At 41.9% G+C, this 144,179-nt stretch overlaps 2 long non-coding RNA genes across 2 annotated transcripts; both read right to left on the bottom strand.

Annotated features, from left to right (window-relative positions):
- Positions 1-31,612: 31,612 nt before the first annotated feature.
- LOC138920162 (uncharacterized) lies at positions 31,613-36,493 on the bottom strand. The gene is made up of 3 exons (XR_011430885.1): positions 36,379-36,493; positions 35,800-36,010; positions 31,613-31,802 (listed from the first exon to the last, which is right to left on the bottom strand). It is a non-coding gene; the product is annotated as an uncharacterized lncRNA (long non-coding RNA).
- Positions 36,494-67,515: 31,022 nt separating this feature from the next.
- LOC111769917 (uncharacterized) lies at positions 67,516-134,171 on the bottom strand. The gene is made up of 9 exons (XR_011430839.1): positions 134,038-134,171; positions 127,790-127,920; positions 127,427-127,632; positions 120,621-120,708; positions 112,825-112,951; positions 92,552-92,777; positions 90,646-90,852; positions 89,421-89,595; positions 67,516-68,246 (listed from the first exon to the last, which is right to left on the bottom strand). It is a non-coding gene; the product is annotated as an uncharacterized lncRNA (long non-coding RNA).
- Between the last annotated feature and the right edge of the window lie 10,008 nt (positions 134,172-144,179).

Below are 144,179 nucleotides of genomic sequence, written 5' to 3'. Positions count from 1 at the left end.
ACCCTGTGGTCTTTGGTGCCCTTAAAGGCCAACCCCAACAGGAAACTAGAAGGCAGAGAGCCCATCGATGCAGACCCCATGGTCAGCCTTTCAGGGCACTGAGCGGGGTGGCTGGTATGTGGATCTAGAGAAACAAATGAAAGAGATCCCACACTGGTCCAAGAGGCTTTTGATTTTGTACAAGAAGGATGCATTCAAATGCAGAAGGAGAAAGAGAGGAGGGAGAAGGAGGAAAAGGAAGAAGAAAGAAAAACAAGTAAGACAAATAAACAGGCGATTGAATTCAGAGGACGTGTGTCCTGGCAGCAAGCACCAGTTGCTATGGGAACACCAAGAGGAGTCCCTACCTCAGACTTGGGGAGTCAGGTAAGGCCTCCTGAGGAAGGAATGTCTGAGTTGAAACCTGAGGAGCTGGTAGGAATCAGCCAAATCAGAGGGTGGAGAATGGCGTTTACAAAGGCCCCAAAGTGAACCAAGATCTTAGAAGTCAAAGGTGGGTTTGGGGAGAAGAAAGAAGTCAGACTGAAGGAAACAGAGAGAGGACCAAAAAGAACCTTGTATGTGACAACAAAGAGCTCAGGCTTCATCCTAAAGAAAATGGGGAACATAGAAGAGAGTGACAAGAGTAAATTGACACTTTCATGTTTTCCTCCAACTGTACTCCCTGAAAGTACATTTGATGCTGTCAACCTTTCAGCAAACACATACCTGTTTGTCCCTGTACTTGACAAAAAGAAAGTGTGCGTGGGAGATTGGCTTGTCTTTTTAATCCGTGGCAAAGATCCAAAGGGCCAAAAAAAAAAAAACCCCACAGGTGGCTCTTTTGGTTAGGCGAGTGTTTCCACAAGAAAGGAAATTGCTGAAGTCCCTCTCTACTAACCCCTGCACGCCTGAATAGAGATACCAACATTTCGAAAGGCAAGCTGACACACCTTTGACATTTAAGAAATAGAAGTCTTAAGCCTCAGCATCATGAGCCAAGCCCAGATTAATGACCTTTCAGACTATAGGCTCAAGGAATTAGAAATAGGTCAGCCTTGCAAAGAATTTTAAGAAATCACTGAACCATGGCAAATCAGACTTCTCATTGGTTCCACCCACCCTCAAGTGACCCTCCTCATATCCTGGGAGCCTCTATTTTGTCTGCTCTCTCCATTTTTGGGTTTGGGAGAACAAATATAGGCTTCCTGCAAAGACACTACCTTTGGTGCCAAAGGACTTACATAAATAGAAGTATGTTAATTCCTCATCAGTTTCGTCATTTGCAAGCTGCCGGTTCACGGAGGAGGGCCAATTTCCACAACTCATGTGAGTGTCCTTTGCATATTTGCTTTTTTTCATGAGATATATTTATGCAATAAATGAATCATTCAATATAGTGATCTGACTGATAAAATTCCCAGGTCATGGTTTGTTTTTCATCTTTATCTTGGCAAAATCTATTCCAAAATTGTGAGTTTGGAAATAGAAACTGTCTTATCACCACCTGGCACTGATAACCACTGGCAGGATCCCCCAAATCCTAAAACAAGCATGAACACAACCCTGTGGATTAGTCTATACGTCTTTCAAAGGATCTGGGGCTTCTTTTGATCTCACTGTTCTTTTCCTGGATTCCCTGACTTTGCTAAGATAGAAACATCAGCACTAACCTCCCGTCATTTCCTAATAAACAACAGGTAGTCTTGAACAACACCCACACCTTTGCCCTCGTCATGCTAAAGGTTTGCCAATATTCAGGTCCACGCTTCTGCAAAGGCCTATTTTCGGGGGACCATGGCTTTGCCATAAGGGCTCTACCCAGAAGAGCTGCCCCTTCTTGGGGCAAACGGCTCCTCCCCGACTCTCCCACTTTGTTCTGGTGATAGATGTTGGTCACAGCATTCCCTTCCCGTTCCTGAACACATGAGTGGACACAATCTGGGCCAATTATTCCATCACATCCCCTGGCCACAGTGGCTGGTCCGGGGATGGCCATGGGTCTAAAGCCAAGGCCAGTCACAGAAGCAAGGGTAAGACTCTAATGGTGAGAGTTCAGACTGAGTCAAAGCCCTTGATCCATTTATGCCTGAAACTGCTCTGCTCCATCCTTCCCATGATGTGTTTAAATAAGGCAATAAATGTCCCTCTTTGGCTTAAGATAGTTTTATTTTTCTGTAACCAGTAAGTGAAGGAGTCCCGATGTATATATCATTCTCTTCACTCTTTGTATTTTTTTATTTTTTAAAGATTTTATTTTTCCTTTTTCTCCCCAAAGCCCCCTGGTACATAGTTGTGTATTTTAGTTGTGGGTCCTTCTAGTTGTGGCATGTGGGACGCTACCTCAGCATGACTTGATGAGCGGTGCCATGTCCGCACCCAGGATCCGAACCTGCGAAACCCTGGGCCACCAAAGCTGAGCACATGAACTTAACCTCTCGGCCATGGGGCCGGCCCCCTCTTCACCATTTTTAGAAAATACAATTCTCAATTCTCCCTACGTACCAAACATCTTTACCCATAGAATGTCAACAGAATGTCACAGGTCCCTGGTACAGCCATGGAGAGTACACAACACCTCATCCCTGAACTCCTCTTCAACCGTCCACAACTGTAGATATGCGCAAGGGCTTTATTTTTGCTGCTGGAAGGAGAGGATGCTAGAGGGAATGGCATGGCATCAGCACCTCTCCATCCTGTGAACTAGATTTGGTCACCTCTGGCTGGAGGGATGAAGACCAGAACCTATAGGACCTATTCCCATGAGAAAATGTGTGAAACCAGGGGCTGGGCACCCCTGCCTTCATACCCATGGGGAATAAAATAAGACAGGTTCAGAGAGGCAGTGATATTTCCCCTCTCTGCCCAGAACCCAGGGCTGGCTCCATGGGCATGCAAACTGTGCAGTCACAAGGAGCCTCCCGGCTTGATCAATGCTTTGCTGTTGCAGTCTTGACATTTCAATCATGTTTGAAGAGGAGGCCTCACATTTTCATTTTGTACTGGGGCCCACAGATTACATGGCTGGTCCTGATAGAACCCAGCACTGTTGGCATCCCAAAGGTAATGAGGTAATGGCTTATACACAAAGGGTCCCATCAGTAGAGTGGCCACCCCCCTCGACTGTTGGGATCACCAGCAGGCACTAATGAGGGAGAGGAAGAGAGAGGAACCTGGAGGAAGGCTGCTGATGGAATTGGGGGTGGTCTTAAGAAAGACATTCTTTTAGGGGTTCCTAGAAAGCTCTGGGGAGACTCCCTTCTGTTAGGTAGGGGGAGTGGACTCTGATCCTACAATCAATTTGATGGGGGACTCAGAGCTTTTTAAACGACGGAATAGTATAAACACAACTCATTAAGAAGAAAGTCATTGGGGCAGAATCTCCAGGTTCAGACTGCCTGGGGTCTCATTTCTGCTGCTTCATAGCTGTGTGACTTTGGTCAAATTACCCAGTCTCTCTGTATCTCATTTTCCTCATCTGTAAAATAAAGCTAACAATTGTCTCTTCTCACCACATTTTGTTAAAAATCATATTAGATAACACATGCAAAACAGAGAGCACAGTTTCTGGCACAAAATAAATCTTCAGGGAAAATTAATTGGTATTGTTATAATTCTGCATAATTTGGGAATAAGCAGTGTGGCTCTGTGAATACCTGGATAACAAAAGAGTTAAGGATATTTTACTACATGCTAAGCAATGTTCTAAACCAGGGATTCTCAAACTTCAGGTCTCAGGGAGTCTTTGCAGTCTTAAAAATTATTCAGCTTCCAAAAGAGCTCTTGTGTAGATGGCTTACAGTGAGCAATATTTACCCCAAGAGAAATTAAAACTAGGAAAGTTTTAAAAGTTTTCAAATATGTATTAATTAATTCATGTGGAAATAATAAATTAATAACAATAAATAGGAAAGCCATTACATGTTAACATAAACAACATAGGCTTATAAAAATGTAACGATAATTTCACAAATATTTTGTGGTGAGATGCGCATTTTGAACGTCTGGTTGTAGAAGACAACTATATCTGGTATCTTCTGCTCTCAGTCTGTTGTGAGATGCTGCTGGTTGAAGTAAGCATATAAGGAAAATCCAGTCTCACAAATATATATAGTTGGAAAAGAGAGTATTAAGAAGGTTTTCCGATGAGCATGGATATTGTCTTCTGATACTACACCAAAAGTCAACAAGTAATACTTTCTTAAAGGTTGATTGCGATGTGGAATCTGAAACCATATCAAGAACCTTTTCATACTCTGCTACATTAAAATCCATTTGGTCTGTCTTCCAATTTGAATGGCTGTTTTACCCAGGCATGATTTTTATCATCATACATCAGTCATTTGGAAAATATCAATGTACCAAGTTATAAAGATACTCCAGATTTTGGCACATTTCATTTCCCCAACCATTCTCATCAAAAAAGTGTGTAAGTATGGGAAAACTGTCAAGCTCAGAGTGGTGAATTCAACTTTTCCAAAATTCTGATTTTCGCTTGAAAATAAGAATTTTATCATTGGCAACAAATACCATCAGTTGTTGTCCTTGCAGTGGCAGCTTATTTTGTTCATTTTCAAAACAAATCTGCCCTATTCTGAGATCTCAGTAACCATATTTGTCAGTCTTTCTTCAATTAAAAATGATGTTTCATGAAAACAATGGCTATTTCGGCTCCCAACTCAGTCACACAATGTTTTTCCTTAGAGACAACCCTCGTAGTTCCTTACACAGCAGAAGTGCTTCGTATATAATTCCCATTTCATGACAAAGAATATTAAAAATGTCAAGATTTAATAAAATTAAGATGTTACTACTTCATCAAGGACACTCTTAAGTGGAGCTGGTGGATGTCGTGGTGAAGACAAGCATGCCCTCTGGTACAGTTAGAGCCACCACCTTGATTCATACTAAGGCTCCAGCCGGTCTCCCCACATTTGCTCTTGTACCATCAGCGCAAATGTCAACTCAGCAAAAATGGCAGATAACCCCTAGTACTACTGTGAAAATACTTTCGACTGTGTGGATCCCAGATCTCTGGGACCCTTAGGATTGCTCAAGCCACACTTACTTTGAGAACTGCTGTTCTAACCCACCCCATACACGCAATAATCACCACATGAGCTCTACGACATGGGTGTTATTATTATCCTCATTTTACAAATAAGAAAACTGAGGCCGAGTGAGCTTGCTTGAGATCATATTGCCACGAAGATGAAGGAGCAGGATTCAACTGGAGTGGGGATTCTTAACCACGATGATGAAAGAAGGATGTGGTTTTACCTGCATGTTATTCCCAGCTTTTCGAGACATATGCTATGGCGATGAGAAAAAAAAGAAGAGGACCTAAAGTGAGACAGACGAAAGAATAAAGGGAAAGATCAAAAAGAGGAAATTATGTCTGATGGAAGATTACCATTTATCCATGCGATTAAGGTACCTTCCTGGAAACAGCCAGAATATAGCTCACTGAAAATTGCACTGATGTAAAATACAATTTAGATTTTTTTTTAAATCAGGTAATATAATAATGACAAGTGTAAGCTGAAAGTCTGGGATGATAAACTTGGGTCCACATCAGAGTTCAAGGAGAAGGTGCTTAGGGCTGGGCCAGGTTCTCAGCAAGCAGTACATTCCTTTTTCTTTAAGGGCAATTTATCAGGACTTATCCAAGCCTGTAAGAGCAATCCCTTAAGACCATCCAATTTCCTTTCTTTCTAATTCCATACTTAGCAGAGCAACCTTCTGATAATTAATTTGCTTTCTCAGGTAAGTCAATACCGGGAAAGCGACTCGTTGAATTATTGCACCAGCTATATCGCCTGCTGTAAATGAATAAATTGGTGTGTGGATTTATCAGCCCACCTCCCAGGAGCTCCGTTTGCAAACACCACTTTTCCTAGGGTGCACTGACATTTGACTCGGGGACCCGCAATACTATGTGACCATGTGAGTAGGGCTGTTTTAAGACTTTCGTAACCCTTGACACTTATTGTAAGAGTCACCACTCCCGTGTTGTATCAAGTATATTAAAATACACTCGCTCGTGGGGCTGCCATACTGCACAACACCAGTTGTGAATGGAGCTCCCTGGAATTGTGCAATAAATGGCCCTACTTCCAGTCCATATTAAGTATAATTTATTCTGTTAAAATTAAATGGAAAGAAGTTTTATAAAGTTGCTTATTTATCTCTGTCACTCATTTCTTTTTGGCCATAAGTTCCCAGCAATCATTATGTATGGCAGAGAATGCTAATTGCCCCCAGGATCCATTCTCCACTTCTTCCTTCTAGTAACAGAATCCCATTTCCCATCCCCCGAGTTTTGGAGGGCACAGAGTTGCCTAGCTGGAGCCTTCTGTACCACTAAATATGGCCTATTTTTAAGCCTGGTCAATTAGCTATGAGCAGGCATGCTATGTGTGACTTCCAGGTCACGTTCCTTAGAACAGAAGCAAATTGATTTCTTTTACCCTCATTCCTTCTTGCTATGAGCTGAAGCATCCACATGGAGCTGATCAAGGTTAATGATGCAGACAAGGACAATGCCTCAGGGGCTGTTGGAGCAATGAGATGGAAGGAACCTGGGCCCCTGGGTGACATCATGGAGCAGAGTTGCCTATCACCCTGGACCACTCACCTCCCTTCACACTGTTGCATGAAAGGGAAATAAACTATGTTGCTGAAGTTTTACTTGGGGGTCTCTGTGTTACATGGGCTTGTCCTATGGCTTCACTAATAGCAGGGATTGCAGTAAAGTGAGAAAATCAAATGATACATTAAAAAAATCTAATGAAGTTTTTTATGATTGTTAAATTAAACAAGGTCAGCATCCTTTCAGCTGTCTACCACCCTACACTGTCTGGCCACATGCTCTCCTCTGCCCTCATTTCCTGTTCCTCTCCCCATCACACTTGCTCAGCCACGCTGGGCTCCTTGTCGTTTCTCACTACATTATGCATCCCCCTACCTCAGGATCTCTGCACTTTCTGTCCCTTCCTGTGAATACCCTTCCCCTAGGAAACTTCATGGCAAATTCCCTCACCTCCTTAAGGCCTTTGTTCAAATATCACTTCTTCAGTGAAGCCTTCCCAGGTCACCTTTTAAATTAATTTATTTTTTGTGAGGAAAATTGGCCCTGAGCTAACATCTGTTGCAAATCTTTCTCTTTTTGCTTGAGGAAGATTGTTGCTGAGCTTACTTCTGTGCCCATCTTCCTCTGTTTTATGTGGGATGCTACCATAGTGTGGCTTGACAAGCAGTGCTAGGTCCACACTCGGGATCCAAACCCGTGAACCCTGGGGCTGCCAAAGCAGAGTGCACAAACTTAACCACCATGCCACTGGCCGCCCCACCTGATCACCCTTTTTAAAAGCACAATTACCCTTCTGCCCCCCGCACCACCACCACCATGTGCCCTATTTCTCTTCCCCTGCCTTATTTTCTTTATGGGATTTATGCACATAAGATCTTACTTATTTATTGTCTTTCTCCTTTCATCACAAGGGCAGGTATTTTTGTGTTCTGTTCACTGCACTAACCCCAGCACCCAGAACAGAGTTGAACCTAGTACGTGCTTAATAAATATTTGTTGAGTTAATAAATTGATCAATTTTAAGTTAATTTTTTTCTTTTTAAATTAAAGTGATTTCTTATTTTTTAGGTCTCAAATATTTTAGCTGCCCATAAAATGTGTGTAGGCTGTAGGCACGGGGCACAGAGTGCCCAATGCAGACAATAGTGCTGGATGTGCCCTTCTCCTCCAGCTCCCACCTGCAGACACAGAACCCTTGGTGGTTCTAACCCCAGACACAGACACTGTCTGTGCTCCTCTCGCATCCCCTGGAATCCCTTTTACGTACAGTCTCTGTGTGTCCTGGTCTGCCCCTTGCCCCCCGAGTTTCTGTGAGTTTTGTCCAGGCTTGCGATTCTTTTTAGGGGGCTGCTGGAGGCTATGGGGGCTGCTTTGCCACATAGAAGAGAACCAGAAGTTGCTGAGAGTTTATGCCCCTCCCAACTGGCTCTTAGCCAGTGACCAACCGGAGGAGGAGTAGGAAAGCCCAACTTTTTCGCCACCAGTGGGGAAAAGCTCCGAGGTGCGACTTAGGCTCCAGAGCTGCCCACGGGGATCAGGCTGAGGCTGGGCTTTCCCTGAGGTCACACCATACTTGGCTTCTTTCCCTTCCCTCTCCCGCTTCTCCCATCTCCTTATACGATTCTTCTGGGAGTACATTCTCAATAAATTCCTCACACATGAATCCTCGTCCCGGATTCTGCTTCTGGAGAATCTGACTAGGACGCCCACAGCAGCGTCCCCCACACACGTCCTCCAAAGTTCCCTGGGAGAGGAAAGCCACTGTGGCTACTATTGCTGGTGGCTGCTGCCTTCCCCTGTGACTGAAGTAAGACCACACGATGTTCTGCGGGCCCTTCACAGCTCAGCTGCCTGGTGTACACACACCATCGTCAGGCAGATGCCTAAGAGGAGGGAGAAATTACAGGATGAAGCAGGTGAAGACAATGACCACACGATGCTCAGAAGCACAAAGGTTGGAAAGCAATGCCAAAATATTGAGAAATGGGTTCGAGCTCAACTCACCTACAGATTTGTTATGTGACCCTAGATGGGCCTCCATTTGATAAATTCAAGCTATCTTGCCCTCCACGATCAGGTCTATGTTGAGCTTTTGATTCTTCCAAAGAAAATGTAGCACCGCATAGCTCTTGTTTCCAGCCTGCTTGTTTGAATTAGAGCTCTGCAGCATTTTAGTTTATGGTATCTCTGGGGAGGAGTGAATATGTCTGTGTAATTAACTCATCTGATGAGAGAGGTCTTGTTTATTTCCCCTACAAAATAACAGGTGGTGGTTGAGCTCCAATACATTACGGTGATAGGAAATGCATTTAGAATAAATCATATTAAATAAACAAGGAGACAAAATGATTTCAAGGTACATTTTTTATTGTTTTAAATTAAGTTTTGAAAACGAACAGCCGCATACCCAAAAGCCACAAAGCTACTGCCCGCCTGCACTCTGCTCTTCTGAGAAAGGGTTAATGGCGCTCTCAAGTTCAGTCCACTAGCACTAATAGAAACTTGAGAATTATTTTCAAATTATTATCCCAACAATCACTGGGTTTCTGAGAATCCTCTTTGTGCGTGGGAAATGGCAGTCTAATCAATTTGGGTAATCAGATAAAATGACCATACGCAATTCATTTTACAAAATCCACAGTGACATTCATTTAATAAACAGGTAAGAGCAGCACCATGTGCTGGATATTAAGTAAATAAAAACAAATAGGACAGAGTCTTTGCCACTGGGAGCTCACAGTCTAAGGAAGTATGGGAGAAAAAGAGGCATTTTCAGGGCTTAAAATGGTAAAGCATATTCTTCCTCCCTCCAAAAACTTAATGAAATTCTAGAAATTGTTTTTTGGTTTTGTTTTTTACAATTCAATGAGTCACAATTCTAGAAAGCAAGTAGAAAAAGTAGTGTCTGCAAACCAGAAATGCTGACGAATTTCTCACGTGTTGGAGGTGAGAAGATTTGATCAGGGCTGAGGAGATATTAGGCTAGAGGAAAGCTTGAAGAAGAAGACAATGGTGTGAGGAAAGGAGAATGAGGAAGAAAAAGGGCAAAGGAAAAAGGTAACTGTCGGGAGAGTTGGAAGGGTAGAAAATGTAGAGTAAAAGCAGGGAAGAAGGGAAAGTGTAGGAGAGTGAGAAGACAGAGGAAGCTTGGACAAGATGCATGAGGACAACCTCTACAACTGTTGGGGCAACCGTAGCTTCGATGGCTACACTTACAAGGAGCAAAAGGGGCCCTATAAAATGATGACCAATGGCCCCCAAAGATGTTAGACCCTGGTGCCTAGAACCTCTACATGTTACCTAAAATGGAAAAGACGGTCTTTGCAGATGTGGTTAAATTAAGGACCTTGAGATGGGGAGACTATCCAGGATTGTTCTGGTGGGCCCTAAATGCATCACAAGTGTCCTTATAAGAAAGAGGCAGAGAGAGATGTGACACAGACTGAAGAGAAGACAATGTGACCACAGAGGCAGAGATGGGAGAATGTAGATGCAGAATTTCCATTATTCCTCAAGAAGGAATTCTAGAAGGAGAGAAGGAAATTATAAAACTAATAATAACAATAAAAAATCTCCTAGAGTTGAAGAAAGAAAAATATTTTTAAATTGAATGGGCCTTTGAACCTCAAGCAAGACAAAAACCACTAATAATAAAAGACCAACTCTATACACATTATGGTGAAATTTCAGAACAAAAGACAAAAATAAAACAGTCTAAAAATATACGATAGAGCTAAAATAGTCTGCCTAAAAAGATTAAAATTTTGATTATCATTAGATTTCATTGATGACATTGTAGGCTAGAAGACAGTGGATCTAGAAAGAAAACTATTATAAACTTAGAACCTTGTACCTAATTAAACTAGCACTCAAATATTTCCCAACATGTAAGAAATCCGAAACTTTACCATCCACAGATTCTCTTTGATTGTCTCAAAAATATAGGAAAATCACCAAAGGAAATTACCACAGGAAAATTACCAAAGAATTTACACTAGAGGAAGGTGACATGTAAGAAAGACTGGGAAGCAAGAAATAGTAAAACATAAGGTCAAATTTAAATAATCAATGAGTTACCTAAATATTTTTAATAAGAATATGGAACTGAAATCCCAAAAGATCATTACATGGCCGTTAAGGGGTGGGGCTGGAGGACAGAGTAAAACATGCTGAACTTTTTCTCTTGTTCAGAGGGAAGATATAGACATCAGTTAACTCAAGATGTGGCTGGAAAAATTCTATCTTCATATGTATGAGTTAAAATTTAAATATAAACATCAGAAAATATAAATAAGATATATGTGAAAATACTAGAGAAAATAGAAACCAAGTAAATCCAATCCACTAATAAAATTCAAAGGTAAAAAAAAGAAAAAGAATAAAACACATGATAAGTAAAAGATGTAATACAATGGCATGTAAATATTCAATTAACAAATATAAATGAGTTAAACTCATTTATGAAAAAGGCAGATGTTTAAAAATAATAAACATTTTAATATTACATAATAATATTCAGCATGGATGAAAAATAGGGCAATTATGGCAAACATAGGGCCAAGAGAAATATTTTTAAGATGGTAGAGACTTTGGCCAAGTTAAAATGTTGATAACAGGGAATTGATAGAAAGAAATCAGATGAGAAAGGAGATAATGTATAGACTGATGTCTCCAAAAAGTAGGAGAGAGTGGATCCAAAGCCAGATGGAGTCACTTCAAAGAAGAAGAAAGAGGCCTCCAGATTATTCATATTTTTCTATATGTCATTTACAACCTGTGATTGGAGTCAATAGCCAAGGTTTCTCAAGTATCACCCTGCTGGGATGGGTCTTTATGATAATACATTTTCTCATCAAAGCATAATGAATTATTATTAAGAAGTTTAAAAAGACAAACACTACAAAGGAGAAGATAAAAATCTCCCCAAACATCATCTTTCAGCTTTCATCCACTGTTATTTTAAGTAAAAATCAACCTAATTCAATTGTTTATTTTTTATGATCAGAATTGCTAAATGCTACTCATTTTTTTTTATTTCTTTGTGTATCATCTTTCCATTGAATAATTAAGAATGCAGCTGCTCTGATGGAAGAAGAGCCATAATTTAATTTTAATAAAATCTTAACTCTGCTTGGGTTATTCACGAATATTAAAAAGTCTAGTTCCTGCTCAGCCCACAAGATCTCTTCCAATCCCACAGACACGTCAGCCCCTTGCTGGGATAGTTTTCTTTCCAAGGACCCAGGCTGCCTCTGGAATAGAGATCGGGGTTGGCCACAAGAGGTAGAAGTTCAGAGGCAGGTCGTCCCACTCTGAAAGTCTCATGGCAAGAGCATTTGTCTCAAGGAAAAATTAGTCTCAAATAAACATCAATGATAGAGCGTGCTCAAGAATGTGGACTCTGGTACCACACTTTAAATCCAGCCTCGACCCTCCAAGCTCTCCCAATCTAAGTCCTCCACGAGCGTGAAAGCTCAGATTTCCACTGGCAAAGACCCTCTGAGTCCCTACACTGTGCCAGGCCTTGTGCTAAGCGTTTTTATGGGCTGTCTTTATTTGTTCACTCATTCAAGAAATATTTCTTCCGTTCCTTTTTTGTATTAAGAACCAGTAGATCTGGGAATATTATAGTGAACAAAACTAAGGATTATCTCTAGTCTACTAGAATCTATTGTCTAAGAAGAGAGAAAAACAACAATCAAATAATCCCTTATTTAATCCTCATAGGAGCTCCGTGAAGACGGTACCCTTACACCATTTTGCAGAGGAGGAATTCAAGTCACAGAAGAGCCAAGATCCAAGGCTAGTTAATGGTTGAGTCTGGCTCCAGAGCCCACTCTCTTAACCACTTCCCTTTACCGCTGATGGTGTTGGGCTCTCTGGGCTGGTTGTGGGGGTCAGAGCCTCAGGTCTCTTTCATGTCTGGTTGGTAGAGGACCTTCCGGCTACCTCCCTGAATGCCCTGCCCTGGGTCCCTCCTGGACCCTTATTGTCCACGCTCTTAAACCTGACACAACTTATGAGACTACCTGTTAATCTAGAAGCCCATTCAAATGGCCAAATCCTCAGCCAGAGTTTGACCAGGTTTTTCTGTTCAAACCCTGTCTTACTCAGCATCGGGGAACTCCAACAATTCGGACATATTTGAGTGGTATTTTGCATCTTTTACAAGATTCAAAATAAGAAAATATTGTCTCCTATATTTTCCTTTTGCTTCATCCATGCCTTTAAAGAACCTTCTCTCAACTGCTCCATCTCCTTCCCGTCTGGAGCTAAGCTTCACCTGCTGTAACCTGTTGTACTCACTTCCTGTCCCCAGATACCTGGCTCAGTATTTCAGAGGACCTGTTCAGACTAGATACTTTCTGGGAAACTCATCAATAAGAAAAGATCAGGAGCCTCAAGGTTGATACTGACAAAGCTCTTCCTTCTGTCATTTTCATTGAGTACATAGGATACCCAGCCTGCATGGCTGGCATGCCCCCAAATTCTACAGGACTGTAAGCTTTGAAGGATCCCAGGCCTTGGTTCCATCCTGCCTCCACTATGTACCAGCTCTGTGACCCTGGACCAGCTCCTTGGACTCTCTGACCCTCTGTTTGTCATGTATAAAGTTTAGATCAATGCAACAGTGTTCAACCCATGTGGTTATCATGAGGGATAAAAGAGATGCACTGAATTAAATGCTGACACGGTGCTTGACGAAGAACAGGCTCAATAAACATTACCATTATTTTTACTACTATATTATTATTATTATCATTATAATCATTATTTATTTTGGTCATTTATATCTTAGCACGTGAAAATAATGTTCTCAATAGTAGTTTGGTGCCCAAGAAAACCACTCTTTCTCATATAGAAAGCCTTTTTAACTCATAATATAACTAAAATGTGGTCATTTTTTTCTCCAACTTTACTGACAAATAAAATTGTTAGATATTTAAAGTGTACAACATGGCTATTTGATCTAAGTATACATTGTGAAAGGATTCCCCCCGTCGAGTTAATTATCACATCCATCAAAAAATATGGTCACTTTTAAACAAAACAGAAAAACAAATATATTGAATAAAACATGATTTCTCATTCATTGTGAATGTTGATGCTTGAAGGGAAATAGGTACAACTTGAGGGTGAAAATAGAGAGGAGGAGGAGAGCGAGACGGCTGTGGCAGTCTTATAGCGCCTTCCCACTCAAAGTGTGGTCCACAAACATTCAGCAGCAGCATCCCCTGGGAGCTCACAAGAAAAGCATAATTCCAGGCCTCATCCCAGACCTGCTGAACCAGAATGTGCATTTTCAAAGATCTCAAGGTAATGCCTCCACACTGTAAAGCATGCACTTTGGAGCATTTTCCAGGTCTTAAAGCTGGTGGTGCCGTTTCATGGAGTTAAATGTCACTTCTGGAATTCTGGATTCCCTTTTCCTAGATCTGTCTCACTAACACAACTTTTATACTAGCCAGCAATAATTAAGGTGTTTTTAAAAATTCACAAATGAAAATAAGATGGAGACAATGGCAGTGAGGAGAAAGGGAGGGGCAGAGACAGAGAGAAACAGATCAAGACAGATCTTCGGAGTTTGTTGGAGCCCAAGCCTAGGAGGCCACCCGGCCTGGGTCCTGGGTGCAGAGCAGGCTTCACTGACGGGCTGAGATTTGGGCCAGATTGGTTTTGATCCAGATCCTGTGTTCTGCCTTCTAAATTCTACGGTGGCAATTTCCATGTAGCCAAGAAAAGATAATCCAAAAAAGGTGATTCCCTTTAAGCCAGATGACACTCCAGGTCTGACTCAGCTGGATTATTTTTGTAATTTTATAAGGAACATAAATCTTCAGTTTCACCTGTGGGTTTCACTGGTGAGGAGAATTCAGGGCAGATATTTACTGTCATGGAGTCTAATTGTAGAGGCAAATTGTGTCCATGATGCTGTCAGTGTGGACAGACACTTGGCAGTGTTTCTCACATGAGACGAGTGATCACTAAGGACGACATGTGAACTTGTGAGTACTAATTTTATGTCAGGACCTTGTATATATAACCTCATTAAATCCTCAAAACAACCCTTATAATGATCCCTTTACTCTTGTTATTAACTCATTGTTATTATTAACCCATTAGTAGCAGCAGTAGTAGTCTTATTACTAACCCGTTATACAAATGGGGGACTGGAGCTTATAGAGGCTAGATGAATCGCCTAAACTGATAGACAGCAAGTCAACACTGGTCAGTCTGGAGCCCAAGTCTAGACTCAAGTCTTTTCTGCTTATAAGGTTTCCCTGCTTGGCAACATTGAGGGTACAATGGAAAGCCCACGGAATTTGGTGTCTGAAGCCTGAGTTCAAATTCCAACACCATCTACTAGCTGGTGGGGAGCACAGCACAGAACCAATTGCTTAAGAGTCTGTTGAGGCCAAGTTTCGATGCTCACTCTGCTCAGAGGCCAGCCATTCAAAACTGATAGCTTAGTAAACCTCCGTAAGTAAGCTTCCTTCCTGTTAGTTGTGACAAGCTTCAGCTCTGTGGAATCCTGCGTGGTCATCATCACTGAGAGCAAGAAAAGGCAGCATCATAAATACAGGAAGTGAAAAGATGTCCTTGTGAACCAGGAGTCACAAACAAAACTTGGTTTGGTGCAAAGACCTATTTTGTTGCTTAGAAAGTAAAAAGAAATTAAAAATCAGGATGTCCATAATAACCCAGATTTCCTGCTTGTCCTAAGGAAATCTATCAATACTGGGACCACATTCTGACAGGAGAACAACAAGCAAATTCCGCTGGCTCTGGCTCGTCACTGTAGACTCCAACTTAGCAGGGTCCCTTCCAATCGCTGTCTTCTTCACCTGCCTGATTTACCCACTTACATCAGCTGACTGGCCCAGGGAGCGTTGAATTTGCAATCCTCGCCATAAACAAGAGACCTGTGGTAGCCAACTGGGACTAGCTGGAGCAAGGTTCCTCCTCTCCACCCAGTCTGGAACCCAGGCTTGAGACCAAGGTCCTCAGTCCATAATGGGCATGTTATATCATCACAATGTAGCCCATTCATCGTTTCATTTAAAAAGAGTGACTGCTGGAATTACATGTCCATGTAAAACAATAACACAATTCCCAGTTGACCGGAAAATAAGTAAGAGAAAACAGCTTTTTAATTATTTCGACAGTGGTTGGACTCAAGGAAACCCATCAAATCCCATTTCATGAGAGAGTGCTAAGCAGAATTGACCAAACATTTTACCTGAGTCTAGTCCAACACATTCTACCCCGAAGATGACTCCTATAATGAAAATCTATCGTTCGCAAATGACTCATCATGTGAAAACAGTGCTGAAGATGCTGGAGATGTGGGTGATGCATGTGTAAATGAAATTAATCAATTGGAAGATGAAAATCAGCAGTCTATCACAGCCGAGCTGTTTGATAACAATGAAACTGGGGGAACAGACAGGGCTCAAGAAACTCATGAAAGTGCAGGAAACGTCAATGGTAACCGTGAATTAGTAACTATTGCTGGAAACGGAGAAACAAGAGTAAGCAGACAAAGCAAAAATATTGTCAGGAAACAAGTGCATCCATTCTTACCTCCCTAGTCCAAGCCAACAGTGTCTCTCCCCTGAGTTGTGACGATGAACTACTCACTTACCTGTTCCCCACAGTTACGTTATCCTCACAGCAGCTCGAACAGTCCCACTAGAACACAATTCACGTGAAGCCACCCCTCTAATCAGAATCTTCTGCTGGTGTCCATGTCGTTTGTTCATAAAAGCCAACATCCGCACATGACCTATGAAACCTGAGTGGCTGGGTCCCCCATTACCTGTCTCCCCTTCGCTTACTGCCCGCTCATCAACCAGACACACAGTTTCCAAAACACTAGCCATGCTCCTTCTCAGAGCACTGACATGTGCTGATCCATCCTTCTGGAATGTCCTTCTCTCAGGCATCCTCAGAACTCATTCCTCGCTTCCTTCCAGCCTTCCCTCAAGGGTCACTTTTCAGCACAGCTCTCCCTGGCCAACCTATCTGGAATGACAATCCTCTGCCCATACACACTTCCTGCACTTTCTTCTTAGCATAGCACTCTCTCAAATACAAATATTTCAGTCAAGCATCTGGTTTATTATCCACCTCACCAGCTAGACTGCAAACTCCAAGAGATTGGGGAGTTTTGCCTATTTTGTTCTCTGTTGTATCCTCAGTATTAGAAGTGGGTCTGGGATGCAGCAGGTGCTCAATAAATATTTGTTGAATAGATGACTATCATTCAGAGATAAGTGGGAAAAGAATGATGATAGCAACACGTAACAAGGCTTTGTTCAATTTGCCATCAAAAACTACGCCCAGGTAATAGCTCCCTCCCCTTCCAAGAGGATTTCTAAAGGCACTGAGACGATGGCAAGCTTCTTCCAAGGGAACAGATGAAATGGAGGTTCTGGAACCACTAGAGCAAAGAACTGTGCCTGGCACGGTGGCATCCTGGCCGCCCGTGCCCCTTTCTCCCCTGGAGTAATTGTATGGTGAATCCTAGCCTGAAATCATCAGTCAGTCTCCCTGCCTCCCCCTTCTTCATCAAGAATCAAAATGGATTGATTTGCAATTCAATTTAACAAACGTTTATTTACTGAATTGAATTTGCAAGGACGTTAAGGCTTTGATGTGGCGGAAAGGGAAAATTGTTACATTAGTTAGTCTTGGAAGGAATTTTTCTCCCACTCATTTGTGAAGATTAACGATAAATATCGGACATCAATCTGATTGCGTTGTATTTGCAAACATCGTCTACAAAAACCATTGATGGTAACTTGGCAATATGTGATGCTTATCTGCAAAACTATAGCAAGAACAAAGGGTAGGAACTAGAAAATGGTGCGTTCGCAAGATGTCCATTCTCAAAACATATTATCTGCATCTGGGCAAGTCCTCCTCCTCTATCTGGGAAACTGATCCTCTTACAGGGAAGATGGCTGCTTCAAGACATGTACACAAGCCGGAGAAGAGGGGTCGAGTCCGCTGACTCACCTCGGAGAACCGTACATCTCAACTGGTAAGTATAATTTCCATTATCTTTACTCCTTCCTTCGACTTCGAGGAGATATCTTAAAGGTTCAAGAAGCCCTCCTGATAAATAATCATGCTTGTGACTGAGCACATTATGTTTGCCTCCACAGTACTCTAGAGCAGTGTTTCTCAACCTTGGCACCATTGACATTTGGGGCTGGGAAATTCTTTGGGGCTGTCCCGTGCATTGTAGGATGCTTAGCAGCATCCATGGCCTCTACCCACTAGATGCTAGTAGCACCACCCCTCCAATCAAAAATGTCTCCAGACACTGCCAAAGTTCCCTGGAAGGCAGAATCACCCTCAGGTAAGAACCACTCTAGTAGAATTCCACAAATTGAATTATACTTTCACCACCTATGGTTAAAAATAACACATGATTAAGTCCTACGCATGTATGACCACGGTATGTTTTATAGCTGTCCCCTTCTCTTCTTATGCATTACTCACACCACATTTCAGGTTCTTAGCATCTCTGTCCTAATCAGGGGGAAATTTGATTGCAAGGAATTGACATCCACTCAGTTTGACCAAGTAAAGAAATATATGTCTTAAATATGCAGAAGATTTTCTCAGACCAAAGAAAACAGAGTGAGGACTCTCAGGACTTACAGGATGTTCAAGCGGTCAATCTCTTTCTCCTCTCTCTCTCTCTTTTTTTCTCATTTGCCCCCTCATCCTTTGTCCTCCACATAGCAGCAAGAGTGATCCTTTGAAAACATAAATCTGGTCATGTTATACCATGATTTTCCATCATGTTTAGAATAAAATCTCAAGTCCTTACTATGATCACAGGATCTTTCTTTCTTTCTTTCTTTTTTTTTAAAGATTGGCACCTCAGCTAACAACAGTTGCCAATCTTCTTTTTTTTTCTTCTTCTTCTCCTCCCCAAAGCCCCCCAGGACATAGTTGTATATTCTAGTTGTGAGTGCCTCTGGTTGTGCTATGTGGGACGCCACCACAGCATGGCCTGATGTGTGGTATGTGGGTCCGTGCCCAGGATCCGAACTGGCAAAACCGTGGGCTGCCGAAACGGAGCGTACAAACTTAACCATTCTGCCACAGGACCAGCCTCACAGGACCTTTCTAATCTGGTCTCTGACCTTACCTCACTACTTTCTCCCTCTCTCTCTTCTCTAGCCACATAGGCCTTCTTGCCATTCCAAGTTCCCTCACACCTCCTGGCTCTCACATTTGTTCCTCCACCTACCGTGTTTTCCCCCAGATATCCATGTGGCTTACTCCTTCACCTCATTCAAGTCCCTGTTCAAAGAGGACCTTTTCAGAGAGGCCTTTCTTGGCTATCCTGTCTAAAACAGCAGCGCCATGCCCCGCCCCCCCAAGCTCATTATTCTCTATCTCCTTCTTCTGTTATCCTTTCTTCATTACTCTTAACTTATAACAATTTCGGGCAGCGTTATTTGTTTATTGTCTCTCTGCCACTTCCATAAAGCAAGTTCTGGGAGGTCAGGCTGTTTTGCTCTCACGTCCTCAAAGCCTGGAACCTTGGAGGCCGGTCCTTCTCAGTCAATACTTGTTCTCAATCGGTATTTGTCAAATGAATGAATAGATATCTCATTCTTCGTTCTCTGAAGATGGACTCCTACATTCGACACACTTGCAGGTAGTTCATCAAGAATGTCCCGAAATGTCAGCTTTGGACCCTGAGTCTATGAGAATCTCCAGTTTGTGTTCCGCACAGTTAACTAATCTAGTCTCCATATCATTACAAATTTGGGGAGAGAAACTATCTGATCTGACCGTCCTGGTTGGCTACCCACTCCTTGTCCAACCAGCTGGGATCCGAGAGGAGGCTACCAGGGCTGAATCTTTTAAGCCATAAACAGGGAAGATTCCCCAAGAAAGGGGTATGGAAAGAGATGTAGAATGGGCTTGGGTAGTTGAAGCACCCTGCTGTCATTACTCTAAGAGCTTGCTGACTGATCTTTCTCAGGGAGCCAGGGAACGAAGCTCCTTCAGAGTCTGAAACCCAGAGGCATGCTGGCAGGGCAGAATGCCTACGGTAATACATAGGCCAAAGACTATGGTAAGTGCGTGCCAACTCCTACCCTCTACCACCATCACTGCACCATTACCAGGAGTTTTAATCTTGAGACCAAAGAAAGACGCGAAGATCAAAGTCAAAGGAGTCTGATTAAGGAGGAGAATGTAGATTTGTCTCAAAGACCAAGAAAGCAAGCAGAAGGTATGTCCAAACTTGAAATCAGACATGGTCCAGGCTGAAGTGTGGTTGAGTATACACACGGGTATGGGTTGTGGGAGAGAAGGGAATACCGACCCTCAGGTGGGAAGACTTCAGCATAGGGGTTGAGGATGAGGAAACAGGCAAGAAAGGGGATTCTTCCCTATTATTTGATGAGAGACTTTCATAAGAGGGTGGGCCAAACAAGGTCCCTTAGCAGCAGCTTGATGAGAATCTAATTCTGATCATTGGAAAGGATGTCTGCACACTGCCCTCGTCTTACGTGGCTTTTCTGTGGTGAGAAGGTGTGTGATGTCTCCTGAACAAAAGGCTGATCTCAGCAGGAGGCAGTGATGTCGCTGGGCACCAGGCCCAGGCGATTTCTCATGGTCCTAATAACCAGCTTCCATCATGAGCCAATTCATCGTGTACACTATTTCCACATTAATGTTATTAAAATGACGCTTACAGTATGTCACTCCTTTGTTCAGAAGCCATCAGTGACTCATTGATGCCTACTGGATGAAGTACAAATGTCTCAACTCTGCACTTAGAATCTTCTATGATTCGTGCTAAAGAGTTTATTGTACAAGAACCAAAGAATGCGAGACTGAGTGTTATGGGTTAAATTGTGTCCCCCTAAAAAGATATGTTGAAGTCCTAACCCTCAGTACCTCAGAATGTGACTTCATTTGGAAAAAGGGTCTTTGCAGATTTAACCAAGGTAAGATAAGGTCATTAGAATGGGCTCTAATCCAAAGAGACACAGACACAGCACAGAGGGAAGACCATGTGAAGATACACGGGGAGAAGATGGCCATGTGTTGACAGAAGCAAAGATTAGACTCACGAATCTGCTAAGTCAAGGAACACCAAGGATTGCCAGCCGTCATCAGAAGCTAGAAAAGGCAAGGAAACATTCCCCCCTACAGCCATCAGAGAGAGCACAGCGCTGCTGACACCTTGATTTCACACTGACAGCTTCCAGATCTATGATAGAATTAGTTTCTGTTGTTTTAAGACCCCCAGTTCATGAGACTTTGTAATGGCAGCCCTGGGAAATTTATGTCCTGGGGAAATGGTGCAACAGAATTTTTTGTTTAATTTCACATGGCAGTAGGGTGACCAGTTGTCCCAGTTTTCTGGGGACTGAGGGATTTTTCTCAGGGATTTTAGGTGCTAAAAGCTGGAAAGTTCACTGGGGTAAATCAGTCACCTTCTCCAGCAGCCTCCTCCCTTAGGAGGCAGAACTCGGGAAGAAGTAGACCAGTTTGCATAAAGAACCAGAAACCTCCCCTTCTTGAGAATCAAAGTTAAGGAGAACTGTCAGGGTAGCACTTTGGTGGCCTCAGCCAAGGCACAATGGTGAGAAAGGACAAAGAGACCCCAAAGGAAAATTTAACATGAAGGTCCTAAAATTAAGATTGGTAAATTGTCCCCATAGGGGCTGAATCAGGAGAGAGGGAAAAGCAAATAGTATTTCAATCTTGAAGAGATGGAGAGAAATAGAAATGGTCCATACCTGGCCCTCCTGGGGCAGACTCACCATACTTTCTCCAGTACTAAGTATTTTTTTAAATTTTATATTTGTTTATAAATAGTAGAAAGATATCTTGTTTTAGTATGAATTTCTCTCTTATTAGGGTTGAACGCTTTCAAATGTTTATTAGCCATTTGTATTTCCTTTTGTATGAATGGAGCGTTTGGTCTTTGCTCACTTTTTCCCATAGGTCTTGGTTTTTAAAAATTGATTTGCACGGACTCTTCCATAGTAAATACATGTTGCCATATATGTTGCACATGTGTATCCATGTTTATAGTACGCCTTTCAATAGGGTTTATGTTACTTTTTAAAATATAGAAATTTTATTTAAATTGTTGCTGTATCTTTTGTGATTTCAACATTGTTTTTTTAAGTTTTGACAGTCCTTGCCCACACAGAGAGTGAATTTAAATTGTTTTTAATTTTTTAATAGAAAATGTTAATATTTTATCTCTGGAAATAAGGACCCATCAGGTTAAAATACTTATCTTTCCATTTCCTTATAAGAAGTCATGTCGCCTGTACTTCTTCTATTAAGTGGCTCTTCCTCTTCCTTCCTGTGGCTGGCACACCCTGAGCCAGGGCCTGGACTAGGGTGAGAGGAGTGAGGGCCCTAGAGCACAGAGTTTCAGAAGGCTCACTCTCAAGGCGTGGAAGGATGGAAGGATTAAATAATTACTTGACTAATTAGCATATTTGAAAATGTGAACACGACACTGAAAACCTGCAGAAGAGCAGAGGGGAACAAGGGAGGGAGGGAATGTTGGAGAAAATAGAGAGTAAGAGGATGAACCTACTTTCAAAAACCATATCAGAAATAAAATTAAGAGGAAGGTGGGTGGGGAGAACAAGTTGTAAAACTGTAATTTCCTTGTTAGTGAATTCAATAGATTCTGGAGATCATATTAAACACTGCTTGGTTATCATTTTGTACTTTTAGAACTAACTTTTTAAGGATATGTTTCACTTTAAGCCATAGTTCACATTTTTGGTAAGCGATCTCTTTGCCTAGAAGAGAGTGAAAGTGTGGTGTCTTGAAACACCAAAAGTCAAGATTCGTAATGGAATACAATCCACACTTCATCCCTTCCTTACTGACTTGAAGAATAATGATGAGGCGGCAAAACCTCAGGCCTCCAGGGGCCTGCAATTGCTCCCTGTCCTGCAGCTCGTCTCTCAAAGGTCGACATGGACTTGAGAGAGCCAGCTGCGGGTTCCCTTCCACTCGCGCCTCTCCACCTTCCCTTCCTCCTGCTTGGGGGCCTCCTCGCCTGGTTTCTGCCTTGGATCTTAGAGGTTAAGGACTCCTAAGATCCCCCCATTCAGAAGTCCAGAGTTCACCTTTTAAAGGGGCAATGGTTATATAATACCTTTCATTTTCTTATTATTTATATAATTTATCTTAAGTATTATTTAACATGCATAGAGCAGCATTCATGATCTGGGAATGTGGCTCATGTTCTTTTATTTTCCATTAAATTCCCCTGAAAATCATTCTCATGTATAAATTCTTTCTCCATAAGTTGTGTTTTCTTCTTATGTACCCTCAGCATCTATCAAGGACTAAATATTTCCCACTGATAAATTTTTTTCTTTACTATAATTTGCATTTTTCTGTAATGTAACTTTAACATATAGGAGAGACCAAATCACTCTCTGCGTATTTTTCTAGAACATAACCTTGGCAGATATCGAAATCGTCTATATTTACAGAGTACTCCGGGCCGGGACTGTGCTAAGTGCTGGGAATTTGGGTTAAAAAGATGGACGCATCCTGTACCATCAGGAAGCTTAGTTTGGAACGTGTTTCAGGGAATACTTTCCCTTTCCTGGCTTAGCAGTCCTACTGTCAGGCACTGTGGCACTTGGTTTAGGGTCAGGAATGTCCACAGGCTCCTACAAAATTTAGTTGGAGCAAACAAGCTCACCTCTATTGTTTCCTAGCAGGAAGAAGTGATGTCAAACAACTCGCCAACTGCAAGCAATAATTTTCAAGAGAGATGTAAGACATTGCTGATACTGTCAACACCTTGTTGATTCACTTTCTTTGGAAGAGCATCTATAGCAACTAATCAATAACAGACCAAATCTTCTCTTCTCCTACTACCAAAACTTTGGTTTATTGAAGTTAAAAACAAAACTGTTTGTGTAACTTCTAACAACTACCAGCACAGATCCAGAGTCAGTGTTTGACAATCCAAATCTCTTTAAAGGTCTCCTAGGGATTCCAAGTTGTTTATTGATCAAATCCTTGTGTTTGGCAAATAACTTTCTCTATGAAATTGGGGGAAGAAAATCCAACAGGATGAATGAGTTAGTCTTTACTCCCAAGGCCAATAACAAAATAATTTATACAGAAGAATTATATGTGAATCAGCAAATGAGACAATGAGACTTATCTTCAGAGGAGAAAATCTAAATATTTGTCCATTGAAAATATTCACACTTGTCTCCTATCTGTTAAAGAAAAAAGTAAACAAGAAACACACTATATTAGTCCCAAGAAGAATGGCTTGAAATGAGGATTTAAAATTTTCCCCAAGAAAAGGGATGAAATATGAAGATTCTCACCTCTTTTTTCTTAAAATGATAACATATGTTAGAATTGCACATTTATAGACATTTACAATTTGAAAACTAGACAATTCTTCACTGTATTTTCTTCATTATCTCTTATGTTTAGGCAGAAGCAATACGAAAATAATCAACAACCTACATAGCACCAGCACCAACCAATCAGAACAGATGCTCCCTCTTCGGACTTTAACCTTTTAGTTGCCTGACTACCAGGGCACCCTAGGGTAGGGGCTTAAGAGGTCAAGACAAGGTAGGGGACAACCAGAGGGGCTAGGAAGGAGCTATATAAAAACTGCTATGGCGATACCAATCACCCTTGTTGAATGTCAACCCTACTTTAAGTTTAAGATCAAACCCCCTTATAAAGGATGTCACAGAACCATCCCAACTGTTTTGCTGTGATATTTTGTCTTAAGCGATTCTATTATTCCCACAATCCTAATTATACACTTTTGGTTTAAAGGTGAAGGAAAGGAAACAACTGAGGTGCAGTCCCTTTAAATGGCAATGAGGAAATGCAAAGTTCTTAGCAAACTAGAGTGAAAGTTTAATATTGTGTACTTGTCAGCACCACCCCTTGCTTTTTCAAGCTCTTACAATTTTGGTGTTCTGCATTTGGTTTGGATGGTGTATTAGTCAAGGTTCTTCAGAGAAACAGAACCCATGGGATAGAAAGAGAGAGATTTGTTTTAAGAAATTTGCTCACGTGATTGTAGGGACTGGCCATTCCAAAATTTACAGTGCAGGTCGGCAGGAAACTCAGGTAACAGTTGATGTTGCAGTGTGGAACTGAATTTGCAGGGCATACCAGCAGGAGGAAAACTCAGGCAGGGTTTCTATGCTGCAGTCTTGAGACCGATGGCTTCTTCCTCTAGAAACCTGTCTTTGTTCTTAAAGCCTTCAACTGATTGGATGAGGACCACCCACATTACAGACGGTAATCTGCTTTACTCAAAGTCAACTGATTGTAAATGTTAATCACAGCCAGAAATATATGCTAGGAATTCAGAGCAACATCTAGACTAGTATTTGCTCAAACAACTGGGCCACATAGACTAGCCAAGTTGACATGTAAAATTAACCATCTGAGATACTAATTTTGGAAGTTTAATAGTACCAGGATGATGGAGATGCTGCTGGATGGCAAAACCAAAAGCCCATGATTAATTCAGTATCTTTAAGCATGTACTTTACTCCAGGACCAGCGCAAGTACATCTCTCATTTATAATTCACAATAGCCCAGTGGGATAAGTATCGTTATTATTCTACTTTGTACATGAGCAAACAATGGGTTAGAGAGATTAAGGTACTTGCTATACTAGTTTCCTATTATTGCTGTAACAAATTAATACAAACCTAGTGGCTTAAAACAACACAAATTCATTATCTTAAAATTCTGGAGGTCGAAAGTCTAAAATGGATCATACTGAGCTAGAATCAAGGTGTCAGCAGGTCTGCATTCCTTTGGGAGGCCGTAGGGGAGAATCCATTTCCTTACTCTTTCCAGCTTCTACAGTCTGCTTGCATTTTTTGGCTTGTGGCCTCTTCCTCCACCTTCAAAGCAAACAGCATAGCATCTTCCAATCTCTCTCTCTGACTCTGATCTCCTTCTTGTGATGATATTGGGCCTGCCCAGATAATCCAGGATAATATTCCACCTCAAGATCTTTAACTTAATCATAGCTGCAAAATCCCTTAGGCATCTTTGGAGGAGCCTTTATTCTGCCTGCCACACTTGCTCAATCTCACACGGTAGTGGAGGTGGAGTCTGGATTCAAATCCAGTTCTATCTGACCCCAGAGCTTACACTCTGGACCATGGCAGCATTTTACCTCTAACAAATAGCACACAAACAGAGTCTAAGTTATCAGGGTGATTCTTTATCTCATGAGCAGGGGTAAGGACCATCATAATCATTGATCACGGAGAATTGTAAGGAGATTAACAAAGTCCTGTTCAATAAGTCATCCAAAGGCAGATAGAAATGCTTTGTTGTAAAGAATGCTTCAACATCATAGGATTATACTTCCACGACCAATTGAAAAAGTGAATTTGTCAGGCTTCCAACATGAAAATGAAGCTTCTCTGATCATAGAGATTAGCTATAAAGCCAAATTTGGAAGAGATTGAATTAAGGTGTGTTTTCACCAGAAGCAAGAAAGGAGACAAATAAGGACACTTTAATGCCAAAGTTATGGCTATTGTCCTCATACAGAACACCAAGGATCTCAAGGATCAGTTTTCAAATTTGATTGGCTGTAAAAAGCCTCATGGATAAAATGGAGTTTGGAGGATTTGGAAAATAAAGCTTGGAATCTCCACGCTTGTGACAGAAAGAAGAGGGATATTTACTTGTGTGAGGGGTATTCAAAAGAGAACGCTAAAAACTCATGAATAAAATAGCCCAAGGAAAACGGAAAACAATAAACAGTTCCATAGGAACTCACTGTCCATACTCATCGAATGGTCTTTTCACTAATTTCTCAGTTAATCAACTTGCAAGACAACATTTAAACTAAACAACCATAGAAACAGCCTGTTCAGAGGGCATGCAACAGAGTGCGGTGGGCAAGAACACCTGGTTCACAACTCAGATGCACAAAAAACACCCTTACTTTTCAATAACTTGAATCCTACTTCCATTTCTCTTGACTGTTGCCTTACAGATGCGATCGGCTCCAAAAATGCTACTTCTCTTCTTACTCTGTAGAAAAGAAGATTAAGCAACAGAGAAGGAAGGGATTTTCATCTGCATTCCATGAAGACTTGCCCAGGAAATACTGATTGCTTTATAACAGACAGCAGTGGTTCTCAACAGGGGCCATTTGTACCTCAGCAGACATTTGACAATGTCTGGAGCCGCTTGGGGTTGTCATGACTCAGAGGGTGGGAACAGAGAGGGGAGAGAGTGGGTGCTACTAGCTTCTAGCGGGTAGAGGCCAGGGATGTTGTTAAACATCCTGTGATGCACAGGACAGCACCCATGTTAAAGAGTCATCCAGCTCAGAATGTCAATATTGACAAATTCAAGAAACCCTGATATATAGTGTAGCACATAAGGACGGGGTTCTGGAACCAGATAGCCTGTTCCAGTTCTGGCTCTCTCACAGACTGGCTGAAAACCTTGAAATTTGTTTCTTCATCTCTAAAATAGATAATAAAAGCACCCACCCTGTAAGGTTCATGTGGAGATCAAATAAATTAATCTAGGTAAGTGCTTAGAGTGCAGCCTGGCACAAATGATACACATATGTTAAATATAATACTAATCTCACTGGCTTGAAATTATTTGTTACCTGTCTGTCTCCCTCGAATCCTTCACTAAATTGTGAGCATCCTAAGGGCAGAATTTGATCTTAATCATCTGTGTCACCTCAGCACCAAGCATAGGACCTAAATAGACTCAAAACAAATTAGAAGCCAAAGACTCAACCCATTGATAGCACTTGTACTCATTATCATTGGTGCCCATTCATATCTGCTTAGCCCCTGCCACTTCAAGGCACACTGGCCTGACGTCTTCTGTTCCTGAGAGCTTTCTCTGACCTTCAAGTCCACCCTGTCCAACAGCATGGCAGGCTTGAAATGCCAGATAATCAATGACCCCTGGGAGCTGCCCTCAACCAATGACTGATGGGAACTGATGGATAAACATCCCAGCTTCCTCACCCGTCCTCGGCATGGATACTTCAGAGTACTCTGTCTGCCAGGGTTCCTCAGCAGGAGTAAGCTCGAGTTGTCCAGAGGAGTAACTTCCTTCATGACACACATCCCCATCTTTGCCTCATTTTTTCACTCCCCTCCAGTGTTTCTTGGCTTCACCTCCACATGAACTACTGTCCTCCAATCTTGGTCTTAGAGTTGGCTCTTGGGGGAATTGCAACTAACACACACGACAAGAGTAGGATGGATCAGGTTGCCAGGAAGGTGATGTTCCGGACTTCAATATTTTCCCATATTAGTAGGGCTCAGGATTTCCTCCTGCTCATTTCTCATCTCTCGGGGCATGCGTCTCCATCCACAAGATGGCATGGACCGAACTGGGAGTGGGAGAAGCATAATCCGTTCTCAGAGTGGTGAAATAAATAATTCGCCTCCAGGTCTGAGACTGGTATTAAATGAAACTTGAGGTAATTTTCCGAGCAGAGCTCAGGGGCACCTGTGACTTTTAAATGGAGCTACTCTGTTTCTAGGGAAATACATACTTTTAAAAATTAAGCTCGAGGCTAAAAGCTTCGAACAATAAATCTCCCCGAGGCGCACTCCTCCAGGGACAAATATACAGGGAAATTTTCAAAGAGGGTGCGTAGTTCATCACTTGGCGTCTCTTTTCCACTGAAGAAGGAAGTCCCTTCGTTTCCACTGAGAATTCGAGTCCACCTGGATCTCTTTGAAGGTTCAAGAGTTTTGGCTCTCCCTACCCCTGCCTCTTGAAGACCCAAGATTACTTCCTTTTGAAAATAACCCTTCAGGAGTTGAAACGAATAGTGTATTAGTAATCACCGCTGTTCCTTATGCCCTTTCCTCATGACCTGAAGAAAACAAATCAAACAAATAATAGCAAAAAGCCATCCTGCTGTGTAATTAAAACACAACTTCAAATCTGTTCTCTTGTCCTTCGTGGAAAACTGGGGAAGAAGAAGAAGAATTTGTTGAGGGATTTACTATGTCCCAGGCATTTAAATTCATTCCTTTACTGAACAACTCCATGAGTGACATTATACCCACTTTACAGATGGAAAGTTTAACAAATGGACCATGTTCACATGAGATGGTTCATCAACAGTGAGCTGCGATTTTTATCCAGGCGAGACTGACCTTAGAATTCTATCCTCAGTGATTGCCTCATGTGAAACTTAAGTACAATTTAACTGATAAGCATCATGTGAGTAAAGCTGATAATTATTCCACTCAATACCAGGCGTAGAGACAGAAAATATATAAAAACCGATGGACGTCAGAAGAAAAAGTCCAATGAATAGGGGAAAATTGTTGCAGATTGCCAGTGAAGTTTTCCATCTAAGATTCTGCAGTCATAAACTTTATTTCTTATATATATGTCAAACATGCATGCACCTACAGCAGAGTCTTGGAGGAATCTAACCTGTAGGAAGGTGAAATTAAAGACAGGAGTCTTTGGACTGGCCCGGTGTCACAGCGGTTAAGTTCGCACGTTCCGCTTCAGCAGCCTGGGGTTCGCCAGTTCAGATCCCGGGTGCAGACATGGCACTGCTTGGCAAGCCATGCTGTGGTGGGTGTCCCACATATAAAGTGGAGGAAGATGGGCATGGATGTTAGCTCAGGGCCAGTCTTCCTCGGCAAAAAGAGGAGGATTGGCGGCAGATGTTAGCTCAGGGCTAATCTTCCTCAAAAAAAAAAAAAAAAAAAAAAAGCCAGCAGTCTTTGAATGTGTAGGAAAACGAGACCTTCTCTCACTATGGAAAGGGACCCATGCCCCTCTGCCTCACACGTTGAACCTGGTGTCCCAGGGCCCTGGTTCAACTCTGAGCTCCAGCACTCGGTGGCTGTAGGGACTGGCAAAATTCCCTCATCTTTTGTAAGCCTCTGTTTTCTGGCTAAAATGTGGCCAGGGACAATACTTTTTCAAATTGTTGTTGTGAAGATTGAGTGAGAAATTCATGCAAAATTCATGACTCAGGGGCCAGCACATAATAAGTGCTCAGTAAACATTTGGGAGTCTCCTGCCCTCACCTGAATCCTGAGGGTGCGAGGCAGGGCACAGTCCTCTCCGACCTCCAGTTCTACCCAGCTGCCTTGGTGCTTGGCTTCCCTCGCAGCCCAGAGCAAAGCAGAAAAACCCTCGTGCTGGGAACTGGACTCTGCCTGGAGTTCCAGGGAGGGACCAGCACCTTAATAGCACAACCGTTCACAGACTCCAAGCTCAGGGGGTCCCCTGTTTCATTCCCACTCCCCTGCAATGAGATCTTGCGGTGAAAGGCTAGAGGACAATCTGGCTGTGGGTGCAGGTGTTCTCAAGGAGCTTCAGGGAGCCCTGAGCAGAAGGAGGATGCTCATAACCAGGAGAATACCCAGTGAGGTCGGTATCTGGGAGGGGTGACCCAGAACGTGGTCTCTTTCTACAGAGACTCATAACATAGCCTCCACTGACCAGAGACGCTTTACAGAAATTACCCGTAGACCTCATCATACGTCAATAAAATGCTGCCGATATGCCCATTTTACAGATTCGGTTGATCTCAAGGTTCAACTAACCTACCATAATGCCCTAGCCAGGAAGTGGTGGGTTTGGGATACGAACTCAGACCTCTTGGTCCAGAACCCTACAGTCCTCCTATATCCTCTTCGAGGTCTCTCATGAATGGTTAATGTTTTTATAGACATACCTGAAAACAGCGCATTGTAGACACTGAGAGCACAGCCCAGACCTCCCTTCAGGGAAGGCCTTGCTGCACAGCTGTCTCCTCTCGAATTCAGGGGCTGCCACAGCTGCCAAATGCCTCCTGAGCGCAGGTCATCCCCTCGGAGCAGCTGGTACAGTGATAGAGCGAGGTGGCGGCATAAAGGTCTGCCCAGTTCTGCCCAAAGCAGGAGCCTGTGACCGGTAGTTCCAGCCCCAGAGCTCCCCACAGGGCAGGCCGAGGCTGCGGGGCCTGCATTTCACTTCCACTTCCGCCTCTGCCGGATCCCGCTTCCTCTCCTTTCTCTTACAGGCGTCAATCCCAATAAACACCTTGAACCTCCAATTCTGTCTCAGGGTCTGCTTCCAAAGAGCCTAGCCTGCACTGCAGAAAGGTGGTCTCAGGCCACGGAAAACACATTTGGGCTTTAGAGTCAAAAGGCCTCCATTGGACTCCTTGCTCATCCGCTTCCTATCTCCGTGTCAGGCAAGCCAGGTAACCTCAGTGGACTTTATCTGAAAATAAAGACTAATACACCTTCCCAGTCTCAATCAAGACAATGCACGTAAAAATCACAGCACATCTGACAATGGTCATCAGTGTTATCCTGACAGACCCCCTCAGTCCATTATAGATGAATACGAAAGCTGATATCGTGGCATGGGCAAATGCTCCTTTCTTCCCCAATGACTCAACTCCCCTGTCTCTAAAGGAGAGCACACATCATTCTTTTCCAAAAGTCTCCAAACTCAGCAGGCCCAGCAGCAGCAGAAAAGCAAAGAACATTGTTATTCTTGTACAGCAGAGCTGCAGCATATAATTAAATCATTAAGAGGCAAATTAACTCCTCTAGCAACACTCTTCTAAGTATTTGTGGGCAAACCCATTAGCATTGTGCCAGTAAATCCTGAAATTTCTTTGCAGGCAGATGCATAACTACAGGATCAAAGGCAAGAATGGGGTGGGGAGAGAGGTGCATAGGTGGTTTGACCTCCTAGGGAGATATGTGGGAGGGGCAGACTCGGGAGCAGATGGGACGTTAATGCCATGTTAAGACTATATTTCATAAGCCCGTTGAAAATACAGCTGCCAAATTTCTCTACCTAGAGCCGACAATAAATCTATTCTTTTCCTGGGAAAACCATTCAAGAGTTTTTGGTTTCCCATTCACTCTGTCCTCATCAATTCTGCTGAATTCATTCAGTTTGGGTTATTTGTTTTTGGAGACGGCATAGATGGGGTGTTACTGGGGAAAGAAAGGGTATCTTCCAGGGTATACTTTGTAGCTGTTTATTTAGTGGGGTTTTCAGAATAATGAATATGCAGTTGGCTTCGATTCTGTAGCAAATATATATTTACGCTATTGACTCAAATTCAAGCTGACCAGTCTTGCTGCCTGGCTGTGGCCTTCAATTCATCCAGGCTTGAGTGTTTCCGTCAATATGTTGATCATTCATATGATGACCCTGCTTAAATCATTTAATAAAATGTAAACAACATGAAAGTGTATTGGAAGTCAACATAACTCATTATTGCTGCTTATATGCTCATCAAAATCCTGAGGGGGTTGCCTGACCTGATTGGAGGTTTCCTCCAGAGTCATACAATAATTTTAGCTGTGAAAGGAAATTTTCTGGCATGTAGGATTAGCCTGAACTAATGCAAGGTCAAAAATAATAGAATCAATAGGCAAACTCAATACTGTTAACATTTTCAGAAAATTACTCCCAGAAAACAATGTCAACAACAGATTGAAATGGGTCTCCAAAGTCGTCCCATTGATTTCCTTTCACTTTGGTGGCAATCTAACTCTTTCTTTTATGCAATATGGAATTTTTTTCAGCTCTGCTTTAAACATGGAATACTTCTTTTGTACTTTTTTTTGACTGACGTCAAACATTACATGTGTCGAAAAAATTTATGTGGTTGTTCATATAGAAGAGAACAGAATATGGAGACTCATTCCACCATGCAAACCCTTTAGTGGGTCTTTAATTTGGGGCTCAAGTTGATAAATTCAAGAGTTATTTTAATTATAGCAAGGCATCCATGTGAAAATGTAAACAGAGCCATAAATGAATTACCAACTAAATAAAAATCTTGTACGGGAAATACACGGCCTTGGAAACGGTTTTCTATTAGATATATTGCACGTATTGCCATCATGTTTGATGTTGGAAGAGGAGCTTGTGGTTTGACAGATCCATGTTCTTTAGCATTGATTGAGATATCAGTAAGTAGGCAAGCATCACAATGAAATAGCAACCCAACCCACATCATACTTTCCTGCTCTGGTCTTCCCATTTGAGTCAATGGCTCCATCACCCCTACCACCACTGACTAACTTCTTTAAGCCAAAACTTCTGGAATTATTATTAATTTCTCTGTTTCCCTATTTCCCACAGTTCTGGCAGCTTCACTTCCAAATTATCTCCTGAATCCACTCACTTCACTCAATCTCTGGTTATTCATCGCAATAGCTTCTTTCTTGTTTTCCCAGTTCCCATTTTCTACCCAACAGACCATAACAATTACTTTAAAACACAAATTAAGTCACTTGTACTCATCCTTAAAACTCTTTCTTGGGGACCAGCCCCATGGCCTAGTGCTAAAGTTCGGCATACTCCTTTTCAGCAGCCCAGGTTGGATTCCCAGGCATGGACCTATACAACTCATTGGTGGCTATGCCTTGGTGGCAACCCACATACAAAATAGAGGAAGATCAGCACAGATGTTAGCTCAGGGCAAATCTACCTCAGCAAGAAAAGAAAATAAACAAAAAAAACCTCTCTCTTGTGTGTCTATTGCACTTAATATAAAATCTAGACCTCCTTATCATGGCCTACCAGGCCCTACATGGTCTGGTCCCTGCCTACCTCTCTCTCCTCACCCTCCATCTCCCCACCACTGACTTTCCAAGCTCCAGCCCCATTGGCCTCCTTTTGTGACTTAAAACATGCCAAGCTTAATAACATTTCAAGGCCTTTGCCTGGGCTTTTTCTTCTTCCTGACACACTTTTTCCCCAACATTTTCCATCACTGGCTTCTTTGTAGCCAGGTCTCAGTTCTAGAAGAGCCTTCTCTGAACATGTTATCAGATGATGCCAATGACTTTGCCTCGTACCTCCTAATTACTGCCATCATTTTCATCATTTCTATAAAGAAGTCGATGTTTATAACTATGACTCCAGTGTGTAAAAAAAGCGGGGAGTGGGGCCGGCCTGATAGCACAGTGGTTAAGTTCACACACTCGGCTTTGGCAGCCTGGGATTCACAGGTTCAGATCCCAGGCATGGACCTACAAACTGCTCATCAAGCCATATTGTGGAGGCACCCCACCTACAAAACAGACGAAGATTGGCACAGATGTTAGCTCAGGGACAATCTTCCCCACCAGAAAAAACAAAAAAAGTGGGGAGAGAAGGAAGCAGAGTATATAAATCATTTTCTCTAACATTATCCTTTTATTCTCAAGTTTCATTCCTACTGATAGCAGAAATCTTTTAATTCCTCAATTAAGGGCATCACTACTCTTTTTGTTAAATTTTCTTTCAGGTAATTTTCCAAACATTCAGAGTTTTTCTCCTGTCTCAAGGTTCTTGCCCCCTTCCCAAGATGCATTTGGGTACCAGGCAAAGATTATGTCTTCATAGTTCTAGGAAGTTGTGTCTGGCCCATGAGCTCCCCTTTCACATTGGTTCCTTCTGTTCACGGTCTTCAGGCATTACCCTCCATCCTCACTGCAACTACAATCATGTAGTGTGGCCTCTCTGCTCAATGGGCATTCTGGGCTGGTGTCCACCAAGATGGAGTTGAACCCACCTACTCTTTTGGACTCCGTGTTGGTACCTGGTGTTAATGACTATGGATCTCACCATTGCCTCTGGTCATGAAGTCTCAGTCACCCAAACTTCCTTTCCTGAACCCAGTCTTCTTCCAGGAAAATGTTCATACAACACTTCCACATCCCCGTTGGTACAGTGGTTGATTGTTGCCCCTACTGCACCATGGTTGTTACCTCATTTGGGGGGATTGGGGGCCCTGTGAGGTTCCCCAGGCCAACCAATGGTGTTCTCCTACCCCAAGCCGTGTCGGAGGCATGCTTGTGCCCAACACAGTGCTTCCCTGAAGGGCTGACGTTCTCCCTAAACTTCGAACTAAAGGGTTGTGTTCTAGACCCAAAGTTCTAGGCGACCACAAACCTAGACCCAGAACACTCCTGTCAGAATCTCCTGCCTTCCTCTCTTCAGGCCACATCTGTGGGCTCCTCCTTCTGGCCCCCAAGGGCTTTTGCCATCCTGTATAATCAGAAATTTCCCTGAATTCATAACCTCACCTTTCCCAATCTATGTTCCACTTTGTGGTCTGCCCACAAAGCCGTGGTTCCTGAGGTATAAAAGCCCAGTTTGGGAAATGCCAGCAAAACAGTGCTTTCCTGTAAAAGCCTGGCTTTTAAGACTATCTTCTTACCAAATATCTATTTTGAAACTCAAAGCTAAGAATTGTAATTAAGGTACTTATTCAATAAATGTTGCTTAAGGACTTTGTTTGTTTGGAAGCCATCTCACAATTGCAGAAAAATTTCGCATATGGAAGAAAGATCCTTTTCTCCCTTGAATTGTAAGAGTAAGTTGCTGACCTGCTGCCTCAAACACCTGAGTGTGTATATACTGCAAACGAGGACGTTCTCTTACACAACCATAAACAATCATCAAACTCAGGAGACTAACAGAATATGCTAGTTAATCCCAGATCCCATTCATGTCTCTCCAACTGTCCTAACAATGTCTTTTGTAGGAAGAGGATCAATTTCAGAATCACTGTTGCATTTAGTTCTCATGCCTCTATCCTCTTCTCTCTGGAAGAGTCCCTTGGTGTTTCCTTGACTTTCATGGCCTTGACACTCTGAAAAATTACAAGCCAGTAATTTGCAGACTTCCTCTGGTACTTCTGCTGCTACCCACCCTTCTGGTGTGTGAGACACTATAGTATCATCTGAAGCCAGAGGGAAGAAGACGGACTCTAAGATAGAGCTCCAGGATGACATTCTGTCTCCACCACTCCTGATTGTGTGGCTGTGGGCAGTTTACTTAACCACCCTGTGCCTCAGCTTCCTTACCAGTAGAATGAAAGTAACCATCATGCTTATTTCCTGGAGGTGTTGTGAGAATATTCTTTATCCTACATACTCAGAGCCTGAGTTGTCTGGAAAGGTATGACCCCTGGCTGCAGCGAGCACAAATGACTGATGCGTACAAGGAGCAGCAATACTCTAGCTCCCTTGTTCCTGACTGGGGCGGTCTGAGCTATGGTGTACACTCCAAAACTCTCTTGTGGGCCAAGCCCAAGTAACCTTCCCCAGGACTCCTTGAGATTGCATGCTCGCTCTGCCTCCTTCCCTTCCCGGCCTCATTTCCTCACTCACTTTCTCGGCTTCCCTGGGAGCACTCATTAACAAATTACCTTCACACAAATCCTCATCTCAGGGTCTGCTGCTGGGGCACACATCCTAAGACAGCTTCCGTCTTTTAAGAGAGTGGCTGCCTGCATGCGGAGAACACGTAGCACATAGACCAGCTCAGAAGCTGCCGCAGTGGTCTGGATGGGAGCCGCGTGGGCAGAGAAGTGAACACACACAGGATCCATTTGGAGGTGTAGTCTACAGGACTGGCTTCTAAACAGGATACAGGGAATAAGGGAAAGAGACAAATCGAGGATGAATCCTTAGATGTATGCAAATTGTGTCACGTGAGGAGCAGAACGGCGCTTTAGCTTCAGAGAGCTGATATTCTTAGCATCTCAGTTAATAATACGAAATACCGCCGGTAACAAGGACTGTAGACACACAATAGAGCTTAATCGCTGGTACCACAGTCTCACAATGGGAAATTGCAATGCCTTGAATTTAATAGGCTTCATTTTTCAAAGTGAATATTTTACTTTTACAATCTCTCACTGCCAATGATGCTCTCAGATTAAAACTTATGAGCGTCTTCTTTTATCCAGAAACAAGGCCCTTGACCATGTACATAAATGGGTTACCTTTGTCCAACTGAAGCAAAGACCCCATGCATCCCCTTTCCTCCTCTATGTTCTAATCCCTTTGATGACCTCACAAAGGGCTTCAATTTCTCTTCATTTTAGCAAGGCAGCAACTGTATAGGGAGAAAAAATATTGGAGTAGGGATGGGAAGACCCAAGTTCCAGTCCACTAAGCTCGCAACTTGGGTGGGTCAGCTAAAATCTGATTCCCCAGGCTCCTCAACTGGCTTAATAATTGCATTCTGAAAATATTTATTGAGTGTCTACTATTTATCAAGCTTGGTTATAGATCGAGGATACAGCAGTGGAAACAATCACCCTCGTCTCTGACCTCACAGAGCTTACGAGAGAACAAAACTCCCCCTCTCCAGCCACAAACAAAAGAGATGTTTGTGATATAAATGTTTGGTAAAATTAGTGGGACAGGCAAACATAAGTATTATTGGTATTTGTGTGATTTCTCTATCCATTTTCTCTTAAATGTTTCCCCTGACTTCCAAATATTATCAATTACTATTCAAATGCTTTTCTTACACATTCTGAAAAAAAGTGGTCATATATGGTTGCGGAGGTCTGTAATCCTCCATCTGAAACCCTTTAGGCCCAATACCTTTCAGAATTCAGCTCTTCCTTGGATCTGAAGTAATTCGCTGCCGATGGAGTATAAAGTAACATTCCCAGTGGGACTAAGGCAGATCCCTGTAATCAAACCCAAAATCTGCAGTGGAACATATGAATATTCCACTCAGTAGGAGGAATTTTATTTATCTATAAATACATATTTATAGATATTATAATTTATAATTTACTATAAATTATTATAATTTATAATATATTATAAATGAAAATATGTATACATATATATGTGTGTGTATATATATATATATATACACATGTCAGTTTAATTCAATTTGGCCATTAGCTGAATTATTTAAAATAAACCAACTTCGGGTTTCAGGTGGCTTTTTGGATTTCAGAATTGCATTTAAAGAATTAGGGGCCTAAAGGCACATATTTTTTTAGATCAGTAGGACATAGGTTGGGGCTTAAAAACCAAATTTATTGAAGATATTCATTACAATTGCATTTGCTATAATGGTGTTTGACCTATAGATGACCTAGCCTTATAAATACACTGAAAGCACCTCCAGGTCCATTAATATTTCATTGATCCATAAAATACTCCCAAGTACTTATATTTATCAGCCTCATAGAAAGCTGTATCTGATGTAGAAACCCCCCACACACACACACACAAAAAGCAACCTAGCTCTGGTATCCTGGATCATAATTCACGTGAACACTAGTAGTCAGCTATAATATAATTTTTAAGGCCCCAGGAGGGACCAATGAAAGTTGGCGTGACAGAATTGGATCATGCCATATGGTGGGTCAGCTTCACACATGCTCAAGATAGCAATATCCAGAGAGCTCTCTTTAAAATGTACGTTGGAGCCAATGGCTTCCTCTTAAACCCCACAATGGCTTCCCACAGTATCTAGAAGAAAGGGATACCTCCTTATCTGAGTCTGGTACCATCTGACCTCATCTTTCTCCATTTCTCTTGATGCTCCAATCACACCGGACTTCTAATTCACAAAGCTCCCACCCACCTCCACACCTTTGCTTGGCTATTCCTCCTGCCTGAAATGCCTGAAGAGGCCCCAGTCTTCACACAAATGGAGCTCTTCATCTCCAGTTTTCAGGTCAAATGTCACCCCCACAAAAAGACCCTTGACCCCACCCTTATCTAATCACTCTTTATCACATCATCCTACTTATTTTCTTCAAACCATTATCACTTTCTGAAATTATGGTTTAGTTTATTTGTTGTGTGTGTGCGTGCGTTGTACTTGTATCACTTAGAATCTGGTCTAGTGGCCGATTTGTGCCAGGTCTTTATTTATAAAGGTGACCGAGTGACATCATGGGGAGGTCAAGGCTCTTAAAAGAAAAGTTCAATGTTACTCACAGTTCCCCCAGAAATGAGGGGCATGGCACACGAGGCAGGGCCACAGGAGGAAGCACCCATGTGGGTCAGGAGGCAGAAAGAAGCAAGAGGAAGACCGAGGCCTTTCCTGGGATTTCCACAGGAAAGAAAACACAGGGCAGGGTAGACAGCTTAGGACTGGCTAGTTGGAATAATTCGGGTGGGCTTTGGAGCACAGAAGCTGTCCCTAGGCGTCTGGTGCCTGGCCCTAGGCCGCTCTAGGGCAAGGAAAATGTGGGCTGGGTTATGTGAGAATTAGACGAAGGAGGTGGTTCAGAGCATGGAGTCTGGATCGCAGGGGAGATGTAAACAACTTTGGCCATTAATTTGGCTCTGTAATAAATGGACGCTAACCAGACAAGCACAGAATCTAAGAAAACTCAAACAGCATTTCTCTAGCACCTAAAAGCAAAACCAAAAATAAGAGTGTGTTAAACAAGATGGAGGTTTAGTTCTCTCTTGCATAAAATAAGTCCAGAAGTGGCAAATTCAGGATCCGTTTGGTACTCCACGGTGTCATCAGGAGAAAGTGATGGTCCTAGCTTTCTGTTCCCCATCCATGCACAGGTCCCCTTCTCAAGATCACTTTAGTTAGTTAGTTTCCTATGGCTGCTGTGACAAATTACCATAAACTTAGTAGCTTACAACAACAAAAATTTATTATTGGACGGTTCTGGAGGTCAGAGTCCAAACTGAGTCTTCCGGGGCTAAAATCAAGGAGCAGCAAGACTGTATTCCTCCCAGAGGATCTAGAGGAGAAGCCATTCCTTGCCTTTTTCAGCTTCTAGGGAGCTGCCTGCATTCCTTGGCTCATGGCCCCTTCCTCCATCTTCAAAGTACATCACTCTCAACCTCTGCTTCTATCATATCTCCTTTGTCAGATGTTGACCCACTTGCCTCCATCTTATGAAACCCCTCTGATTCCGTTTGGCCCACCTGGATGATCTCTCCATCTTAATATCCTTAAGTTAACCATATCTGTTATGTTCCTTTTGCCATGTAAGGTAACACATTCACAGCTTTTGGGAATCAGGACATGGACATCTTTGGGGGCCATTATTCTCTCTACTATACACCACATTCTCCAAGGGGTCAGCTAGAGCTCTGGGCATCAAATCCACCTTCCACCAGCCAATGAGGAAGGACTAGAAGATATCACCACCTCCACCTGCGCTAAAGAACCTCCCCAGAAGTCCCCAGGGCACCTTCACTTGCATCTCATTCGCCAGAATGAATCACGTAGCCATACGTTCAAAGGAAATACAAGAGAGACAAGGAAATGTAGGTTTTATCCCAGGAAGTATGTGCCAGCTCAAAATGAAGGTTTGTTACCAGGGAAGAGTGGAGAACAGATGTGCGGAGGCCCCAGCAGCCCATGCTACACTCCCCATCTGGCATGGAGGTGTCCAATGGCAGGAATGGTCCCTCTGCGGGCTCTTCTTTCCTACGAAGTGTGGACAGCATCTGGGACCCGGCAGACAAGAACAGGCTGCAGAAATGTAAAAGGAAGCCATTCCTGCTGGAATCCAAGCTCCTTGGAGGGGAAACGCCATCTTTCATGCTGCTTCTTACTCCTAGTGCCTAAAACAGTGCCAGCCACATATTAGGCTTGCAATATTTGTTGATTGAAGAATGAATCTTTTCTCTTTAATGTCTGGTACAGAGGTTGTTAACTGGAGAACCTCAGTTCTGGCCCCCAGGGACATCTTGCAATGTCTGGAGACATTTTTGGTTGTCACAACCAGGGTCCCAGGGGTGCTACTGGCATCTAGTGGGTAGAAGCCATGGATACTTCTCAGTAACCCTCAATGCACAAGACAGTCCTCACAACAGAGAATTACCCAGCCCCAAATGTCAATAGTGCTGAGGATACGGGAGAAAAATTCTGGGTCCCAAGAATTCTGAATGTGTTTAAAATGCCTATCGAGAACTCCCTGCTGAAACTCCTGGTGTAGACAGAGCCCCAGTGCCCTCAGGTTGGGATTTAGACTCTGTGGTGTGAAACATAAAGCCCTTTGTGGTGTGGTCCACACCTGCCCATCTTGCCTCCCGCCTCACGAATCCTCCGTGTGCATCTCGCTGGAGCAACATCACCTCCTTGCAAATCACCAGACACATGTCTACATCCATGAGCTCCTTTGCTCAGGAAACCTCTCTCCTCATTTGCCTGTTTACATTTTTATATGCCTTTTAAGAACCAATGCAAGGGCTATTTTCCTTTTGGAAACTTTTTCTAAAATCATTTCTTTCTATCTTCCCAATGGGGTGAGTCACATAATATTCTCATCATGGATATCACTTTTTACTGGCGTGTTCATTTCCTAGGTCCTGCTGTTACAAAGTGCCACAAATGGGATGCCTCAGAACAACAGGAATGCATTGCCTCACGGTTCTGGAGGCTAGCAGTCCAAAAGGAGGGTGTCACCCAGGCCATGCTCCCTCGGAGGGCTCAGGAGAAGGATTCTCTTTTTCTCTTCCAGCTCCTGGTGGCCCCAGGTGTTGCTCAGCTTGCGGCAGCATCACTCTAGTCTCTGCCTCCATCTTCCCGTGCTGATCCTCTCCCTGGGTCTCTTCTCCTCTCCTTATAAGGACAACAGTCATTTTGAATTAAGAGCCCACCCTACTCCAATGTGACCTCATCTTAACTAAATACATCTGCAACAATCCTGTATTCAAATAAGGTCATATTCTGAGGTACTAGGTGTAAGGATTTCAACATATCTTTTTGAGGGACACAATTGAACCCATCAACTGAGTAATAATTAAACGTATTGGTCTTTGAAGAGAGAATGAGAGAAATTCAACCATATTGGTTTAAGCGAAAGAGGAGAATGTATTGATTTACATACCTGGGCATACCAGGGGGTAAACGAAGCTTCAAGGGTGGCTGGATCCAGGAGCCCGAATGCCATCTTACAGGCTTATCTCTGTCAGTCTTTAAACTCTGATTTCTACTATGCTTGGCTTCGTTTTCAGGCAAACTTTCTCTGTGTGATGGCCTCCAGGAATCTCAGAATTATATTACCTAGAAACCCTATAAGGTTCAAGTATAACAGATGAGGACTCATCTTCCTCTGGTTTCTGCCAAGTGTAAGACTGAAATATTATTGTAACACTTTGGGTCAGATGGTCACCTGAACCTATTGTTGTGCTAATTCATTCAGCCTGACACATGGCCACCTCTGGACCTGGAGGTGGAAGTGGGATCAGCCCTCTCCACAACTCATGGCCTGAGAATGGAGAAGAATGATACCATGGAAAAGCAGAAGAAGGGATGATTGTGGAATGGAAAAGATAGCAGATACTTACTACAGATAATTTTCTGATCCTTCTTTTCTGGGAGATGTTAAACAGATTCATGTAAAACATGGCGTCCATCTTGTTCAATTCTGTGAGAAGCAACATCCGGCAGAGCATCAGGCTCATGGTACGTGATCAAGAAATGTTTCTCTAAATGAACTGGGATTTTATTTTTTCCAGTACCTTTATGGCCCTCTGTGGGCATCTCTTCCTTTATTTTGATCTAAGTGTCCCGCATGCTCTTCAAGCACATTGCTCTTCTCTCATCAGTGACAGTAGAAAGCCATCCTAAATATGAACTGTTTTCTTTTTGCAGAAGTGTGATCATACTGTGGTTGCACAAAGAATTATTAGGTAAAGCTACATGGCTGTCACTACTGTGATGACAATGTTTAAATGCCCACCTTTTTCTCAGGACCCACACCAAAGTTCTCAGAAGATGTGTGATTTACAAGTCAGAAAGTTAAGCTCAAAAAATCCCTTGGGGCTGGCTCACTGGTGTAGTGGTTAAGTCTGCGTGCTCCACTTTGGTGGCCTGGGGTCTGCAGGTTCAGATCCCGGGTGCAGACCTAGAACTGCTCATCGAGCCATGCTATGGTGGTGTCCCACATAAAATAGAGGAAGATTGGCACAGATGTTAGCTCAGGGCCAATCTTCCCCACACACACAGAAAAAACCCCAACCATTCATTTTCTGCCATTCTAATGCCACTTGATGAACAGATATCTGTCAAAAAATATGTCAACAGTAATTGGTTCACTGGCTTTCGCCAAGAACAAAAGAAAGTCTGTGATTTTAACCAGTTTGTCATCCACCCAGAACTTAATTTCATCAGAAGGAAATTTATGTTTCTGAAAGTTACTCAGCCTCAGAGCTGCAAGAGTGAACTCCAGGTCTGAAAGGAAAATAAAAATCAATCATGACAATTATTTTACTAAATTATTTTCTACTGCAGCATATTGAGAAGACTCAGGTAAATGTCGACTGTTACACCAACAAGCGTGCTGTCCCCATCGCTGACCTGTTTTTTGTAAAAATGCACATCAATATGCAAAGCAGAAGTGTTCCATATCAGAGGCAAAGGCACTCTCTGTTTCTGGAGGTTCCTAAAATAATCTGCAGAAAATGAAATTCAGGGAACAATTCTGTTTTTGCTAGAGACTTGTGCAAACAACCTTTAAAAATTGTCTTCTTTGGAGATTTTCTCCTTCATTGTGCCAGCTCTTGTGTCAATGGATTCAGACCTGAGCTCGCTTCAGATGAGGATGGAGTTGAGTGGGTGCCCTGATAGCAAAATATCCCGCACTCCCTCATTCTGCCAACTTCCACCATCTTGAATATAATCCAAAACTCAAGGAAAAGCAAAGAAATGGTCTTCGGAACAGCCAACATCGATGTTGTCAAACCCAGCCATTTTGCTAATGGGAAAGTGACAACCAGAATCTCTGGACTGTTATTTAACTGGTACTAAAAATCTGTCTATCAGTGTATCAGTCAAGGGCCTATCAGAAATCAGATGGCACTCTCAGATTCAGAGAATTCACAGACAGCTTAGTAAAGGCACTACTTAAAAGGAGCCGTTGGGCCAGCCCGGTGGCGCATCGGTTAAGTGCACACGTTCCACCTCAGTGGCCCTGGATTTGCCGGTTCAGATCCCGGGTGTGGACATGGCACCACTTGGCAAGCCATGCTGTGGTAGGCGTCCCACATATAAAGTAGAGGAAGATGGTCACGGTTGTTAGCTCAGGGCTAATCTTCCTCGGAAAAAAAAAAAAAAAGGGAGCCATTACCATCCACAGGCCTGATATGACAGGGGAAGAAGGCATTTCCAGAATCAGGAACAAAGAAAAGCTGTGTGGAAAGGCTACCTTGAGAGGAACAGTGGCCATCAAGGAAACAACCAGCCAAAACAACCCCACTGGAAATAAACATCCTAGTCCCCCTCTCTTCCCTCTTTCTCGCCAGCTTTGCCCAACTGAGAGCTGCAGAGCCGGGGAGCCAGTCCACGCCGTCCCTGAAGTTGAGGAGCGGGAGTGCATCTGCGGAGCTGCAGATGGCTGGCACGCGTGCTGGAGAACGGAGGGTTCCTCAGCCCACAGCACAAATGGGGAAACCAGAAGCGACCATTGTTAGACACAGCACGCGGCCACGCCCAGAAAGAATAGCCGATAACAGACAAGAAGAAAACAATTTTTCCAGCAGACACCAAGACTTTCTAACATGTGGGCTGGGACTCGTGCAAGCTTCATTCAAAGCGTACAAATCCTCTCCCCCAAAGGAATTCAAATAAAAATCCCGTGCAATGAGAACATTTAGGATATAAGCCTAATTCTCCATGGTGCCAGAAGACTTCACTGGAGTGCAGATGCCTCAAAAACTTAATAAAAAGTAGCCCAGAAAAGTCTACAAAGAATTCCACAAACTTATCGTAGGCAAGTGGAGATACGGTGGGGATATTTTATAAGGTCTCCCTCCAAAGCGGTTAAAATGCATTTACTAATGCATGACACACAATAAAAATAACTGACATTTTATGGAGCTCTTACTATGCACCATGCAAATGCCACTTCACCCTCGCCCCGGCCTCGAGAGCTAGTGTGATTATTTCACACTCATTTCACACATGGTGGTTAAGCGATTTGTCCAAGTCCCACAGCCAGTGAGCTCCAGTGCGGGGTTTAAAGCCAGGCCCTCCGGCTCCCGAGCCTGCGTTCCTAACCGGACCCACAGCCTCTCTGGCTCACGCGGGCAACACCTGCTATGTGCAAAGCACAATGCAAAAGAGATGAATTTTAAAAAGCAAAAGGAAGAAACACTTCTGTGGCACTTCAGTGAATCTCAGTATAGAAAGGCCACATGGTGTAGTAGTTTTCTACCCTTGTGTGACAAACGACCATCAGTCTAGTGGCTTATGCCACCACCCACTTATCAGCTCCTGGTTCCGTCGGTCAGAAGTGGCACGGCTGGGTTCGCTCCGCAGGACCTTGCAGAGCTGAAACCCAGGTACCGGCCAAGCAGTGTTTGCATGTGGAGGCTCTGGGGAAAGCTGTTTCCCGGCTCATTCAGATGGTTGGCATAATTCAGTGCCTTAAGTTTGTGACATGGTAGTCCCCATTTTCTTGCTGGCTGTTGGCAGGGGCCACTCACAGCTCATAGAGGCTGCTTCCACTCCTTGCCTGGGGGCCCCTCCCATCTTCACAGCCAGCAATGGAGACCCTTCCTCATGTTGAATCTCTCTCATTCTTTGAATCTCATTCTTCAGGAAGAGGCCAATCTCTCTCAAGGCTCACCTGATTAGGCCAGGCCCACCCAGGGCAATCTTCCTATTTTAAGGCCACCGGATTTTGCATCTTAATTGACATGGGCAAAATCCTTTTTTCCATCAGAGTGATATTTCATCATAGTCACAGCTTCCTCCCATGCTCAAGTGGAGGAGATTACACAAGGGCAAGGACCACACTGAGTGTCATCTTAGAATTCTGCCTGCAACCCCTGGCGTTAGCCTATGATGATCAGAAAACTGGAGCTGGCCCACATAACCTTCTAATCATATACACATAGAAGACATTAACCTTGCAACCCTGGAGTCGGACTGTCTGAGTCCTCTCTGCATTCAGCCTCTGTTATTCAGTTGATTAATTTCTCTGAACCTCCGAGAAGTTTCTTTTGCTGGTGTTGGAAAAACAATAGTATATCCCTCATATGGTTGTTGTGAGGAGTAAGGATTCAATCCATGTGACTACCTAGCACGGTACCTGGCAAGCAGTAGGCACTGAATAGCTCTTAGCTATTCGAATTAATATTAGCATTGCTGTCAATATCTGTATTGCTATTCATATTTGAATTATTTAACTAGAACTGAGATAAGCCCGGACTGAGTTCATAGCACAACTGAGAAACCACTCGTGTGTTTTAACATGGATTCTGGGAGCAATAAGCCTGCTCACTGATGCATCAACTCAGGAATAAAGTCAAGGGGCCCCTGGCAAGAAAGAAACAAGAGCATCTCGCATTCCAGCTCCATTTACAAGATGGCTTACAGACACAGAGCACAAAGGCTTCCAGAGAGGAAAGCCTAGCTATTCTAATACGTGGGCCAAAATGTTGTAAGATTCCCCAAAACACATAGCCTCTGCCTAAAGCAGATGAGCAACTAAAAAAAAAGAGGAATCCCCCCCATCAATTTCAACTCGCTCAAGCTTCTCTTTGCATTGCTTTAACTTAATCCTGTGTGTCAAGATCCTTCCCGTAAGGCACAACTTATTTCAGCTCCTTTTGCTTTGTTGCTCAAAGGAGGGCACTAAAGGAGACCAAGTGTGGGGGCTGTTTCATTACTGGGGACTGTGTCCTTTCTAGAAGCATCACCCTCTTTAACTGGTGAGGGACAAGGCAGTGTTTTCTGATTTTGTCTAGAGGCGCCAAGGTGGAAAATAGGCAGAAAGAGATACATTAGACCTTCTATTTATGCTTATTTTTATACTAAAAATAAGAAAGAAATTGAGCTTTATTATATTTTAATAATCAGCTTGACAGGTCTCACACAGTCTTCGTAAGTTGCACCTCGTGTTGCAGGAATCCTGAGAGAAGACGCGAGTTCGACAACCCGAGGTTGGAGGTGGGAGGACACAGTGGGGTTCTTATTCCCTCTAGCCTGCAGCTTATTGAGGTTTCTTGCAATTTACACGTGCCCAGTAATGTGGACCCACAGACTGCATTATCTACTCTTAACTATAGCAGCTCTCAAAAAAAGGACTACTGGCTTAAAAATTCCTGCAAAGAAATCAAATTGAAGGGAATACCAACAATGCAGGTGTCTGCATACAATCAGAAAACGGCAGAGCTGCGTCTTCTCCCATTCTTTGTGTGAGCTTTTTGTCAGCTAAGTTGTTATATGAAAAAATAGCTACAATCAACTCCGATCTGTCAAGAAATCAAACAAAAAACAACCCCATGACATTATCAAGATTATTTAAGATACAGATTTACACTGAGATCCGTGGTTCAATATTTTCTGTACTAGAATACAGGCTCCAGAAGGGCAGGAGCATTATTTTTTCAACACTGTTTCCCCATCTTCTTAGCCTGACACATAGTAGGTATTCCATAAATGTCTATTTATAAGTGACTGAATCTGTAATGATAACGGAGCAGATTATATTTTCCACGAATATCCCCAACAATATCTCCCATCCCACGTGCTGGCTTATAATGCAATCTTGTTATTCTCTCATCAAGAGGCGTAGTCTAATTCCCGACTTCTTGAATCTGGGCAGGCTCATAACTATTTGACTGACCGTTTATGGAGGAAGGAAGGCTGTGTAACTTCTGAGGTTAAGTCAGAAAAGGATATACAGCTTGCCCATCACGTTCTCTTGGGATGCTTGTTCTGAGGGAAGCAGGCTGCCAGGTAAGAAGTCCAGCTACACGGAGACCACCATGGTGGACAGGCCACACGAATGTGCTGGGACCAACAGCCCCAGCTGAGTCCCAGGGCTGCTGGTCATGCGAAAGGGACCTCTCGGATACCCAGCCCATCAGGTCTTCAAGTGACTGCAGCCTGAGCCAGCACTGGACCGCGCTAGATGAGGGCTCCACGTGAGAACCACCAGGCTGAGCCCACTTCTATTTCCTGACCCAGGACTGTGAGCAAAGTGAAATTGTTGGTTTCAATCACTAAATTTGGAGATAACTGGGTATATAGCACTAGGCGATGGGAACAATGGCCCTCATCCCAAGTACCCGTTAGGTCTTGATATATTTTTAAATAACAGTATGAAGCCATCGCAAGTCATGAAACATGTAAAACTAAGCATGCAGTTCATGTTTAATACTAACTTTCTTTAGTGATTGCAAAGAGATTTCTGTACTATAATGAATAAAATAATTAGATCACGTCATTTATTTCCATTTTATCTTATCGATTTAAAATTCTAACTTTTTATTTATGCTTTACAGGGAACATAGGATAACAGTACTTTAGTGCAAATATATAATTTGTAAATAAATTTACAAATATTGGGGGTGCACGCTCAAAATAGTTTAAAATTGGGGTATTCGATTAAGATGCTAGCCACTGGGAAATGAACCAAATAAATCAAACCTCGCTCCACGTTCTGCATAAAATTTCAGAGGGTCCTTGGACGTCCATCACCCAGGCTTGCACCTCACTTTAAGAAATCCCGCCCTGAGTACTGGGGATGCAGGGCGAGCAGTGCTTAAGCACAGCGTATATTGCAGGTGCCAGACCTCTTGGGTTCAAATCCCCGGTCTGCTTCTCCCTAGCTCTGTGTATTTAGACAAATTACTCCAACCTCTGGCTGAGCCTCAGTTCTCTGATCTGTAAAAGGGGGGATTATAAGACTAGCTACCTCATAGGATTGTTGTGAAAATCAAAGAAAATAATTTCTGTAAAGAACCTGTGTGGCAGAGTACGTGGGTCGTGGAATCACCATAAGCAGTCGATACTGGATAAATATCAGCTGCCATCTTCAAACTCACCCTTACTAGGGACACCTCCTAAAGAACACATAAAAGGTAGGAAAAGCAAATGAAATAGGGCCACATATTAGACTCTTAGCGGTGTTCCTAAAGACTCACCTGGGGAAGGTGCTCAGTCCTGAAAAGAGAAAAGAGAAGAAGAATTTCTCAGCAAAAGGTCCCGAACATATTAGCTATCACAGTATTCAATGTCTGACACGGAAGCAACTGGGTGGCAGCGGCGGTGGAGGAGAAAAAGGCCTTATTTGGAGCTATGGAGGCATTCAAAATGATGTTCGTATTTTCTTTCTAGACGATGCATTGTTTGGACAGGAATCATAAACTCATCGGCAGGAACTCTTGGGATGCGCTACTGTACCTGTATATATGATTCTTTCTCTTCTCATCTTCAAACCTCTGCCCACCACATATATCCCATAGCCATCTCCTGAACAGGGTAAATAAGGTTTTTTTTTGGAAGACGAAATACCACAGAGCGGGGAGGAGTGGAACTCCTAAGAGACAGATTTTAATTTGGGGAAAAGAGGATTGGTTTCAAGAATTTTCCCTTTAAAGACAATTTGACCCTGGTGATTAAGGAGAAAACACAGTGGTCACAAGTCATGTCAAGGTTGTATCCTCTTGTTCCCAGTAGGAAGACTGGTTTGAATATTTCTAACAAGCTAATGAAGAAAGTGCAAAAAATAAACCTGATTGTCAGATCTCATTGCAATGGACTGGGTGTCTTGCATTTGTAGCTGTTTCTCTCTAATTATAATGACTTTTTTCTAGAGCTTTCTGTGAGACACTTCAACACTGATGACTTGAACAAGAGTAGTCTCACTGTAAATCTAGTAGTCATCGAAAAGCTTCATCCAGTTCTCTCTTTCCTAATCCACAGTAATGCAAAGTATCTAGCCCATTTTAACAAGATCTTAAATCATATAAAAATGTAAACATGTTGCTTAGCAAAAGATACCATAAGTATAGTAGGAAGAAAAATAAAAGAAAAAAAAAGAATACTTGCACCACGTATGACTGATGGTTAATCCTTAAAATGCAAAGAGTTCCTACAAATAAACAAGAAAAAGTCCAATAATCCATTAGCTAAATGGGCAATTAGAGGAGAAGAAATCCAAATGATACTAAAGCACCAAAACAACAACAAACCCATTAAACTGACAGACAGTGCGAAGTGTAAAAACAACCTGGGCTGGCAGTGATTTAGGGCATCGACTGGTAAGAAGGTAAAGTCCTTTAAACTTTCTGAAAAGTAACCTACTATGTTTATTTAAATTAAAGTTACACATACCCTTTGACCCTTTGGAAATATATCCAAAAGCAATAGCATACAAGGGTATGTAAATAGAGAGGTGTGTGTATACATACTTAAGTACGTATCCATGTGTTTATATCTGGTTATAGGAAAAGAAATAGAAGGATATGCATTAGGCTGTTAACATCAGTTACTTTAAGAGAGAGGAGAAGCGGGGGCGGGGGGGGAGTAGAGGAAAAACATTCCTTATACACTACATTGCTGCACTTTCTATCATGAACCAGTATTTGTTTTGTAATTTTAGAAAAATGAAGAAAGAAAATAGAGACCTTGTAACTTCACTGTGTAATCTTAAAACAAGACACAGAGGAATCACACCTTTCCTTGTCTTGGAGAGGCATCTGCAGCCTTTAAAAGCAGGATGTCCGAGTGGTGATCCTTGTGCTTTTCATTGTTGGGGATGGGAGGGGGTGAGCATAGCAGGGGAGGAGATGAGAGAAGGAGGAAGGTCATGCCAGAAGTTAAACTCTTGCAATTTTGCATTTCAAATCCATGCTAAATTGACCAAATAGGCAAGAAACAATGACGAGAGCTTTTGCTCACATGAAATATCTCCTGTTACGCTCCACAAATTAGAGATGTGTTTGCAATTGGCCGAGTACATATTTTCCAGTACTTAAAAAAAAAGGAAATACACGATTTAGATAAAGACTCAATGTATTTTAAGCACCTACCATCAGTCAGTCACCCTCCAACTGCTTTCAAATATTGATTTAATCTTCAAAATATCCCAATGGTCAAGTCAACCTTCCAGTCTTTCACACCTTAGTTTGAAATACCATCATGAGCCAATTTAGTTCCAGAGGGAGATTTTTCTGGAGCACAAGGAAATTTTGCCTGAACAAGATGTTTTATTTGGGAGTCTTTTGGCAGCAAGTGTCAAAAACCTAATTTAATCTGATTTCAGCAAAAGAGGCCTTTATGGTCTTACATACCATGCACATTTAAGTGATAAATCTACCTTCAGGCAGGGCCAGATCCAGCAATTCCAAGATTTCATCAGGACTCTTTCTTTTTTTTTTTTTTCAAGATTTTATTTTTTCTTTTTTCTCCCCAAAGCCCCCCGGTAAATAGTTGTATATTCTTCGTGATGGGTCCTTCTAGTTGTGGCATGTGGGACACTGCCTCAGCGTGGCTTGATGAGCAGTGCCATGTCCGCACCCAGGATTTGAACCAACGAAACACTGGGCCGCCTGCAGCGGAGCGTGTGAACTTAACCACTCGGCCACAGGGCCAGCCCCAGGACTCTTTCTTTATTTCTCATCTCTGTTTCCCTTAACACTGGCTTCATTCTGTGGCTAACTCTCCCTTCCTAGTAACAAAGTACCAGGCTTCCATCCTATGGGCTTTGTGGTCCTCCTGGTGGATAGATAGCTTTTTGTTTCCAATAGAGCCCATTAGAGTGCCTGGCATCACTTATCATTGGCCACACCTGGATCAGTTGTCACACCCGGAACCAGGGGGAGGAGTCATATCTCTCCAAACCTCATGGACTGGGGTGAGGGAGGCACAGTCCCCCAGAAGGAAATTGGAGGTGCTGTTACCAGAAGACAGAGGACTGGCCTTGGGCCAAGCCAAGCCAAGCAGCAGATGCCTATTTCAGGGGCCGCACGGAGAGAGCGATTCTGTCCATGGAGCCCCAATCCCTTAGATTCTCAGGAGCCATTCTGTAGTACAAAGCCTGCCACATGGTGAATGTAGAAAGAATGAGAAGTCAAGGAGCCCCGGAAAGCCAGACAGTCACCCAAGGCCAGTGGAAACATCTGACCTGCTGATTCAGAACTATTGCTCATCCTTGCACACTTTAGAGTTTGAGAGCCCTGGGATCTGAACATAGTTAAACAGGACACCCCGCCGTGTCTGTCCACAAACCTATGAGCTTGAGAAGTGGATGTTAGAGGTAGCGCTTATGAACATCTGGAGCCAAATCACAGCTGTCTCCCTCCTGCCCCACCAGCTAGCCCCCGCTAGCTGTGTGACTGTGTGGAAGTGCCTTAACTTCTCTGTTCATTTCCTCATCAGGAACATGGAGCTGACTACAGTGCCAACGGCACGGCCTTCCAGCCAGCATTAAATGAGATGAGTTTTCTCAAGAGTTGCAGTGGGGCCGTCAAGTGTCAAGTGGGTGAAGAATGGAATCCCACAGCTGGAGAGGAGTCTCTGCTCTCCCGCCCACCAGCTATATGAACTTGTTGATTCATTTAACTGCTTTGGAATTGTTTCCTTGCCAGAAAGAAGTCAAATTGATAACAGTACTTGTCCCCTGTGGTTTTTTGTGGGATTGACATGCAGGCATTCTGCACAACACCTGGCATGTAGTAAGCGCTCAACACCTGGTGGCTCCTGGTCTTATGGGGCTTCTTCCCTCACTCAGTTGCGAGTCCCATGAGGACAAGGATTTTCCTCTGTCTTAGTTGCTGCTGTAACTTAGAACAGAGCCTGGGACATAGTAGGTGTTCAATAAATACTTGTTCGGCGACAAGCGGAATACTTGTCATCAGTTGGAAGTGTGCCTCCTCAGCCCTCAGGCTTCTCATCTACAGCTTCCCGTATTCCCCGTATTTTCTCATGGGGATTTTTTTATTCAACAAATAGTTATTAAGCACCTGTTTTGTTTCAGATACTGACCCACGCTCTGGGAAGACAGCAGTGAACTAGACGGGCATGGCAGCTTCTCCAGGAGCTTATACTCCCGTGGAGAGAGGGAGGGCCTGTACTTCAGGTGGTGATGAGGTCTGTGAAAGAAAGAAATCCCAGTGAGGAGGGGGCTCGAGGCGGGGAGCTGGTTCAGAGGGGTGGTCAAGGAAGGTTCCTGAGAAGGTGGCTTTTGAGCTGACCTTGGAGAGATGGGGGCGAGCCAGCCGTGGAAAGAGCTAATAGGAGAGTATTTGAGTTAGAGGTCGTGAGGTGATGTCATGGGTTGAATTGCGTCCCCCAAAAAGATATACTGAAGTCCTAACCCCCCTACTTGTGAATATGACCGTGTGTGGAAAGAGGGTCTTCGAAGATGTCATCAGTTAGGATGAGGTCGCTAGCCTCTGCAGCTAGGAGAGAATAGACTTCTGTTGCTTTTAGCCACCCGCTTTGTGGTACTTGGCTACGACAGCCCTAGGAAATCAATATGGTGGGAATAAGTGTTCAGGGCACAGAAAGGAAGAGCAAGGATGCTGGGCTGCAGGGGAGAGAGGAAGAAAGGAGGCCAAAGATAGGAGCAGGCCGGCTCAGGCAGGACCTTGTTGGCCACCCCACGGTGAGAACATTGTCTGTCGCTCAGCCTGCAACTGGAAGCAAGGGAGGGATTATAAACGAGGAAGGCCGTGAGCTGCCTTACGTTTTTCAAAATCAATCAGGCATCTAGTTATCCTGCAGATAGGCATCCCTGTTAAGAACTTAGTGTGGCTTTTAATACCTTGGGGGGCAGCATCATTTACATGATGAAAGGAGGGACCCTCAACTGAGTTAAGCGAGCCCAGAGGCATCCTGCGGAACCAGGAGTTGCTCAGAAAGCACGTCAGATGCTAAATTTTTCCTCATGCTTTTGGCTCCTTCCACCTCGAACCATAATCTGCCATCATTCCACCATGCTAAATCCACTGATAATGTTCCAGAAGTGATGCATCTCTTTTCTATAAATGTGGATACATACATACGTGTAGACATACGCACTTTGCACACTGTCCTAAATCAACGGGGCCAACTTGAGGGAGAAACGGGCACCAGTTCCTGCTACCTGTGGTCAACCTACGTTTGCTCCTTTTTTTCTCTTTCTCTCTCTAAGCATGACAATGCTGCATTTTGTATGTTTTTCCCCACTGTGATCATTCTGGGTTTGTGCCTGTGTATTAGTTACCCTGGCAACATGGTAGACTTGCATCTGATTGGCCAGGTTGTCAGGTTCATTGTCAGAGCCATGGGCCCAGTTTTGAGTGGGAGATGTGTGCATGTTAACCAGAGCTACACAGACATGCTTGGCCAGGAAAACCGGATCTAGCAGCACTTCTGCATCCCCTGTGCCGGCCAAAAGGACCCTTCCTCCACCTGCTGTGGATGCCCCAGCATTGCTCTTGGAAAGATACAAGAGCTCATCTATATCTTTGAAATATCTGTTAGGAAATGCGTTCAGCATTGGTATGCTCAGCCCGTGGTGCAGAATGCATTTATTTGTAATGAGAAATTAATTCTCGAGGAAGCTAAGGGAGAATGGTCCAACTGCTGGACCAGGGGATTAGAACCTGTTACATAGGCTTCATTGAGACTTGCTGTGAAATCTGGAATAAACCACAACTCAGCCAAATGCTTTCCTTTTCTGTAAATAAATTTCATTCATAAAGAAAGAGACTTCTGTTAAGAATGAGGTCCTAGGAGCATAGTATGCTAAATATTTAAACTGGGACAAAATTATAGCCCAGTTTATGCCAACAATATTGAATCATTTATTTATTCAATTCATCAGATGCATTGTTTACTTATTAGTCTGGCTTTATTCATTTACTAATTACCTAGGAAAAAAACAAACCCCTACTTATAGCTGAAATTTTATTAGCTAATGAATAAAGAATCCTAACACAGAATAAAGTACAGATTGATGCCTAAAAAAGTATAACTGTATTTTTCTTATTCGCACAAATTTCTAAGTAGCCATACCTGGCTCCCTTCTCGCAATCTTTGCATTTTCCAAGGAAGCATATCACTGACGCCTGGATGCCACAGTCTCTGCGTTTGAACAGATTATATTTAACGGTGCTATATAACCAGCACAGTCTTAATATAGATGTAAAAGTCATTGGCAAGCAGTCATTTTTCACCTGGGCTAAGCGTTACAGTATGTGCAGCACCCGTAAAGCTAACATTTAGGCTGTCCAATCTCAAAGAAAAAATCATTCGGAAGGGAAAAGAGATAAAAGCTTATTCCAAATAGTCTTCCAAAAGAGATGATTGCACAGGAATAATTAATTCCTCCTCCAAAGTTACTGGGGAAAAAATGTGCCTTCTGAAACTCATCTTTTCGCCCTATTGAGAGTAAATGCTTCATTAATCATGCACAGAGCAATGAGAGAGTAGGGTATGACCAGGGAACCAACAACTCCTCTGGGATTTAGCCAACAAACCAGCTGATATCAGCTTTCCAATACCCAACGCTTTCTAAGATGCCGCTTGTGTGATTGGGTTTATTAGTGAGGCTTGTTTACAAGGCTATAGTAGTGCATGCTGAATATTGTTTATCAATCCGCTAATTTTCCTACAGATAGCACCATCTCATAGCCTTAGATTTTGCGAGGCGTGATAATTTGTTAAGTGTAAATATTTCAAGTATATCACAACTTTTCTAACCCTCCTTTGGTGTGCTTTCGTTGTGTATTTAACACACTGGGAACCCCCAACATGGAAGTGGCCTGGTCCCTTGATGCCTGAGAGCTCTGCTCGCTCGAGGATTTGTGCACAGAGACAGTTCTCCGGGGAATGGGCAATTCTCGGCTGGGGGAGACGGAGGTGCCTTTGGTAAAGAGACTTCTCAGTCGACACGGTGGCACAGCAGTTAAGTTCACGTGCTCCACTTTGGCAGCCTGGGGTTCACCAGTTCAGATCCTGCGTCTGGACCTACAAACCACTTGGCAAGCCATGCTGTGGTAGGCGTCCCACATATAAAGTAGAGGAAGATGGGCAGAGATGTTAGCTCCGGGCCAGTCTTCCTCAGCAAAAAGAGGAGGATTGGCTGCGGATGATAGCTCAGGGCTAATCTTCCTCAAAAAATGAAAAAAGAAACTTCCCCATTGAACACCAGTTGCCCGGACTGGTCCTGCTGATGTGGATTAAGGCTGCCCCAGCTAGAGAAGCCCAAGGTGACCTGGCCTACATGCCAAACTATACGACCCAGTGGACTTTTTTTATGGTATGAATTAGGATCGCCCCAGGGAGAGAAGCCCAGGGCATCCTCACCTACATGCCAATCTATATGGCCAGATTCGTATCTAAAGTTATATGACCGCACAATAACCAGACCCCATCTGCACTGAAATCATTTAGTGACTTTTTACATCATCTTTTTCTTTTTTTTCCAGTAAAAATAAGTCACGTACCCATGCCTTATAAAATTAGCCCTAACCCTCAACTCAGGGCAGCAGCAGGAGCTCTGCCTGCCCATGGGTCCTGTCCCCATGCTATTCCACACTATTCTCTAAATAAAAGAGCACTACTGCCAGATCTTGAGAGTCTAAGAAATCTTTCTTTCGACTCCTCGGCTCACCAACCCCGCATCACTGCCAGCTCGGAAGCCACCATCCCCATCTCTCATTTCCTACAACTCTGGACAACTGCCCAGACGTCACACTCACACTTTCGGAGACTTCACAACAGAACAAGAAGATGAAAAACTCCATGTAGGTCTGTGGGGATAGCATTCATTAACTGAAAGGAAAAAAAATAAGGGCAGGGTCAGAAACAACAAGAAAACCTCATTTGGAACCAACAGAGATAATCTGAGGGAAAGCAAAGAATGGAGCCCGAGTGAAAGATTCTGTGCAAATCTGGGGAGAAGACGCAGTGATGTACGAGGAGACAAAAGGACACAGGCATTAATAAAACAGAGGGAAAACGAAAATGCAACAAAAGCCCCGCGGTTCTCCACACAAGCCAAGGTACGTACACACGCCAATAAAAGCAGGCAAGTGAGGAACAAAGGATGTCATAGCAACCTCAACGAGCCCGTGTGCTACCAACGGCAGGGCTCCTGGGCATCCGCCACGGAGCCTCCGAGGCCCAAACAGGGTGTTCACACGGGGAGGGCTGTGGCCGCCCCTGTCAGAGGTGTCCAGGCCCCTGCATGCTCTCGTCTCCCTTTCTTCCTTCCTCCCCTCGTCAAATCCAAGCTAGATCTGTGTCAACCCTCTCCCTCCCTTCTCCCAACAGCTGTTTTTCTGAAACGCAGGGAAGTATAATCTGGACACAGCCTCCCAATACGCTCACGTCCCCCAATTATGTTTCCCAAATTGTTTCAGATCTGGGTAAGGCGGCCTTCCCCTGTGCTCTCAGAAACTCTCCTGCCCCTTTCAAAACAAAGGCAAGATAAAAACAGAGAAGAAAAGAAAGCACATAAACGCGTTTTGCTTCATCTTGCAAAATCATGCATCCCACTGTTCGAATTCATTTGGGATTGCGGATTTCCAGTGGGATAGAAAGCTCATTTACCTGCACCTAATTCAAACAAGAAACGCTCATTTCCTTCCACCTCTATCTTCTACTAAATTATAGGTCTTTTCTTTATTAATAGACCATCGTTTCTTTCTACTTTCTTCTGGTTTGAGTGGGGGAAACAGTATGACACTGGAAAAAAAAGGAAAGATGAGCGTTTCACCAGCAAGCCTTGGAACGCTGTAGAAAATAAAAGAGAACTTTTACAAGAACCTAATGGAGATATTGACATGTGTGTCTGGAAATCTAAACTTAGCAAAGTGTAAGGCAAGAACAGGCTTTCTCACTTTATTTCAGTATCTGGAAAGTTTCAGCGGCTGGTACCGTATGAATATTTATTAATGCATTGTGAATCAGAACCTGTGATTATTACTCAAACTATCTTTTTACCTTACAAGCTTCAACTCAGAAGAATAAAAACACATCTGCTTTTGCTCTTCCCATATTTTATTCAATGTTTTAACAGCTTTGCTGTAAATATCTCATCCATTACGATTCAGTTGTGACTATATCGGCTTCACGTCTCCTGTTTTATTACTGTCATTGGAGTGAAACAACACACTGTTAATTCTGTTAACTAACAAGTTCATTGTTCACACTAGTCAGCGATCTCTCATTTGTTGGGTCCACATGTTAAAAGAGAATTGGTTATAAATCAAAGAAGGGCCTGAGTGAGGTGCGTTCCCTTTGTTAAAACGAGTGGGTCTTTGAGATTGTCATTTAATATGCTGTCATGGAAGAAATGAGTAAATCTGAAGACAGGGCCAAATCCGATCATATTAGACAAAGAGGTTGCACAACCCTCAAGAATTCAGCTCTGGAGTAGGCAGGCCCCCTTAGAGCTTCAGATGCTTTGCGTGAAACCTGCGCCTCCTTTATAGCTCCCATCCAGTGTAGACCCCGTAAACCTGTCTCCTTCTAGATTCTTTCCAGCAGAAACGTGCTCGTATTTCTTTTCTCCTAGACGTGACTTAGTTTGCCTGTCAGTGTGGTCCCACAGCTAAGAATGTGGGTTTTGTAGTCCAGCAGACCTGGTTGGCTTTCCAGCTCTGACGCTCCCCAGTTGCATGGACTCAGATGGTTTATTTGCCATCCACGAAGTCCATCTGTAAAATGGGAGCAGCGATCACACCTACTCGTCCAGTGGCTGTGACAATTACAGGAGCAAATGTGTGTAAAGATCTGTATCAGTCCAGAGTCAGTGCAGGAAATAGAAATTACTGCAGATATTTCAAGCACAGAATGAGTTAATTGGGGTATTAGGTACGCGCCAGTCATTTATTATTATGGTAATATTAAAACACACACACACAGAGGCTTAAAACAATGGCATCATTTATTTAAATCATGGTCTGCAGATGAAAGATTTGGGTTTGGCTTAGCTGGACACTTCTCTGTCTTGCTGTTGGCTGGTGTATCTGAGCCAGATGTGGAATTCTCCAGCAGGATAGCTAGGGCATTTTCATGGCCGAGGGAGAGGACCAAAAGGGCTTCTTCTTGGATGATGTTTGCTAGTATCTCATTGACCAGAGCAAGCTACACGTTCAGCCCACAGTTGAGGGTCAGGGTAGACAGAATGTCCCACCCAGAGCAGCTGGATCTTAGGGTGACCAACCATTCCGGTTTTCTAGACCCTGAGAAAATTTCCCAGGATGCAGGACTTTCAGTGTAAAACTAGGACAGGCCTGAACAAACCAGGATGTGTGGGTCATTCTCTGGCACACTTATGGGGCAAGAATGTAGATGAAAGGAAGGTAAAAGAATTGTAGCCTTATAAAATGGACTTAGAAATGGCCTACCAAATTGTTGGAAGGATTGCAAGAGTGACTGCTGGTTTGAAGGTCATGGCACTGTTTTTGTTACTATTAGCACCCCTGCTATTTCCCCAGCAAACTGGCAACCAGACACTGGAACACAGCATCGGGCTAACATGGAATTGCCCTGTGAGCACTTGGTTGTCATCCATCACGGTCACAGGAGATATCTCTGCCCCGCTCCCACCTTCCAGATCTCCCACGGGGGCAACTGATGAATGGAGCCTAGATCTAACCCAGAATTCTGACAGCAGGAATCTGGGATTTACGCTATTCAGCTCTCCAACCTCCCAGAAGGAGAGGGAGAAAAGGTGGGAGACGGGCTGGCTCCAAGTATCTATCACAAAGGCTTATATGAGCATCTGGCTCACTCGGCTGCGGTGGTGGTGGCCAGATTCATTCAGATTGAGTCATTGATATGACCTGCTACTGAGCCCTAGGGCTGTAACCCTCTCTCTGCTTGAGCTAAAATTATAAGTGAACAGGTTACCTTCTAAGATATCTGATTCCTGGAAGGCTACCCTCAAGAGGACAGAATCATTACAAAGAAAATGGGTTTTGTAGCATTTCAACTCCCAAAGACAATTGGGGAATTTTAAAGAAGGCATAAGCCTTTTTGCACCTTGTTTTGTTTTAGGCATTATTGTTTCCAATTTTTTTTTTAATTCCTCTTCTTCTGAAAATTATCTGGGTATTCTCAACCTCCGAAAGGTTGTGTTCAAATTCTGGGTGAAGATTTCCATCAGTTCTCATCACTTTAGCCCAGCCGACTTTTTCGAAATCACACACAGTTACCAAATAAATAAGAAGAAAGAATGAATTCTGGGGGCACCTGCAATGAGCACCATAGATCTTGGCCTATATCTGGCCTATTCTTAAGAAAAAACAAAACACCGTATCTTAAGAAGGTCATTTGAGTCTACCGATTTCAAAACACAAATGAGCTGAATTTATTAGAAAAAATTCTGGTTCATTAGAGACAATTCTTTTGAGATACAGTTCCTTAAGGAAAACATACCTTAGTTGTGATTCTAAATCTGTCTCCCGAGAAATCTTGGAGGCCTGCTGTTCATTCTGAATTCTTTGCCTCCCTTAACTTTCTGGCTGCATGTTAGAAATCATTTTAAATGAATTGAATAAAATTCACAAGTGTTATATGCCAGCAAATGATGAACTCACAGGAAATATGACTCAAATCCACTTTTTTCATTTTGGTTTTTTTTTCCTCATAATAAATAGAAGTGAACAAATGTGGCTTTAATGACATCTTGGAGTGAGTGCTTTTATTGATATATTATCAGTTGGAAGCATGTAATGCTTTGGTGAAATAAACTCCATTCTGCATATTTATAACCATATTGAAAAAGGTATGTTTGTTATTTTGTGTGACACTTCCTAATGATAGCGAAGTTTCATATACGAAGATATACATGCACCATTATAAAAACGAACAATAGTTCAGCTTACAAAATGTTCCTTTGATTGAAGATGCTTTTGTACTTACTTAGTTTCCAATTACTTTTTTAACCTGTGCCCACAAACTTACAAATACCTTTTCCTCATTCCTGTAAAGCTGTAAACAGATACTGCAAATTGTGTCAGTTGAAACAAAATGTGGAACATCTGTTTTAGAGTGACAAGTCCTTCTTTGGACAGCTGAGGTTCTGGTCATTAGCTAATTGCAATTTGTAGCACGTCAAATTCTTTGAGTTGCAAAAAATAGAAACCGGCTTAAGAAAAAAGGGCATCCACTGGCTCACGTGAGTCAAGCGTAGGGGGTTGGCTTCAGACAGGTGGGAGGAAGAGGCTCAAATGATGTCACCAGACCCTGGTGTCCCTTCGTCTCTCAGCTTGCTTTCTGATTTGTGTTAGCTTTCTTTTAAGAAAGGGTCTCTCCACAAAGTCGCAAGATGACAGCAGCTCCACAACTCTCTCTTTCTCTCTCTCCCTCGCTTCTCCCCCATCCAGTTGAAGAAAGTCAAGGATCTGCCTACCATTGGCTCAAATTGCTCACATGCATATTCCTGAACCAACTGTTGTTTTGTTATTATAAGTGCCGTCAAGTCATGGACTCTGACTCCTAGCAACCCTGTGGACAGCAGACCGGAATCCTGCTCTGTCTTTTTGCGCCATTCTCTGCCCTTCTGGTGCTGTATCAGACAAGGCTCTGCTGCTATTCACAGGGTTTTCATGGCCAGTTTTTTCGGAAGTGGGTAGCCAGGTCCTTCTTCCTAGTCTGTCTAGTCTGGAAGCTCCACTGAAACCTGTCCATCATGGATGCCCCTGCTGGTATTTGAAAGCCCAGTGGCATAGCTTTCAGCACCACAGCAACACACAGTGGCCACAGGATGGCAACTGATAGATGGGTAGTATGGTTTCCTGACTGGGAAAGGAGCCCTGGCTACGGCAGAGAGAGAGCACTGAATCTCAACCAGTAGATCACCAGAGCTTGGTAGCTGTCATTACCAAGGGTGTGTTAGCTATCTATTGCTGTATAACATATTACATCTCAAAACTTAGTGGTTTAAGCAACATGCATTTATTACCTCAAAGCTTCAATGGGTCAAGGATCCAAGCATGGCTTAACCAGGTCCTCCAGCTCAGGGTCTCTCACAGGCTGCAGCCCAGGTGTTGATGGGCTCCAGTCATCTCAAGTTTCACCTGGGACAGGATCTACTTCCAAACTCACTCAGTGGTGTGGGCAGGATTCAGTTCCTTGGGGGCTGTTGGACTGAGGACCTCAGTTCTTCATTGCCCGTTGGTCAGAGGCCACTCCTGTTCTTTGTCACATGGGCCTCTCCATAGGGCAGTTCACAAGAAGACGGCCAGCTTCATCAGAATAAGCAAACAAGAGAGAGACAGAGACAGAGGCAGAGACATGGAACTCACAGTCTTTGATCCTAATGTTGGAAGTGACATCCCATCACTTTTGCCATAGTTTATTTATTAGTAGCAAGTCATAGGCCAGCCCACACTCAAGGAGGAGAAATTACATACAGGAGTAAATATCAGGAGGTAGGATCATGGGAGCCATTCCAGAAGCTGCGTACCACAAAGGGCAATGCAATATGCTGATTGGTTTAAATATGAATTTTCCATCTTAAGATATAGGCTTTATTAACAATTATTTTAGTCTGTATAATAATTCATTGAGTGGATACATGAAAGCTTATTTAACTTTTTAAATTTATTAAACTGAGTTGTTTACAGGTTTTAAAATTTTCTTTGATATTGCAAATAAAACTCTGGTTCATCCTTCTTTTAAAATTATTTGATAATCATATCCAGGAAAAACCAAACTCAAATGCTCATAGGGTCATGTGAATGCTGTCCCTCTAAAGAGACAGCGGTCACTCAGGTCTCGCTTCCTGCTGACATGTGGGAACATGAACCCAGTGTTAACAGATCTTCTGATTTTACAAGAAAAATAGGAAATTCATACTTGTATGTGAACTGTCCTATTGACTCCATTAAAAACAAAATATACTTAAACAAGTGTACTGGCCAAACAAAACTGATCTGTGGGCTGGATTTGATACCTTAGCTACACAACCTAATGGCTGTGCTTCTGAAATCAATCCTAAGGAAAAAAAAAACAGGAAATAGTAAAATATGGAGATAGTAAAAAGATCGGCAGTTGCCAGAGCTTAGGGGGAGGGAGTGATGGAGAGAAAGAGCTCTGAGGAGTTTCAGGACAGTGAGACTATTCTGTATGATACTATAACTGTGGACACATGTCATTATACATTTATCAAAACACATGGAATGTTCAACACCAAGAGCAAACCCTGATGCAAACTATGCACTTTGGGTGACAATGGTATGTCAATGTAGGTTCATCAGTTGTAGCAAATGTACCTCTCTGGTGCAGGATGCTGATAGTGGAGGATGCTATCAGTGTGTGGGGCAGAAGTGCTTATGGGAAATCTCTGCTTTCCTTCCGTTCAATTTTTCTGTGAACCTAGAACTTCTCTAAAAATAAAGTCTATAAAAAAACACAGAAATAAGGGGCCAGTCCAGTGGCAGCCCAGGATTCTTGGATTCGGATCCTGGGCATAGACCTAGCACCACTTGTCAAGCCATGCTATGGTGGCATGCCACATAAAGTAGAGGAAGATTGGCACAGATGTTAGCTCAGTGACAGTCTTCCTCAAGCAAAAAGAGGAGGACTGGCAACAGATGTTAGCTCAGGGCCAATCTTCCTCACACACGCAAAAAAAGCCAGAAGTGAAATTCTTTAAGAAAAATAATCATAATTATGTGAAACAAATAAGTATGTACCGATTAATGTCTATTGGAAAGAAATACATTCATAGACTAACAAGCACCTTTGAGGGGTGGGGTACGTATAAACTTTTTCTCTTGGTCTATTTTCCAAATGATCTTCAATGAGCAAGTTGTACAGGTAGTTTTCAATTTGCACAGTAATGTAGGACTATAAAAATGCCTGTGCACACTGAAACCATGCAAAATGATATTAGCAATCAGTGGTAAAAATTCCAGTCATTCCATGACATTTAAAAATGTTTATCAAAACATTAAAACTGTCTTACTCTCACTTATAAATGCATAAAGAAATGAAAAAATGGTAAAACTAAAATTTATTTTGTACACCATACTTTAATCATTAGAAATATTGAGAATTGAAGTGTTTATTTCTTTGTGAAAACTTATCAAGTAATTTGAATACTGCTGGTCGTCTTCTTGTTGCGTAACTTACAACACAAAAAGAGCATCTCTTCCATGCCCTGGTGAATGTCCCTTCTTAATTCAAAGTTTGCATCAGCTTTCAACATTTTGATCTTAGTGCTTTCAATGTTGTGAAATATCACTGAGAGTTTCTAAACGTGAAGTTTTTGCCAGTGTCATTTTCTCTGGGCCATCTACATCCTTCTCGTCACGACCACTTTCCTCTTTTATGGATAAGTTTGCCTCCACTGAGCTCCTCTGGCTGCACTTCTAGAGTCTCTTGAACAGTGGCGGCATCAACAACTCCATCATACCATATTTCTCTGAAAACTCCATTTACGTTCAATGTAAGTTTCACTTACAGTGTCACTTTTCATTTCTTTGCTGCACTTTTATCTTTGTTGGCTGATTGCCTCTTTGTTCACTTTTATGAAATGTCATGTCAGTCTATCACCAGGAGACAAGGAGGCGACACAACCACACACTTTGCTGTCTGTGTGTGAACTGAACACAGATGCACAGGGACTAGTCACTGACAGACTGAGGAAGGGACATGGTGAGTCACGGCTGGGGGTGCACATCTGCTGTTCACGCAGTGAATTCACATGGCGATTTGTGGGCTGAAGAGCTAAGAGTGAAGCTTGTGCTTTATGCAGTCGCCCACAGTTAACATACCACAGGGACTCAAAATTGAATCATGTTGTTGAGGGACTGGTGTTATTTAACTAAAACATGGTAACTGAAACTTGTGTGCAGCAGAACCAGGCAAAGTGAGGACCGCCCGTACTTCAATATGGGAAGAACAAACTTTATTATAAGAGAAAATGATTCCTTGCTCCTTTTTTTGGTCATGGGCAGACTCAAGGACTAAACATAGACTCTTGAAGAGGACACACTGCTGGTTGATTTATGCCCCTGGAGACCTCATGGAACATTTCATAATGCTATTTTGTTCAGACTCCCTGTGAATATGTACATCTGGAGACGTATATATTTATGGAAGATGATAAATATTTTTTCTCCCCTACCTTATGTCTAAGTAGGTCATGTTGGCAATATTTTGAGTAGTTATTACATTTCAGCCAGTGTATTTCCAAGAGCATGTTGAACGTAGCTGTAGGATGCACATGGGTGGTGACAGTGAGTGTCTCCCAACTCAAAGTCCTGTAGATAGCATTGTTCTCTGAGAGCTAAACTAGGAAACTAGAACATCATAGATCAAAGCAGAGAAATGCAAAGTCAACTTAGAAATGTAATTTTAGAAGCCATTTGATGTTCTTAATAAGTGCAAAACAGATATAATTCAACAATTCTTCATGGTTTTTTAAATGAGAGGAAATTAGCAAAATATCAGTAAAAAGGAAATCCTTTAACAGAGTAAACACCTGCAGCAAATATCATTACTAATGTTGAAAATTTAGAAGAATTGCTATCAAAGCTAGCAATACAGCAAGCACACCCATTGCTGCTATGAACGTGGCTGCAACAACAGTGTGTTAAAGGTCTCAGCCAACACATTAAGAAAGGAAAAACAAGTAAGAGGAATAAGGATTCGAAAGGAAGCTATTACCATCATCATTTGCAGCCAAGAAGATCATCAGTAAAGAAAATATAGATTCAACAAATGATTACAACTAAAGGAAAAGTGTATCAAAGTTGCCAGCAATCAGATGGACATTTAAAACGTCCTAGCCAGGGGGCTGGCCCGGTGGCCGAGTGGTTAAGTTCGCGCGCTCCGCTGCAGGCGGCCCAGTGTTTCGTTGGTTCGAATCCTGGGCGCGGACATGGCACTGCTCATCAGACCATGCTGAGGCAGCGTCCCACATGCCACAACTAGAAGGACCCACAACGAAGAATATACAACCATGTACCGGGGCGCTTTGGGGAGAAAAAGGAAAAAATAAAAAAATCTTTAAAAAAAAAAAAACAAAAAAAAACGTCCTAGCCAGTAGAAATAGTCAATTAGAAAATGTAAGGAAGTGTTGATGATTCCTAAGCTGGAGGTAGCCGGAGTGAAGGTGTTCACATACATAAGCAACTATGTGGATACTTAGGGGACCAGAGGAGCCATGAATTCAGGGACAATGAGAACCACAGAGAACAATATCAGTGAGACCCCGGCAAACCCTATCTTGTGACACAGATATCTGACATGACAGTCAAATATTCCAAGCTTGTGAAACCAGTTAGTACCTGAAGCCATTACATTTCCTGACATATTATTAAATCACCTGAGGTCACCCCATTCCTTAAGATTTCAACAAATTTGTATCGTGTCCTTTGTTAGCAGTGCTCGGAAGTCCAGTGCTGCCTGACGATTTATCAGGTTCAACCAATGGTGGTTCACAGGCTGAGTCAGTTTTTGAGCCCATTAGCAAAAATCAGAGCTTTCCAGGAAGGCAGTCTTATCCAGGGCCCACACCGTCTCCTTTCCTTGAAAGTCGAGAACAAGATGCTCTTGGATTTCCCATGTATTACTTGCCACAAATCCCTTTGAGAGAATTTGATCATTGGAGCCATACCTCCTCTCCTCAGAAAAAAATGCACATTCATGAAAAGATTGCACATATTTCCAGGGGATTCACAGACCTGCTGAAACCTATCCAGGAGACCCCAGATTAAGCATCCTCGCTCTGCAGTACGTGCTACATCTTCTTTTAGATGCATCTACGCTCATCACAGTGGTTCAAAATAAGGAAGCCCTTCTGGTCGGCTGCCTGGGTTAGTAACTCAGCTTGGTCCTTAATCAGTCATGTGACCTTGATTACATTACTTAACCTGTTGGGGCCTCAGTTTTATCACTGGAATAGAAATCATAATAGCTCCTACCTCACTGAGCAATTCTGAGGATGAAATGAGACAAGGCAGGGACAGCTGTTTGCACGGTGCCTACCACATAATAAATGACCGATGAATGTTAGTTATTATTCTATTATTAACTATCCTGTGATGGCTTTGTCTTTATTTTGTTTTAGCTTTTTAAGATAAATATAATTTATAATCTATAACAGAGTTTTTCAGCCTCTACACTGTTGACTTTTGGGGCCAGACCATTCCTTGTTGTGAGGGCTGTCCAGTGCATTGAAGGATATTTAGCGGCATCCCTGGCCTCTATCTGCTAGATGCCAGAAGCATCCTTACAGTTGTGATGACCAGAAATGTCTCCAGACATTTACAATTGTCCCTCAGTGGGCAAAATCATCCCTGATTGAGAATCACTTCTCTACCCTGATGATATGGATATTTTGAGATTTTTTTAATGGCAAAGGCAAAAGTAATCATAGTATTTTAAATGTTACTATTGCTGATGAAAAGACAATGAGGCCAAGAAGTCTATACTCAAAATGAAGAAGGGCTCAGAATGAGGCAGAGAAAGTGATGGTGTGAAAGAGGACGGGGAAACACAAGGTTCAATCATGTACATGAGCAAAGGTGATTAATGTAAAACCCAGGGGACGTGAAAGATACAGAAAAAAATTGGCAACAGAAGGAGTAAACTGGAAACTCTTTCGGGAAAAAAATAGCTTAATCTGGAGAACGCACAACACGAATAACACCTGGAAGGAGTCAACAGAGACTGGATATGAAAAACAGAGAGAGGAAATGAGGAAAATGGTTCTGCGGAGTCCACGAGAGGTCGGCACCACTGAGTCAGGATAAAACAGAATAATTTGATGAGGAATTAAAGGGCAGAGCCAGGGGTTAAGAAATCCTTGGAATAGGACCAAGGCTGGTGTGGACTGGGACCCCCAAGTGTTAGCCTTTTGAAAGACTAAGATGGTATACTCATTCCTGAAACAAATTTAATATCTTGAGTGTATATAGTCCATATGCTGTCATAAAGTTGTTTTACAATCTGAATCAATGAGTTTATGGGGGCCCAAAGTCTCTCTGAAAACAGAGCAGCTCAGAGAAGTTAAACATCAGCCCTGCTCATAAGATGTGTAGTCTGCGAATGAGACATGCCCCCTTCCCTTGGGTACTGGCCGCACAACCTTAGTTGTCATTTCAATGTTGATGTTGGTAATAGGAAGCTACTGAGCACTTTCCATATGTTGGGCAAAATTTTTCTCTTGTCTTACCCATTTAACCCCCACAACAACCTTTTGAGGAACCAGCAATTATGACTCCCACTTTACAGATGACAAACCAAGGTTTTCAGAGGTAAATGCTTGCTCCAAGGCTGCCCAGCTAGAAGGCAAGGATTGAACACCCAGAGGTCTGTCTCTAACACTTGTTCTCTTCTGTGCTGTACTCTCTTGAGTACACATGGGAGGGGGAGGGTTCTGAATTCACCTCATCACTTCGACCCAATGTACTCACAGATTAAGAAAGCTTGAAAAATGTGTCTCTGCTCTTTCAAGCATTTATTATTATCACATTAATATTTCACTTTGTAACTGAATGGTGCCCTAAACATGTTAGTTGTGTCACTGAAGATGACAGAGGGTGGAGAAAGAGGGGAAAGATCCAGCTGGGGGAAAAGCGCTGTGGTTATCTACATCATCAGTCCATCCTATAATGATTGAAACCAATCCATAGAAGAATATGTATTGACTGCGTGCTTCACTCTATGCCAGGTATTCCCATGTAAATTAGTTTACTTCCACTAACATCTAAAATTTTGTTTCCAGGTTGGCATGATTATTCCCATTGTTCAGAGAGCAAACCAAGGTAACCCAGACATTGAGACAGGGAGCTAAGACTCAAACCAAGCTCAATCTGACTCCAAAGTCTAAGGTTCTTTCCATCAGATCAAAACAAACATTAAAATCAAGAATCCTATGCTCTGACATCTTTTCCATGTCTCCAAATTTTTTGCCGTGTGTGACCAATTAGCGCAGTTGGCTAGAACATGGTGCTAATGAGGCCAAGGTCAGGGGTTCAATTCCCCCATGGGCTGAAACTCGATGCTTCCTTCCTAGAGTCACAGGCTATGGCCTGCACCACAGCTGGTCACCTCCCAGGAGCATCGTATTGGTTCCGAGTGCAGTTGAGAAAGTCTTGCTGAATCACGGTAACTCCATCCGTGCTGTTGGATCAACTCAGGTCATACGCTGTACTGACGGTGTGACTACAGACAGAAATGAAGACCAACATTGTTATTAGTTGAGTAAATTAACAAGTTTGCCTATATTCTATAAATTTTAACTGCACTCTTTATGTATTGATGAAGCTGTGACTTTATTTTTAAAAACTCACGTATATCAAGAGAGATGCTAAAATTTCAAGATGTTGAATGACAGCTGCTATACTACTCAATTACATAAACTCATACAGAATGAGTTATTTTGTGTATGTAAATTATGTTCAGATAATGGAAGCGTCTCTTTAGTACCAAGACATTTTCACATTAGAAATTTTGACGGAAAACTTTCTAAATGGAATTCACATTTTCCTGCTTTCTCAAATAAGAGAGATGGGACATAATTTATCCTAGATATCTGTTATGTACAAGAAATACGGTTTGAACAAAGTGACTTTTTATTAATTGAAAATAAAGGGATGGGCAAAGATAGACCAACAAGGAAAGTCAAAGTTAACACCAGACAAGGTGGAATTTAAGGTTAAAATAATAAAAGAAGGAAGAGGAATATAAAGTAATGCTAGAAGACATATTTTCCAAAGAAAATGCAATAATCATAAACCTATGTGCACCAAATAATATAACATCTTCACTGAGTCCCACAATTTTTGGCCTTCTTGCTATTTCTTGAACAAGCCAAAGCACTTCCTGACTCAGGGCTCTTGTGGCTACAGTTCCCTCTGCCTGGAACTCATTTCTTCCTGGGTTTGCATTCCCACCTTATTCAATTCTCTGCCCAAATATCACCCACCTAGTGAGGACTGACCATTCTATCTGATTTGTTACCTATTATCCTAAGACCTGGAGTAGTTCAATATCCGATCCCCTTTATATACACGTTATATACATGAGGTCTTATTGCTGTTGGAAAAATTAAAGATACCCTGAGCCCTGCCTCCAATTACCCTAAATTGCATTGGGTTTCTCAGAAGTGTCTTCTAACCTCAGAATTTTCTAAGCAAATGCATTTTTCATTACTAGCCAAGACTTTACAACTAAAACCTCGTAAAAGGAATAAGCCCACAGACTTTCCCTTGGCCTCTTTCCTCAATAGCTAATCCTGATTTTGGCTATTGATTGGCTGTTAAGTCATTACCACCCTAAGTATGAGAAGAGCCACAGAGAAATGAATGCAATGAAAAAATCATAGTTCTTTCTATATTACTTTCCACGGCAGTCGTAACAAATTACCACAAACTTGATGCCTTAAGACAACAGAAACTTATTCTGTCACAGTTCTGGAAGCCAAAAGTCTGAAATCTAGGTGTCAGCAGGGCCACACTCCCTCCAGAGGCCCAGGTGAGAATCCATTCCTTTACCTCGTCCAGCCTCTGGTGAGGCCAGCAGTTCCATGGCTTGTGGCCACGGAACTTGAATCTCTACCTCCATCTTCCCACTGGCTTCTCCTGTGTGTGTGTGTGTGTGTGTGTGTGTGTGCGTGTGCATGTGTGTCAAATTCCCTCTACCTCTCTCTTACAAGGACACTTGTGATAGCCCACAAGTGGATGATCCAGGATTATCTCCTCATCTCAAAATCCTTAATTTAATAACATCTCCAGAGATCCTTTTTCCAAATAAGGTAACATTTACAGCTTCCAGGAATTTGGACCTGATATCTTTGAGGCCACCATTCAGCCCATTACACTTTCTAACTCCAGGTGCCTATGTTGCCTCACTTTTCTCTTGAATTTTGTAGTGGTCTTCCAGTTTTTCCAATGGTAAAAGCTCCTTTATAAATGGTAGGCATTCCCAAGTTCATCCATGCATAAATGGCCATGTGGTGTTCTGGGCAAGAGAAGCAGGGGAAAAAAGTCAATGAAAGACAGAAGGATGATACTGAAAGAGTCAGCCCTGAAAGCACAAACTGTATCCCCCTAAAAATGCCTTTTTTTCATCACTTGCTCTTCCCACAAAAAACTCCAGTCTCGGTGTCATGGCCACACTATGGCCTTTTCTGATGTGAGAGATACAAAATATGAGAGAATCTCCTCTTCAGGATTGATCTACATAGGAAGAAGCCCTGAGATCCACAAGCAACTACTGCAAATCTTCTAACCAAGCCTGATACCATAGTCACCTGAGCCTGAATGCAGCCTCAGGATGCTGCTCAACACTGTGCTCTGAGAGCCACCCAATGCATCAAAATTTTCACAAGCAATGAAATGTCCTTGCCATACCTGTCTGGGAAATTATCTTCTGTGGGTGCCTAAATCTCCATACCATTTATTAATTCACTAATTCAACAGATATTTATAGACCACCAACTGTGTGCAAATATTATGTAAGTGCTAAAGATACAGTAAGGAGCAAAACAAGACTTAGTCCCTGCCCTCAAGGACTTCCCATCTAGGGCAGAAAGAGACCTTCCTTAAAGAGTAGCAAATGCCGATATAAGATTGCAACTGTGACAACTGCTTTGAACTTGAAACTGTGACAATCGCTCTGAACAGGTCCTCTGCAATGAAAGCCTATAATGAGGGATTTGAACAGCTCAGGAGGTCAAGAAATGATTCCCATAGCAAGTGATGCTCACGCAGAAACCTGAAGCATGAACAGGAATGCACCAGCTGGAGGTAACAAAGGGAGAGCACGTGCAACGTTCTGACACCAGGGGAAAGCACGGAGAGAGGAAGGGAGAGCGCAGCGGAAAGGAAGATGAAGCTGGAGAGACAAGTCTTCTTAGGCCACTTTAAAAGTCTTTGTTCAGTTGTGGTTTTACAACCTCAAGGGCACTGAGGAGCTCTGAGGTTTTGCACAGGAGAGCTGGCATGATTAGAGTTCTGTTTTGGGAAGACAACTCTTGACTCTCTCTGGAGAGTGGCTTGAGAGGGGGGCCGAGAGTGAAACTCTGGAGGTTCACAGAGTCCAAGAAGACAGCGATGGTGGTTTGGACTATAGAAGTGGTGGTGGTGCGTAAAGATGGAAAAATTAAATGGGTTTAGGAGATATCAAAATATAACATTGGCAGGACACTGTGAATTAGGTAGAGGGGTCAGGCAGAGAGAGGTATCAAGGATGAGCCCGGGCCTTCCAGGGTTCCTCCTAGGCGTCTTCCCCTTCATCGGGAGAGAACACTGAAGGAACACTTGGTTGGAGGCGTGGGGTGGTGGAGTTGTGTGATGAGGTTGATTATGGACATGTTGAGTTTAGAGATAACTCTGAAATCCCAGGTACCCCAGAGCTGATGACAAGGTGATTAAATACGAGTCTAGCACCCAAAAGAGCTCACAGGAAAGATCTAGTCTAGAGAAATTTATGTATGAGTCATCTGGGTTTAGGGAGTAATGAAGCTGGAGGCGGAAGAGGATCCTAGTTATGCAGGGCCTGGAGCTTATACAATCTGGAGACACTAATTAAGAACAGTAACACAGGAATACAAAATTAGGTGTAGAAGTGAATATGTATTTAGAATGAAAATAAGAAACCTCAACAAATTACCGATGTTAAAAAGTTAAAATACCAGAAGCATCACAAGATCCAGAAAAATAACATAACGGTTCTTATGAATTAGCTCCCTGATGCAACTCTCTAAGAAATGTGTTTCCCACATTTTGGGCTATATATGATTTGATAACCTTTTCATATAACAATAATTTTTTAATATCTTCCATAAAAGAGTAATGTAATTCAGACCTTTCTCTGACATGGCTAATTGAAATTGGTTTCATGTTATTGATAATTGGGATACATAAAATATGTGACTCCATATACAAATGTATTTGCCTTTATACTGCTGCTACAGGTTCAGGCCCTACAATCAAGAACTCTGATCAATTTTATTTGATATCACTTTAGAAAATAAAAAAAATGAGGGCCTGGCCTGGTGGTGTAGTGGTTAAGTTTGTGTGCTCTGCTTCTGTGGCCCAGAGTTCACAGGTCTGGATCTCAGGCAGGGACCTACACACCACTCACCAAGTCATGCTGTGGTGGCCTCCCACATACAAAAATAGAGGGAGATTGGCACAGATGTTAGCTCAGTGACAATCTTCCTCAAGCAAAAAGAGGAAGATTGGCAACAGATGTTAACTCAGGGCCAATCTTCCTCACCAAAAAATAATAATAATAATAATAAAATCATACAGTGCTTTTATAATTGTATACACTGTACTATCAAACGTATTTCAGTTAGGAAAGAAATTCTGTTTCATCATGGCATCAATGAGAAATTAATCTTCTGCTTCAATTTACACATTTGACGATTGGAAAACTTTTCCACAGACTAACTTCTGGCTCCACACATTTTAAGCCTTGCATCTCCTCCACTACACATGTGCATTGACTGCTGGGTGCCTAGGAAACACTCATCCCTGTAGAGCCTCTAGCCTATTCCTTTGTATCACCATGCTGGGGGAGATGGCAAAATGGGCATTAGGAATATTCTAGAAGCCATTCCTATACTATCACAACGAGCAGTAACTTAATTATATATATAGTGACCTAGAACCACATGTGTATATTCCACGAAACCCAAATTAAAACAATTCCCAGGTCTTTCTCTTAGCCATATCCAAAAACTTCCAGTAGCCACTTGCATTTGCAAATTGAACAAAAACACCTGGCCATGTGACTGTATTGCCATGGTGCCTCTCAAGTCCTTGGAGGGGCTGATGCCGGTGACTGAGAGGCCCTACAACTTTACCAGCTTCCCAGAAAATTCATCTCCCATTCTGAGTGTGCGTAATGTACCTCTAGGGGGCTCCCCTACTTTGGCACTGTTGACATTTCGGGCTTGATCATTCTTTGCTATGAGGGGCCATCCTGTGCACTGTAGGATGTTTGGCAGCATCCCTGGCCTCTACCCACTAGCTGCCAATAGTACCCCACCCCCACTCCAGTCATGATACCCAAAATGCCTCCAGATGTTGCCAGATATCTGCCAAGGGGCATCATTGCCCCCTGATGAAAACCACTGCTCTAGAGAAAGAGTTTGGAGAGAGAATACTTCATTTATTTAGTGAATGTTTTTTGAAATCCTACCTTGTTTAAAGCCATAAAGAAGGTCACTTTGCACAACGCCATGATACAGCTGGGAAGGCAGATAATGAATAATAAATTTCAGTAGAATGCAGTGAGTGCCATAAGGAAGGTCTCGAAGACACTGGGAATCCCAGACAAACTTCTTTCCTACTTCACAGGGCTATCGGGTGCATCAACATGATGAGGGGGGTACAAAATGAGATTACTCTGCATCCACATCTATCCCACCAAAACGCTTCTTTCCGTGGGTGCGATATAAGCGGAATATGTACAGGGAATTACGGCAAATACTTCAATTAGCCATAACCATCACTATTGACCAATCTTGGCCGAGAAGACTGAGAAAGTGTATTAATCACGATGAGGTGGAGGAATCCACCTCTTTTTTTCATTCTGGCGGTTAAGATCCTTCCACTAGGCCAGCCACACTCATACTTGAAGCTTACAAATACATAGATTGAGTCATTCCTAGGAGAGATTGACAATTTTATTCATAGAAGATTTGCCACAAGGGTGTATCCCAGTTAAATGGAAGGAGGAAGAGAGAAGCTAAATCAATGAGAATTTAGCTTGTGAACAGCACGGCATATAAATTAAAAAAAAAAAAAAGTACTCACCTGATTTGACACAAATCATTCCTCTGGAACTCTTGAGACAACCCTGGTATTGTTCTTACCCTTTTTTGTTTTCCCCCCACAATCAATTATTAAACCTATTGACAACAAAATGAAAGAATTCGAGGGTACATTGAAAATCAGGGCCTATTCACTCAGGGTGTCGTATCAACTATCAAATGTATTTGTTCACAGAAAGCCGTGGGACACACAATATGTCCCTTTGCTGAGCTGTTTGCGTTTCTGTAAAATTAGTAATTGGAGAGAGAATGTCACTAATTCCCATTTCTCCGTTTGAAAGTTACTGCAGGGCCCTTCATCAAATTGGACACTGTAACTGCTCGGCAGAAATGAGCTAACCCATTAGCTCTCCTTTGATTGCATTTAATCACGGGAACCCCTTGAAAGCATGTTCCTTTAATCTTTTTCTTTATTATCACTCTTTATTTTGCTGATTTAACCTTCATTTGGCCATTCAAACCTCTTCTAGAGAGTGCTCTGTGGCCTTCACGTGGATTAATTAATCAATTATTACAATAATTTCCACTTATATCATGCTTGATCATTAAAAATTCATTTTGATGTTGGCAAGAAGGAGTTTAATATCGTCATTTGAAAGCAATGTCTTCTTAAACTGTATTAGAAAGGTAACATATGCTAATGCATTGAACCCAGGATTCCAAGATACCATTGCTAGGGGTGAGGTTCAATTTATTTAAAGTTTTAAAAGTCAGGAAAATAATACTGCAGGTGTCCCACGGATAGAGCAAAAATCACAAACAGCGTGTGGAGTGACTGATGTTTCAGAGATCCTAGCTAAGAACTACGGCCTTGGCGCTGAGATGGCCTAGACTGAGATTTGCCTTTCCCGCCTCCCAGGGTTCATGTGACCTCAGACAGGTCACAGGTTCTCATCTTTGAATGGCGTGATCACAGTCACAGCGCTGTAGTGAGGACTAAACCAGATCATCCATGGAGAGTCCAACACTGTGCCTGATATATAACCAACAGGAAATTTCAAGTCAATAAAAAAAGTTATTACTTTGCCATGTAATATCACTATGTACACACACACACAAACACACACGCACATGCACACTGCCATTGCCATTCTAACTGAACAGAAGAAGCCAGTTCAATCAAATCACCAAATTAACAGACTTTCCCCCCTACAAATTGACCAATTATTAATTGGGGAAAAACATCTGAGTCAATTTAGTCAAAACATGTCCACAGTGTTAGTTAGTTGATTACTTAACTGATTAGTTATTTAGGCAATTGGCTAATTAGTTACTTGGTATAAGACTTGTTTCTCCGGGTCCTTTGGTTCAGGGTCTGAAAAATCTCAGCACTAGTGATATTTTGGGCTGGATAGCTCTCCGTTGAGGGCCTGTCCTGTGCATTGCAAGATAGTTAGCAGCATCCCTGATCTCTGTCCCCCGATGCTAGTAGCACACCATCATCCTTAGCTGTGACAACCAGAAATGTCCCCGGACATGGCCACGTGTCCCTTGAGTTGAGAATTACTGCTCTAGTCCAACCTTCCAAATGATTTAGGTTAACATGACTATATCCTGCCTGCATCTGCTGTTTCCTTTCAAATCTCATTTCACTGCACTTCCACTCCCGTGATTTCTGGACTTTTCCCCTGAATTTAATGACTAAACCAAGTATGGAACTTTGAGCCTTGTCACTAATTTTTTTTTAAATAGAATCGCCTACTGTTCTTCATTATAATTTTTATTTTAAAATTACTACCTCGATTTCCAAATATTTCGTGTGTGGGGGAGTCTTAATTGTGCTGGAAATTGAAAAGTATAAATTAGTCCCTGCTATCAAATGCCTTACGCTTTAGTTTGGGAAATGATATGTAACAAGCGTGAGATTTTAAATACGGGTTACTAAGTGGAGAATTGAATTCACCAGACGTGTGTGTGTCTGTGTGGTGAGTTCTAGGTCTTTCCATGGAAGCCCTCAGAATAGAAAACAACCTGCTCTTGGGCGGCGTCTGCCCGTGGTGGGCAGGAGGGTTTCTGGGGTTTGGAGAATGTTAGACAAGGATGGGAGGGAGGTGAGGGGTGTGGGGGACTGCGAGTGAGAGAGAATGGCACTTTCACTCATTAGGACTTTTTGGGGAAAAGGGCCTTTTAGGAACCTGTGTATGGCACACTGAGTAAATTCAGCTGTTAGATTAGCCCCTCCAAGGAAATGTGACGTAAAGATTTTCATAATTCCTTGACGTCTGCAGTCATATTTCTGTTCTATTTTGTTTTGATTTGATGGATTGATGGTGATCAGGGCCTAAGGCCTCCCTATTATATCTGGATTATACCAGAATCTAGAATTCTAAAATCCACAACAATAGGTACCAGTAGTGCATTTACCACTAAGCTAATAGTCTAAGTTTCAGGACCCATTGCTTGTCCAGGCCCCTTCTGAGGTCCTTAGTTTAATTTTGTGTATGTAATTTAATGTTCTTTTCCAGAAGAGGGTCCTCCAAGCAGGGGTTTGGTCCCCATGATTTCTGGCTCTCCTAATGGACACCGTGTCCCTCCTGTTCTCCTCTGTACCCCTAGAAACTCCCACATTGCCTGGAATATAATAGACATACAATGATGTTTGTTGAGTGACTGAGTGACCGACAACAAATGAACACAGGCAATAGTGATTTTCACACTTCCCAAAAGCAGGGGAGGCCATAATGTACTCGAGGGTATGATTTGCTGCCTGCTGATTTAGACAGACAGCAAAGGCCACTGGAGTTCAAAAGAGGGAGAGAGATCACTTCAGGGTGATGAGAAGGAGACATGCCCAGCAAACTACAGCTGACACAATATGAGACTGACTCAGAGCTTGGACTCTGAGCCTCAGTCCCAGCTCCACTGCTTCCCAGATGGAAGCCACTCAGCCACTCTCTCTAAATGGGGACAAAAATAGTATCGATGTCCTAAGACAGCTGTAAGTGTTAGAGAGACACCTCCTGCAAAGCATGGAGCCCAGCATGCGGTAGACGCTCAACAAATATTAGTTAACAATATAATGATTGGTTTCAGCGGACCAGGCATCGTGCTAAGTGCTTTCCAGAACTCAGGGGGAAATGCCCGCACATCCTGGGGAAAAGTGACCATTTATTGAGTATCCCCATAATTCATCAATGTTCAAGGCACTTCACTGTGTTCTCCACTTAATATTCATTGTAACTCAGTAGTCAGGTGTTAATCAGATTTCATAAGTGTCAACTCGAGCTGGGAGAAGGCAGTTACCTGCTGAGAGTAAGTGGGAGAGCAGAGATGGACCACAAGCTACTGAACCCCAAAACCACGATGTCTGCCGATTGGCTCTCTCTGCTTCTACCCTACTGGCCAAGAGCCCATGGGTTGGACTCAAGGGTTCCAACCCTGGCTCAGCTCTGCTTGGATCTTGGCAACTTATTTAACCTTTTAAATCTCACTTTCTGGTGTTGGGAAAACTGGGCAGCCACATGCAAAAGAATGAGAGGAGACCGTTATCTTAGACCATACACACAAATGAACTCAAAATAGATCAGACTTGAATGTAAGACCTGAAACCATGAAACCTCTAGAAGAAAACATAGGCAGTACGCTCTTTGACATCGGTCTTAGCAGCATATTTTCAAGTACCATGTCTGATGGGGCAAGGGAAACAATAGAAAAAATAAACAAATGGGACTACATCAAACTAAAAACCTTCCGCACAGCAAAGGAAACCATCAACAAAACGAAAAGACAACCTAACAACTGGGACAAGATATTTGCAAGCCATATATCTGATAAGGAGTCAACATCCAATATATAAAGAACTCATACATCTCAACAACAAAAAAACTAACAACCCAGTTAAAAAATGGGCAAAAGATCTGAAGAGACATTTTTTCAAAGAAGATAAACAGACGGCCAACAGGCACATGAAAAGATGTTCAACACTATTATCAGGGAAATGCAAATCAAAACTACAATGAGGTATCACCTCACTCCTGTCAGAATGGCTGTAATTAACAAGACAGAAAATAACAAGTGTTGGAGAGGATGTGGAGAGAAGGGAACACTCGTACACTGCTGGTGGGAGTGTAAACTGATGCAGCCACTATGGAAAACAGTATGGAGATTCCTCAAAAAATTGAGAATAGAACTACCATACGATCCAGCTATTCCACTGCTGGGTATTTATCCAGAGAACATGAAAACACGAATGTGTAAAGATACATGCACCCCTATGTTCATTACAGCATTATTCACATTCGCCAAGACTTGGAAGCAACCTAGGTGGCCATCAAGGGACGAATGGATAAAGAAGATGTGGTATAGATACACAATGGAATACTACTCAGCCATAAGAAATGACGAAATCAGGCCATTTGTGACAACATGGATGGACCTTGAGGGTATTAGGCTAAGCGAAATAAGTCAGAGGGAGAAAGTCAAATACCACGTGATCTCACTCATACACAGAATGTAAAAACAACAACAAACAATCACATAGAGACAGAGATCGGATTGGAGGTTACCAGAGGGGAAGGGGGTGGGGGGAAGGGGGTGAAAGGGGTGATTAGGCACGTGTGTGTGGTGATGGATTGTAATTAGTCTTTGGGTGGTGAATATGATGTAATCTACACAGAAATTGACATATAATGACTTACACCTGAAATTTATATAACGCTATAAACCAATGTTACTGCAACAAAAAACATATAAAATAAATAAAAATTTAAAAGAAGAAAAATGTTGATTAAATTTCCACCTGATAAATCACAATAAAATAATAATAAATATATATGTAAAGAAAAGATAAATAAATCTCATTTTCCTTATCTGCAAAACAGAGATGACAATTGTACCTACATCATAAGGTTATAGAAAAGACTAAGTGACATAATGCATGGGAATGACCCAACTCAGTACCTGGGAGATGGCAAATGTTTAAAATTTCTTAGTATTACTATTGTCCAAGATTATGAAAAGGTAAAAAGTGCTATATTTACCCACTTTTATGTGTGGGATGCCCTAAAGGAGTGCTCTGAGAAAATTTTAAATTTCAGATTCAAATTATGTCCACCCATTTAACTGAAAACGTCTGGTTCCTTTACACACAAGTGTTGACCATGGGTGGTTCACAGAGACCAACATTCTAGAAGACAAATTGGGAAAAGTTTATGAGGAGCAGGATCAGGAGAGCAGGGAATCCCATGAAGTTTGGAAGCAGATGTCCCGATTCCAGTGCCACAGGTATGTCACAAGACCCAAGGTATTTGAGGAGTAAATTACGGTCTTGACATAGGTGGCCTGTGGTTGTGTTGAGGACGTGTAGCTTTCTGGAATAGCAACAGTGACCTCTAGAAAGATGGCAGGTGAATCTTTAGTTCTGAAATTATTAATCTTTACATGAAATTCCTAGTCAGTGGCAGAGGGAATGTTAGTATTATTTAATTTCATTCAAATTACACTACAAAAAACAATTAAGGTGAATAATTATGAAAGTAAGGTCAACTCAATTTTACATCATAATGTTTTTTGTTACCAGGCTCATTATTGCTAATTCCTTTCATAATCTTTGCCATCTAACCTCATTTGTTTCATTTATAAGTGGCAAGAAATGTGCATCATCAAACAGCAATGAAATCAAGACAGCACCATGTCAGTTGGGCGATCTCTGGAGAAAGCAATTATTGTCTCTAGTTAACCTTTTAGGGAGCAAGGTGTCTGCATATTCCCAATGTAGGTGTACCATTTGTCAAAGAGAAGTTCTCCTCTTTCCATTTTTTAGTCATCAACCCTGGCTTGAGAGGGTAGAGGCTTGCCAAAAGTTGAAGTTTTATCCTGCTGTGCTGAATACTTGTAAAACAAATGAAAAAGCTCTCAAGTGGGTTTTAAGTGAGCTTTTAGTGGAACCCAAAACACACACACACCACACATATACATGCACACTCATTTTTAAATATTCAAAATCATCTTGTTAATCCTGCTTAAAAAAAAAAAAACAAGATCTTTCGTGTTCATTACCAAGGTACTCATGTTTGAAATCCTCAGGATTTAATTTGCCCCCATGACTACACTTTGAACCTGTCCTGTTTGGGTTTATGAAGCATCTTAAAAATTTTTACTAGAAAGGCCAGCTCTCTTTTAAGTGCCCACGTCTTAGGCATAGCCATTCCACTGCTGGAAATTTACTCTAACACAAATGGGCAGACTTTCAAATGATCGACACCCCTGCTATACTGGTGTTTAAATACCTTGAATATTACTCTTTTGTTCTGAGCACTAAAGAAACATTCAAGAACAAGCAAACATAGCCCCTGTGCTCTTGGACCCCACAGCAGACTAATTTAACAAACATACGAACAAATAAGGGTCTGATTACCGATTATGATAAGTGCATTTAAAGCTATGGCCAGCATCTTAGTTCGGGCTGCTGTAACAAAATACCATAGCCTGGGGGCTTCAACAACAGACAGTTATTTCTCGCAGTTCTGGAGGCTGGAGTCCAAGGTCAGGGTGCCACCAAGGTCGGGTTCTGGCGAGAGTTCTCTTCCTCTTGCAGGGCAGGTGGCCATCTTTTTGCCGTATCCACACATGGTGGAAAGAGAGGGCTCTGGCCTCTTCTTATAAAGGCACTAATCTTATCATAAGGGCTCCACCCTCAGGGTCTCACCTAAACCTAATCACCTTCCTAAGGCCCCAGCTCCAAACATCACTTTGGCGCTAAAGCCTTCAACATCTGAACTTTGAGGGGACACAAACATTCTGTCCATAGCAGACAGGATGAAGGAATTGAGAAATATGGGGGGCTGTAGGGGCCAGTCAGCACCCAACCCGTATTCCCTTGGCCCACCCATGATGCCACCTGCAGCCCGGTGGGCAGTTCCCTGACACACTAAGGGCTTCCCACCTCTAGTGCCTGAGGTTCCCTGTTGTGGGGCTTTCTCTCATGTAGTGTCATGTTGAGCCCAAGGGAGCAGAGGCTGGATGTGCCAGACAATTAACACTTCCAGAAGCGACCTTCAGCCAATGAAGAGCAAGAGTTGGAGGATCACCATCCCGGCTTCCTGTCCCGTTACTAGGAAAACTCTGAGGAGGTCTATGCAGTCTCCCAGAGACTGGCCAGCGGAATCGAGTCCCAGTTGCCTACAGTGGTAAATTTATGATTCTGCCACCTTTAATTGACTCACCTCCTTTCTCTATTCCTTTGATCCCTGGGATCATCTGCCAGATAAATTACTCAAATCTGCCTTTCGGGAACCTATGCTAAAATCAAGACCTACCTACTGTGAAGGGTAAAATTTAACCTAGTCCAGGAAGAAAGAGAAGCAGCCTTCCATGTGAGCATCCGGGGGAAAAGTATTTCATGGAAGAGGAAGCAGCAGCATGGCCAAAGGCCCTGAGGTGAGAAGCAGCTGTTACATTGGAGCATCTGAAAGGAGCCAAAATGGCGGAATCATAGTGAGCAGCGCGGGATGGGGCTGAGACCCAGGGAGGGCCCAGACCAAGCAGAACCTGGAAGGCCATACAAAGGACTTAGGGTTGTGTTCTAAATGTACCTCCATTTTACAAATGAAGAAACTGAAGATTAGAGAGGTTATAGTGCAAAATCAAATGGCTAGTAAATAAGTGAGAATCTAAAAATAGGACAATTTGAATACAACTCCCATACTTTTAACCACTCTTCTACCAAACCTGATGCTAAAATAGCTCAAACCTGTATTTCTCTCCTGATTTACACCATGCTGGCTACCCTTTCTCTTTTCACGTCTTCCCAACAATGGTCTCTGCTTAGTCCCACTACCAACATGACAGATAATGAACTCCATTTCTCATATCAGCTGAAAGAGCAGTGCACCTGCATTCCTAGCCAATTTCTGGCACATCCTTGTGCAACATCAAGATATATGGCCTCCGTAAATTTTCCGAGACATATTAACGTTCACCTCCATAATGCCTTAATTGTACAGAAACCATTAGACAAGAGTGTTAAGGTGACAAAGGGACCCATGCAAATGGTGAAGAAAGAGAGCAAGATGCCTAAATTAAAAAGGGGTGAAGGGTCCAGGACAGTCTTTCATGGGAGAAAAGATTCATGGAGATTCGCTGTCTTAACAAGAATGGACTGCCTCATAAATTATCTCAATATGATGCCAGTAAGTCAAGGGGAACTTTTTTAAAGTAGGAATTTGCAAAAGGTTAAATTAAAATGAAGGCTGAACAATTATTTTTGTCCTCCTGCCTGGCAGGGCTTCTGCTAATGTTTGTGTACAGAAGTGATAACGGCTGGATACTTCAAAGCCTTTTCAGAGAAAATCACATCATCGGTGAGAAAGGATTTGATTTTGTAAAAAGCTTACATTGTAAGTGATATTGAAAATAAAGAGACAAGTTTGCATGAGCTAAGTGCTTTGTATTTGTTGGTGCTGGTGGGGTTCCACAGATACTCATCGTGCCCATAACTGGGGCTTTAAAAGTAGGAATAGAGAAGTATATGTTTGCCTTTGTTGGTGAAGATGGCAGTCCTGACCCACCAGTGGAGGGCCATGCACTTTAAATTTTGTTTCCAGAAAAGAAGTAGTATTTTCTCCAAGGACTGTTGGTTCTTTCGGCAGGACCCTTGCATTTGATTAGGGAGAGAACACTCTGGGTACAACATACGCTGTTTGCCCTCATGCTTTTCTTGATCCATCCCCTTAGGTACTTTGACTAACTTCGTGGAGAAGAAGTGGAATAAACTGGGAAAAATATCAGCTGCTGCCCCAGAAGGCTGTAAGCCTCAAATGAACAGAGGGCATAAACCCTATTCGTTTCTTATCCTGAATGCCTGGCCTGGGGCCACAGCATACAGGAGGCACATTCACTGCAAGGAACATAAAACCTCACTGTAACTTGAAACAAGGAAAGCAATTTTCTCACACAACTAGAAAGCTAGAGGTCGGGTCACTTCTGGAGTCATTCATTTCCTCAACAGCAGCATCCAAGAAGCCATGTTATTTCAACATTTCTTATATGTGAGGATCTACAGGTTACCTTCCTTTGGGGTTTTAAGATATCTCCTAGTTACATTTCTTTTTAAGAGCAAGAACAGCTTTTCTGGAAGCTTCCGAGAAACTTCACTTCATATTTCATTGCCCAAAATGTTTCTTATGCTTATGCCTTACACAGACGCATAGCAAAAGGAATGTGACTACCGTGAGAGGCTTAGCCAATCAAGACCTGGCCCTGGGTGTGGAAATGGAACAGTCTTCTCTCAAACACATGGCCACTTAAAGGAGTGGATAGTTGAACAAAGTCAATGACTCTATTAGGAAGAAGGAATGAAACGTATTGGCAATAAGTAGTTTCTGATAAAATAAAAAATTTCAGTAAATATCTATTAAAGAAAACGTTGAATGAACAAATGAGTCTCTCTTATACCATTCATTATTTTCTTCCTTTGGGGTGTTGACTGATTCGTTTCAAGTGAGAGTCAGTTCTTTTTGCTTTTCCAGCATTTATTCCCCCTTCTTCTCATAATAGCACCCTCATTTCCCCCTTGAAGATCCTATAGTCTCCATCATCAGTCTATATTGTTTGATTGGTGCTAACCTCTTCCCAGATGCATAGATTCCTATGTCCCAAATCTGTCCTATCAGTATCTTCCATCCCTTTTGTCATACCAATTGGTTCACATGAAAAACTGAACCAATAAGAGTTCATGCAAAGGAACTATGGGAAAGGTGACTGTCTCCTCCCACTAGAATTAGGAGGTGTTTGGAGCTTCCATAACGCAAGCCTGGACAGTATTCGTTTGTGTCGGGTGGGAAGGGGTCATGTGAAAGTGGATCCAACACAGAGCAAAGCAAAATCAGGAAACGGAGAGAAACTAAATCTTGATGATACAGTTCAGACTCTGGATCTAGACATGCGTGGATGAGCTAAATAAGTGCTTATTTTTGAACTTTTTGTTCACATAACCCAGTGCATTCCTTGTCTTCCCTTCAGTCAGTTTGAACTGAATTCCTGTCGCTTGCAACCAAGAGTCCTGTCTAATACATTCCTTTATCCCTGCTACGCTATGAGCTTCCTAAGAACTGAGGCTCTGACACATTCATCTTGTCATTTCCACAGTCCCCAGTACCTAGCAGAGTGTTCCCCAAGATTTTTATCATATGAGAACTCCTTTTTAATATAAAAAATATTAACAGACCTCCACAAAACAATGGTTTTGTTTTTAAACAACTGCTGAGTGAGAAAATATATAATAATAAAAAGCTAATCTAAAACTAGGGATACTTTTGTTAAATGAATTTGTATTTTATGACTCAAAAAGGCCTCTACCTACTTTTAAAACAGTCATGTATAAGGGGCAAACATATTACCTATTTAGCCTAAGAGAAGTTTTGGTCCACACGTGGACTTGTGGTCTGTGAATCTGATAACTGCTCAAAGAGATCGTAGACACCAAACCTCTTCTGTGAGCCTCCTACTCCATCAGAAGTCCTAGGATGGGCATGGATAAAAGGGAACATTGCTTATACCCCCCAAAAATTAAAACGATCCAGGACTCAACTATTCTGTGAAGGATGCTGAATGCATCTTCTCAGGGATCCTTTTTGAAGAGGAAAGAAGTAATACAGATATTGGCTGAGAGCTAGAGGGTGCAGGACAGAATCCCTCAGGAGAGTGTTTGTCAAGGTTTGTTAATGAGAAGTCAATTCAAGTGGCCAGACTAGAGGTGCTGAGGACAGGGCCTCTGTCAAATACTGCTATAACTACTTTTTCATAATTCCTACTGTTCATTCTGAGAAAATTCAGCATAATAATACAGATATTCCAGATTAGCAAGACCTCTCAAACACATAGAAACATAGAGATAAGGTTTCAATATATTCACTTTGTAAAAATTTCCCATCTGCTCCCCATTTTCTGTCTAGTTCTTCAGAGTTTATTTGTGAGGGATGTTGCTGTTGCTCCATCCTCTCCCCTCCCCCCATGTCCCTCTCACTGTGGAGCAGCTATGAGATTTGAATCCAGGGCTGTTCTCTGATTGGTCCCACTCCCTTGTCACATGATTGGCTCAGGTTTGCTCCTATCAGAGTGAAGCTCAGGACATTTGCTCAGCGGCTCTGAGAAGGGAGTGGCTCTCTCCCTTACTGGGTATGAATAAGGAAACAGGCAGTTCCAGTTTCTAAGGGCAGCCTTGAAGGCATCCAGGCTCAGGATAAAGCCAACCCAGGTAGGAGGGCCGAATGAAGATAATCTCAAAGAAGTGAAGCTGGAGTTCTGAACTAGCTCGGCTTGAATGAAGCCTGCCAAACTTTTTTAACTATGTGAGCCAATAGGTGCCCTGTTTGTTTAAGCCAGAGGTCAGCATCTTCAGCCTGTGGGTCAAAAGCCAGCGGCTGCATGTTTGTGCGCAGACTGCGAGAGCTGAGAATGGTTTTTACAAATGAACATTGGCGATCAATTTGATGATAGTGAACACTAACTTGGAGTCCCAATTAAGGGAACCATTACCCTCCCCAAAACAAGAATTCGATTGTCATCTTTAGTAGACCTGTATTACAAAATCTTGAATTCAGTTATTATTGTACTTTCAATTTCATCAATAAAAACTTTGTGGAAATTTGTTTTCTCTCTTGTCACATAAGTACCCACATAATATCCTCTATTTTGCCTCCTGGCCCATGAAGCCTAAAATATTTACTCTTCGTCCCTTTACAGAAACACTGTGCTGACCCCTACCTTAAGCTATTACGTTTCAGTTTTCTGCAATGTGCAAATAAAGTCATAGTAAGTGGTACACTATTGTCTTAAGGATAGAAATGAAATGTGACCATTTAACCTCCTAAAGTTTTCTGTTCTATGAAAGCTCAAGCAAAACAACCAAATCACTTTCCTGTAAGTGTCTCCACTCCAGCCCCTCCCAGCTCTCCAGTCCCTCAGCAAGTAAACATTGTCCTCTTCAATGATATTTTCTATCCTTTGAAACTTGTATCATGTGCTTTCCTGTTCATCTCCCGTAATCCTATTGGAAAACAGAATCAAAAACTTAATATGAGATGATTAATGTATTGTAAAACAGTTATTTTATGGTTCTTAGGAACTTTGCTCCTTTTCTGTATCTCAGCATCCCCAATAATAGTGAGACATTCATGACACACATTTCTCTTGCAATTAACGGGAAATAGGAGATTTTTTTTTGGCAGATAGCACTTTTAGAGTCAGAAGGTGTGGGTGTGAATCTGTACAGCACTGATCTCCTTTCTACTGGTAAAATAAAGGAACAGGAGATCTCCTTGAAGAACCACACCATCCACTTTCACTCCCCATGACTGGATGCAGCTGACAGGACCATCAGCTCCCCTGGTGGCCATGGGATCCGTGTTTAGCCATACAAAGCTCTCTGGGCACAGTGATTGGTTCAAACGTGGACACATGACCTAGTCAGAGCCAATCAGATCTAGTCTTAGGACTTCGCCGGCGTTATCTGGAGGGAGATGCTCTCTTTTCCCCTAGACTTAAACCTGGGACCATGTAGACTATTAGAAAGCTCACCTGCCTGAGAAAAAAAGTCAACACAGAGGAAAGCAGAGCAGAGAGATGGAAAGAGAAATCAAGCGCTGGTAACGTCGTTTAAAGAAATAGATTCACTTGTGCGGAAGCTAGAGCTATTAGCCTGGACTGTTCAATTACATGAGTCGATAAATTCTTTTTCTGCTTGAGCCAGTTTAAGTTGGAGTTTCTGTCACTTGCGATGGAAATATACAACCACTATCTAATGTGGTGGCTGTCTTGGGTTGGGTTCTCCCAAAAGCAAGCCCTAAGACAAAGATGTAAGTGCGAGTAACTTATTTGGGATGTACTCCCAGGAAGCGTTGGTAATGGGGCAAGTGCTGCCGGGGAATGAAGAGGCAGGGTAGAACATGTGCCTCCGAGGTATCCCCTTCACTGCTGCAGGAGCAAGGCAGCTGTGTATTTATCCTCCAACACATGTCCGTCACTGGCTGGGAGCCGTTTTAGGGGCATGAACGCCCCACCATTTCTAGCGGGCCAATTGCATGAGAAGGCTCTCAGGAGGAGAAGTCTGGGGCATGTCCTGGAATGCTGACTGCTGAGCGAAAATGAGCAAGACACTCATCAAATCTGCTTCTCCGTGTCCCACATAGTGCCACCATAATTACAGAGATATTTGGGGACCATTATGTAGTGTGGGAGTTCCCTCCACCTCTATCATTTAACTATTGCCATAAAAATGCTGTGCAACCTCAAAACTCAGTGACTTTGAACAAGAAGGATATATTTTCTCCAGCCTCTGATGGCTGACAGGGGTGGCTGTAATCATGCTACAGGTCCTTGGAGCAGCTACAGGGAGAGGTACGTGTGAATTCCAGGGTGAAGGGTGAAGGGTGAAGGGGCAGCAGCTACCCCAAGGAAGTGCTCCTTACAGCCATGGCAGAGAGAAGCCCAGCTTTTCAAATTGTAGGTTGCAGCATCTGGTAACATCCCATTGGCCGAAAGCAAGTCACATGACCAACTTCATAGCCAATCAAAGGAAAGTACATTCAGCCTGGAGGAACTGATGAATCGCCTGGCCAAGGGCAGGGATGGAGGGAAGGGTAAAATACTGAAAGCAATAATGCAGTCGACCACATTCCTCAAATTTAAACTCTCTGAAAGCAAGGACCCTATCTGCTTTTTTACTGCTTTATCTCCAGAGCCAAACACAGAGTAGGCGCATAGAAGGCCCTTCATATGGATGTGCTAAACATTCTGATTTCCGAAGAATATACTTCAGATGAACTTTCATAACTGAATCTATTTCAGAGTCAGGAACTGTTTGTAATGTGAGGATGCATGAAATACATCCCCCGGAAAGGTAATGACACGTGTGCTAGACCCTAAATCAGCCATCAGCGAGCTACGATCATAGCCTCTTCAATGGATTATAAAAGCGATGGCTTTGAAGAATGCCTTTGCCTCGCCAGAATTACGATTTGTTATTCATCTTGTGGATTTTTAAACAGTACCTTGTACTTAGTATTCAAATTAATGACTCCAATGTATTTGCCTGGATTTATTACAAAAAGAACCATTTTGCACAATACACGTAATAGTTACATTTCTGTGATAAACTTACTTGGTAAAAGCTTTCTCAATTTTATCATTTAGACAAGTAGATATCAGTAAATCAGACTCAAGAGCCGGAATGGCAGAGGGGGAGAGAGGTTTGCAAACCAGGGTGTGAGGCAAGCCTTCAGTTCAATCAGGACAGTGGCAGGAGAAACGAAAGAAGAAAAGACTAAACCAATATGGAGGAACGTAAGAATGTTCCAGAAAATTGCCTTGGGTCAGCAACCCTTTATCTTGCAGTTTCCTGATCTGATTCATCAAAAACTCATCTCGACTGGGAACAGTTTGATGAAGCACAGTGTTATTAGTGGAATGAGCAAAAACTATTAACATAGTTTAGGCTTAAATTCTGGATCCACCATTTTCTAACAGTGCAACCTAGGAAAAAATGACTAAAATTTCCTATGCCTTAATTTCATAATTTGGGAGAGAAGGTCAGGGAGAATGAATAGGGTCCTAAGTCAAGAGATTGTGAAGATAAAAAAAGATCACACATGTCGTTCATCCCAAATGCCAGTCAACAGGCCCCTGATGGTCTCTGAAGATGTTTTCACGAGTCCACCATAGAATGAGAAAAATAGTATTAGGGGTTGAACTATGGCCCCCAGAGGTTGTGTTGAAGTCCTAACCACCAGTATCCATGAATGTGACCTTATTCAGAAATGAGGTCTTTGCAGATGTAATCAAGTTAGGATGAGGTCATTAGGGTGGGCGCTAATCCAAGATGATAATGTCTTAAGAAGAGGGAAAAACCACCTGAAGACAGAGACACAAGGAGAAGACCATGTGAGGATGGAGGCAGAGATGCCAGTGATGCAGTTTCAAGCCAACGATCAACCGCCACCACCAGAAGCTAGGAAGAAGAAAGGAAGGATTCCGTCCAGAGTCTCAGAGGGAGCACGGCCCTGCCGCCTTGATTTCAGACTTCTGGCCTCTACAATGGTGAGACAGTAAATTTTTGGTGTTTTAAGCCACTTGGTTGGTGGTACTTTGTTATGCCAACCCTAGGAAACTAATACTGTACAGATTATAGTGAATTTTTAATTAAACAACATTTATTTAATTTAAAAGAATGGCCCTTTTTAATATTTTTGTTTTCTTATTCCCATGTTCACACGATGTGTGGAAACAGGCAGTTGAAGGCTGATCTGACAGCTCCCTCTGCTCCCCCAACGCTATCCTGCTGTTTGTCCTTGCCTGCTCCTCCATGTGTGTCTGTGCATCTACGTAATAGGCAGGAAAAGGGGGGAGGGGCAGATGCAAAGAGCACACGTGGCCACCCCTAGAGTTACAGAAAAACTGAAAAGCTATTACAGAGAATTCCCATATTCCCTGCATCCAGTTTCCCTCTTTTTAACATCTTCCATTAGTATGTTACATTTGTTATAATTAATGAACAATATTGATACGTTATGATAAACTGAAGTCTATACTTAATTCAGATTTCCTTGTTTTTTTACCTAATGTCCTCTTTGTGTTCCAAGATCCCATCTAGGACAGCACATGACAGTAATCATAATGTCTCCTTAGGATCTTCTTGGCTGTGACAGTTTCTCTGACTTTCCTTGTTTTGATGACCTTGACGATATTAAGGACTAGGTCAGCTGTTTTGTAGGACACTTCTCTATTTTTTTCCTGAGGTAAAATTCACGTAACACAAAATTAGCCATTTTAAAGTGCACAATTTAGAGGCATTTAGTACATTCACAAAATTGTGCGACCATCACCTCTATAATTCCAAAACGTTTTCATTATCCTCAAAGTAAGCCCCATACCCATTAGCAAGTCACCCCCCATCCCCTCCTCTCCCAGTCCCCAGGAACCACTAATCTATTTTTTTATCTTTACAGATTTGCCTATTCTGGGAATTTCATATAAATGAAATCATACATTATGTGACTCTTTGTGGCTAGCTTCTTTCACTTAGCATGATATTTTCAAGGTTCAACCATACTGTAGCACGTGTCGGAACTTCACTGTTTTTTACGGCTGAATAATATTCTGTTATATGTCTATCACACATTTTGTTATCTATTCATCTGTCAATAGACATTTGGGTGTTTTCCCACCTTTTGGTTATTGTGAATAATGCTACTAGAAACATTTGCATACAAGTATGTATTTGAATACCTGTTTTCAATTTTTTTGTGCATATACCTAGGCTGGGTTATGTGGTAATTCTATTTTCAACCTTTTGAGGGTGTGCCAAACTGTTTTTACATAGCAGCTGCACCATTTTACCGAATTTTTTTTAATTAATAGGCTTTATTTTTCAAGGCCAGTTTTAGGTTTCCAGAAAGATTGATTGGAAGGTACAGGGAATTCTTGCCTGCCTCTCCGCCCATGTATACAGTTTCCCTATTGTTTACATCTTGTATTAGTGACGTACATCTGCAGAATGGCTTTTCCCCCCTGCATCCTTGCCAGGGTTTTGTTTTTTCAGAATGGCTTTTTAAATGAGGTGTTTTTCCTACTTTTTTGCGATGGTAAAAAGATTTTTAAGTGAAATTATAACGATGTTGGTTGGTAGGAGGGGTGTGTGTGTGTGATTAAAGAACTTACATGACAACCCAAGTTAGTACACTGTTTTTGTTCTAATAGTGTATAAAATAATGATAATTTACAAATCAGGGAATCCCTGGCAACAATATAACATTCACGTCAAGCCTGACACGTGGTACGTACTCAATAAATGCTGGTGCTGGGTCCAAATGATCCAGGCGTGGTTAGAGCAGAGCAGTCTGCATTTTATTTAGCAAGGTTCTGTGAACTTTGGGACAGATGGAAAACAGCACCTGCGCCAGCCCCTTCCCCGGTTACGATCCCAAGTTCATCAGCACGTGCTGGCGCTCATGCAGTTTCTCCAGCATTTCTCATTCCAGTCACTTCTTCCTGCGCAGGACACACTCGAGTCAAAGGCAACGTGAAATTTTGAGACTTAGCAGCCCTAAGTCTGGTGAACTTAAGGGAAACTCAAGCAAGGCTTGTCTTCCTTGTGGGGATGGGGAAATGCTTCTTATTTTAAAACTTGCTGTCTCCACTTTGCCAAAGTGTTCTGAGAACTTAAGAAATGGATGCTGAAAGAGAAGTGGGATGACCTCTCAGAATTTGTGTGCACATCTCACAGAGGACTGGAAGTGCTTAATGCTGGTACAAGTACATTATCACTTTTCACCAGAACTCTTAGCATTAACGTTTTTCTAATATGAATCCTTCAGTGTCAGAGGTTCATTTAGACATTTCCCCAACTTCTTAAAGTTCAGGGACCAGAACAATGGTCCAACTAATTCTTCTTCACTGTGCTTCAGGAAGCGTAAGCTTTTGTATTTCAATAACTACTTTTCACATTATAGTGAAAATAGTCCTTCAACAAATTAACCCCTGCATATTATTAGACGGTGCAAACGGAAAAAGATATTTAGGTGATATTCTGGTTAGACTTATTTTCTCTTGAAAAGACCCTTCACTACAACCCAAACCATTTCCTTATTAACTTTTAACTTTGCTTATTATTTCTGACTTATCATAATTGCTGTGAAAACTCAACAACCAGTCATTTTGAAAATATCTTCCAACGATTTTGTTTTGTTTCTGATCTAAATTTCCAAACAGCTTGAGCTTTTTTTTAAAGATTTTTTTTTTTATTTTTTTCCTTTTTCTCCCCAAAGCCCCCCGGTACATAGTTGTGTATGCTTCGTGGTGGGTTCTTCTAGTTGTGGCATGTGGGACGCTGCCTCAGCGTGGTTTGATGAGCAGTGCCATGTCCGCGCCCAGGATTCGAACCAACGAAACACTGGGCCGCCTGCAGCGGAGCGCGCGAACTTAACCACTCGGCCACTGGGCCAGCCCCTTGAGCTTTTTTTTAAGATAAAGTCAGTGGAAATTGAAGAGGCTAGATCTACAGAAATAAACTTTCTCCCTTTCAGTTTATCCTTCTCTCCTAAAGTTTTCATTTTCTCCAACTACATAACGATATTGTTTTAAAACTTCAGACAAGGCTAGAATCAGCTAGGTTGGGCTATTTCTCCCTTTTTATTGAAATGTTCTGCTGTTCATTTTTCTTCCTTTTTTTCCTTCTGCTGGAACACACATGTACTCCTTCTGATGAACACACACACCTATGCAGAAGTAAATATTCACTTGTGTACACCCACATGTGTGGGACACGCTTCAGCTCAGTTCTTCTTTCTTTGGCTTGATAGGGATCTTTTTGTTCTGCTTATCCGTGACTCTTTTAAAAATGTGCTAAACAACCTTTTAGTTACCTTGAAATCCAGTGCTATGGGTATTTAACTGAGTGCAGAAGAGAGAAAATTAAAATAATCAATGAACGTAGTTTGCTGCCTGGTCAATGTCATCAGCATTTAATTTACTCCTTCCCTCCAGCGATTGGAGTCAGCCTCACTCTTTCCACTACTAGTTAGCCATAATGAAATTATCTTCCTAGCCCTGCCCACTGGAAGCTGGGATGGCTTAGCCATAGAAGCGTCTTTACCTGTTCATTTCATTTAAAAAAAGAAAGAAAGACTCTGAATTGATTGTATTTTCTTAAACGACATATATCTAATTTTGAAAATGTTTCCTTCATTACCTTAAACCTGGCTCCAAATCCTAAGAAGGGAAAGTGTAGCAGAAGCTGAAGCTGTTCCATCTATATCCTTAGGCGGGCACGGTGTCCAGGCGGCTCACATCACTGATTCCAATTACTAGCACTTGGGACTCCTTGCAAGAGGGTTTCTGAGGCTTCCAGAGCCTATTAGATCCTCCCACGGGTTGGGCTGGAGATGCTGGGGAGTTAATACCTCTTCGGAGCAGCTCTCAACCAAGAACAGACAAGGCCATTTCAAAATAGGTTCTATGTGAGTTGGTAAATATAACTAAGAGTTGCCTGCCCTTTGATCCATTTTTCAAGTACAGTGAGGGAATTGAGCCTACCAAGACATCAACCTTATGTTTGATCCTAGAGAAAGGAACACACGATCTTAGATTTTATTCTACAATAAAAGACATTATGGAGAAAATTGGCAAAATCTGCGTGAACTATGTATGTCACACCTTCATGGGGGAGTGGCAAGTTCAGGAAGAGCATGTGGGCCAGGAGATACTATTGTACTTACACCTGGCTGGGCCTTTTTGAGCGCCTCAACTAGTAGAGTACAGCACAAGTAATGCTATGCGACTTCTGAGGCCAGCTCATAAAGGCAATGTAGCTTCCACTCGGCTTGGAACATTTGCCCTGGCAATGCAGCCACCATGCTGTAAGGAAGTCCAGGCAACACGAAGAGGCCCACATGGAGAGGAGCCAAAGTCTCCAGCCCTCAAACGCAACTGGACTCTGCACTGATTGCCAGCACTAGTTCACCAGCCACGGGAACCAGCCATCTTGGATGTGGGTCCTCCAGTCCTCAGTCAGGCCACCCCAACAAAGACCACATGGAGCAGCGTCAAGCCTTCCCCATAGAGCCCTATCCAAATTGCAGAACTGTGCACAAAATCAAAGCTGTTGTTTCGAGCCATTAATTTTCATGGTGGTTTATTACACAACAATAGATAACTAGGACATCATCACAAATGTACCAAGAAACCCAAGCCTAAGGTGGTGTTTGTAGTTATTATTATTTTCTCTCATGTTTTAATATATGGACAGTGCCTCTGTTGATGCATCCTTGTTATTCATGTGGACAATCACCAAAAATAAATGTATTTCACAACTTTCTTCTTGTTACAGCATGTTTTGCATGTATTTGGGAATAGTGTGTAGCCGAGGGTGATTGAAGGATTGAGTGGCTTCCATGCACAGCTGAAATCCACTAATAATAAAACATAGCTTAGTTATGTCAGATATCTTCTGTTTGCCCTTCCAGATCCCCTCCACCCTTCTCCACGATGTGTAGAGGGCTGAACCGTATAGACTAAAGCAAAGGGCTCCCCTCTGGCTCCTGGAAGGACAGCCCCACTGGGAATATAAAGGAAGGAGAGTGAGGTCTGGGTGGAAAGATGGATTGGTCAAAGGAATGGAAGCAGGCATAGTGTGCTGGTATGTATCTAACAACTGGCTCTCCAGGGAGAAAAAATGGATACATATATACACATAGAAGTTTGTTATAAATTTTACTGGTACAATGGATAAGTTGCACACAATTTATAATAATGAAATATTATAAATTCCACAGAGTTAATTGATTCTCACATAATGCTTTCATTGATTTTCTTTTCCTAGTCTTTGTATCCATTGCTACCTATGGTTGCAACTGATAAATAAGTGTGATTGAGACATGACTATTGGTTAATACTTCTGTTTAACGGAAAGGGTAAAATGAAAGTGAAAATACAGAAATGTACATTGGAATTTCACCCATTCATTGATGATGTAAACTCCTTTTTTGCTGAATCAGATAACAGTTTTAGAATATTAAAAGAATATTTCCTGGAGTGACATCAGCAACGTGGCAGTGTGAGCTGTTCTCTTTTGTCTCTCTTGCTCTAAATTACAACTAAACAGACATTCATCAAACCACAGAGGATACCCACACAGCACAATAGGATGCCTGAGAGACCCAAGCAGCTATATAGCTGAAGGTAAATGGACTGGATCTCCAGAAAGCAGTGGAACTAGGTAAGCACACCACTCTCCCTTCCCAGCAGCAGCAAGCCAGGTCATGGATCCTCACACAGTGACCAGTGAGACTGTAAGAGGACGTGGGGGCAGCCCAGCCTACATGCGAACATTATCCAAGGGGCAGCCTGGCCTACAGGAGCACCCACTGCATCCCAGTAGTGCACAAGTGGGAACACTCCCCACTGAGTGGCCACAGCTCAGGTCTCACAAAAGAGCTTTGCCTACCAAGCACAGCAACCACTATGACTGTAGAAGGTGGTGGGGGCAGCCCAGTGTGTGCCCAAATGTATTTGGAGGGGTAACCTAGCCTGCGAGAGTGCCAACCATGCCCCAGCAGCCCCACCAGTGGGAACACTCCTCACTGAGTGGCCATGACCCAGCCCCTGCAAAGGAGCCCCACTCACCAAGCACAGCAGCTGCTGCAATTGTAAAAGAAGGCAGGGACTGCCCAGCACACATGCGCAAATGCCTTCAGAGGGGTATACCAGCCTGTAGGAACACTCACCATGCCCTGGCAGCCCCACCATGGGGAATGCTCCCCACCAAGTGGCCATGGCTCAGCCCCCATGAAGATGCCACACCTACCAAGCACAATGGCTCACCCAAACCACCAGTGAGGACAGTGCTGGCCAGTGCCTGCACAATCCACCCACTGAGCCCAGAGGCACAGAGGCCCCGCTGCCATGAGAGCAGCCTACTGAGCCATGGCCAGCCTGTGCAAATGCAGAGCAGCTGTAACCACACAACTTCCAGCAGCTGGAGCAGGATCAGAAAGACAGCTCCCGCTTCTTCCTAGCAATGGCAGATGGAATCTGAGACCTGATACTACCACCAATGCACTGGTAAAGGATCAGTTCATCAAACACTATGAACAACTACAGTAACACTTCAGAGAAGAAGGAAAATTATAAGTCTCTAGAAACCAATCCTGAAGTCACAGAAATTTACAATCAAAATGACAGAGAATTCAAAATTGCTGTCATAAAGAAACTCAACAAGCTACAAGAAAAATCAGAAAGACAGTTCAGTGAGCTCAGGGATAGAATTAATGAGCAGAAGGAATACTTCACCAAAGAGATTAAAACACTAAAAAAAGACAAACAGAAATTCCAGATATGAAGAACAAAATTAATGAGATAAAAAATAATCTAGAATCCTTAAAACAATAGAGCTGACATTATAGAGGACAGAATTAGTGATTTAGAGGATAGAATATAGTAATGCTTCAGGTGAAGGAGGAGAGAGAACTAAAGTTTTTGTAAAAATGAAGAAATTCTTCAAGAAATATCCAACTCAATTAGGAAATGCAACATAAGGATTCTAGGTATTCCAGAGGGAGAAAGGAGCAGAGAGCTTGTTCAAAGAGATAATACCTGAGAACTTCCAAAACCTGGGGAAGGGCCTGGAATTACAAGTACATGAAGCCAATATAACTCCTAATTACACCAATGCAAAAAGACCTTTTCTGAGGCACATAATACTAAAACTGGCAAAAGTCAATGACAAAGAAAAAATATTAAGGGCGGCAAGGCAGAAGAAAATAATTTACAAAGCAACCTCTGTCAGGCTTGCAGTGGATTTCTCAGCAGAAACCTTACAGGCTAGGAGAGATTGGAATGACATATTCAAAATACTGAAAGATAGAGAGAAGATCCAAGATGGCGCCGTGAGTAGTCCTCTTTGTCTCTCGCCCTTCGAGTCTACAATTATTTGGACACTTATCGCTTGACAAAGGATATCCAGACAGCATCTCAGGACGTCTGAGACACCCATGCGACTATACATCGGAAGGCGGACGGACTTTCCTCCGGGAGGATGTGGAAATAGGTGAAAACTCTCCGACCCCGGCGGGCAGCCTAGTACCCGCAAGCGGCTTTCTTCCAACGGACGCCCCCAGAGGATCCACACACATCTAGGGCAGGAGCGAGAACACAACAGAGGAGCGACGGTGGAAACAGGTGACCAGAACCCTACTTAAACCCCCCGCAATTACTCCTAAACGCAGAGGGAAACTTTGGAGTTGCACACCTGAGCCCGCGGGGAGAGTCTCTCCCCGCCATTGGCGGGGAGACCCAGTCTGGTGCTCGGGGCGCCCGGAGGGTCCCAGAGAGAAACACGGAGGGCACGGAGGTCTCCCAGCTGCCGTTGCCCGCCCCGTGGGACTAGGGATTGCCGGAGATCTCGGAGAGGACCGGGGCGGGGGAACTTTCAAAGGCCGGTTCGGCGACCCGGAGGGGAAGCGCCGGAGCTCCGCCAGGCAGCAGACAAAACTCTCTGTCTGCCATTAGCAGAGGGGCCACGCCCAGCATTCAGGGCTCCCGGCAGAGGCCCGGACAGAAGCCCAGAGGGCGGGGCGACCCCCAGCTGCCGTTGCCCGCCCCGTGGGACTAGGGATTGCCGGAGATCTCGGAGAGGACCGGGGCTGGGGGAACTTTCAAAGGCCGGTACGGTGACCTGGAGGGGAAGCGCTGGAGCTCCGCCCGGGCAGCAGACAAAACTCTCTGTGTCCCGTTAGCAGAGGGGCCACGCTGAGCATTCCCGGCTCCGGGAGAGGCCCGGAGAGAATCCCAGAGGGCGGGGCGACTCCCAGCTGCCGTTGCCCACCCGGTGAGGCTAGGGATTGCCGGAGATCTCGGAGAGGACTGGGGCTGGAGAGAGTTCCAGAGACCCAGCTTAGTAGCCTAGGGGGAAACCCTACAGGCTCACAGAAGCCTTAGGGAAAGCCTCTGCACAGCACCAGTAGAAGGCACCCAGCCGCCAGCCACAAGGCTGGAAGACCCCAGGGCAAAAGCAGCATAGCTAGGTGTACTAACCACAGACTGTAGAAGATGCCAATAGCTCTCCTGCGACCCATAGAGGACAAGTGAGATTTGGTGGGTGCCAACAGCAACGGAGCGACAAATATAAGTGATCCCACCCCTGGCCGCTGGAAAAGCCCATAACACCGTTGCAGACCCCAAGGAGAGAGTGCATCTAGGTGGGCAACAACAGTAGGCACCTGCAGCCTGAAGCCCCCTGTGACGGCCCCCACGGCAGAGGAGGGAATCCAAAGGGCCACTGTGGCTACGAAGAGGGGCCCAGGCCCAGTTAGCAACTACGGACAGGGTTCCTGGTTGGTGAAGTATAAACAGCTGCTCCCGCCACCGCAGCAGCTGAAACAAGTGAAAGGAGCAACTAAACTCTATCTCCATGCGGAGGCACAAATCAACATCATCAAGCAATATGAAAAAATACATTAAATCTCCAGAACAGAAAGAAAGTAACAAATACACAGAAAACAATCCCAAAGAAAATGAGATATATAACCTAAATGATGATGACTTCAAAACAGCCATCATTAAAATACTCACTGAGTTAAGAGAGAATTCTGACCGACAACTCAACGAGTTCAGGAGCTATGTCACAAAAGAGTTTGATACGATAAAGAAGAACCAAACAGAAATATTGGAAATGAAGAACACAATAGAGGAGATTAAGAAAAATCTAGATGCTCTGAACAGTAGGGCCGATAATATGGAGGAAAGAATTAGCAATTTGGAAGATGGCAATATAGAATTGTTGCAGGCAGAGGAGGAGAGAGAAGCAAGACTTAAAAGAAATGAAGAAACTCTCCGAGAATTATCAGACACAATTAGGAGATGCAACGTAAGGATTATAGGTATACCAGAGGGAGAAGAGAAGGAGAAAGGGGCAGAAAACCTATTCAAAGAAATAATGGCTGAGAACTTCCCAAATCTGGTGAGGGAGATGGATCTTCAGGTGACAGAAGCCAATAGATCTCCAAACTTTATCAATGCAAGAAGACCAACTCCACGGCATATAGTAGTGAAGGTAGCAAAAGTCAACGACAAGGAGAAAATATTAAGGACAGCCAGGCAAAAGAAACTAACCTACAAAGGAACCCCCATCAGGCTATCAGCAGATTTCTCAGCAGAAACTTTACAGGCTAGAAGAGAGTGGAATGATATATTCAAAAATCTGAAGGACAAAAACCTACAGCCGAGAATTCTCTACCCAGCGAAAATATCCTTCAAATACGATGGAGAAATAAAAACTTTCCCAGATAAACAAAAATTAAGGGAGTTCATTGTCACAAAACCTCCTCTTCAGGAAATCCTCAGGAAAACCCTCATTCCTGAAAAATCCAAAAAAGGAAAGGGGCTACAAAACCAAGAGCAGAGGAGATAAGTAGAAGGTCAACAACAGAGAGTAGCAGCTCTACATCAGAACAGATTAAACCATGGGACGAGAAACAAAGGAAACTGAAGAAAACCGGAAAACAAGACACAAAATGGTAGTGGTAGGCCCCCACGTCTCAATAATCACTCTAAATGTAAATGGATTGAACTCCCCAATCAAAAGACACAGAGTGGCAGGATGGATCAAAGAACAAGATCCAACAATATGCTGCCTCCAGGAAACACACCTCAGCCCCAAAGACAAACACAGACTCAGAGTGAAGGGATGGAGAACAATACTCCAAGCTAATAATGAACAAAAGAAAGCAGGTGTCGCTATACTAATATCAGACAAGGTAGATTTCAAAGCAAAACAGATAAAGAAAGACAAAGAGGGACAGTATATAATGATAAAAGGGACTCTCCACCAAGAAGACATAACACTTATAAATATATACGCACCCAACACAGGAGCACCAAAATTTGTAAAGCAACTCTTAATAGAACTAAAAGAAGACATCAACAACAATACAATAATAGTAGGGGACCTCAACACACCATTAACACCAATGGACAGAACATCCAGACAGAAAATCAACAAGGAAATAATAGAATTAAATGAAAAATTAGACCAGATGGACTTAATAGATATATATAGAACACTTCATCCAAAAACAGCAGGTTACACATTCTTCTCAAGTGCACATGGAACATTCTCAAGGATTGACCATATTTTGGGAACCAAAGCAAACATCAATAAATACAAGAGAGTTGAAATAATATCAAGCATCTTTTCTGATCATAACGCTATTAAACTAGAAATCAACTACAAAATACTGAAAGATAAAAACCTTCAGCCAAGAATACTCTATCCAGTGAAACTATCTTTCAGATACGATGGAGAAACAAAAGCTTTCATGGGTAAACAAAAGCTGAAGGAGTTCATCGCCACTAGACTTCCCTTACAAGATATAATGAAGGAAGCCCTCATACCTGAAACAAAAAGGCAAAGATTTACAAAGCTTTGAACAAGGAGATAAATAGAGAGACAAAATCAGAAAATTGTAGGTCTCTATCAGAACAGGTTAGCAAACAATTAATTATAACATAAAAGATAAAGGGAAGGAAAGCATCAAAAACACCTATAAAATTTAGTCACAAACTCATAATGCAAAACAGAATAATTTGTGACAATAACTCAGAAGGGGAAGAGGTAATGGATGGAATCTGCTTAGGCTAATGGAGACAAGAGGCTATCAGAAAATGGACTGTCTCATCTAAGATCTTTTATACAAATCTCATAGTAACCACTAAACGAAAAATCAGAGCAGGGCCACAATTCATAAACAAAGAGAAAACCATCACAGAAAACCACCAAACTGAAATGGCAGTCAGAAATACAAAGGAAGAGAAACTATGGAAATACAGAACTGGAAAACAAGATAAAATGGCAGTATTAAGCCCTCATATATCAAAATAATCACTCCAAATGTAAATGGATTGAGTTCTCCAATCAAAAGACACGGAGTAGCTGGATGAATTATAAAACAAGACCCAACAATATGATGCCTCCAGGAAACACAGCTCTAAAGGCAAACATAAGCTCAGAGTGAAGGGATGGAAAACAATACTCCAAACGAAAGAAAGCAGGTGTTGCCATACTTATATCAGACAAGGCAGACTTCAAGATAAAAAAGATAATGAGAGACAAAGAGGGGCAGTATATAATGATAAAAGGGATATACCACCAAGAGGACACAACGCCTATGAATACATATACACCAAAGTGCCAAAGTATAACAAGCAACTATTAACAGACCTAAAGGGAGAAATTAACAGCAACATAATAATAGTAGGGGACCTCAACACCCCACTTACATCAATGGATAGATCATCCAGACAGAAATTCTACAAGGAAATAGTGGAATTAAATGAAAAACTAGATTAAATGGACTTAACATATATATATATAGAACACTCCATCCAAAAACAGCAAAATATACATTCTTCTCAAGTGCACATGGAACATTCTCAAAAGTAAACCATATTTTGGGAAATAAGGCAAAACTCAATAAACTTAAGAAGATTAAAATCATATCAAGCATCTTTTCCAACCACAATGCTATGAAACTAGAAATCAACTACAAGAAAAAGCTGGGAATGTCACAAATATGTGGAGACTAAATGACAGGCTACAGAACAACCGTTGGATCAATGAAGAAATCAAAGGAGAAGTCAAAAAATACCTGGAGCCAAATGAAAATAAGAACACAACATACCAACCCTCATGGGATGCAGCAAAAGTGGTTCTAAGAGGGAAATTTATAGCAACCCAGGCCCACCTCAACAAACAAGAAAAATTTCAAATAAGTAATCTTAAACTACCTAACAGAATTAGTGAAAGGAGAACAAACAAAGCCCAAAGTCAGCAGAAGGAGGGAAATAATAAAAATTAGAGCATAAATAAATTAAATAGAGGCTAAAAAAAAAACAGTAGAAAGGATCAATGAAACTAAGAGCTGGTTCTTTGAGAAAATAAGCAAAATTGACAAACCCTTAGCCAGACTCACCAAAAAGAAAAACAAGAGAGAGAGAGAGAGGGCTCGAATAAGTACAATTAAAAATTAAAGAAGAGAAATTGCAATGGATACCACAGAAATACAAAGGATTATAAGAGAATACTATGAAAAATTATATGCCCACAAATTGGATGACCTAGAAGAAATGGATAAATTCTTAGCCTCATACAACCTCCCAAAACTGAATCAAGAAGAAATAAAGAATCTGAACAGACCCATCACAAGAGATTGGAAGAGTAATCAAAACCCTCCCCAAAAAACAGTCTAGGACTAGATGGCTTCTCTAGAGAATTCTACCAAACATTCAAAGATTTAATACCTATCCTTTTCAAACTACTCCAAAAAATTGAAGAAGACAGAACACTTCCTATCTCCTTCTATGAGGCCAACATTACCTTAATACCAAAATCAGACAAGGACAACACAAACAAGGAAAATTATAGGCCAATATTGATGATGAACATAGACGCAAAAATCCTCAACAAAATATTGGCAAACCAAATACAGCAATATATTGAAAGGACCATACGCATCTAAGAACAGGAACAAGACAAGGATGCTCACTCTTGCCACTCCTATTTAACATAGCACTGGAGGTTTTGCCCAGAGCTGTTTTAGTAAGAAAAAGAAATAAAAGGTATCCAAATTGGAAAGGAAGAAGTAAAACTCTTGCTATTTGTGTATGACATGATTCTATATATAGAAAATCCTAAAGAATCCACCAGAAAACTTCAACAACTACAGCAAAGTTGCAGGGTACAAAATCTATTTACAAAAATCATTGCATTTCTATACACTAATAATGAACTAGCAGAAAGAGAAGTCAGGAATACAATCCCGTTTACAATTGCAACAAAAGAATAAAATATCTAGGAATAAATTTAACCAAGGAAGTGAAAGATCTATATAATGAAAACTACAAGACTTTCCTGAAAGAAATTGATAATGACACAAAGAGATGGAAAGACATTCCATGCACATGAATTGGAACAATAAACATAGTTAAAATGTCCATATTACCAAAAGCAATCTACAGATTCAGGGCAATCCCAATCAGAATCCCAGTGACATTCTTCGTGGAAACAGAACAAAGAATCCTAAAATTTATATGGAACAATAAAAGATCACAAATAGCCAAAGCAATCCTGAGAAAAAAGGATAAAGCTGGAGACATCACAATCCCTGACTTTGAAATATACTACAAAGCTATGGTAATCAAAACAATATGGTACTAGCACAAAAAAAGACTCACAGATCAATGGAACAGAATTGAAAGCCCAGAAATAAAACCACACATCTGTGGACAGCTTATCTTTGACAAAAGATCCAAGAACATACAGTGGAGAAAGGAAAGTCTCTTCAATACATGGTTTTGGGGAAACTGGACAGCTACATGCAAAGAATGAAAGTAAACCATTATCTTACACCATACACAAAAATTAACTCAAAATGGATTGAAGGCTTGAGTGTAAGACCTGAAACCTTGAAATGCCTAGAAGAAAATATAGGCAGTACACTCTTTGACATCCATCTCAGCAGCATCTTTTTGAATGCCATGTCTACTCAGGCAAGAGAAACAAAAGAAAAAATAAACAAATGGGACTACATCAGACTAAAAATCTTCTGCAAGACAGAGGAAACCATCATCAAAACAAAAGGACAGCCCACCAACTGGGAGAAAATAACTGCAAATCATATCCGACAAGGGGTTAACTTCACAAATATCTAACGAACTCATACAACTCAACAACAAAAAACAAACAACCTGATCAAAAAATGGGCAAAGGACATGAACAGATATTTTTCCAGAGAAGATATACAGATGGCCGATGGGCATGTGAAAAGATGTTCAGCATCACTAATCACCAGGGAAATGCAAATGACAACTACCTTACACATATCAGAATGGCTATAATTACCAAGACAAAAAAATAACGAATGTTGGAGAAGATGTGGAGAAAAGGGAATCCTCTTACACTGCTGGTGGGAAAGCAAACTGGTGCTGCCACTGTGGAAAACAGTATGGAGATTTCTCAAAAAATTAAAAATAGAAATACCATGCAATCCAGCTATGCCACTACTGAGTATTTGTCCAAAGAACTTGAAATAAACAATCAAAGAGACTTAGGCACCCCTATGTTCATTGCAGCATTATTCACAATAGCCAAGACCCGGAAGCAACCCAAGTGCCCTTCCACAGATGACTGGATAAAGAAAATGTGGTATATATATACAAGGGAATACTACTCAGCCATAAAAATGACAAAATCATGCCATTTGCAACAACATGGATGGAGTTTGAGGGTATGATATCAGGTGAAATAAGCCAGACAGAACGACAAACACCACATGATTTCACTCATATGTGGAAGATAAACAAACACATGGACAAAGAGAACAGATTAGTGGTTCCCAGAGGGGAAGGGGGTAGGGGGTTGTGCCAAAGAGGTAAAGGAGCACATATGTGTGGTAATGGACAAAAACTAGACTATTGGTGGTGAGCACAATGCAGTCTATAGAGAAACTGACAAATAATAGTGTGCACCTGAAACTACACAATGTTATAAACCATTATGATCTCAATAAAATAATTAGAAAAAAGAATATTTCCTCAGTTTTTTATGGTAGTTAAATGGCTATAGTATGGTATGGCTGTAGAAATGACACACTTTTTAATTTTACTCCACATTATTAACGGTTTCTCTGTCACTTTCTTAGGTCTAGACAACCAACAAAACAATAAATCAATCCGTGATTTGTAGTATTTGCCAGTTTCCATGGTGTAAATAATTCCACCATGAAATGTGGCCCATTTCAAGCTACCAGTGTGACATCATTGGACATGGAAGTGGGAATCCATTCACAGTAGTACACCTTTATCTACTATACAATACAGATACAGTAGACGCATACAACCTTAAGAGCATTAACAGTAAAATGCAGTGAAATAATTAGGAAGGAATGAGTTTTGAGAATTTATTAGCTTTGTTATTAATTATTAATTAATTAATATTAATTATTAGTTTTGTAATTAATATAATTATTAATATAATTTACTGAATTGAAATCTTATATGATTTTTTTTAATAATTTCTGTTTTTAACAACTAGTTTGCAAAATTCCTGAAAATTTAACAATTCACTCTCGTAAACCAGTGTGAGCCAGTGCCAGCCCACCCTGGAGACAGGGAACAACATGATGAAAATTTGGAATGGAACAAGCAGTGGTTCCCAACCCTGGCTGCCCATTAGAAACAGCTGGGTGGCTTTAAAAAATCCTGATGCCTGGGCCCCAAACTAATGAACTCAAAATCTCTGGGGGTAGGGCTTGGCATCGTTATCTTTTCACGTTCCCCAAAAGGTTCCAATGTGTAGCCTAGGTTGAGAACCGCTGGGATAGAGGAAACACTGACGAGCCCGCTCTTGGAGAGACGAGAGTCACCCAGGCTGGGAGCTCGAAGTGACGCTTGGACGAGGTCAGAGGACGCTGGGGAGATGTCTAGAACAGAAGCTCCGTTGCAGGCAGGGTCCCCGGGGAGTGCAGCCAGCACTGAGAGGCTGCATCCCTTGCCCACAGCAGGAAGCTCTGTGCAGGGTGAGCCCCATCCCTGCCCTGGGCAGAGAACCCATATTGGCCGTGCCCTTCTCAGAGGGGTGGGAGCTACCCCTTGTCAGCCACTTCCCCTCACCCTTGCCTCATCCTGCAGACCTTGCGCCCCAAGAATTCACTGAGCCCCACCAGGACTGCTCCCAAATGGTAGCCCTCTTTTTCTTCATCTCAGGACACTCACAAACCACTCAAAAGAGGAAGAGGGGCAGTGTGGAAGGAAGGTCCCATCACCAGTCCTTGGGCGGGACTGCAGAGTGACGAAGCTCACCAGTCAGGGGATGCCAGCCAAGCCTTCAAACATAATCCTCACAACAGCCCAGGAGGCGCAGCTGCTGTTCACCCTCATTCGCAGATGAGAAAGCAGGCTCAGAGAGTTTGACCAACGTGCCCAAAGTCACACAGCTTGAAAGAGCAGAGTGGAGTGTTGGACTGAGGCAGTGTGACTGGAGCACACGTAGCCATTCCAGCTGCCTTATCCCACGGAGGCCTCCACCCCAGTCTTCATTTTAGTTTCCAACCTGCTCAGCACACTTTCAAGGAGACGGTGATCCTTATCCCTCTGCCTGACTGGGGTGAAGAGAATAGTCTGTGGTGAAGGGAAGGAAAGCACATCCCTGGGGCCACTGACAACCAGCTATTTGAAAATACTTTTTAGAAAAGACTATGTCACATCCTGGTTAATCTCGTGGACCAGCATGCGTTTGATTCTTGCTTTGGTTACCAGCGCAGGCTGACTTCGCGATCACATGGACCTGGGTTCAAATCCTGGTGCTGCTGCTCACTGGTTGTGATGCGGAGCAGGTCACCGAACTGCTCCGAAACCTCGTGAGTTCTCATTGCTGCTCATCCGCGTGTGGAAGGAGTAACACCACTTATTTCACATGATCGTTGTAAAGTTACAGATAATCCACATCAAGTGGCAAGTGCCTTATCCAGGGTGGATCTGAAAGGTGTCTGTTGTTACTTATGTGGTGGCCTATCTCTTAGATATTGTCTTTTGTTTGTGTAAGTGAAAGATCCTGATTTGCTGAAAATGTGTGAGTATATTTTGGGGCTTTTGTTAAATGAGAAAACACTCCATAGAAGCAGGACAATTGCTAGTGGGAATGTAACATGGTGCAGCCACTGTTGGCAGTTTGTTTAAAAATTAGGAATAAATTAGCTTACAAATCAGCAATTCTGCTCCTAGGTCTAAACCCGAGAGAACTGAACACCTCAAAGCCTTGTCCGTGAACGTTCTTTGCAGCATTATTCATGACAGTCAAAAACTGACAACAATGCAAATGTTCACAACTGTCGAATGGACAAAACGTGATATAGCCACACAATGGAATACTATTCGGCAATCAAAAAGAACAAAATACTGGTACACAGCATGACATAGATGAACCTTAAAAACACCACTCTCAGTGAAAGAAACTGTGTACAAAAGACCACATGTGATAGGATCCTATCTAAATGAAATGTCCAGGAAAGGCAAATCCATCAAGATAGAAAGTCGATTCGTGGTTGCCGGGGGCTGAAAATAGGAATAGGGAGGGCCTGCCAATGAGTGGGAGGGGTCTTTGGGGGTGACAGAAAGGTTCAAAAATTGGACTGTGGTGATAATTGCACAACTCTGTAAATTTACTAAAAGTCAATGAATTGTACATTTAAACAGGTGAATTTTATATATGTAAATTGCCCCTCAATAAAGCTGTGAAAAATTAAAAAGAAAGGGGCCAGCCTGATGGCGTAATGGTTAAGCTCGCACGCTCTGCTCTGGCAGCCTGGGGTTTGCTGGTTTGGATTCTGGGCACAGATCTACACACTGCTCATCAAGCCGTGCTATGATGGCATCCCACATAGAAGAACTAGAAGGACTTACATCTAGGATATACTATGCATACATATGAAACTATGTACTGGGGCTTTGGGGAGAAAAAAAAGAGGAAGATTGGCTACAGATGTTAGCTCAGGGCCAATCTTCCTCACCAAAAAAAAAAAAAAAAGCATACTTTAAAAAAAAAAGAGAGAGAGAAGTCTTAAAAAAGAAAAAATTAAAAAGAAAAGCCAGACATCAGGTTACCCAAAAACAATTATGTTTCTGTCTGCCTGGTCAAATAAGGCAAGGCCTCTGCCACTTCTCCATCTTTATTCCAAGAAGAAACATCTAATACTTAATCTGCTTTAAGATAGAAACCAGGATAAGTAATAACAACACTCTCTGTGATGGGCAGGTACTCTCTGTGTATCACATCCCACGATAAGCACTTGATATGCTTTGTGCCATGTAATCCTCATGTCTAACCTGCAAAGTCTTAGATGCTATTGCCTCCCGCAAAGTTATAGATGAGAAAGTCAAGGCCCTTACTGGCCAAAAAAGATGCTCAAGGTTACCCACAAGCAAGTGTCACACTAAGATGCTAACCTAGCAAGAGTCGTGCCATTTCCTTCATTCTCTCCCTTAAAGAAACCTTCTGGGGACCCATTCTGGACATATTTGTAGCCTCCTCTGATACAAAACAAGGACTTGTACATCAACTCACAACAAATCAGTAAACAGGAAAGAAATACAAGCACACTCATTTAATTGACAGAATTTAAGCTATGTTATGAAAAGTGAACATACGCAATAGCTCTTACTGATTTAAGAGACAACCAAAAAGCTTCCTGTAGGCTGAATCTTTGGGAGTTATAAAAACAAAATCCATTTACCTATCTTTGACACTCTAATAAAAAGATAAGATTATGATTCTTGAGAATTATATAGATGATAAACACAGAAAAGCTAAAAGACAGGGAAAATACAATAAATAAAATACCACAATGCAAAAAGCTGGAGAATAAGCATGTCTGACAAGAGATCAATAAATTATGGTATATCCATAAAATCAAAATCAAATATAATGTAGCCTTGAAAAATCATGTTTTCAAAGAATACTTACTGACACAGGAAAATGTTTAAGACATAATTTAGTGAGAAAAGTAGGATGTTAAACTCCGTAAAGAATATAACACCAAATTAGTAAAAAATAATTATACTATATACACATATGCGTATATACATCGTGTGTGTGTACATGTACACACATGTATGTGACTGTAAGAAAAATGCACCAAAAATAATATTAACAGTGCTTATTTCTGCATGGTGAAATAATGCATGATTTTTATTTTTTTCTTATACTTTTTAGATTTTGCAAATAAAAATGATTTACTTTTAAAATTAGAAAAAAACTATATATATAAATATTTCAAAGGAAAACATAGTCATTAGAAAAATAGACTTTATTTTTACTTAAAAACCTGTTCTGTAAATAAACTCTTACCTAACTATGATATTGATGAGTAAATAGGTGACTTTTTTTGTGCAGAATTGAGGTCTAACTTCTAAAATGAATTTTTCTCTTTGTTCCATTTGAAACCAATTTGAGAGGCTCTCCCAGGATGCCATCTCTCCCCTCCCAGCAGGACCATCACTGCCAGCCCCAGATAACTGTTCAGCTGAGATGGGGACCTTTCTGGTGTCCATTCCCTGACAGCTTTGAAAATTATTTAGCTCCTATCGTGATGGATACTCTCTGCCTAAAATGATGGATGGGCAGCATCTGAAAAAGGACGACATGAAATTTGAAAAATGATACGAGTGCTGGTGGACAGACTTTTTTTTTAAAAGAAAAGTTGACATAAGTTTGAAATATAGCATGAAAGACTGTTCGACCATTTTTCTCTCTTGGAAGAAGTCAGTAGCTGTCCTTTATCAATATGCTTTTCGGGGAAGAAAACCTATATCCGAGTTAAAATGAATTCTTTTTCCTTCCTTAAAAAGTACATGGGGTAACCCTTAGGAGTGAATTTGTTCACTCACTCACTCAACAATTCGTTGCGGGCCTATTATATGGAGGCTATCGGATGGAGGCTGAGGATATAAAGATGAATTAGACACAGCCCTGCCTCCGGGGATCCCAGAGCCCAGTGAAGAGACAGATGAGTAAACAGATCATTATAATCCAATGCAGTAGGAAAGAAGAGAGAAATATGTACAGGTCAGTAGGGAATCCTGGAGGAACGGGACAAAAGCCAGTCTTGTATGGGGAGGAAGGGCATCGGAGCAGTGTTCCCTGAGCAGGTGATGTCTGAAATGAGTCCTTCGCAATGCTCCATTATTTTTCTTATCGTCTTGGCTAAATCTTCATTATCTGCCCATGAATCACCTACTTATCCACTTAGAGGCAAGTCTTTTCCTGTGAACCACTTTACTTTCTCAACAATTCTAGACCACCTCTCGGCTGTGGGTTGGCTTGTGCCCAGAGAATTCCAGTTGCTTCAACAGATTAACTTCCAAATGCTCCACCAACCTCAGCAGAGCAAGAATTTGTCCCAAAGGTGAGTTAGTTTCTCTCCTCTTTCCCCTCTCCCCTCCCTACAATTATAGAATACAAACTGATGGCATCAAGGTATTTATTTTCCTAGTTGGGAGGTACAGGCTTGTGCTCATGTTACCCCAGGGTTTAGGGTTTATTGTAAGAATACGAAAAGAAGTAAGGGAAACAGGACTTGCCCCACACCCAGGCCCCAAAGACGTGCAGTGGCATCCAAGAGGAGCCCTGGGAATGCCACAGTGGCCCTGGGAACCGTGGCCTCCAAAGCTGGCATGCTTCTGGGCGTGAATTCTGGATCTCCCCAGCCTCATGGCACCCGATTACTCCCTTCTCTGTGTACTGATTCACTAGTCTAATTCAAGTTCAAAGTCCTTTTAGTCTCCATAGCTAAAAGAGCTTGCCCTAGAAGCACATGCTCACACAATACGATACAACCTTTTTATATTGATGTTTAAAGTATTTTTATTTTTTAAGGCATGTATATATGTACAAAATATAAAGGTCTTGAAACTCTAACATCCTACTAGCCTCAAAGAGAAATATTCTTAGGGAGGTAATTACCTTTGTTTAAGAAAATGCTGTCACTGGAGGGTATAGGTATGGGAGCCATAGTGGATCAAACAAAAAATAAAGCTAAACTTTATGGCATGATACTATTTACGTTTCAGTGTTCTCCACCAGGCTATGAACTCCTGGAGAGCTGGGGTTATATCTATGGAAATTAACAAAAGAGACCTTAACTAAATTGGAGTTGGGAAGGCCTGGAGGGGGGCGATCTCACGCCCTATCATACATCATCAATTACACCAGGAAGAGACAGGACATTTACATCTTGGACAGGAAGTAAAACTACTTTACTACTGAAGGAAAATTTCTCTCCCCACCCGGCAACAGCCCAGCCAATGAGAAATGCTGCAGCTCAGCCAATGAGAAGACGATACCGCCCAGAGCTATAAGTTTGTCCCAATGGACTTTCATTTAGGACAGCCCCTCCCTACTCCCCGTTTTCCTCTATAAAAGCGGCTCCCTGCCCCCCACCATCGCTCCTTTCTGGATTTGCCTATGGTTTGCTATAGCACGCACATCCCAAATCACAATTCTTTTGGCTATTCCTGAATAAACTCATTTTGAGGATAAAATAACAGGCAAATTTGCTTTCCAAGTTGACATACCTTACTCACTCTTGCATACCATCCCTCAGCACAGAAGCGACCTCAATACCATCACGAAGAAGCAGCTCAACTGCGGATCGACTCCTGGATTCCCAACATCTGCCCTGGTGACCCTTGGTTGCAGCTCACACCGAAAGCACTGTCTGTTACTCTGACCACATCGTCTTGATATGAGCCATCTCTCCTCTAGTTGAGCCTACAGGAGCCTCTTGTTGAACCCGTTTTGGGTACCCTGGAGCATCACCACGTATCTCTTTGAGGTCCCCCTCCCACTACCACAAAATGAATTTCACCAACTCTACAGAAACTACAAGTCCAAATATCCCACAACTATGCCTTCTAAATTTGGTGATGATGCGCCAATTTGCTGGATCCATCCATCCAGCTATTATTATTTCTGCTGTAAGCAGCAGAAAGAAAACACCATTTATTTCTATAGATTAAATGATTTTGGAAGAGGAGCAAGAAGCCATAAAAAAGAGCAATTAAAAAAAAAATAATGCAGGGGCCGCCTCCGTGGCCAAGTGGTTAAGTTCGCGCACTCCGCTGCAGCAGCCTAGGGTTTGGATCCTGGGCGTGGACATGGCACCACTCGTCAGGCCACAATGAGGTGGCGTCCCACATCCCACAACTAGAAGGACCTGCAACTAAGATATACAACTGTGTATGGGGGGGGTGGAGGGGTTGGGGAGATAAAGCAGAAAAAATAAAAAAAGGATGATTGGCAACAGTTGTTAGCCCAGGTGCCAATCTTTAAAAAAAAATAATAATAATAATGCAGGGGAAAAAAGGATAAAGAGAGAAAATAAAAAATAGAAAGCAACGGAAGAAGCAGTTTTAGGGGAGCAACACAGAGCCCTCCAGCCATGAACTCAGCAGCGCCCAGTGTTCAGGGTTACAAGGGGTGACCTTGAGTGGGTCTTTGGACACATTTGGGTCTCACTATTAAGCAAATAGTCACTAAAACCCTGATCCTTACTTCCTGGAGGACTAATAAGGGAATTCATGCAAAGTGCTCTGAAGGTACCTAGTACATAATAAATGCTCAGAAGATATTAATTATTGCTGTTGTTCTTACTACCACCTAAGAATATCAAAGGACTTGTTCTTGACATTTTCCTCATGGTCACAAATATGGAAGCTTCATCTTGAGATGACTGGGGAGAGTTTTAAAAATCCTCTTGGTGGTTCTTGGGCAAAACAGATAGGGTTTAGAACCGGGGTAGGGGGGGCCTTTTATTCATCACTGTGACTTGGAGACGTCTATTGGCATGTAATGGCAGGTCCAGGGATGCTAAGCATCTTGCCACGCACAGGGCAGTCCCACACAGTAAAGAACCGGCTTGCTCCACGGGCCAGTACTGCTCCCCACCATGAGAAACCCTCAGGCAAATGTCCCTCCAAATCCGTCTGAAAGTCGCCATATGCTCTGTGAGTTGCCAGCCTTCCAAATGGTGTCACATCAAATGTTAGCTGTTGAGTGTAGTAGGCTTTTCTGTGGGTGGCAGTCTAGTTAGCTGGGAGTGCCAGGGTGAAAAGAAATTTGCAAGGAGAGGAAGGGGATTGGACGTGAGTGCAATGAAAAATAGCTTCCCCTTTTTATAAGACCCTGATTTGATTTCTCCCTATAGTACAGCAGGCACTATAAATTAGGACTGCAAACGCTGGTTCTAGTTTGGAGACACTCCGATTTTCCCAGTCCATTTTCGGCTTGGTGTAGCACCATTTAGAAATAAAAACAACAGGATTCACGTCTCATCACATTTTGCAAAGATAAAAAATAGTTCTCAGCATGAAGAGGCAAAGAGATGCCAAATTTCAGTCTCAAATGAAATTTTCTTCCCTGCTAAAATACACTGAAAATGGCCATCTATATTGGAAACGATAATTTACACTTCACTATGGATGTGACAGAAGAAACCTAAAAAGATTTTTGGAAAAGACAGCAGATGAGGGGGCAAAAAAAGAGAAAAATACACTGATTCTATTTTTCCTCCTGGTTCCTATTTTTCCTCTTTATCTCTTTCATCTTTAATCAAAATGCTCAAATATTTCTTTTAATGAATTGAATGGATCATAGAAACTGTTGTCCTAATTCATCTTAGGATCCATTCATCGCTTTTTATGCTCCCTCCATCCCCAATCCAGTACAATGCATTCTCTTGATCCTATGCACCAAGGTTTTGTTAGGGTTGCTATAATTCAGTCAGCCACTATGTATTAAGTTAACATCCGTGTTATGCCAACAACATGAATACTCGTGCTTATAACATATTAACAGAAACAAATGATACACATCTGTCCTTCCAACCCCCACAATCCATCTTAGGAAGGAAGGCATACCTGTAAGGCCATGTACATCCTCTCAACAAATATCTATTATGCCGTTGCGCTGGGCCCTGTGCCAAATGCTAGGAATACTTCTGTGGACCTGATAGGCATTTAGTCTTGTCTTCATGGAGCTTACGATCTAGATGGGGAAAGAGATCATCAATAAGTAAACAAAACATTGAAGATACGATCTGAGCTATGGAAGAAATGATTGCAGTAGTAGAGGTTAAAGAAAGATGATAGAGGAATTTGTCGGAGGATGAAACAATGAAGGCAGGCAAGAGTTAGGGGCTGGGAATTCTAGACAAAGAGGAAAACTTGTGTGAGGGTTCTAAGTTAGAAAAGAATTCTCCAGGTTTGGAGGGAGGCCAATGAGGCAGGGACATAAGGACGAGACAAGGTCATGAGGGAGGCAAGAGTCAGAGCACAAAAGGCAGCCAATTACAGTGATAAGCGGGCTAACAACCCCACAATCGCAACTTATGTTTGCGAATGCATCTGCTGCCATGGAGAACACACGGGAGAGGGAGCTGGGAGTGTCTGCAGAAGCCAGTTCTCCATCAGTTCAGGAGAGAGGTGACAGCGGCTTGCAATACCCAACTTCCGGAAGGTGAAACAATGAAGGGTGGACAGGTGTGAGATACATCTTCCAGGTAGTAAAAACAGGACTGCAAGGTGGAAAGAGGAGGAATCAAAGGGAACTCTCAGGTTTCCGGCTTGAAGAAGTGCTGGCAAAGCTGAGCCACTGAAGGACAAGTTCAGAAGTGAGCTGGGTGAATTGGGAAGGAAATGGTGTTGCAAATATTTGGGAGCTAGAGTGTGTCGCAAGGTCAGTAAATGCATGTAGTGCAGGGAGCTTTATCACAGTGTTCGGAGGGGCTTGTGAGCTGGGAGGAAGAAGAAAGTAGAAGAAGTGTGAAGTAGCAAGGGCTTACAGGGCGTGGAAACTCTCCACCAAATGCTAAACTCCACATTTCAGTCAACCGCGTATCTGCATCCGGGGCCAGTCGCAACACATGAACACGTAATGGTTAAGAACAGAGACTGCAGTAAGAGTGTGAGAGATAGAACTGTATCGAAGCTCTATCACCTACTGGCTGTTTTTGTTTGTTTGTTTGATTTTGACAGTTCTTTATTCACCAGTATTGGCATCTCAAATAGCTTTTGAAACAATTTTGTCAATAGTAGTAAAATGACTGCCTTCTTTACCATATATCTCATGTATTTTGCGGGGCTCAGCGAAACGACCTGAAGTACCTCCTTGGCCCCACCAAGTCTCTGGGCCACGGGAAGAGTAAAGATGAGCTGTCCATTGGGATTTGGGCTCAGAGGAACGCTGTCCTCTGGCTAGTACAGGTTAGCACAGTTCCTCTTTGTCTGCGTTCTAGGGATCGTGTACTGCAAGTTGTGTGCATCATCGGTGGCCCGCGCCATCGCCTCCCCTGGGTACCAATCCCTCTGCTCCCCAGGGCAACTGAACTCAGTGTGCATCAGCAGTGTGAACTCTCCATGCCTCAGTTTCTTCATCTGCACAATAGGGGTGATAATAGTTTCCGCCATATAGAGAAGTAGCAGGCATTACATGTGATAACGTACGAAATGAGCTTCACCCAGTGATTGGCACACAGAAAGAGTTCAGTAAACCTTAGTGACTGTTATTATTTTTTTTATTATTTTTACAAATGCTGCACCTTTCAAATGGCCAAATCTGTTTTTCTACGGTTGGTACCTGTCAGGGCTTATTCTGAAGAACCTTGAGTATCAGGGACTCACTAATGTTTTATGACATTTTACCTCACTTTATGGTAGTCATTTCTGACAAGACCGGTGTGACATAAACTGCCATAAAGCAAAGCAGAGCAATCATACAAATGACCATAAATCAAGGGGCACAACCGAAAAGGGTCATAAAAGGAAGGAAATTGAGGGAAACAGGACCGAGGGAGAGGGTGAAGTTGGGAGCTGGCAGCACAAACTTTGAGAGAGTGCAATTTCAATTGAGAACAAACTCAAAAAAAAATTAGATGGATGTCTTCAGGGGTTGTTTAAATTTCACATACACATTTCCAGACAAATATGTGCACTTTCATGGTTTCAAAGAGAAATACATTATTTCATGTCTTACTCTGTTATGCATTTTTTATTGAAAATGCTATTTCCACTCCTATCAGTGTGCTTGGGATCCGTATTGGACTTCAGAGATTTTCAGAATTCACAAGACTAGGAAATATTTTTTGAGTTCAGGAACTATTAACATCCCCAGATTCTTTTGGAGCCCTACTAGCTAAAAGGTATTTCTTAATAAGTAGAATTTTTTTCTTTTCTCTTTTCTTTTTTTAATATTTCTTTTATATTACTTTTTGCTGGGGCTGACTATAATGAATGGCGACTCAGAGAGAGTATACAGATTCCATGTGCTTAGAATAATTCTGCTCAGCTATGTATGGATGAACAGGAGCCATGCATGGAAAGATCAAGAAACAATGTTTCAACCCTTGTTGAGCAGACTTGGCTCAACTTTTAAATGAAGGACAATTGATTTGGACCAATTTCTGATTATAACATTCCCAGTTGTTTTAAGATAATTCAGATGATGAATAGAAACTAGATGGGAAGAAAACACAAACATATAAAATTTTACCTTCCATTTTTGTCACAGAGAAAATATTTGTGGCCAAATATCACTCTCATCCCAGTGAGGGTATTTGAAAATACACGCAATAGATCCTGTTCAAGTGATTTAAAAATCAAATCTTCTTTCAGATGTGTTGAAGATTTGCCTAGGTAAACGAAAGCTTTGGCTTAAACGCTCTAAAAGTGAACAATCCTTTTACAACATAACCACTCTCCTTCCAAATGTGTACAGTTTATTCAAGTTAGAAGGTACGTATTTGGACTTTTCGAGAAGCAGAGCCCATCACAGTACATTGATCTTCCAGAGCTTGACCTGTTCCATGTTCCAGTGTGGACTTAACACACAAATGCCAGGCTTCTCCCAGGAGCCACACTTCTGCTGGTGTGCAGGCTGGTGCATGAGCCAACAAATTAGCATCAGGAAGTCCAGACTACATGGCAGAGAATTCTGTGCCTCTGTCACAGATGTTCCAGAAACCTTGGGAGAACCCAGGAGACTCTGCCATCAGCTTTTCACCTCTATATTTTTAGATGCTCCTTTTAAAAGAAATTGTGAGTTTTCTTTCGTTGTGCTTTTATCATCTTCAGGTACTGTCTCTTACAGCTTTTATTCTAATTCTCACGTAAGAACTTCCCAATGTGTGGGTCTTTTTTTTTTATTTACTTATTTTACTTGGTTTCTCTTTTTGATACGTAATTATCCAATATGGTCTCCCTTCTATTTGGTTAGAAATGGCACCTCTTGGCCCATATACGGCAGTATATCTTGAGGAAATATTTGGATAACAATGCAAAATTGATTTATAATTATTAAAAAAATAGAAACACCGTAAATGTCCACTGAAAGAGAGCTTCAATTATAGTACATCCATTTGATAGAAGACTATGTTGAAGTTTAAAGGATATGAAAGAATGGCATGTATTGATATTTGTATAGAAAATATATACTCAACAGACATATCTTAAAAATCTGGTAGTATATACACCAAACTGTTCTCAATGGTTATCTCCAGAGGGTGGGCCTTTCTGAGGAAATTTTCATCCTCTGCTTTTTATACTTATTTATTGGGTGAACTCATATAATGGGCATATATCATATGAGTACGGGGGTTTTCAGAGACGTTTCTATTTTGGGAAACATGTTGAGTTCCCATCTTTCGTTGTACACTCAAGCATGGACATAGAATATTAATGGCAGTTGTCTCTGAGGAGTGACAATATTAGGAATTTTTATTTTCTTCATGATTTTTTCTATTTTCCAAATTTCCTATAATGAACATATATTAATTTTGTAACATGGGAAATTTAATTTTTTTACAAATGCCCTTAAAATAAAAGAAAATGAAAAAAAAAAAAAAGAATGAAATGCCAGCTCTTCTACTCATGTCTCTCCCTTCCTGGAAACCAAGCAGCCAAAGACTTAGACTGTCTGTTTTCTACAACATTTATACCATAGAAATGTCACAAAAAGAAAGAATGAGCATGAGCCCGTACAATTCCTGTAGAGGCACAGATGAACAGTCACCCCGGTCAGAGGCACATTTGGGGGTGCTTCCCAGGCCCCCTTCCCTGCAAGCATCCTCCAGCACTCAGTCTCCACTGAGGGTACAGAGGCGGAGCCCTGGCAGTCGCGTGTGTGGGGGGTCCCTCTCCTTCCAGCTGCAGCACGTTGCACTGAGAATGGACCCCTAGCACACTGGAGCAGACACACAGGACAAGACCAGCCCAGAGACAATGTGGCCCCAGAGACCGTAAACCAGTGGCTTCATATCTAACAGAATAGGAGCTTCTAGCCCCAAATACCATGAGGAATTGTCATTTCCAATTATGGGTTCCTTTAGGCTTTCAATAAAATAGTTTCACCTTCATAGGCTTTCGAGAGTTTCTGTTCTAGAAACTTCTTCCAAATGCCAGTACCACAGTGACTTGTTGATCTTGGTCATTATTGTGTCTTAGAACGGTGCCGAGGATTTTCCAAGTACTCAATATGCATTTACTGAATGAACTAATGAACCAAAGGACTTAATGCAAACAGTCCTGAAGTTCTAAAGTGGGGCGGAGTCTTGGGCAAAGAAAGAGACAGTAAATTCACTTTTGAAAATCTACCAGATGACAGGATACAAATGGCTGAGACCTCTCATACTGGGGTATGTGCAAGTGGAATGCAAAACATTCTTGAAAATTTTAAATAGACTTTAAAGTCTTCATGATCAACATCACTTATGCCAACATGACATCCTCGCGTAAGCATTTGGGCAGCTGGGGATGGGACATTTGAACGAGTTTGCTCGGCCCAGTGCAGAAAGGCAAGCGAGCCTTTGAATTGAGTGCATGATATATAAACACATAAGCACTCCAGAAGCCCATGTATATGCAACGAAACTGAGAGCTGCTCTTTTTTCAATGAAGTAGGCTACATTACCCGAGAAGCAGAGCCGCAAATGATTTCTGGAAGGAGCAGGAAAATAGAATGCGCTCAGAGTACAGCAATTTAACCCACTCCAACAGACGAAAACATCATCTTAAAAAAATATCTGACATCTTTCCTTCTATATCCCAGTAGGTATGTTTAAGATGATCCAATTTTATGTCGAACAATCATAATTGAGAGGAAGCATAAAGATATGAGTCTGGGGCAGAACTCGTATCGATTGCCTTGACAGGCCAAAAAGGCAGAAATAAAGTATCAATAGCAGCATGCAATATTACCAAGACTGTTTTACATGTGTTTTGCATAATGCTTTTTCAGGCCTTTCTTCCCTGTCCACAAAGATTTTTCTTTTTCTTTCTTTGATCTTTCAAAGTAAATTCTAGAGAAGAAAAGACAAGTGTAGAGAAAAAAAAATAATAAACCCTATACTCTATGTTGTTTTCTTGGCTCAACCAATACGAACCATTTTCTGAGGTAAAAGGGGCATTTATTACGATGATGTGTTTGTGGCTACATTGCTTGAGAAAAATAAAATAAATCAACAGAAGGATGGCAGAGGGAGGAAGAAGCTAATATCTGAATTTTTGATGCAGCTTTTGAATCCTCATTATTACATTGTCTTTTTGTATTACTTTTGATTTATAATATAATCAGAGAACTATAGAAATGTTAACGGCAGTGGTACAGCTTTAAGGATGACAAATTGTTTAGTAATTATTGTCTTTAAATTTGGTTAATTATTGAAGCCTTAATTCTCTGGGTGCCTCTCAGATGGGACCACCACTGGGGAAAGTCAGGGGGAAATGTATTGCCTAGCTCGAAAGGCAGCTTTCATAATTTTGTTGTATTTCTCCCTCGGTTGACCTTTTAAGGGAAGGGACAGATTGTAAATTAAAATTCTCTGCACTAGGGTTCAGTAGCAAAGCTTAAGGTGAGCCGTTGCATTTTGTTTTCTATTTAGATGAGAAATTGTTGCTCATGTTTACACTTTTTTTCCAATATGTGCTGCTCATTATCTTAAAGGAGAGACTGAGAATATTGCAATGATTATTAGCGAGGCTGGTGACGAGGTTACTGAACCATTTGGAGCTGACTTTCCTTTTGTGATGCATAATTATAGGGGTTTATTTACAGTCTCTTTTTTTTTTTTTTTTTGCTTCTTAATGATTCACAGTTTTATTCTTTGTTCTCTCCCCCGTGAAGGGTATGATTTCTCCATTTTTAGTATGAATTATTATTTGGAGTGCTACATTATTCCCTGGAATGCTAGAATTAAAGGAAAATTTTCAAAACTAAGTAAATAAAGAGCTAACTTCACTACAATCGTGTTCTCAAAATCTGGAAAAAGCATACCAAAAAAGGAAGGCATGGAGCCATTATTCAACCAACACGTTTCCCACTCGTATGGCAATCTGGGGGCATATTATGTTGTAAAACATCTTATTCCCCTACTAACTTCTTAAATTGCTCCAGATGCTCTTTAACCATAAAGAAATGTAACGATAATTTTTTTTAAAGCTGCATCATCTGTTTCCATATCTGACTTCCCTGAGATGTGCCAGCTAGTTGGGGAAGTTCAAATCAGAAACAAGTTTATGTAGATGAATCGTTTGCACATAAATAGGGATGAAAGACCAGCATGAGCATGAATGGCTGAGATTACTAACCACCCACTTTAGCAGAGAACTACTTAAATGCTCTGTGACATAATTTCCCCATCCACAAAATGGCAATGATGATAATGCCTACCTGATGGGTTTTTGTAAGGATTAAATTTATTCAGACATATAAAATATTTAGGATCTAACACTGGGAACATGATAAGTGATTAATGAATGTAAACTATTATCTCCTAAAGTTTGCTAATCATCTCTTTGATGGATGCAAGATGGATGCAAGAGGGATGCAAGTTTGGGGTGATTCATAGAGAAATTTTTATTTTAGTATTTAATGTGTATCAATTAGGATGCCCTCGGCTATGAATAGGAGAGATTATTTGTGAATAATAATTTTCAACCAATAAAAATTTTAAAATAAAAATGCCTTAAAACCATATAGTTGGCAAACTATAGCCCACAAGACAAATCTGAACCACTGCCTGTTTTTGTATGGTCTGCAAATCAAGAATGGCTGTAAAAACCATTTGATAAATATTTGCAAACAATTTGGTGATAGGGAGCACTAAAAAATAATAATAATAATTCCATTCTTCTCATTAGTAAATCTGTATTATAACAAATACTCAATTATTATTATATTTTGAATTTCATCAATAAATGGCAAAAATTTGTTTTGCCTGTTGTTATATAAAGACCTCCATAATATCCTTGACTTTTGCCTCTTGGCCTGTAAAGCCTAAAATGTTTTCTATCTGGCGCTTTACTATTCTCTCACATAGTAAGAGGTCCAGAAGCAGAGCAACTCTCAGCTGGTGAAGAGAGTGGTTCTATGATTCATCAACACTGAGATTCTTTCCATGTGTCCACTCTCCCATCCTTAATGTGTGCGCCTTACCTGCAGGCTGACTTCTTTCCTGGTCGCAAGGTGAATTTCTGCAGCCCCAGAGATGCAAAATTATCTTCTTCTGATGTCTCTTTAAGAATAAAAAAACCTTTCCCAGACATCCCCCAGGAGGCCTTCTTTACCTCTGATTGGCCAGAATTGGGTCATATGACCACCCTGAACCAATCACTGGAGAGGGCAATAAGGTTTTGATAACTGGCTTAGACTAACTAGGTCCTACCTTCCTCAACTGAGAATGTGGTCAGCTGTCCTTGAGGCACAGGATCGCAGGGAAGCAGGGTGGATGTATAACCCATCGCACTGGGTGTCTGTCAGAAAAAAGGAAGGGGAAACATGGATGATGGAGAGGTAATCTATAGCTTGTTCATGTCTTCAAATATGTATTAAGAAAATCTAATAGTAGCACATTGAACCATGCTTTCATAGCTGTTACTACTTAGGATAAGGCTAAGGTTCTTTGTTTTTGTTTTCATTTTTTAGTGAGGAAGATTGGCCCTGAGCTAACATCTCTGCCCATCTTCCTCTATTTCACATGTGGCATGCCTACACAGCATGGCTTGATAAGCAGTGAGCAGGTCCACACCAAGGATCCGAACTGGTGAACCCCAGGCCACTGAAGCAGAGCACAAGGACTCAACCGTCATGCCACCAGGCAGTGCCCAAGGTTTCTTTCCTTTTAAGTATTTAAATAAAAATATGAAATAAGATTATAGTAAGGAAAACGTCATGGCAAAAATTGGGATGTGGTACACAAGATGTTAAATCACAGAATGACTGAGATTTAGGCAATTCTGCATGTTGGCCGTTGTTTATGCTTTGCTCTTTGCTGAACTCCTATTGATTCTTCAAAACCCAAATCAGATGTTATCTCCTCACTAGCGTCTTCCCTGAACTCCTCCTATTCTTTTTAAGCACATATAGGATTGGGTTCTCATAGAGCACTGTCTTTTTCTTCTTACATCTCTCATAACAAGGGCCAGGTTGTGTTATTTATGTATCTACTGCTGACTTGGAACACCCTATTTATCATTCAGCCATTCATCAAACACTTATTCAGCATCACTTACATGGCTCACGGAGAATATTTTTATGTTCATTTCTAGCCCTAGCAACTGAGGCATGACATATGTGAGGTGCTCAAGGTATGTTTGTTACACAAATGAAGGAAGAATTGATCAAACAGTTTCATGAATTGACAGCCACTACATATACAGGGTTAGCAAAGGGGGAAAACACATTTTGAACACTTAGCACTTCTAGCAACTTCTTATTTAATTCAAAATGAAACCAGCCAATCTCATAAAATCTCTGAAGTTGCACCACTTTTAGAAATAGGCTCAAACAAAGTTTCCCTGGAGTAGGACTGGATTAATGCGTGGATCCTTAAGGTAAGGCCTTTTGCCCCCAAACATTAACTCTTTATTATTTTCCTCTGCTTTGAGCGTCTGTTACTTTCTTTCTTTTAAGAGAATCCAAGAAAAACTAAAGACGGACTCCTCTCATCATTGAAAAATAATTTTATTCCTAATCTATTTGGATAAAATTTTTAAAATTAAAATTTGACCAATTAGCTACCTTACTAGGTAGTGATGACTTCTCATTTCTCTCAGGATAAAGGCAGATACCTCTAGTATGGCTCTCACAGACCCAGGAAACTCATCCAAAGCTTGCTTTCTTTCTTTCTAATCTCCGGCCCCTCGCTTTCCTGTTCACTCTCTCTGCTACAGCCACACTGGTTTGCTTGCTGTATTTCAAACATGAAGTTCTTCCCACCTCAGGACCCTTGCTCATGCTTTCCCTCTCCTCCGAATGCTCTCTGACTCTTACTTATCCTTGAAGTCTCAGGTTAAATGTTGCTTCCCCAGGGAAGCCTTCCTGGTCTCTCCAAGCTAGACCAGGCTCCCATATCACATGTCCTCATGCCTTCTGTATTTTTTGCTCCAAAATGGTTATCTAATATTTCATTAAATTCATCCCGTGTGTAATTATGTGTCTGATTTCTTTTTCCCTATAAGAAGGTAAGGTCCATAAGGTTAGAGAACGGTGCACTGTGAGCTGCTGTCTCTGCAGTGTTGAGAACAGGGTCCGACACATAGTGGGTCCTCACTAAGACTGGTTGAATAAACAAATAAATGAGCCTGTCCACAGAGCAGCAAGGTCCCTGCCTGGGCCAACCAGTATTCCTCCAGGAATACTCCACATGAATCCCAAAGTCATTTTCTTGTGACCACAAATACTCATTTCTGCATTCACTCAACAAATATTTCCTGAGTACGTGCCATGTGCCAGGATTCTTGTCATCAGTGGAGACAGAGCCATGAACTAAATGACCAAGACCCTGGACTCATGGAGCTCACCTTCTAGCTGGGAGACCAAAAGGGAACAAATAAGCAAATGAACGCCTAACAAAATATCGGACAACAACACAGACTATGAAGAAAGCTCCAGAATTTTCTCCGAAAATATGTTTTTGCGGCGGTGGTGTCCTTTCCCAAAAATTTACTTTCTTTGCTATGAAAAATAACAGCCACCATAAATTTAGCAAGTCTCTGAGCTTAGCACCTCGAAATGACTCTTCATACCAGCCAGCAAGAGTCTGTTTACGTGAGGATCTCTTTCCTGAGTGGGAAATAGACAACTAATAATATATTTCAGGGTTAATTTAACTTTTCAAATTACAAATTCATCTAAAGTGCCATCCACCACCAGGCGATAACTCATGGTGCTGCCAGGTTTTAAGTACTGTAGCCACGGGCTGGCGTTCAACTCCTTACACCCACTTCTTAAAAGATGGCTACCCTGGGATTTATATCAAGCCTACATAATCATATATTGAAGCTTGGCTTATTTATTTCCATGTTTCTGAAGTTCCATTCATCATTTTTCTAAGATGGCCGGTGTGTTACATAATTAATAAAACACAGGAGCCTAGAAAGAATGTCCAGAGAGAGAGATTTGGGCAAACACTGAGAAAGGGTGTCACTTTTTGGTACCGATGAAAGTCTCAGTCTTCGGAAGATCCAGTCTTGACTGGAGGAATACGAAGCAATCATTTTTCTTTCTTTTCCTTTTTCAGCCTTCTCCTGCCTTTCTGTGTTTGCCAAACTTAGATGCTGGTCAGTACTAATTTTTTACCAAGAAAGGAGTGAGTGTGGAGGGAGGGGTGAGGAGTAGAGAATAAAATCGGGAACTCAATTTCTCACCGTTTTGCCTCTGGTGATTGCCGTCCCGGCGGGTAATACCTTGTCTGTGGTTCTGACCCAATTCTTAAACCGTTCTTCTGGTACTCCACCAATTAATCTAATGGGTCATTAATTGCAAACATCTGAAATCATTAGAACCTGATTGAGCACAGAAGCGTCAAGCCTTCCCAAGCTGCAACTGCTTAACCAGCAAATGGGCTCATTGCAAAAGAATGTCGATGTTTACAGCAGATGTAACCCAAACTCGGGTGTTCATTGACACATTGTTCCATTTGTATACAACCACCCTGGCATCTATCTGTTCAAGAGAGCATGATTTATCCAGTGTTATATCCTGGAACTGACAGGCCAAAGATTAGAGCTTAACCCAGATGAAAGCCGAGGCTGTGTGTATTTCTAAAACAAATATTTAGTATCTGACAAGCTCTGGTTAATATTAATTCATGATAGAAAGCAGTCAATTTCAGCTTAGTTCACGCCAAAATCTATTTGGATTTTGTAAATCATTTTTTAGGATTATAGTGTTGAGAATCAGGCAAAAAGGAGACTTGCCTAAAATTAGAAATCTGTGGATCTGGACAGAGCTTTCACAAAACGTCCAGCCTGGCATTATAAACGGGCCGCCCACGAGCGTGAAATCCTCCTGTAGGTGTGTTGTCTTTGACTAGCACAGTGTTCTAAAACAATCCGTTTTAATTATTTGCCAAGTCTGAATTTCTGACTTTTGTTGCAGATTTAGCAATACTCAGTCCAGGTTCCTGCAAGGCAGCAGTCAGCCGGAGCCGACTGGAGGCTGTCCCTGTGGAAGAGACACGTGCTTACCACTTGGCTAGAGCCCCAACTCTCCCTACTATTTACTTTCCCACTTACACCTGCCCAGCTCATCTGACAGGTGAGGAAACCATGACTAGAAAGCGAGAAGGATTGTCCCAGGACGGGCATTTGGTTAGCATCAGAGCTGGAACAAGAACCCAAATCTCCTGGTCCTGCTTCATTGTTTATTTAGTTAGCGTTGCTCAATGCCATCCGCACGGATATGCACATGGTTTTTGGAAGAAAAATTTCAACCTGGTGTTTAGGGAGTTGTTGAAGGCCGTAGAGCATGCCTGGGTCATTAGCATTATTATCAATCACGCTTCATTACAGCACACAGATGTTACTTCTAGGAAATCTGAGTAAGTATCATTTCGCAAAACTGCAAAAATCCGTTAAGACCTTCCCATCTTTATGTACATCTAATTTGAGTGGGCAGTGACTTTCTGCATTAGGATATTGACATCCTTACCTAACCTCATGGCAATTCTGTAATAATAAGTGCGGCTACAGTGTACTGTAAAGATACTTCGTGTGTTCCAAACTGTGTCCAAACACTTTTATCCTTAATATTTGGAGCAATCTTCAAAGATAAGTTTGTTGTTCTCACTTTGCAGATGAAGAATTTTAGGCTCAGGAAGACCAATCTGCTAGACCAGGATTACACAGCGTGTGAATGACAGAGCTGGGATTGCAACCCAGACACGCGGGGTTCCAGCCCCTTCTCTTGCTACCGTATCCCACACTGGCTGGCTGCTGCTGAGTTAAGCTCTTGCCCTATTGGCATACACAAAAATGATGCTCGTACGTCATATGTGGCTCAAAGTAAAGAGGCGAACAAACACAGGAGAGACACGCGGTTGAGAATGGGTTAAATTTTCTGATAGCCTTGGCTTAAAAAATGAATTCGTTGCATTTTTAAAATGTGTTGAAAGCATATTTCTCAGTGTGCAACAAAAACATTTAGGCTTCCCTGTCATTTAGGTGAATTTTGTTTGCATGCTCTCTTCATGGAATACTGATGTTAATTTTTGGTTAAGTTTAATCTTACAAAGTATAAAGCAATTTGATAGAATAAGTAACCTTTCATTAAAGTTCAATACCGTACTTAAGGAAAATGGGACCGTGTGCATTAATTGATAGTTGACAGCTATTATTTCCATGAAAACCTTTTATAGTAAAATTTCTATTTGATGGATTGGAATTTATAAAATTTGCATTTCACTGAGCTGGATTCAACTGGAAGTACTGGGGATGTATTTCTTCTTCAAACAATATTCCCTCTTTACATTTTTATTAAACATGTATTAAGGGATGGGATCTTAAAGAGTACAGCACAGATTTTATTGAATAAGTCAGGTTTATTAGTGCATGAGCACAAGTATTTGCCCTATATTTGACTTTGATAAAACATGACTATTTATGAGTATATTTATCCATAGAGACTTAATTAGTACAGTTGAGTTTTGGGCAAATTGCTTAATAAAGAATTTTATTTTATTTTACTTTATTGTTATTTTTATTTTTTTAACTCACAATAAATTACATAAATATCACCGGGAATTTTTCTTCTTCCAGTCAGCATTTTAGAAGGAAGTAATATTTTCTCAGATTTGGCACAGTTGATTGGAATCACGAAAACGTGGAATGGAATTTTAATAGTATTCGGATTCTGCCCCACTCCACCCCTTTACCAATAGGAGGTTGCTTGAGGGACCAGTAAAATTCAGTCTGGCATTGCTATCCAAGATTTTAACAAATGAAATGATATTAAGATAAAAGCTATTTTTCTCCCATTAATTCTGATCAAAATATTAGCAAGATTTCCCATGGTTTTCTATAAAGCATTCATGTTGAAGGTGTTATTGCCATTTAAGAGATGGGGAGGTTGGGCCCAAGAACAGTGAAGTTACTTGAAATTAAACTAATTCAAGAATCTGTCAAGATCAGAATCCAGGCTCTGAGATCTTTTTCCAAAATGTAGCCACCACATTAAAAGCCTTTCCCCCACGCTGCTCCCTCTACCTGGAATGTTCTCCTCTTTCCCCAGGTAGACCTGGTTCCATGATGTCCTTCAGGGTTCGGGTGAAGTCCTCAGACATGACATCCTGGACCACCCAATCTAGCTAATTGACCCCTCCTATTAGCAACCACTGGAGAGTATGTGTCACGGGTGACAATTATATAGTTATCTGAGTACTTTTTCTGTTGTAGATTTCCCCATTAGACTCTCGATCTCTGTGAGGACAAGAATGGTGTCTAATTTGTCACCCTCCTGCCATACTGGGTATATGGTATGGAGCTGGTTCTCAGTGAATTGTTGACAGAGATTCTTAAAACTCAGAGCTCAAAATTAATTTCTGCAACCACCAAGAAAATCTGTGAGACCAAGGATTCCTAGTTTGTATATGGCACAGTTGCTTTCTGTCTTCCAAAAATTGGAAGAGAGAAATTTTAGCCAGATATTTATATGAGCCGCTTAAAAGTCCTTATGGCGTGACACAAATCAGGCAGTTGAGTGCCTCTTCTCAGAAGTCCCATTCATGTCCCTGATGGCCCCTGACGTGGTACCAGCCATGAATCCAAACCCATGGGGCCTAAAGTAGGCTGCTTTAGCCACTTCGGTAAAGAAGCTCTGTTTATTTTCCGCCTCAGTCGCACTGCTACCCTGAAAGTAATTCAACAGAGCAACTTACGGGACATGACAAAAGGTATAGTAACATCTCCTAATGATGTCATTTATTCCTAAGACAACTTGGTACATCGTGAAGAGCACGTGAGGAAATTTCATAAGAAAACAGACAGCTTCGCAATCCCTTGGAGAACTCCGCTAGTTCGGATGTAAGGGCAAGCACAGCTGAAGGGCAATTAAATTCCTGTGAGCCATAAATTCCTGTCTTTTTAGGGAATTTCCCTCTTCTTCTGCTCCCTTTGAGTAAAACAGTTGTTGGGTTCTTTTGGGTATCTTTTCTAACGCTAGGTTTATTAATATAAAGAAACAGCATCTTACCTTATGAACTGGAAAAAACAAAAACTTAATAAGATGGACTAAAAGAAATCTGCTCTGAGTTCATGTAGTTCTTACACAGGTGATCTTGTCATCGCGCCAGGAGCCAACACATTTTTTTAAGAGCCAGATAATAAACACGTCGGGGTTTGCAGGGCGTTCGGTCTGCGTCACAACCACTGGACTCCGCCCTCGTAACACTGAAGCGGCTATAGACACAAACAAATGGACATGTCTGTGTTCTAATAAAGCTTTATTTAGACAAACAGGGGGCTGGCCCGTGGGCCATAGTTTGCCAACCTCTGATATAGGCTAAATTTTTGGATCAAGCCAGATTTTCTAGTGAAGAGTTTAAGAAGAACTCACATTTAGGAAGGTCTGGAATCCGCACCCCCCAAATTCTCCTTGCCACTGCTTCTACCCGTTGATGGATGCCTGAAGTCACACCTTAAAGCTTTCAACTCTTTTCTTGTTAACATATGTTAATAGGCGTGCACCTGTGAGGGAAAAAACTGTTGTGTAGTCAAATATATTTGGGATGCTGGATCAACAAATTCAAGCAAATCTATTTATTGAAGAAGTTTTGAGTGCTTTTAATATGCTAATGTGCCTTGAAAATAGGAGAAGGCAGAGCATAAGCATTTCCTAAATGTATTTGACTACAAAATCTTTTTGTGATGGCATTGGCAGGACTGTTTTCCACCAAACACATCTTCAGAAATGCTATTTTAAGAGACAAATGCCGTTGGGAAGGAGTAATAAATAATGATAGTATCATTTATCGAGTCCTTACCACATGTGATTACATATGCATCATTTCATCTAATTCTTGCAACCACCCTATGAGTTATATCCCCCTTTATTATTAGGAATAATGAAATGTAAAAATAGGTTAAGAAACTTACAATTTAGTAAGTGGCAGAGCTAAGTTTCAAATGTATGTGTGTTTGAGTTCAAAACTCAAGGTCTTAACCTGTACTAAATCTTAGAGTCATTAGTACTTTAGTTTGAAATAAGGACCTTCCTAGAATCAGAGAATTTTAGACCAAGAGGGGCCATTAGAGATATAGTTTAATCCGCTTTCAGAAAAATGCATTTATTCCTTAAAAGAGAAAATCATCACCCAGAGAAAGGACATGACTGGTCCAAGGACATTTGTCCTCAAACTGCAGGACCAGAAAATCGAAGAATGTTGCCTTAATCTCAGTCTAATTCTCTTTCCGAAGAAGACTTTGCTGAGATTTGCTCAGTGGAGGAAAGAGAAGATTATACTAGTCAGGGCTACTTCATTTGCAAGAGGCAGAAAACTCTACTCATACTGATTTAAGAAAAGAAAAATTTGTTGGCTCATGTAACTAAAAAATAGAGATATACTGGGCTTCAGGTATGGGTTAATCCAGGAGTTAAACAATTTCACCCAGACCTGACTCTATTTCCCTGTGTCCTCAGCCAGGTTTTCTTCCTTGGGCTTTGTGTGGCAACATAACTGCCAACAGCCACGTGCCTATATTCTCTCATGTTCAAATTCAGCAGGAAAATAACATTTCTCTTCCTCCAACAATTAAAGCAAAAGTCCTGGGTCTGACTCTCATGTGATCAAATTGTGTTTTGCAGCCACTACTGAACAAAACCTGGTTAGAGGAATAGTAGACACTTAAGTTCAAACTATAAGATAATCTTCTGTGTTGCCAAACATACTCTTAGCTAGGAAGCTATAATCAGTTGCATAGAAAAAAATATATTTAACTTCTCTGAGAATAATATCAAGGGTAAAATGGATATATTAATCTTACCCTGCAGGATTGCTATAAGGATTAAAAATGAAACAAAGTATAGAAAGTGTCTATCATGGCACCTGACAGATGGTAGGTGCTCAGTCAATATTAATTATTTTTCTTTATACCTTAACTACCATCAGATTGAATACTAATAGGATTCTCTTGCTATCCAATTCTGTTCCCATCAAAATGTTCCCATGATGTTGTTCATGTTGTCTTTAGGGATCAAGGGATCCAAGACAGCCAACAGATGTTGTATACAACAAGAAAATCACAACAGTGGGTTCATATTGACAATAAGATTACTCTCAGATCTGTTTCATCTCAACAGGGAAGTTTTTTCCCCCACAGAACAGTTTTTACACAATGGTGGTGCCTTCTGGAGATGTCAAGTTTATAACAGCTTATAAGAGATCAGAAGCCACACTGAAATGAAAGCTCAAGCAAGCTTCTGCAAAAGGCCAACAGAATTACTGAGGGAGTAGAGGGAGAAAAGATGGATCCTGGAGGTACATGAACTCAGAACTGCCAGGAGCAGTTTCACCTACTTTTTGGCTAGCAGTTCTAAAGAACTCAACTAAATCAGTAAGTGGCAAAATTAAACCACGACATCATTTAGTGACTGTTATGTCTTAATGATACTTCTAAATGTGACATAGAATTTGCTTCATTTTCACTATCATCATTCTCCTTACAACTAATGGGACAGATATTTGAGATTCTGGAAGAAATTCAGCATTTTTCCTACTTAACAAAAACAGCTCACCAAAAACTGCAAGAAAATCTTGAAAGCGGCAAGAGGAACACATGTCACACACCAGGGAAAAAAGATGAGATCCACTACTAATTTCCCATCAGAAATAAGGGAAGCCAGAAGGTATTGGAATGACATATCCAAAATGCTAAAAGGAAAAAAAAATCAGTTAACCAAGAATTTTATATCCAGCAAAACTAGCCCCTACTCCTTAGATGTGAGCTGTACATAATGACCTATTTCCAAAGAGTATATTATGGAATGGGAGAAAAAAGAGTAAATTTTCAGTGAAGAAACCTGACAAACACTACCTCAGCCAGTAATCAAGGTCAACATCGAGTCATAAATCATGTTATTATATACCCTTGATATAATGTGAAAATAGCACTTTATCACTGTCCTCTTTCTCCAAATAACCCATAATCCCAGTCTTAACATGAAAAAAAATAAGACAACTTCCAATAAAGGGGCATCCTATGCAACGCTCAACCAGTACTCCTCAAAACTTTCAAAGTCATTAAAAATAAGGAAAGTCTGAGAAACTAACATGATCAAGAGAAGCCTAAGAACACGACAGCTAAATGTAATGTGGCAGCTTGGACGGGATCCTGAGCTAGAAAAAGAACAACAGATAAAAACTAAGGAAATTGGAATAAACTATGGACTTTAGTTATAATAATGTATTAACATTTGCTCATTAATTGTAATCATGTTGCCATCCTAATGTGTGATATTAATAATAGGGAAAACTGGGTATAGGTATGTGAGAACTCTCTGTACTATCTTCTCAATTTTTCTGTAAATCTAAAACCATTCTGAAAACAAAATCTACTTTTTAAAGTCCCAATAAGTTTAAAATAACTAAATTCACACAAAATATGTTTTCTGACCATAGCAGAATTAAATTAAAAACAATAATGAAAACGCAACATATCAGAATTTGTGGGATGCTGCTAAAGTGGGTTTAGAGGGAAATTTATAGCCATACATGTTTACACTTAAAAAGCAGAAAGTTCTAAAACCAATGATCTAAACTTTCACTTTAAGAAGCTAGAAAAAAAGAGCAAATTAAACTGTAAGAGAGTAAAAGAAATAGAAATAATAAAGTATCAGAAAAATACCCCTTCAAAATATACATCTTGAAAAGCACTTATATCCAGAATATATAAACAATCTCTCAATAATAAGACAAACAGACAAATAAAAAAATGGAGGAAAGATTTAAGCAGACCCTTCATAAATATATATATATATATACATATATATATATACAATTGACCAAGAAATACATGAAAAGATATGTTACATCATTGGTCATTAGAAAAATGCAAATTAAAACCAGAATGAGACAGCTATAAGTCCACTAAAATAAAAATGATCTGACAATGCTGAGAGCTGGTGAGCATGTAGAACGCCTAGGGTCTTTAGATGTTGCTGGTACAAATGTAAAGTGGTACAGTCACTTTGGAAAACAGATCTGCCGTTTCTCAAAAAGTTAAAAATATATACACTTATCATACAATCTAGTAATTCCACTCCAAGAAAAAATGAAAACATATGGCTATATTATTTACAATAGCCAAAAAAATGAAAACAACCCAAACATACATCCACTCGTGAATGGATAAACAAAATGTGGTATTATCCATACAATGGAACATCACTGAACAATAAAAAGGAATGGACTATTTATCGATATATGCACCTGCTCTGAAAACAACTTCTTGGCATAAGGGATTCAAATTAAAATATACTTTAACAGAAAGACAATAAAAATCATTGAAAATAAGTACCGGTTGCAATCACTTCTGCTTTCAAGAGATCTGACATAATCCATCTTAATGGAAGGGACCACCCACACACACACACTTTTTTTAGCCTAGGAAACTGCCTCAATAGGGTCCTTTGAGCATAAAACTGAAGCCTTTTAGGTCATAATATGGAAGTCAAGAGTAAAACACAGAAAGGGCTAAATACTTTCATTTAAGAAAGAAAACGGAAATTGATGGCCCTTTGCAGGTAACTCTAGAGACTGTGGGGTGAGGAGTCTGGAAGGGAAAAGATGGGATGTTGAGAGGAGAAGGGAAGACGATCCGGAGCAGCCTGCTAAGAGTTCGGAGGGCGCCAGGCTGTAGGAAATTCCGTGTGGCAGGAAAGGATCTAAAAAGGTCTAGGATCCGTGATGGCTTGCACTGAAATGCTTTCATTCACTAAATATTGGTTGAGCCTCTACTCTGTGCCGTGCTCGCTTCTAGGCACCACAGACCCAGCAGTCAGTCCACCAAACAACAAATTACCCAGAGGTTTCTCTCAACACTTTGAGGTTGTTTTCCACGCTGAGTTGTAATTTCCCTTCACTGCACCCCAAACTGGTGACAAAATTCTGTTATAGACAAAAACATTGTTTTAATGGTGCATTGAGGGGATAAAGGACAACAGATGTTATCCAATGTGAATTAAAACAACGCCAGCAAGAGGAGATGACAGTCACAGGAGGAAAAAGAAATGGCTGAAAACAACTGGTGTCAGACAGACAAACGGGGGTGAGGGCTGACTCAGGAAGCCTTAGCAATACCAAGGCGGTGTCAGGAGATGGCATATACTATGAAGTACGGCAGTGAGGACATGTGGAGGGCTATTCGCTAACGTTTCAGTGCCCCTCCTTTCAGGAAAATGGTAGAATTGCGTGTCCCCGCCTCCTTCAAGTTCAGCATGGTCCTGAGACTTGCATTAGCCAATGGAATAGGAGCACAAGTGGAATTTGTCACTTTCATGGTGATACCTTTTGAAGAAAATGAATCAACAGCCATGTTCTTTTGTTCCCCTGCCATGGCAACCAACGACCATGCAGGTGGTGAAGGCTTTGTCAGCCGGCTTCGCTCAGTGAGAAGACTGCAGAAAGAGTCCCCCAGCTAACTTGAAAGAGACAGAGCGCGCCAGCAAGAAATCAGCCTTTGTTGTTTATAAGGCACTAAAATGTGGGGCTGGTTTATGACCGCAGCACAGCCTCCTTTATCCTGGCTGATACAGGCAGATTGAGCCAGTCTGTGTGGCTGGGGTAGGAAAGCTGTAGGACCCAGGGATATCAGAGATTTTTTAAGATCTTTTTAAATAACAGAGACCTCTGAAGGAACTAGGAAGAGAGTGTGCTTTCAGATGCCAGATTGGAACAGATGAGAACATAAAAGCAGTAAATTCAGCCTTAAGGATTCTAGAAGGTAAGGCAAGCAGAATGACAGGTATACTTGTCTTTTTCTGACAGGAAAAAGTATACACCTTCATTCAGAGACAATACTTTTTATCCCCCTAGAACTAAATTCAAGCTGGATTTGTCCTCTGGGCATTTGTTTAAAGGATGAGCAGCGGAGTGAACAACATCTCCCGCCACAAAATCACAGAAACACTGTAAAACTGGACAGTCCTTTCAGTGACCCTGTCGAGAAGGGAAAAGCATAACTTACAATGGTGAGGCAGAGAAGGCGTTTGCTATAAAAAGTTGAGACAACGTGGACCAAGCAAGCTCCTCTCACACGACCTAAGTCAGGGTTACCCAAACTCCGGTCTTTTGTCAAATATTCTCACAAGCTTTTTCCATGGCCCCCTGCTCTGTGGACTTTAGTTACTTAATATTTTCTTTAATTGATTCCCATTTATTTACTTAGATTTATTTTAAAAGAAAAAATTGATTTGGATAGTGTAAATTGAAAACCAATATCATTAACCATCCATGGAAATGAATCGAAAATCTCCATAATGATAAATACACGTGAACACAAGACAATGCATACAATTATTCAATTTTATCTGGATATGGTAACTTGCTAAGCTTTATAAGCCTGAGGCTTGCCTATTGTTAAAAGGGGGATTACAAAATGATAGTGTCAACCTGAGTCTTTCTCCTTCACTAACCAGGATTAAGGAGAATTATAAGGAGAATAATTTTAATACTAAACAATTCAACTACTACCTAAAATCATCTCAAGTACTCCCTGTGGTAAGTGGTCCACATTTGGGGAAATACGGACTGTGGTCGCCATGAAAATGGGGCTCTCAGATTTCTGATGATGGGGAGCACAACTGACCGGTAAGCCCAGATGCTGTACCCTGAAATCCTTCACCGCGTGGCCACAAAGGCCATACTGCCCACAGGCTGCTCCCAGCCAGTGACTGAGGGCAGCCAGGTGCTGAGGCAGGGAGCCAGAGTTCTCCTGGAGACATGGTTCTCCTCCCACAGGCCACTTTGTCTCATTGGCCAGGTCAAACGTTCTTAGAACTGCACTGTACTCTAAGAGGCTTCCATCCAAGCTCTCTCTTTCACAAGGATCAGACCCACACCACAGTCTGATGCCTCTCCCAGGGTCTCTCCAGGACCCCACCACCACCACCATTTTCCTTTGTAAGTATTTCCCCTAATAAGCTCACTCGCGAGTATCTACCCCGCCTTGTGACTGCTTCTCAGAGAACCTAGACTCACACATTGACGTTCCTCACGCGAAATGAACAGGCAGGAGAAGTCCCACTAATTGTTTTGTTCAAATATCAGATGTCTCAAATAAATCTCAGATGGGGTCAATCTCAGTCTAATCTTCCCAAAAACAGACACAGTACAGATGGCCTATATTGTTGACTGAAGTAAAAGATGCAAGGTGTGTGTCTAGGGATGAAGGAAGGCAAAGCTGAGATTTTGTGGTGGAAGTTTAAGCGCTGCATTTAGGCAAATGTCTGCTTACCTTTTAAGACCAAGCTCAAACCTCACCTGCTCTGAGAAATCTTCCCCCGCCTGACCAGCCCGCATTGGCCCGGTCTGTTTCTGCATCCCCACAATATCCCATTGGCGCACTCTTTCCTGAAGGCACTTAGCACATTGCATTGGAAAGAGAGTGGAGTCATCTCTTATGAGAATCAGGTTGAAAAGGGAGAGCCTGGAGCAAAGATTATGTAAGGAAAAATTATCTTTCAAAATCCCTTAAAAAGGTCTTGGGATAGAGATGGACATACAGTTGTTCAACGAGTTCAGTATGGCTAGTTTTTCCTCCAGTGTTGGAAAAATCCCTGTGCCTCCCATTAAGCACTTTGTAAAGTAGTTGGCTCACGTTTAAGGACCACATTGCTTGGAAAATAGAACCACATTGAATCTTTAAATGCGAGAGTCACACCTAACAGGAGATGTTCTGTGAGAGGTACATGTAATCTGAGGCTCACTGAGAAAACCCCAGCTTCCTCTCCCCATCACGAATTCCAGCTAGGGTCTGCATTTATTGAGTGGAATGGCAGGCCTGGCCATTTAAGTAATTATTTCTTCCCCTTACTTTTTAAACTTCATGTATAGTTGAATTCACAAAGGTTAAACCCAGTATCTCCTATACCATCTGTCTCTCTCTCTAGAGTCCAGTTGACAGGAAGCTTCCTAGAATCTACCACAGTGTGTACACAGCTGGTGTTGAAAATATTAGGGATGGAGGAAGGAAGGGAGAGAGGAAAGGAGGGGTAGATGCAGGAAATGGACACCAAACAAATTGATTCTTACAAGGTGTCTTAGGTTGGTTCCCCCAGAAGGAGACCCCAAGACAATGATATGAATGGAAGGTGATTCCAGGAGCATGACGAAGGGGATGTGAGGCAGTGAACAAAGGATGGAAGACAAGTGAATGAGCAGACGACTGCCAAGGGCAAGTGGGGCTCAATCCTACCAAGGGTTTCTGGGAGACAGTGCAGAGCACGACTTAAAAGTCTCCAGTATGAGCGGCAAGGGGGCTGGAATATTTATCCACCAACTCCACCCGCAAGCACAGGCCAACATTCCTGTGGTGAGAGAAATCCCTCCAGCTGATTCACGAGCGTCACAGTAGAACGTCAGAGGCACGTAGGAGAAAGATGAATACTGGGGGAAGGAAGATGGGTGGGACGCAAACATCCATTGTCACAGAACGGAATGGCATCCTGTTCCTTTTATTTCAATCTGTGCTCATTTTCTTTCCAATAAAAATAATTTTACTCTTTACTTTTGTCTCACCGATGAGCACTGTCAATCATAGCAAGGATGTCAGAATTTGAACATCTTGAAATTATGGGTTTTTTTCCTTGGCAAAACATTCCTTTCTTATGATTGCAATTTAACAATGAGCCTAAACTATGTCACCTGTGTCTCTCTCACCCGGGATCTCTTTGTAATCTTTGTATGAACGAGTGCATTGGTTTTAAAGCAATTTTTGAAATAAAAAAATCTATTCGTAACCTTCTAACTTCACTCATATTTTGAATGTATATAAATATATATACTAAACCTGTAAATCTGCATAATATTTCCAGCAACTAGTTACACAGTATTCTTGACTGTTAGCATCAATCACATTTAAATGTTTATACCAAGCAGAATTTTTTATTAGTTAAAACAAATCTATAGAGTGAAATTAAGTTGTCCATTAAAAAGTTATCATGAGGAAATGTTTGTTAAATTAAGGTAAAAATTAAAGATCACAAGATAATGAGACAAACGGCCTTTCCTTTAAATTTTCACATACATGCCAACACTTGACTGTTATAAACAGAGGACTAGAGAAGCTAGGAGACAAGTTATATAATTCTGACTCAATGCCCTGGATTTGAACAGCCTATTCTAAAATCGTGAAAACCAAAATGGAGATTCTTTTGCTACAAACAATGGAACATGAATTTAGAACATTATGTTTTGATTACATTTTGAGTCTCAGTATTTCAAGCCTGTTCACTGGCCTAAGCCTCCCCTCCCCACGTTTTTTCCTGCAAGTTTTTATACAGATTGTGCATTGGAATTCTAATTCTCCTCATTAAAATCCCTGTCCATGTCAGTGTCCAATGTGTTGCAAGGTTCAAAAAGATATACTTTCCTTTAAACAAAAGCTGTGTGTAAATCCCAGACCTCTGTTCTTGCTGGTGGGAAGCGAGTGGTGAGCTCACTCTCTCTGGATCGATGCCTCGACCTCAGCAGCCCTCCATGACTCATCCTTCAACCTCAGACCCGTGCCCTGAGCCCTCCCCACTGCCCCGTGGACCCCTCCTTAAATAAATAACACCAAGGTTTAAAACTCCCAGATGCTCTTGTTATCTTAGGGAATGCTAGGGGGCACTCTGTGGTGGAGACGATATTTGCTTCTATCATGACCCCTCTACAGAAACAGGATGGACCCTCACCCCAAATTTGGTTCAAATGTCAAGACTGATGACACCATACACACACCAAGAGGGTATGAAAAGGTGTAACATGTGCGTAATGAGGATTTCTGAGGAGAGCAGCGGAGGACCCAAGCAGGTCCAAAATGCCTTGAGAGAAGATGGAAAGAAGACTGACGGGGTTTTCATGGTGGTCAAGAGGTGGGCCCGTGTGAAGGTTCCCACGTGTAGTTAAACTTCCTGCCAGCACCAAAGTAGGGATTACCAGGGCTTCCTTATCAGCTTGCTCAGCTGTATGGCAGAAGAAGAAGGTTGAATGAGGCTTAAAAGTTGTCAGCAAACATCAAAAAATGGAGTCTGGCCGGCCCAGTGGCATAGTGGTTAAGTTCGTGGGCTCCACTTCAGCAGCCCTGAGTTCGTGGGCTCAGATCCCGGGCACGGACCTACACACTGCTTATCAAACCATGCTGTGGCAGTGTCCCACATATGGGCACAGATGTTAGCTCACAGCTAATCTTCCTCAAAAAAAAAACAGTCAGACTCTTTATTACGTCTTCTCAATAAAGTCCAATTTTCATTTATTGATATAATAAAACACAGTTATTTAGGTATCTACTACATGCCAGACATGCACTATGCACACACATCATTTCATTGAATTTTTTTCAACGACCCTGAGAGTTAGTGCCTTTGTTTGGCATCCCACAAAGGAGAACTTAAAGGATTTGAAGAGGAGTCATTTATTTGAGAAGTTAAGGTAGGAACATAGCAGAGGATTGGGAAAGGAACTCTGGGAAGTCAGGAAGGCCAATAAAGGGCGCTACAATGAGCTGGTTACCACTGGGGGTATTTGGAGCTCAGCCCAATCTGGACTCTCTGAGGGATGGGTGGGACCTACTCACTGTCGTCCCCCCCAGGGGTGAGGAAGCTGGACATTTATCCACAACTTCCATCCTCATCATTTGGAGGTCACGCCTGGGGACATCGCCTCCAGCATTCCCAGCTGTGCAGAGAAAGTCGTCAAGCAGAGAGATGCTGGTGCTCGGAGTAAGAAGCTCTCAGCAGGTAGGGGAACTGTCCTCTGAAGAGCAGAGCCTTCCAAGGTGAGCCGTGGAGACCTGGGCAAGGCAGCCACTACCCACCTGCAGATAGGAGCTATTATTGTCCTCGTCTCACAGAGGGGTATGAAAGCTCAGAGAGGATGAATAGCTGTTCCAAGATCACACATAAAATAACTAAAGAGCTGGGACTAAAACCCAAGGCCCTCTGACTCCTGAGCCGCAGTCATAAGCATGGCACGCTGGTCTGTGGGCTTTGCCACTTTCTGAGAGTGGAATTGAAACAGAAAGGGACAGTGTTGCAGGGTCGTAAGAGTATGTGCTCTGGGGTCAGACTGTGTCATTGCAAATTCTAACACTGCCACTTACCAGCTTGGTAACCTTGGGCAATTTCTTTAACCTCTCTGTGCCTCAGTTTCATCATCTATACAATGGGAATAACAAAGCACCCTCATCGCATGGTCATTGAAATGAATTATTTATATAGCATCTAGTAAATGCTGTCACTTGTTTTTACAGGTTTGGCTGAGTGTCAATTCAGGAGGTATCTTGATATCTGGTTTTTATTCCAAACCCATAGTTTTAGAAAACAATTTATGTAACCTGGTTTACTTTTTGGAAACCATTTTATATAGCTATATTTTTTTTTAATATATATTGGCTTTCCTCCTTTTTCTGTGTCACATTCTCAATCTTTCCCTGTTTCCTTCCCTAACTTCCCAAATAAATGATTTTTTTTTTTAATCCTTCAAATTCTGCTTTTGGAGGAAACCCAAACAACTATAAAATATACAAGTATATTTTTAAAATATGTAACTACATGGGTACCATATTCAATTAGGGATAAGAAAACTAATCTAGTCACATCCAGGTTCTGGTTTTCTGTTTATTTCTGATGCCTCTACAGATGAGATTGACCAGACTTGTCTTTCTGAGCATCAAACTATACCGGCTTCAGCAGGACTCCACCCCGATACGGTTCGCCTCTTCAGGCTTTGATCAGGAAATACAGTGGGTTAGAGGAAGGCAGATACAAAGACAAGTCCAATAAAACCCAGGTTTCCTGAGTACTCAGTGTCTGGAGATTCCCTCGACCATTGAAGTGGTCATAGCATCCAAGAGTAAGTCTGTCTAGGAGGTGATAGGCTGACCAAAGACTCTGGCTGCATTATTCTGGACCATTCTCCACCCCTGCCCACTGTCCTTTCTCTGGGCCCAGTAACAATAATAGTCAGTATTTACTGGGAACTTATCATATGCCTGACACTATTCTAAGCACTTTATACATATATTCTCACATTTAACCCTTCAGACAACCTCAGGAGGTAGTTGTTTATTATTACTCTTATTTTTTATTTTTGGAAACTAAGATGTATCAAGAATTAAGCTGACATGTTTCAAATGTCAAGAAGTTCTTTTAAATAGTTCAGTTGGCTATTCGTGTCATGGGTAGCCAATCTATTGAAACCAACATTTCAAGACCAGGCATTGGACAGCAAATATGAAGTGTTTCCTAAATTTGCCCCCATCAACCCAATCACCCACAAAAACTCACTGCAACCTTGATTTAAAGCCACTTACCCAAACACAACCCCCCCAAAATTTCCAGAAAGTTCCATCCAACCCCATGGAGATATCTTTGGACATCAGGTAAAGAGAAGGAAAGTAAGGCAGAATAGACGAGAAAAAGAGAGCCCTTTATTCTGCTGGCTAAAATAGTCACACCACAAATTGCTTAAATCAGGTGTTTTTGGTTTTTTTATTCAAGAAAATCTTCAGAGATTTCAGCTTAAAAATAAAATATATTTTCTTTCATCGGTAGGCTATTTCCATCTTCCTTTAACACCAAGTAACACTCTCACCTTCTCGTGTTGACTTTTTTTAAGCAGATTCTGCAGTCAGTCAGTCTGAGACGAGTGTTAACATATTACCCTGGATGAGATCCTCTAAGCTGAGCCTGCATTTGTCCTGCATCTTGAGGAATAGAGGTATGCCCTGGAGGAATGCACTGGATGCTATGGTTAATTAACTAATTTACTCAATCAAGTTTAACAGTGGTTTTAACTTTAATGAGACCATTACATTTTAATATGGAAATAACAGCCTCGTAGCCTTAACAGTCCCACAGTCCACAAATCCACCTCCCTCTTCCGCCCACTTCACACCAACCTTGATGTTGATTTGTGAACCTGAACGCCAGAGTGTAACATCCAGAACTTGTAATACACACGTTCAGGGCCCATTACGGATACAGCCCGCGTGAACCACTGTTCTGCCTTCCAGCGGCCCCCGGTGTACACTCTGAACACACACAGCAGTTGTCGCTCATGGTAAGAGCCAAAGTTGTATCATTGGCAGAGTCCTTTCTAGATGAAGGTGCAGTGGGGGCTTTTGATACTGGAAACAGGTATGAGCGAGGAAGGAAGGCAGGCCATGGCAGAAAATCCAAAAGGAGAGAAATGAAAGGAAGTGGCCCCATATGCAACCTGAGTTCCGATTGTCCTATGGAGACCTACCCCCAGGCTGCCATCTCCAGCTTGGGTTGTATTTAATTGGGCTCCTCTAAAGGCCAGTAAATCATTAATGCAACAGCCTTCTAAGCTCTTATTGGAACTTTTATTATTCCAGATACAGTACTTTGGAGATTAACTACGAAAAGTTTTACAAGTCTGTGAAGGTAATGAATCATGAATTCTGTAAGGGTAGACCCAACACGCTGAAACCTAGCACAGCTGTCTTATATTTGCTCCGTGTGCATTTTGCTACCCGTAATTTTGTCATCAATTTTCATCTTTTGTTTAAACATATTTGTCTTTTGGACAAGATAGGTCATATTTCATAGGTTTGATGAATTTTCTCCTTGGTCCAGTTTTACAGAATTTGCACTTAATTAATTGCCCAACCTTTAATTCGACAGACTGTTTTTAATGGCTATGTAGTTTCAAAAGCCTATACACAGTGGAATTTCGAAAAAGTAATTGTTTTTGTGTCACTTCCAAAGAAAGTTGCAATTATTAAAATGTGTAAATAATTTGTCAAATGCGCAATGGGCAATAATTAGGAAGATATCAAATAAACCTTTAATGGATATTTTTAATTTGGTGTTCAGCAGGAATATTTAAATAATGCAACAAAATATGTCATTTCTCGCCTCAGGACTATAGAAGCCAAATCCCAATGTGAAAACGCTCCTTTCAATTGCATAGACTGGCTTGTAACGGATATGACACTCATGAAAGATTTTCTAGGTCTTAGCGGCGCCGTAAACCAGGACCCCTCCTCCGGCAGACGGCACAGAATCCCAAAATCTGCCTATCAAAAGCATCATTCAAGGCACAAGGCCCTTCTGTGCCTAGTAAAAAGCAGACAGGACGAGGAGACAAAGGTCAGCTGCTGTCAATTCTTTATCAGCGTGATGGTGCTGGCAGTTTGCAAGGAGCTGCCATGTTTCCCTAGCAACTTTCTATGTGTGCAGATGCGTTTAGTACATTTCTTCCCCTTGTTATTTTCAGACCGTCTTTTTGTACTGTGGACTATTTCGAATGTATTCTCCCCGTTACACGGGCCTTTTTATTAAGAGGATTAAAAGGCTGACATTTTTTGGAAGGGAGGTTTGCTGAGTTTGGGGCGGTAAAACCAGAGTTCAGTTTTTAGTCAGATTGCAGATAAAACCCAGGCTGGAAAAGGCTATGTTAGAGAAAATAGATTAGACTAAGAGAAAGCTGACAGTATCCAGTTTCTAGAAATTGGAACCTGAGATACCATGACATTCCTGAAATGGCACTTTGTCATCTCTTTTAAAGAAATGTGAAGCGAAGCTTCCAAGCAGACCCCACCCCGCCTTTTATTTCTCTCTTGGATTTTGCGACTGGTCCAGACTCTAGAGCGCATATTTAATTTTGGTTCATCTCTTCGTCTTTCTCGTTTATCAGTGGCGGAGAAATGGCTCTCAGTAAGCTGCTCTTTATTAATTCATCTCCAACATTTATCGAGCACTTACGGATTACCCGGCAGCATGCTGGGTCTGCAAAGCGCCAGATCGTGTCTATTTCAGGCTCTGAGGACAGGCCATACGGCCTCTGTCACAACTCCTCCACTCTGTTGTATGTCGTAGCCACAGACACCCCATAAAAGAATGGGCGTGGCTGTGTACCAATAAAACTTTCCATATGGACACTGAAACTTGAATTTCACATAATTTTCACGTCACAAAATATTGTTCTTTTGATTTTTTTCAATCATTTAAAAATGTAGAAAGCATTCTTAGCTCATGGGCCACACAAAAACAGGCAGCAGTGTGGATGTGGCCCGTGGGCCGGGGTTTGCTGACAGACAGGTAAGGAGGCAGGGGTTGTGTTCTCAGGGGACTGACATTATGGAAGGGACGCAGACAGTAAAGACGTAAAAGAATGCATAAACAGGGTGACATCAGGTTACTCTATGTGATAGGAAGGAAATAAAAGAGGATGATGTGGTAAAATGTGAGTGAGAAATGGCAGTTACTTTAGATTGAGCCGTGAGGCAGGACTCTCTGAGACCTGAATGACAAAGGGAGCCGGTCCATGGTCCACCTCCAGCCCCCTACGCGCGTCGACATCTCTGAGCATGCTACTAATTCTATAAGTCGGTTGCACTTATGCCTAATTATTAATTCCTAGATTTACACTGCAAAACACCGGAAAACAATGCAATTGACTTACGAAACCCTGTTTTCAAACTTGTAGAAGATAAGCATATGCTAGTAATCATACCTACTAATATTACAGATTTCCAGGTGTTTGTGGAACACTTAATCCTCGGTCGCTAGGAGATAGGAGTTTTAAATGTGCAGCGCAGTTTTTCAAAGCAGGGTTTTAGAATTGGAAATAGTGCCATGACCTTAGGTCATTTCTCTTCTCCTTTCAGTACTCATAGAGTCTAAATAATGCTACACTCTCAAATTACAGGCTTGGGTCGACTGGGCCCCTTTTATTTACATCTTATTGAACTATGGTAACTTTATTTTTCATGGCTGCTAAAATATTTTTTTAAAGAGAACAAAATTATCTTCATAAAAGTTCTCTTGGGGAAAGCAGAGAATTATAAAGTGACTTACTGCTTAATTTGTCTTTTGGGGACAGGCCAAAGGTGAGCAATATTTTGACTCTTTTCGTAATCTGCTGGCTAATTTCAAACCCACTGCCAAAGGATTTGATGGCTCTTTTTACGTTTCTCAAATGGTTTTATAGTCGACCTTCCAACGGTTGTGAAACAGCAAGCTGGTGCCAGGGTGGTTATTAGGTGAATTTTAACTCAAGATTTCTAGCTTGGAGTAGTCTGTAGTGTTAGAGCTAATAGGGTTATTTTTTTTGTTGGTTGGTTGGTTAGTTTTAATTTAGCAACTATTGGTGGTTCTCTAAAGGGCTTTGCTGTGTCTTAGAACTCACATTTCTACTTCTGTGCCTTTTCCAAAACCAACCTTCCCTGTGTGAGCATGCATGCGCACACACACACACACGCACACTTGTACATCTCTCCAGATTCTCTTGACAATCTATGTCCCTGAGCCCTTTCCAGATCCTGCTTCAAATTTTCCTCCTTTTCAAAGTATTTCCACTTTTAATGGAAGCTATAAGAATTCTAAGGGAGACCTCTATCCTCAACTTAGGACTTCACTGAAGGTGTGATCTCGGACAAGTGGCTCCATTTTCCTGTCTGTGAAATGGACTTGTGACCCCTGGTCTCGCAGTTGTTAGAATCAAATGAAACGACTTATGTAAAAACAACAGGAAAACTATAAATTATAGATTGCTTGTGGGTATTGGCATTGTTATCCCCTTTTGTGATCTCAACACTTGGGACTTCAGTCTGAACGAGACCACACTATTTTGTGCTTGTTGACATGTTGCCTGTACCCAGTTCAAATTCGACTATAAACTCCCTCAGAACACAGAATTAGGTTAGTCATTTCTTCCATGTGTTTAGTGTAGTCCTGTGCACACAGTAGGCTCCAAAATGTGTTCCTGAGCTAGGAGACT

The sequence above is a fragment of the Equus caballus genome, chromosome 22 (assembly GCF_041296265.1).
Source record: "Equus caballus isolate H_3958 breed thoroughbred chromosome 22, TB-T2T, whole genome shotgun sequence".
Taxonomy (NCBI): Eukaryota; Metazoa; Chordata; class Mammalia; order Perissodactyla; family Equidae; genus Equus; species Equus caballus.
Note: the sequence above shows the minus strand (reverse complement) of the source record. Positions and strands in the feature narration are given on the sequence as shown.